The sequence below is a fragment of the Panicum virgatum genome, chromosome 6K, assembly GCF_016808335.1.
Source record: "Panicum virgatum strain AP13 chromosome 6K, P.virgatum_v5, whole genome shotgun sequence".
Classification (NCBI taxonomy): Eukaryota; Viridiplantae; Streptophyta; class Magnoliopsida; order Poales; family Poaceae; genus Panicum; species Panicum virgatum.
Window position 1 is genome coordinate 5,567,296 of NC_053141.1, and position 139,849 is coordinate 5,707,144.

The 139,849-nt window shown below is 49.7% G+C and overlaps 9 protein-coding genes, 3 long non-coding RNA genes, 1 other non-coding gene and 1 pseudogene across 17 annotated transcripts in view; 6 read left to right on the forward strand and 8 right to left on the reverse strand.

Moving 5' to 3' along the window:
* Positions 1-691: 691 nt before the first annotated feature.
* On the reverse strand, positions 692-6,582 carry LOC120711418. Of its 2 annotated transcripts, XR_005690278.1 has the most exons (5): positions 6,024-6,582; positions 5,781-5,918; positions 5,526-5,659; positions 5,262-5,398; positions 692-1,298 (listed from the first exon to the last, which is right to left on the reverse strand). It is a non-coding gene; the product is annotated as an uncharacterized LOC120711418 (long non-coding RNA). The 2 variants fall into 2 exon arrangements; XR_005690277.1 differs by having other exon boundaries at positions 5,781-6,581.
* A 2,943-nt stretch (positions 6,583-9,525) lies between these two features.
* LOC120713164 (transcriptional regulatory protein AlgP-like) lies at positions 9,526-11,653 on the reverse strand. Its single transcript, XM_039999170.1, has 2 exons — positions 11,047-11,653; positions 9,526-9,560 (listed from the first exon to the last, which is right to left on the reverse strand). Exons 1-2 carry the CDS (start codon positions 11,651-11,653, stop codon positions 9,526-9,528), a joined length of 642 nt encoding a protein of 213 aa, XP_039855104.1.
* Positions 11,654-12,460: 807 nt separating this feature from the next.
* On the forward strand, positions 12,461-20,669 carry LOC120713165 (ABC transporter B family member 14-like). The gene is made up of 5 exons (XM_039999171.1): positions 12,461-12,733; positions 13,011-13,363; positions 13,615-14,039; positions 14,157-14,581; positions 19,358-20,669. Exons 1-5 carry the CDS (start codon positions 12,461-12,463, stop codon positions 20,420-20,422), a joined length of 2,541 nt encoding a protein of 846 aa, XP_039855105.1. The 3' UTR covers positions 20,423-20,669.
* A 5,365-nt stretch (positions 20,670-26,034) lies between these two features.
* Positions 26,035-36,548, forward strand: LOC120713166 (ABC transporter B family member 10-like). The gene is made up of 8 exons (XM_039999172.1): positions 26,035-26,175; positions 26,360-26,488; positions 26,570-26,829; positions 26,933-27,246; positions 27,546-27,769; positions 28,088-28,440; positions 34,284-34,714; positions 34,824-36,548. Exons 1-8 carry the CDS (start codon positions 26,035-26,037, stop codon positions 36,302-36,304), a joined length of 3,333 nt encoding a protein of 1,110 aa, XP_039855106.1. The 3' UTR covers positions 36,305-36,548.
* Positions 36,549-43,522: 6,974 nt separating this feature from the next.
* LOC120713167 lies at positions 43,523-67,518 on the forward strand (annotated as a pseudogene).
* A 166-nt stretch (positions 67,519-67,684) lies between these two features.
* Positions 67,685-71,105, reverse strand: LOC120711419 (GDP-mannose 3,5-epimerase 1-like). The gene is made up of 7 exons (XM_039996925.1): positions 70,946-71,105; positions 69,510-69,925; positions 69,022-69,115; positions 68,790-68,919; positions 68,562-68,694; positions 68,256-68,463; positions 67,685-68,099 (listed from the first exon to the last, which is right to left on the reverse strand). Exons 2-7 carry the CDS (start codon positions 69,923-69,925, stop codon positions 67,938-67,940), a joined length of 1,143 nt encoding a protein of 380 aa, XP_039852859.1. The 5' UTR covers positions 70,946-71,105; the 3' UTR covers positions 67,685-67,937.
* On the forward strand, positions 68,787-69,421 carry LOC120711420. Its single transcript, XR_005690279.1, has 2 exons — positions 68,787-68,926; positions 69,012-69,421. It is a non-coding gene; the product is annotated as an uncharacterized LOC120711420 (long non-coding RNA).
* Positions 71,106-72,581: 1,476 nt separating the features above from the next.
* On the reverse strand, positions 72,582-74,414 carry LOC120711421. Of its 2 annotated transcripts, none has more exons than XR_005690281.1 (6): positions 74,283-74,414; positions 73,880-74,075; positions 73,711-73,768; positions 73,200-73,311; positions 73,015-73,080; positions 72,582-72,900 (listed from the first exon to the last, which is right to left on the reverse strand). It is a non-coding gene; the product is annotated as an uncharacterized LOC120711421 (long non-coding RNA). The 2 variants fall into 2 exon arrangements; XR_005690280.1 differs by having other exon boundaries at positions 73,880-74,086.
* Positions 74,415-112,706: 38,292 nt separating this feature from the next.
* On the reverse strand, positions 112,707-113,783 carry LOC120713168. The gene is made up of 2 exons (XM_039999174.1): positions 113,622-113,783; positions 112,707-113,384 (listed from the first exon to the last, which is right to left on the reverse strand). The coding sequence occupies exons 1-2, from the start codon at positions 113,781-113,783 to the stop codon at positions 112,707-112,709; spliced, it is 840 nt and encodes a 279-aa protein (XP_039855108.1).
* Positions 113,784-114,018: 235 nt separating this feature from the next.
* On the forward strand, positions 114,019-122,401 carry LOC120711422 (general transcription and DNA repair factor IIH subunit TFB1-1-like). Of its 2 annotated transcripts, XM_039996926.1 has the most exons (20): positions 114,019-114,175; positions 114,726-114,804; positions 115,109-115,176; positions 115,258-115,321; positions 115,717-115,855; positions 116,644-116,719; positions 116,802-116,894; positions 117,033-117,077; positions 117,794-117,850; positions 118,011-118,166; positions 118,260-118,325; positions 118,492-118,615; positions 119,157-119,213; positions 119,291-119,415; positions 119,496-119,687; positions 120,705-120,818; positions 120,906-120,983; positions 121,519-121,566; positions 121,752-121,820; positions 121,954-122,401. In XM_039996926.1, the coding sequence occupies exons 1-20, from the start codon at positions 114,101-114,103 to the stop codon at positions 122,032-122,034; spliced, it is 1,806 nt and encodes a 601-aa protein (XP_039852860.1). In that variant the 5' UTR covers positions 114,019-114,100; the 3' UTR covers positions 122,035-122,401. The 2 variants fall into 2 exon arrangements, with proteins under 2 accessions (XP_039852860.1, XP_039852861.1); XM_039996927.1 differs by lacking the exons at positions 120,906-120,983; positions 121,519-121,566; positions 121,752-121,820; positions 121,954-122,401 and having other exon boundaries at positions 120,672-120,814.
* Positions 122,402-123,610: 1,209 nt separating this feature from the next.
* TRNAR-UCU lies at positions 123,611-123,683 on the reverse strand. The gene has a single exon. It is a non-coding gene; the product is annotated as a tRNA-Arg (tRNA).
* A 617-nt stretch (positions 123,684-124,300) lies between these two features.
* On the forward strand, positions 124,301-134,176 carry LOC120711423 (factor of DNA methylation 5-like). 2 transcript variants are annotated; one of them, XM_039996928.1, is made up of 9 exons: positions 124,301-124,450; positions 125,247-125,361; positions 131,189-132,081; positions 132,211-132,392; positions 132,509-132,598; positions 132,690-132,974; positions 133,081-133,290; positions 133,491-133,744; positions 133,850-134,176. In XM_039996928.1, exons 2-8 carry the CDS (start codon positions 125,339-125,341, stop codon positions 133,716-133,718), a joined length of 1,911 nt encoding a protein of 636 aa, XP_039852862.1. In that variant the 5' UTR covers positions 124,301-124,450; positions 125,247-125,338; the 3' UTR covers positions 133,719-133,744; positions 133,850-134,176. The 2 variants fall into 2 exon arrangements, with proteins under 2 accessions (XP_039852862.1, XP_039852863.1); XM_039996929.1 differs by having other exon boundaries at positions 133,847-134,174.
* Positions 134,177-136,521: 2,345 nt separating this feature from the next.
* LOC120711424 lies at positions 136,522-138,828 on the reverse strand. The gene has a single exon (XM_039996931.1). It carries the CDS (start codon positions 137,658-137,660, stop codon positions 136,860-136,862), a length of 801 nt encoding a protein of 266 aa, XP_039852865.1. The 5' UTR covers positions 137,661-138,828; the 3' UTR covers positions 136,522-136,859.
* Positions 138,829-139,587: 759 nt separating this feature from the next.
* The window catches only part of LOC120713169 (F-box/kelch-repeat protein At5g26960-like), a 1,160-nt gene continuing 898 nt past the window's right edge, over positions 139,588-139,849 (reverse strand). The window contains exon 1 of the mRNA XM_039999175.1: positions 139,588-139,849. This exon is cut by the window's right edge and continues 898 nt beyond it. Within this exon, the coding sequence (XP_039855109.1) occupies positions 139,665-139,849 (185 nt within the window). The 3' untranslated portion in view covers positions 139,588-139,664.

Here is a 139,849-nt window from a genome sequence, read left to right on the forward strand (position 1 = left end):
TTCCTATTACGCTTCCTGAATAAACTCTAGGGAAACAGTTTTCCCTATAAAACTTCAAATAACCTTAGTGAAATACGTGGATTCCAGTAGTGCACATTTAGCCCATTCAAACGGGTTCTAAGTACAGGAATCAAAGAGGACGGAATGGAAAACAAAATAAACCTGGATGCACGACTTGCCGCAGCTGCTAAATCGAAAATGGCTACCCAAATCGCATTTCACATTTTGGACAGACCTTTGTGCCACAAAAACGTTGACGTGAGCGAGTGCTCCGAGCTGCTGGGGGAACAAATTAAAGGCACACGTTCCTTTCCTCGCTCCTTTCAAGAACTCGAAGCACCATGTGTAAGCCCTTGTAGTTGTACAACAACATTAAGCACCATGTGTAAGCCCTTGTAGTTGTACAACAACATTTGTATACGTGTGTGTGTATCCCTTGGGAAACTGGCTCTCGGCGATTCATAAGAAGAGATTATTATTTGTTTCCTTCAAGGCACGACAGGGTGTATGAAATTCATGAGCATTACACAGATGTGATCATACAAAATTCGCACGAACATTACACGAACGCGATCATGCGAATAAAATCCATTGATCTCGTGCTTCAGGCAGGCCTTACTAGTGCTGCTGCTGCAAGGGTCCCTCTGGGTCACGAAATTAATCCGTCATGATTATTATTGCTAAAAAACCATTATGATCCAAGTCGGCCGATCAAGTTGATCGAACACGGGCATACAGGGAGCGAGTCAAGCCCAGCATATAATTCAGCAGGATATTTGGAGTAATGATACAGATGTGCAAAATATATCGTCAATGATGAATGGAGGACAAACAAAAACGTACATACACAGATATTTGAAATTCTTTAAACAGGTCGTTTTTTGAACGGGTCATTCCTGGCGTGTTCATGGCATCCGCATATTCTTCGGTTATCCCATGAACGATAGTTACATGACCATTCGGATTATGAGATGACAACACTTAATCTCCGTACCTGCTGGATGCACTCCAAAAAAAAAAAAACAGTAGCATATGCTGCTGCCACGTCCAAGAGCCGCATTCCAAAGCTGATCAGGTTAGCAGATGAATCCAACAGGAGCATTCCAGCAGTCCAGCCAAATAAGTGTCTCCTTTCCAGCATCCAATTGACCTTCCAAGCTCCGGGCGCTGAAAAGCTGTAAACTCGAGGCGTTTGTGCCGGATTCGGAGAATGAACCGATTTGGTACTCTGAAAAGTTCAAATATAATGAACCGATTTGGTACTCACGGTGCACCTCCGTGTCGCAAACAGCAGCAGCCTGCATAGCGCGTGACAGTGAAGCTGTTAGTCATCGTTAATTTTGACGACAAAATTTCAGCAAAAATTCAGAGAACACATTAGCATTGCTAGCTAACCGGCAATACATGATCCAGGGTACAGATCATTGCACGGGTTTCCAGCAATGAGGAGTTGAGGAGGGACAGTGCAATGCTTGACCTTTTTTGTACGTTTCCTGTTGGAAGCAATGCATCAACAAAGTGTTTTCAGGTGCAAACAAACATTCAGGGCTGGTTGCAATGACATACGAAATGGACAACCGCCTGTCTTATGTGCAGTCCCAAAAGGCATATGCTCGAATTATGCCCCAATTATTCCTTTACACTTGCCTTGGTCATGTAAGCACTCCTTAACCTATTATGCAGATCAGATCTTCATTTTTAACATGATTATCATACTAGGAGGCTAGGAATTTATTTAATTGGTCTGGGGAAGGGATCTTTAAAGTGAGATCCAAGACATTGATTTAACTTTCAGATGCAACTTTAACTCTCGTAGAAATATTGTGTACAATGTAAATATTAAAACTCTGACAATAAATAATCATAAAAAGTATTGAGATTTGTGACACAACAATGATATTAGCCCATTTATCAAAAGTGAACTAAATTATTGTAAAAAGAGGTACCTACAGATCTTTCTAACACAAATGTTAAAATGACATCATTTGTTACTGGAGGAGTACCTGAATAGCAGTATTTTATGGTATGGCTTATTGCTGTTTCGTACAGACAATATGTGAAGGAATGTAAATGGAATATATGCATTTGGCTTTGCTTATTCACTTTACAAGGATTGCTGGTGATTTTCATTTTTGTCAATCCAAATTTCAAACGGCCATATCTTTGTTATTCCTTTATTCTACATCTAAATCCATGAAAAACAATTTAATAACAAACTGAATGATGTCAACTTATGCAAAAACATGTTAAATTAATACAATATGTTCATGGATCCCTTAACAGCCAGGTTATTTTACTTTCAACCTTGGGAGAACCTAAGCCATTTTGGGAGATATGGTTGTCAGTACCTACATGTAAACTGTCATGCCCAGAATGCAACACCTATGCCTATAATACTGATGCTATCTAGGCGGCTTCTTTTCCATGCTTCTCTACTGCAAAAGGATCACAAAGCCTATCGGACAGAATGGCCATGAACTACTATGAGGATCACTCCATTTCATCATCTCACGCTGATGAAACGGATGAAAGAAGAAGCACAATTTCAGTATCGCCAGAAGCTAGCGCTGGTGAGGAGCCATTTTCATTCTTTGGGCTGCTTTGCTATGCCGATACGGTGGATTGGCTCCTCATGGCCCTGGGAACCATCGGGTCCATCATCCACGGCATAGCATTCCCAGTTGGATATCTCCTTCTTGGGAAGGCGCTCGATGCCTTCGGAACCAATATAAATGATCAAGAAGGCATGGTCCATGCCTTGTATAAGGTGAACTTGCTAAAACCGCTGATACGAAAGCATATCATTAGTCTTTGTCCATTGTGTTGTTTTTTTAACCTTAATTATGTTGGTCTTCTATTTGCTAGAGGATTAATGATCCAGTGTATAACCCAAACCCTAAAGGGGTGGGATATATAGTAGACATTACATGGGCCTCATAGATGGGCCGGGCCTCATGGGCCAACACACACATACTCCAACACCCCCCCACAGTCTGAACTACCGGCGCAGCGGAGTTCAAGACTGGACATGAAAGAAAGTAAACTCGGGGACAATACCCCCCCCCCCCGCAGTCGTAGCAGTGCTAATGCTTCGACTGGAGACTTATGTAGATGATAGCCCCTTAATGCCGAGGTAGCCGAAGTCGAGGTGGTCGTAGTCGTGGTCGAAGCCGTGGAGGAGAGCGCAGATCCGAAGTGTCGTGGGGCGCCCGAGGACACGAACTCAGCAGCTTCTTGCCCAGCTCAGCAGCGGGTCGCGCTCAGGTGCAGATGGTAGACGGTGCAAGGTGCAGCCAGGTTGCGCTCAGGACAGGGGTGGCGACGGCGCAAACTTGCAGCAAGGTCGCGCTCAGGACAGGGGTGGCGAAGACGTCTTCCTTCAGCGACATCGGCGGCGGTGTCCGCGCTCGAGCGGCAGGAGGCGCGAAGTCGGGTCGAGCGCCAGCACAACGATGATCGAACGCCGAGGGTGGCAGCCCGTGCGACGCAGGATGGTCGACCGAAGACGCCAAGTGGTGGCCGGAGAACCAGCGGGTGGCGCTGAGTCGCCGATGGGCGGCGCCGGGGGGGGGGGCGTCGAGTGGCCTGTCGGAGGTAGCCGAGTCCGATGGTGGCGCTGAGTCGCCGACAGGCGACACCGGGGGGGGGGCGAGTAACCTGTCGGAGGTGCCGGTGCGGTTAGGCGGGCGTCGAGTGGTCTTCCGGGAGCGACGTGTGGGTGCCAGGCGAGGCGGGCACCACCACCGCGAAGGCAGCGGTGTCCGCGGTAGAAGCTCGATCACGAGCGTCGTCGCTGCAGCCTCAGAAGGCGCAGCAACAACCTCGTCCTTCGGGGGTTGTCGACGATGAACGACAACGAACGGCAGGGCGACGCAAAAGGGATACACAGCAGCAGCAGCATTTCGTGTAGGACCCCTGGGGTGCACATAGCACAGCCCCTCTCATCCCTATCTCTTTCTCTCCTTCTTCACGGCCAAGACACCAGTGGAGAGGGAGAGGGGCAGAGAACAGAGGAGACAGGGGGAGGCAGAGGTGCTACCGGCGGGAGGGGAGAGGCGGACTTGCGGCGGCGGCTCGAGCGCCCGCGCTCGGCGCGTGGCCGACCCATGGCGGCGGCGCCCAGGCGGGGCGGACCTCGCCGAGGCCGGAGCCGGCGGGTGGATCCGAGGCCCGGGCGGCGCCCGGCGGCGGATCCGCGCTAGGTCGGGCGGTGAGCGCCCGCGCGGAACCCGGCGGCGCCCGGCGGCGGATCCGCGCCAGGGCGGGTGGCGAGCGCCCGCGCGGAAACCCGGCGGCTCTCGGCGGCGGATCCACGCCAGGGCGGGGCGGCGGGGAGGTGAGGCGGAGACGACAGGTGAGATCCATCACGATATGCTGCTGACGCTTGACGACGACACACACAGGGGGGCGCGGATCAGATGGTGCGGCCCCCGGCGGAGATCGAGCTCCCCGAGGGCGCGCGGGTTGCAGCGGAAGCGGCGGCGGCACGAGGCAGGGGAGGAGAGGAACCTAGGCGACTGATACCATACTAGAGGATTAATGATCCAGTGTATAACCCAAACCCTAGAGGGGTGGGATATATAGTATACATTACATGGGCCTCATAGATGGGCCGGGCCTCATGGGCCAACACACACACATACTCCAACACTATTGATTTTAACTTGCATCAGTTTTTCTACTTATTGATTGAAGGTGGTTCCCTATGTGTGGTACATGGCGGCAGCCACTCTTCCTGCTGGAATGGTTGGTAAGTTGAGACTCTTAAGAGTTCTTCCATTTCTTCTATGATGCATGTGGTTTTCCCTTTGCTGAAGAACTATCCTAGCATGAACTGCTGTATTTTGCATGTCACCTTGTGCTTTGAAAAAGAACAAATATATAGGAGAAAGTTGAATCATAGACTTGAGTACATTCTGAAATACGTACATTACACCTCTGTGATTTTTGGTCTGGTTCTATAAAATTAGTTAGGATATAAAGAACTGCAACATTGCCCACTGATTGGCTCACTCAATATGCATAAAATTAGCCCATAAAACTCGAGAGATTTTTACAGGTGTGCTTGAAATTCCCTTTTTATGGAAATGTGGTTGAAAATTCACGTTCTCCTATATTTGCAATTACATAAAAGTATCCCTACAATACCAGTAAAGACGCAGTAATATGCAGAAGAATGGTGTACGAGAAATATTATTTTTATTAGGAGATCCAATAGTAGCAACAGCATAGCATTGTTTCAGTGATGAAATATTTCAAACCTTTTTCTCCAATGAATTAACTGCAGAGATCTCCTGCTGGATATACTCAAGTGAGAGACAGCTAGCACGCATGCGGCTAGCATTTCTGAGATCAGTCCTCAACCAAGAGGTAGGGGCTTTTGATACTGACTTGACCACTGCAACCATCATCACCGGAGTAACCAACCACATGAGTATCATACAAGATGCAATTGGAGAGAAGGTAATGGATTTCACAATCATATGGAGCAGTAACACAAGGCTTCTCAATTTATGTGGTCAAACCTGTATCTAAGTTCACTTTTCTGCAGCTGGGTCATTTCGTTGCAAGCTTCTCCACCTTCTTTGCTGGCACCATAATTGCATTTATCAGCTGCTGGCAAGTTGCGATGCTTTCCTTCCTGGTCATTCCTCTAATCCTTGTCATTGGGGCAACATACACAAAAAAGATGAATAGCATATCGTTGTCACGCAATGCTATTGTCTCGGAGGCAATATCAGTTTTAGAACAGGTATTGTGAGATCAGTTAACAGCCATACCTTAAGATAAGTTACTGGAATAGATAGAAATGTTGGGGTACAGAATATCTCCTGCTTCGTTATGTTCATAATCCAAGTATACATTTGTTTACAGACCTTGTCACATATCAAGACTGTCTTCTCCTTTGTCGGAGAGAGCTGGGCCATGAAGTCATTTGTTCAGTGCATGGAAAATCAGTTTAATCTAAGAAAGAAGGAAGCAATGATAAAGGGAATAGGACTCGGATTGTTCCAAGCAGTGACCTTTTGTTCCTGGGCACTGATGGTTTGGATTGGGGCAGTTGCTGTAACCAAAAACAAGGCAACAGGAGGTGGCACGATAGTTGCCATTATGAGCATCCTCTTTGGTGCAATGTAACAATCACACAACCTCACTGATTGGTTCAGTTGCACTAAAATATTTTTATGGAAATTTATAATGACGGGAATAATAATTGTATTCCTCCAACCCTAGATGGGTGGGTATATATAGATCCTATACATGGGCCTCTATACACATGAGCTCAATATACTCCAACACCCCCCGCAGTCTGAACTACCGGCGCAGCGGTGTTCAAGACTGGACAACAAGAAAGCTAACACCCCCCTGCAGTCTGAACAACCGACGCAGCGGTGTTCAAGACTGGACAAGATGAGAGTACAAGTAGAGCACAAAAGGGCTAAGACCCCCCAGCCACAACTAGCCACCGGCTACGTTGAGGCTGGATCGAAACTCCGAGAAGGTCGACGAGGGCAGCCCCTTCGTGAAGATGTCAGCAAACTGGGAGGTAGTCGGGACATGGAGTACCCGAACATCGCCGATGGCGACTCTGTCGCGCACGAAGTGTAGGTCGATCTCCACGTGCTTCGTCCGCTGATGCTGGACGGGGTTGGTAGAGAGATACACGGCGCTGACCTTGTCGCAGTAGACGAGCGTGCTCTTGGCGAGCGGGCTGTGGAGCTCCGCAAAGAGCTGTCGCAGCCAGGACGCCTCCACCACGCCGTTAGCGACAGCCCGGTACTCCGCCTCGGCACTGGAGCGGGAGACAACTGGCTGCCGCTTGGACGACCAGGAGACCAGGTTGCCGCCCAGGAAGATGGCGTAGCCGGAGGTGGAGCGACGAGTGTCCGGGCAGCCAGCCCAGTCAGCGTCGGTGTAGACCACCAGCTCAGCAGAGGACGAGCGGTGAAGTACCAGGCCGATGTCCACAGTGCCACGGATGTACCGGAGTAGACGCTTCAGCGCAGCAAGGTGTGACTCCCGGGGATCATGCATGTGGAGACAGACCTGCTGAACAGCGTAGGTGAGGTCCGGCCTGGTGAAGGTGAGGTACTGCAAAGCGCCGGCCAGACTCTGGTAGGCTGTAGGGTCAGCCACCGGATCACCTAGATCAGCAGACAGCTTCGCCTGAGTGTCGACTGGAGTGGAGCAGGGCTTGCAATCAGTCATCCCAGCCCGCTCCAGAATATCGAGGGCGTACTGCCGCTGGTGCAGAAGAAGACCAGACGGGCAAGGCTCAACAGTGACGCCCAAGAAGTGGTGGAGCTGACCAAGATCCTTCATAGCGAACTCTTGCTGCAGAGAGGAGATGACACTCTTAAGCAACTGCTGACTGGAAGCTGTGAGCACAATGTCATCGACATATAGCAGCAGATATGCCGTCTCATCCCCACGGCGGTAGATGAAGAGAGACGTGTCAGACTTGGCCTCGGTGAACCCCAGTGTCAGCAAGAACGTGGCGAACCGAGGGTACCAAGCCCGTGGAGTCTGCTTCAGTCCATAGAGAGACTTGTTGAGCCGGCAGACCATATCTAGACGACTCGAGTCCACAAATCCCGCAGGCTGATAGCAGTAAACAGTCTCTGACAAGGCACCGTGAAGAAAAGCATTCTTCACGTCCAACTGGTGTACAGGCCAAGTGCGCGAGAGCGCAAGCGAGAGGACCGTGCGCACCGTAGCGGGCTTCACGACCGGGCTGAAAGTCTCATCATAGTCCACACCAGGCCGCTGTGTGAACCACCGGAGAACCCAGCGAGCCTTGTATCGCTCCAGTGTGCCATCAGCCCGACGCTTATGCGTCCAGATCCACTTGCCAGTCACCACATTGCAACCAGACGGACGCGGCACGAGGTCCCACGTCTGGTTGGCAAGAAAAGCCGCGTAGTCCTCTTCCATCGCGCGACGCCAGTGAGGATCCGCCAAGGCGTCGCGGACAGAGGAGGGTACCGGAGAGACCCGCGGCTCTCCCTCGGCGGCGGAGAGAGTCGCGGCCTGGGACACCATCCGTCGAGTCACCATGGGATGGTTATGCCGAGGTTTCTGATGGATGACCGGCGGGCGGTACACCTCCGGCTCGGCTCGAGAGGGAGCCGGAGGAGGCAGCGGCGGTGACGGCTCCGGTGTCGGCGTCGCAGGAGCCTCCGGAGCAGAAGGCGGCGCCGGTGTCGACGCCGAATGACGCCGGGACACCTACACCGGCTCAGCGTACCGCTGCGGCGCCGGGTTCGGCGCCGAGCGACGCCGGTACACCTGCACCGGCTGAGCGTACCGCTCAGGTGCAGGGGAAGGCACCGGGGCTGCGCGTGGCGCAGCGGGAGACACCGGGTCCGTGCGCGGCACGACCGGAGGTCCGGGGGCTGCGCGTGGCGTGACCGCGGGTACCGGGGCCGCGTTCGGCGCAGCAGGGATCACCGGAAGCGGTGCCGGTGCGCCGGGAAAACCTGCAGGAAAAGGACAGACAGGTAATGGTGGCTGAACCACCGGGTCAGTCGGAAACAGAGACGCCAGCTCGGGATCAGAAGAAGGTGTGGAGGGGGAGTAGGGGAAATCCGACTCGTCGAAGACGACGTGTCGGGAGATCAGAACGCGGCGAGAGGTGAGGTCAAAGCATCGGTACCCCTTGTGGTCAGGGGAGTACCCGAGGAACACACAACGAGTCGAGCGGGGCGCCAGCTTGTGAGAAGCGGTGGCGGAGGTGTTAGGGTAACACGCACACCCGAAGACCCGAAGGTGGTCGTAGCGAGGAGGGGTACCGAAAAGAGCGTGGTGTGGAGTGGGAGCAGGAGAAGCAGTGGATGGAAGGCGGTTGAGCAGGTAGGTGGCGGTGTGGAGGCTCTCAGCCCAGAAGCGCGGGGGGAGAGAAGCCTGGATCAGAAGGGTGCGCACGACGTCGTTCGTCATGCGAATCATCCGCTCAGCCTTGCCGTTCTGAGGAGAGGTATACGGACAAGACATACGCAGCTGAACACTCCGAGACAGGAAGAAAGACCGGGAGGTGGAGTTATCGAACTCCCGCCCGTTGTCACACTGGACGGCCTTAACGGTGAGGCCGAACTGAGTGTACACCCAGTCAAAGAAGTGGAGGAGGGTGGGGAAGGTCTCAGACTTGGCGCGGAAAGGGAAAGTCCAAGAGTAATGAGAAAAATCATCAACAATGACCAGATAATATCGATAGCCAGACATGCTGAGTACAGGAGATGTCCACAGGTCACAGTGAATGAGATCAAAAGCATGCGCAGCATGCGAAGAAGAAAAAGAAAACGGAAGTCTAACATGACGAACTAACTGGCACGCATGACAGAGGTGCTCAGCAGGAGCCTTAGTACATGGAACATCGGTACTATGGCGGAGCTGAGCCAAAACGTCGCGGCCGGGGTGACCAAGCCGGCGGTGCCAAGTGGTGGAAGAAGACGTCACGGCAAAAGCAGAAGCCGAAGGCGAGGCAGCGGAAGCAGGAAGCCGAAGAGTGTAAAGGGCCCCGGGCTATCACATCGGAGAAGCGGACGCCGGGAAGCCGAATCCTTCACAGTAAGACTAGAGGAGTCAAATTCGATAGAACAGGAGTTGTCAGCAGTAAACTGGCGAATAGAAAGAAGGTTGTGAACCATTTGAGGAGCAACAAGAACGGTAGGAAGTCGAGGAGCAGAACCCACGGCGGTGACAGGAAGGCAAGACCCATCACCAACCATGATAGAAGAAGGACAAGAGGGGTGTGGGGGTCGGACAGAAGAGAAGATACCAGCATCGGGAGTGGTGTGGAACGAGGCGCCCGAGTCGGCGATCCACTCGGTGCTGGTCGGCGGCGTCAGTCCCAAGGTGCTGAAGGACTGCGCCAGAGCGGCCTGGTCCCACCCCCAGGCCAGGTCGGCTGCTGGCTGGGCTGAGCGGGCGGGGTCCAGGACGGCGCGAAGAGTGGAGCAGCGCCAGTGAACATGGCCGCCGGTGGTAGCTGAGGACGAGGCCCCCCTCCCGGACCCTGGAACGGCCACATCGAGATGCGCCCTGACCATGGGTTGCTGAAGGATGGCCAGGGCGTACCTCCAGCGGCGGGGGCAGGAGCCGGAGCCGGAGCCGGTGTCGGCGCGCCCCGACGGCCCCCACCGTTACCGGTGCTCCCAGAAGCAAGGCCACCAGTGCCACCACCACCACCCCGTCGCCGGCGACGTCCACGGCCCCCCCTCCTCTGGTCTGCCCGGCGGGAGCAGCACTAAGGAGGGAGGTGGCAGGAGCAGTGGAGGAGGCCGGTGGAGTAGCAACGAGCGCGGCGGGGGCGGGCGAGGATGATCCGGGCGCGAGACCCCTGGTGATCTCCTCGAGGGCGAGATCGTCCCGGATCTGCAGGAAGGTAGTCGTAGGTGCTGCTCAGTCCCCGTAGGACATTGAGCACCAAGACCTGATCGGACACCGGATCCCCGAGGTCGTGAAGAGCATCGGCCATGCTCTTCATCCGCCGGCAATACTCACCGACGGAGAGGTCCCCCTGCACGAAGGTGCGGAAGGTGGCGTCGAGCTGGAGGGCGCGGTACTCGGTGTTGCCGAGGAACTGCCCCTCGAGCGCCACCCAGGCCTGCCGCGCGGTGCCGCCGTGTGTCCTGACGAGGTCCTGAAGATCCTGGGAGATGGTCTCGAAGATCCAGGACAGGGCGACGCTGTCGAGGCGCAGCCACGTCACGTCCCGCGTCTCGATCGGCGAGTCGACGAGGACGTGGTCGTCGAGGGCGTAGCGGCGAAGGGTGAGGAGGACCTGGTCACGCCAGCGGCCGTAGGAGGAGGACGCGGGGTCGAGGAGGACGGATACCAGAGCCCTGATGTTCTGGACGCCGGCCGCCTGGAGGTGGAGCTGGGCGACCATGGGGTCAGTCGGGTCGTACCGAGCTCCAGCTCCAGCGATCGGGGCCTGGCGTGAGGAAGAGGCGCCGGGCTCGGGGTCGACGGGCCGGCCGGAAGAGACGCGGAGGAAGCGCTCCGCCTCGGCGACCCGGAGAGCGAGGGCGTCGGCCGTGGCGCGCTCACACTCCCAGGCGAGGGACGCTGCGCGGACCCGCTCTTGAGCCGCCGAAGCCTCCGACTTGGCGGCGAGGAGGGCCGCGGCGAGTGCGGCGTCGGCCGGCTGCCCGCGGATGGCGATGGCGGAGAGCGGCGCATCCGCGGGCGGCATCCCGAGCCCGGTCCATGCAGTGTCGGACGCGGCGTCGACGACGGGCTGCTTGCCTGCGGCGTCGACGACGGGCTGCTTGCCTGCGGCGATGGAGGCGCGGTGGGCAGCAGCAACGGCGGGACCGGCGGCCGCGTCCTCAGGAGCAGCCCCCGCGGCGTGTAGTAGCTGGGCTGCGGCCCGCAGCACCGCCGGATCGGTGCCCGCGGCCTGCAGCAGTTGTGCTGCGGCCCGCAGGGCGGCCAGATCGGCACCTGCGGCGGCCATGGCGGCCTCCACAGGCTGCTCCACCACGGGAGGCAGCTCCAGGGCCTGCTGTAGAGGACCCGCGCCGGGGCGCGCGCCTGGAGCAAGGGGGGCAACGTCCCCGGCCCCTGCAGCGGCGGGTGCAGCCGCGTCCGGCCCGAGATCGGCGGCTACGACCACCGCAGGGGCGACGGCGGCGCATCCAGAGTCCATGGCGGCCGCACCCTGGGCGGATCCCGCAGTTCTCACCGCGCCCGCGCCCGGCCCTGGAAGGGCGGCGGCGGCTCGGGACCAAGCGCCAGGACGCGGGCCAGAGGCGGCGGCGGCTGCAGGGAAATCGGGCAGGGCGCCCAGATCCGCGCGAGTGGGAGCAGAGGGGGAGGGTGGGAGGGGAGGGAAGGAGGAGGGGGAAAGAAGGGGGCCGGCGGCGCCGGCGGACGGCCGGCCATGGCCGGCGGCGGCGGGCACCAGGGGCGACGGCTAGACCTGGGCATGGGTCACCCGACCCGAACATCCCGACCCAACCCGCCCGAAAAAAACCCGACCCGACCCGACCCGAGCTACGTGGCGGGTGGGCGCGGGCCGTATTTTTTGACCCGCAACAATCAACGGGCCGGGCACGGGCCGTGATTTTTGACCCAAAACCCGACCCAACCCGAAAAACCCGACCCAAAGGCCAAAAAACCCGACCCAACCCGAAAAAAACCCGACCCGACACGCCCGCGCAGGGTGCACGGGCCAACCCGACCCGACCCGGTGATAGGTACGGGTCGGGCGCGGGCCGTCCTATGCGACCCGTGACCCGACCTTGACCCGACCCGAACCCGACCCGACCCGACATTTGCCCAGGTCTAGCGACGGCGGCTGGAAACAGAGGAGGCTGGAAACAGAGGAGGCGTGAAACCCTAACCTAGGCTAGTGATACCATAATGACGGGAATAATTGCTCTATTCCTCCAACCCTAGATGGGTGGGTATATATAGATCCAATACATGGGCCTCTAGATGGGCCTCTACACACATGGGCTCAATATACTCCAACAATCAGGTAATAAGGCCTAACACTGCAGGTGACATATTCATTGACGGCCACAGTATCAAGAAACTTGATCTGAAATTACTGCGAAGAAATATAGCTTCAGTCTCTCAGGAACCATCACTGTTTTCTGGTAATATAAAGGACAACTTGAGGATTGGTAAAATGGATGCAAATGACGAAGAGATAATTGAAGCAGCAACGACAGCCAATGTTCATTCATTCATATCCAAACTACCAAATGAGTATTTAACAGAGGTACTTTTTCCATTTTACTATGGCAATTCATAAATACTTGGGATCATTGTATTTAACTAAAAAAACTGATTAGGGTTTTGACTCCTGATTCATTAACTTCCAGCAACATTTCTCAAGGACTGAAATCCATTTTGTGATGCATTAAGAATACAACTTCTAGATTCCAGATAGTCAAAATCCATCTCCATAGAAGAATCATAGATGTTTCCACATTACTTGACATGCAAAGCTAGAAAAATCACTTCTGCTAGGACTTAGAACGACTAAATTTGTTCAGGTAGGAGAAAGGGGTGTGCAGTTATCAGGGGGCCAGAAACAAAGGATAGCGATCGCAAGGGCAATGCTGAAGGATCCACCAATCCTACTTCTCGATGAAGCAACAAGTGCCCTTGATTCAGAATCAGAAAAGCTAGTTAAAGATGCACTTGAGATAGCCATGCGCGGAAGGACTGTTATCTTGATAGCCCACAGGATGTCCACAATTGTAGATGCTGACACTATTGTTGTCGTGGAGAATGGAAGAGTAGCACAAACTGGGACACATCATGAGTTGCTCGAGAAAAACACATTTTACTCCAATGTATGCAGCATGCAAAATATAGAGACGGAAGCTGAAAAGAAAGTGGCAAGGTAAAGTCAAATGTAACCAATGGAAAGCTTTACTTGACCAATGTTCTAATCTCGGTTATGAAATTCTTCAGTATTTTCCCTATGCCATACCACTGCATCTTTTCAAGAGTTACTATAACAAAAATGACAAACATAACAAGAAACTGCAATAGTTTATTGAAAACAGAAAATCCATGCTACGAATTTTAGTGATAACACATATAAGAAGGATTACTTCATAGAACTTACTGTTAGTTTGATTGATTAAACAGCACTTCTGATAATGTAATAGAGGAACAAATTGGTGAAGCACACATCAGGCAGTCTTCTATAAAGCAGGGAACCAAGAACAAACTAGAAAGAGTGGAGTCGAAGCAGCAGAAGAGAGAGATTGTAAAGGAAATGCATCCTTTCTTCAGACTTTGGTATGGACTGCATAAAGAGGACATTTTGAAGATTCTATTTGGTTCCTCAGCAGCAGCCATCTCTGGAATCTCAAAGCCCTTGTTTGGTTACTTCATCATGACAATTGGTGTGGCATATTACGATCCAGATGCAAAAACAAAAGTCAGCAAGTATTCTTTGATATTCTTCACAGCTGGGATGGTCACACTGGTCAGTAACATCTTGCAGCACTATATTTATGGTATTGTTGGAGAAAAGGCAATGAAAAACCTAAGGGAGGACCTCTTCTCAGGTATGTCTGTCACATGAAAACCTTGAATTTGTTCATCATTTAACACAAAATCTCATAAGAGCCAACATCACATACCTCTCACTGCTGAAAATATGAAATTATTTTGTTCCGATGCAGCTGTTCTTCGGAACGAGCTTGGCTGGTTTGAGAAACCGAAGAATGGCGTAGGATTTCTGACCTCGCGCATTGTCAGTGACACCTCAACAGTCAAGACCATCATATCAGACAGAATGGCGGTCATTGTACAATGCATCTCTTCAATTCTGATAGCAATAATAGTAAGCATGTACGTCAATTGGCGCATGGGTTTAGTTTCATGGGCAGTCATGCCATGCCATTTCATTGGTGGCCTTATTCAAGCCAAGTCAGCCAAAGGATTCTACGGTGACTCTGCTATCGCTCACCGGGAACTTGTCTCCCTTGCTTCAGAAGCGGCTAGCAACATCCGAACTGTGGCATCCTTTGTTTATGAAGATGAAATAATTAAGAAAGCAGAATTGTCACTGCAGGAACCTTTGAAAAAAACCAAGAGATCCCGGGGAGTCCGGAGGATGTCGTTTCCTCCCTCTTTAATTGTGAGATGCTCATGCAGCAGACGAGATGGGCCTCTGATTTCGTTGGGCCAGCCCATGGTTTGCTGAAAGACGCACAATTGGACTCGGACACTGATTCGCCGTTGCATCACGTCCCTCTCGACGAGCCGGTCCTTTCTGCTCTGCAAACCTCACCTTTGGAGCAGTGTGTCCGGGTGGAACCGATCAAGGCACAGGCCTGCAGCCCCTGCATCCACCAACCATCCGTGAAGACCTATTTTCGTCGCCGGAGGAAACCGCTTGCACCCATTGAGCATGACCTGTCTGTCACGGAAGCAGCTGTGGATGATGAGGCCCTGCCACCGATCCTCCCTTCGGTACGTGTCAAGGCTGTGATATTGCCTCCGCCTGCGGCACCCCAAACTGCTGCGGTTGATGTCATCGTCTCGACGAGTGTCGTAGAGGCCGACGAGGCTCCACTGCTGCCCCCTCACTCAGCAAGTGTTGCAGCCTTGGCTGTGCCTCCGCTCGCCGACTCGGCAATCCAGGGGCTGCATTCGCAAGATGTGGCAGGGGCAAGTGCTTTGGAAAATACTGCACCTGGTGGGAGAAATACACAGGTCCCAACGACCTCGCCAGTTTCAGCATTCGTCGCCAAGGTCTCCAAGCCGATTGTGGCTGGATTGCAGTGTCCTCCCCCTCCTCCCAGGCCAAGGAAGAAAACTCTGCCGCAGGATTTCATCCCTCGCAGAAGCCGACGTGTTGCCAAGTTGCCGCCCATCTCTGATCATAAATCTGCTGAATCGGTTTGCTGTCAGTTGCAATTTCTGAATGGTGAAGATGGTACTTCTAATGGGGAAGAAACCATTTCTGAAGCTGCCCTCGAGCATTATGCCAGGATTTTTGAAAATACTTTGAGCCATGATCATGTAAAGGCCCTTGCTGCCTTATTTGGGTGCAATGCGCCTTCGAGTGCGGAGGTGCGTTCTATGGCTGACATATCTGTGTGTTAAGAGCCTCCTTGTTTGGTCGATTTTTCATCTTATATGCTATGGCTCCTTGCAATATTTTGATTTGAAATGCAAGAGGTTTGAATAACAAATCGCGCCGAGATATGGTTCATCAGATTGTCCAATCATGTCAGCCAGCTATTGTCTGTCTACAGGAAACAAAGCTTGCTCATATCTCAGTTTATGATGCGTCATCCATCTTGGGGCAGGGGTTCCACTCTTTTGTGTATCTACCTGCTCGAGAAACAAGAGGAGGAATTCTGGTTGCCTGGAGAGAGGATGTTTTCACGGCTGAGTGTCACCGTGTACATCGTCATTCGGTATCGGTCAAGTTCAGATCAGACGGAGAGCATGAATGGTGGTTTTCTGGGATTTATGGGCCTCATCTGGATGCTGACAAACCAGCCTTTCTTGAGGAGCTAAGGGAAGTTAGAAGTCAGTGCAATGGGCCATGGATGCTTGCCGGCGATTTTAACATGATCTTTTGTGCAGAAGATAAAAACAATGACAATGTGAATAGAGCTATGATGGGGAGATTTCGTCGCTTTGTTAATGATATGGAGCTTAAAGAAATTCCATTGTTGGGCCGGAGATATACTTGGTCCAATGAGAGGGATTCTCCTACGCTTGTTAAGTTGGACCGGGTCCTTTGCACGAGTGACTGGGAGGATATCTACCCCGACTGTGTACTACAAAGCCATACATCGGAAATGTCAGATCATTGCCCCCTAATCCTTGGCCTTAAGGATGGTGTCTATGGCAAAAGACGTTTTCACTTTGAGAGTTACTGGACACAGCTGCCCGGTTTTCTCGACACGGTTAAAAATTCATGGGACGAGCCGGTTCGAGATGCCGGCCCTTTTGAGCGCATTTCAATCAAGCTTAAGAGGCTTACACGTGCTCTCCAGTCCTGGAGCGCCAAGAAGGTGGGACATATCAAGACACAACTGGCCCTAGCCCGTGAGGTGCTACATCGGCTGGAAATGGCGCAAGACAGGAGGCAGCTCTCACCTGAAGAAGACTGGCTGCGTAGAGAGCTGAAGCGCTACTGCTTGAGTTTGCCTTCCTTTGAAAGGACTATTGCGAGGCTTCGCTCTCGAGTCAGATATATTGAGGGTGATGCAAATACCTCATTCTTCCATAAGCAAGCTGCCTTCCGTAAGCGGAAGAACTTTATTTCCAAGCTGATTGATGGTGATTTTGTGGCCACTGCTCAAGAGGATAAACAGGAGATTATGCACACCTTTTATGAAAATCTGATTGGGAATGTGGCTATTCCTTCCTCAACTCTGGACCTGCAAGCTTTCCATAGGCCAGGGTTGGATCTGTCCATGCTTGACAGTCCCATTACTGAAGAAGAGGTGTGGGCCACAATTAAAACCTTACCATCGGATAGAGCTCCAGGCCCTGATGGTTACACGGGCAGGTTCTATAAGGAGTGTTGGCCTGTGATCAAAGCTGACTTTATGGCTGCTATTATCACCCTGCAGCAAGGCAATGCCAAGGGGCTTGGACTTCTAAATGGAGCTTACATGACGTTGATTCCCAAGAAATTGGATGCAGCGATGGCCAAGGATTTCCGACCTATCAGCTTAATGCATAGCTTTGCTAAGTTGGTGACAAAAATTCTTGCTAACCGTTTGGCACCCCATCTAAATTCTATGGTGGCCACCAATCAGAGCGCTTTCATTCGCGGGCGGAGTATCCATGATAATTTTATTCTTGTCCAGCAAACTGTGAAGATCCTCCACCGACAAAAGGTCCCAAGTCTTTTTCTTAAACTGGATATCTCTAAAGCCTTTGATTCCGTATCATGGTCGTTTCTTTTGGAGGTGCTCGCTCATTTGGGTTTTGGTCGGTTGTGGTGCAACTTGATCTCTAATTTGCTGTCTACCTCCTCGACTCGTATCTTGCTGAATGGGGAACCAGGAGAAAGTATTCAGCACCAACGTGGACTCCGACAAGGCGATCAGTTATCTCCCATGCTTTTCATCCTTGTCATGGACATCCTTAATAGTCTTTTTGTGAAAGCAGGAGAAGAGGGACTTCTTCAGCCTCTGTCCCCAAGAATTTCTGGACAGCGCCTTTCTTTGTATGCTGATGATGTTGCTCTCTTTATAAAACCAGTTGATGAGGAGTTGCAGGTTACAAGGGATCTTCTAAATGTCTTTGGTGCAGCCTCTGGTTTACAAACAAACCTTCACAAAAGTAGCATCATCCCAATCCAATGTGAAGATGGTTCCCTGTCGGCTGTGAGTAATACCCTCCCTTGCACCATATCTGATTTTCCTTGTACCTACTTGGGTCTGCCTTTGTCTCACAAAAAACTGAGGAAAAATGATCTTATGCCTTGGATTGAAAAAGTGGCAGATAAGCTGCCAGGGTGGAAAGCATCTCTGATGAACAGGGCAGGGCGAATTACCATGGTTCGGTTTGTGCTCTCAGCTGTACATATCTATCTTTTGATTGCCATCAACGTCCCAAAATGGTTTATTAAGGCAATTGACAAGATCAGAAGGGGCTTCCTCTGGAAAGGGAGAGAGCAAGCGAATGGAGGCTGTTGTCTGGTTGCTTGGGAGAAAGTTATGAGGCCTCTTGATCTGGGCGGACTCGGAATTATCAACCTGGAAGTTATGGCATGGGCGCTGCAAGCAAGATGGCAATGGCACAAGAAAACCCGAGTGGATCGTCCTTGGACTGATTTGGAACTCCCCTCGCATCCCAACTCCTTAGCCCTGTTTGCTATTGCAGTCAAGACGGAGCTGGGAAATGGAAACACTACTCTCTTCTGGTCAGATAATTGGCTGCATGGTACTTCGGTTGAGAATTTGGCACCTTTGGTCTTTGCAAGTGTGCCTCCCAGGATCCGTAAGAGGCAAACTATGGCAGACGCCCTAACCAACAATGGTTGGGTAGCTGCAATTCGAGGTCTTTCATGGGTTGGTATCAGGGAATTTCTGAAATTATGGGATTGTGTCCAGGGTATTGTATTAAATGAGCAAGAAGACAGGCACATTTGGAAACTGGATGCAAAGGGATGCTACTCTTCTAAATCTGCATACCGATCCTATTTCCTGGGGTCTGTTACCTTTGAACCATGGAAAAGATTGTGGAAATCTTGGGCTCCTAACAAGTGCAAAGTGTTTCTTTGGTTGGCAATTCGGAACAGATGTTGGACAGCGGATAGGCTGGCCAAGAGAGGACTACCACACCCTGATCGGTGCCCTCTTTGTGATCAGGAGGGGGAGACAGTGCAGCATCTTTTAGTCTCATGTGTGGTGGCAAGACAGGTGTGGTTTAACCTTTTACAGCCTCTCAATCTGGGGGACTATATTCCTAGACAGCAGGAGTGCAGCTTTGTGGAATGGTGGCGTAAATTGATGAAGAGGGTGAAAAAAGAGTACAAGAGAGGAGTGAATTCTCTCATTATTCTGGGAGCTTGGCTGCTGTGGAATCACAGAAATGCCTGTGTTTTTGAGGGAGTAACCCCTTCAGTCAGTGCCATCATGTGTGCTTTCAAAGATGAACATAGCCTTTGGTGTCTGGCCGGCGCTAAAAAGCTGCAGGGCCTAGGTTTGGCTAATATAATCTAGGTTCTTGATCAAGGTGTTCTGGTCATGTTCTTATTTTTGCCATAGGCTAGTCTGGTTTTTTAGTTTTGAACCCGTCTCTCTTATTTGGTCCCCGTATGAGAGGTGGGAGATGTATGGGGACCTTTTTCTCTCTCTAATGCAATGAAGCGCGGCTCTCCTGCGTTTTCGAAAAAAAAACCAAGATTGAAAGCATGAAGTATGGGGTGATCCAAGGGATCTCGCTCTGCCTCTGGAATATTGCACATGCAGTGGCGCTCTGGTACACCACAGTTCTGGTCCAGAAGAAGCAAGCCTCATTTGTGAACAGCATAAGATCATACCAGATATTCTCACTCACAGTACCTTCCATCACAGAATTATGGACCTTCATTCCCATGGTCATGTCAGCAATTGCAATACTGAATCCTGCATTTGACACACTTGACAGAGAGACAGAAATTGTACCAGATAAACCAGAGAATCCTAGCAAAGGCTGGCTCGCCGGGAGAACTGAGTTTCAGGATGTGCACTTCAACTATCCATCAAGGCCAGAGGTGACCATTCTGGATGGATTCAATCTAATTATTGAACCTGGTCAAAAACTAGCATTGGTTGGCCCAAGTGGTGCAGGAAAATCCTCTGTACTGGCTCTAATACTGAGATTCTATGATCCTTGCAGAGGCAGAGTGTTAATCGACAACAAGAACATAAGGGACTACAATCTCAGATGGCTCAGGAAGCAGATTGGGCTAGTTCAACAAGAACCAATCCTGTTCAACATATCTATCAGAGATAACATTAGCTATGGAAGTGAAAGCACTTCAGAGACTGAAATCATCCAAGCTGCAATGGAGGCAAACATCCATGAGTTCATCAGTGGTTTGCCAGAAGGGTATGACACCATTGTTGGAGAGAAAGGAAGCCAGCTTTCAGGAGGGCAGAAACAGCGGATTGCTATTGCAAGAACTCTATTAAAGAGGCCTCCTATTCTGCTTCTTGATGAGGCAACTAGCGCTCTCGATGGTGAATCTGAGAGGGTGGTAATGAGCTCTTTAGGGGCTAAGGAGTGGACGAACAAAGATGATCGAGCCAGAAAGGTTACAAGTATAACAGTTGCACATAGATTGTCGACAGTCATAAATGCGGAGATGATAGTTGTAATGGAGAAAGGAAAGGTGGTTGAACTTGGTAATCACGAAACATTGATATCTGCAGATGACGGGATTTACTCAAGGTTATTCCACTTGCAAAGCAACATGAAGGATTAACCACAAGCTGGTCATGTTCCATTGTGGACAAAGACCATAGACACCTAGCAAGAATAGTTTTAGGAGCTTAAGCATTGTTTCAATGCATTTGCTGTCAGTTCACAAATTGTAATAACATAGCTATCTCATCATAAAATGATGAGGCATAGTCCACATAAAAAGGAAAACAACTACTGTACTAGAATGATTTCCCACTGTTTCCGCGTTCATGTCAAAGCTTATTATTTGAATGCAATACATGAAGGAGCTATCTCCCGTTTCCTTCTGATCCAGGCCTCTCTGCCCCCGCTCTTCTGGGCGGAGAGCCTCCACACCGCCACCTACTTGCTCAACCGTCTTCCGTCCACTGTTTCTCCTGCTCCCACTCCGCACCACGCTCTTTTCGGTACCCCTCCTCGCTACAACCACCTTCGGGTCTTCGGGTGTGCGTGTTACCCTAACACCTCCGCCACTGCTCCTCACAAGCTGGCGCCCCGCTCAACTCGGTGTGTATTCCTTGGTTACTCCCCTGACCACAAGGGGTACCAATGCTTTGACCTCACTTCTCACCGCGTCCTGATCTCCCGACACGTCGTCTTTGACGAGTCGGATTTCCCCTACTCCACCTCCTCCACACCTTCTCCTGACCCCGAGCTGGAGTCTCTGTTTCTGACTGACCCGGTGGTTCAGCCACCGTTACCTGTCTGTCATTTTCCTGCAGGTTTTCCCGGCACACCGGCACCGCTTCCGGTGATCCTTGCTGCGCCAAGCGCGGCCCAGGTGCCCGCGGTAGCGCCACGCGCGACCCCCATACCTCCGGTCGTGCCGCGCGCGGACCCGGTGTCTCCCGCTGCGCCATGCGCGGCCCCGATGCCTTCTCCTGCACCTGCGCGGTTCGCTCAGCCGTTGCAGGTGTACCGGCGTCGCTCGGCGCCGACCCCGGCACCGCAGCGGTACGCTGAGCCGGTGCAGGTGTACCGGCGTCGTTCGGCGTCGACACCGGCGCCACCTCCTGCTCCGGAGGCTCCTGCGACGCCGACACCGGAGCCGTCGCCGCCTCCTCCGACTCCCTCTCGATCCGAGCCGGAGGTGTACCACCCGCCAGTCATCCATCGGGATCCACGACATATCCATCTCACGGTGACTCGGCGGATGGCGTCTCCGGCCGCGACTCTCCGCCACCGAGGGAGAGCCGCGGGTCTCTCCGGTACCCTCCTCTGTCTGCGATGCCTTGGCGGATCCTCACTGGCGTCGCGCGATGGAAGAGGAGTACGCGGCTCTTCTTGCCAACCAGACGTGAGACCTCGTCCCGCGTCCGTCTGGTTGCAATGTGGTGACTAGCAAGTGGATCTGGACGCACAAGCGTCGGGCTGATGGCATGCTGGAGCGCTACAAGGCTCGCTGGGTTCTCCGGGGGTTCACTCAGCGGCTTGGTGTGGACTATGATGAGACCTTCAGCCCAGTCGTGAAGCCTGCTACGGTGCGCACGGTCCTCTCGCTTGCGCTCTCGCGCTCTTGGCCTGTGCACCAGCTGGACGTGAAGAATGCGTTTCTTCACGGCACTCTGTCAGAGACTGTCTACTGCTCTCAGCCAGCGGGATTTGTGGACTCGAGTCGTCCGAATATGGTCTGCCGGCTCAACAAGTCTCTCTATGGACTGAAGCAGGCTCCTCGGGCTTGGTACTCTCGGTTCGCCACGTTCTTGCTGACATTGGGGTCCACCAAGGCCAAGTCTGACACGTCTCTCTTCGTCTACCGCCGTGGGGATGAGACTGCCTATCTGCTGCTATACATCGACGACATTGTGCTCACAGCCTCCAGTCAGCAGTTACTTCAGAGTGTCATCTCCTCTCTACAGCAGGAGTTCGCTATGAAGGATCTTGGTCAGCTCCACCACTTCTTGGGTGTCACTATCGAGCCTCGCCCGTCTGGTCTTCTCCTTCACCAGCGGCAGTACGCCCTCGATATCTTGGAGCGGGCTGGGATGAATGATTGCAAGCCCTGCTCCACTCCTGTCGACACTCAGGCGAAGTTGTCTGCTGATCTGGGTGATCCGGTGACTGATCCTACTGCCTACCGGAGTCTGGCCGGTGCTTTGCAGTACCTCACCTTCACCAGGCCGGACCTCACCTACGCTGTTCAGCAGGTCTGTCTCCATATGCATGATCCCCGAGAGTCACACCTTGCTGCGCTGAAGCGTCTCCTCCGGTACGTCCGTGGTACTGTGGACCTCGGCCAGGTGCTTCACCGCTCGTCCTCTGCTGAGCTGGTGGTCTACACCGACGCTGACTGGACTGGCTGCCCGGACACTCGTCGCTCCACTTCCTGTTACGCCGTCTTCCTGGGCGGCAACCTGGTCTCCTGGTCATCCAAGCGGCAGCCGGTTGTCTCCCGATCCAGTGCCGAGGCGGAGTACCGGGCTGTCGCTAATGGCGTGGCGGAGGCGTCCTGGCTACGACAGCTCTTGGCGGAGCTCCACAGCCCGCTCGCCAAGAGCACGCTCGTCTACTGCGACAACGTCAGCGCCGTGTATCTCTCCACCAACCCCGTCCAGCATTAGCAGACGAAGCACGTGGAGATCGACCTACACTTCGTGCACGGCAGAGTCGCCATCGGCGATGTTCAGGTACTCCATGTCCCGACTACCTCCCAGTTTGCTGACATCTTCACCAAGGGTCTGCCCTCATCGACCTTCTCGGAGTTTCGATCCAGCCTCAACGTAGCCGGTGGCTAGTTGTGGCTGGGGGGGTATTTGCCCTTTGTACTCTATTTGTACTCTCATCTTGTCCAGTCTTGAACACCGCTGCGTTGGTTGTTCAGACTGCGGGGGTGTGTTAGCTTTCTTGTTGTCTAGTCTTGAACACCGCTGCGCCGGTAGTTCAGACTGCGGGGGGGGTGTTGGAGTATATTGAGCCCATGTATAGAGGCCCATCTATAGGATCTATATATCCCACCCTTCTAGGGTTTGGAGGAAGACAAGCCAATTATTCTCTCCAACAATAATACAAGACTAGCCAAAAGATGGCATCTAGTTCAACAGTACTTAAAAGAGCACAGGGAATAAGGACTATGCTGGCTTCCCTGGGTGCGGTCCATTGACTAATTTTGTCATTTTTGAGGGGTCGAGGACAGCTTAAACAAAGCTCTCACCCCAAGAAACAGCTGAAGGCCTTGGGAAATTTAATTTTGTAAATAACTTTTCAGGCAGAAAAGTATGACATGGGAAGAAATAAAACTGCCTTAACAAGAAAACTGAGCTAACTTAAATATTGCATACCAAAAATTTAGGGTGGGCGTTTGTGCATTGTGTGAGTAGTGCTGCACAGTTCTGTACTCTTTCTTCTTAATGAAATGACATACCTCTCCTACGCATTCAAGAGAAAAAATATATAACTACCCAAATTCAGTATAATGGACTGGGAATAACAAAGGTAAGACATTTTGTTTCCAATAAAATAAGAAACAAATAAGTAAATTTTATAATTATGAATCCATAAAGATACAGGGTGCTTACAGGTAAACGTATTAGGATGACTTTTGGCTAGAGCGCCCAAATCCGCTATATTTGACACAGGTTTCTTAAAGTTCCAGGCACTAACACGCAGGCACATGGCTAGAGGACATAGTCTTTAGACTTGCAACAGAAACTACCTTGCTTATAACTGGACACCTTTGCCGAAACATGTTTAGTGAAGCATTGTGTATATATACGAGGAAGATATATGGTGTCTTTATTTGTTATTTGTAAGGGCTAGGGAATATGTAGAGTAAGATCCGATTCCAATAGCAAGTGACATGGCTATTCTGGATTAGACTTGTAGCTGGCATAAAGTACTGTAATCTCTGTAGATGAAACCAAAGTTGCCTCATGCCCTGCAATTTGGTTATAATAACAAAAGATTCAGGCTTAGTATTTCCCAATGATGTGACCTTTACTGCATAACTGAAGTTGCAGACATCACCCAGAAAGTTTACTTGTAAGTCTGAATACGCAGATTTGACATGATGTATCATGTCAGCAAAGAAGTTAAAACAAAAAAAGGTAGCCGCTAAGATTGAGCAATATAAAAAAATATTTTTTTCCAGGCTGGCGCTGGATTAATTAATTGTGAATCTTGATAGTACCAACGGAGTGGCCTGCAACTTTGTGCTATATGGTGCATATAAAAAAACAAACTAGTACTATAAAGCTCGTGTGCCTGCAAATCTTTTGCAAAACTACACAAGATTCAGCAAAAACAATGCCACTTGTCCAAGAGAAGGATAGGCCCACTGAATCATCTGAACCCAACATTGAAGATGGTAAGAAGAGCTCAGGGCCAGCATCGATGGCACCAGAAACAGAGGCTGGAGACAAGCCGTTTCCGTTTCTTGGCCTACTTTGCTACGCTGATGCGCTAGATTGGCTACTCATGGTGTCGGGGACCATGGGATCCTTCATACATGGCATGGGGCCTTCAATGTCGTACTACATACTTGGGAAATCTGTTAATGTGATTGGGAACAACATAGGCAATAAAGAAGCCACGATTCATGAACTCAACAAGGTTACCTTCGATCTGATTTGTTTCAAAGCTAACATATTAAATGCCATTGGATTCTGCTGAAATGATTTACCATTATTTCACTAACAGCGTATATTTTCAATGATTCTGTTTGCAGTTAATTCCATATATGTGGATCTTGGCAATTGTTACGCTTCCTGGTGGCATGATTGGTAACTGAAGTCTCTTAAGTTCTAACTTTGCTATATAATTGACAACATAAGCAAAAGAAAACAGAACTGGTAATAGTGCCTTGTATAAAGAATACTGAAGGTCTGAAGGAACCTATGCTAATATCAAAATCGAACGAACCAATCTAACTGGCAAGTTGAGCCTATATGAAGAACTTAAGTCATTAAATTGAGTATCTATGTAGAACGACTGCTTTGAGAATATGCAAAGAACAATATAACGCATAAAACCTGACAGAAATTTTCATTGAAAACATTCTAGGAGGGCAAATTTATTTAAATATAAAGATGCACAACATCTTATTATCTGAGTTTCAGTCAAAATAGGTAGGAGATGAAGCTTGAACTAGCTTAAACTATGTTTTTGTCAAGTTAATGCACTATTTGCATGTGAGGGCTGCAGCAAGTTTACAAAAGCTAAGACTAGAGCTTGGGTTGAGCTGGAGTGCTGAATCAGTTGACTACTTTGACATGCCAGTGAAGTTATAACTTACAAATATAATTGTTTGAGCTGATTGTGTGTTCACCCTTTTTTGGTCAAATGCAATTTTTATCATGTCATATTTAACCAGACATCATTGATTGGACACCTAAAGATAACTGGACAAAAAATATGTCTTTGAAGTTTGAATGAAGTAACAGGCTAGCAGCACATAAAAAAAAATTGTGTGCAAAGAAAACAAATGTTATGGAGGTAAAAATGAGAAATAACATAGTAACACCATTCCCTATCTGACTAATTGTCCACACATGCAGCAAAGAGAACACCACATCATGGGAAACAAAGCAATATGAAAAGCATAAGTCATTAACAATGAACTGTCTAATATTATTGTCACAAACTCACAGTGGCCATGCTGCAGAAATTGCATGCTGGATGCATACAAGTCAGAGGCAAATGGCGCGCATGCGGATGTCTTATCTGAGATCAGTGCTCAGTCAAGATATTGGAGCTTTCGACACTGATTTGACCACTGCGAACATCATAGCTGGAGCAACCAACCACATGAATGTAATACAAGATGCAATTGGTGAAAAGGTATTAATTTTCCCTTTAGAATACTCACTGCAAGATTCACTAACCCAAACAAAAGCACCAAAATATGCTTTATGGTAACAAAACTTAAAAGTTGGCTTACTTCTTTCTTCAGATGGGTCACTTTATGTCAAACTTCTCCACATTCATAGTTGCTATCATCATTGCCTTTGCGTGTTGCTGGGAGGTTGGTATGCTCTCTGTGCTAGTTGTGCCTATGCTCCTCATGGTTGGAGCAACATATGCAAAGATGATGATTGACATGTCCCTCGAAAGAATATCGTTCGTCTCTGAAGCAACCACTGTTGTGCAACAGGTACCTATGCAAATGAATGCCATGTTAGAGTTGATTAGATTAATTATACTGAATTTGCAATCCTATGGTATATTTGTGCAGACTCTTGAAAATATAAAGACTGTCTTCTCATTTGTTGGAGAAAACTCAGCTATCAAATCCTTCCACAAGTGCATGTACAATCAATATAGGCTTAGCAAGAAAGAGGCGATGGCAAAAGGTCTAGGTTTAGGAATGTTGCAGATTGCAACATTCTGTTCATATTCATTGGTAATCTGGGTTGGAGCAATTGCTGTAACTGGAGGAAAAGCAAAAGCTGGTGAAACGATTGCGGCTGTCATTAATGTCCTCTCGGGTGCAATGTAATACTGAGAAATCTCTTTCCAGCAATGTAGCATATTGGTACGATTATCCTGAATTAGAATATTTAAAAATATTAATTCTACAAAGTTGTCTGTGATTCAGATATATATCAAATGCAGCACCAGATCTTCAGGTCTTCAGCCAAGCAAAAACTGCTGGGAAAGAAATATTTAAAGTTATCAAAAGAAATCCAGCAATAAGTTATGAATCAAATGGAAGAATCTTGGAAAATATCAAAGGAGATATAGAAATGCGAGAGGTGCACTTCGCGTATCCATCTCGTGAGGATAAGCCAGTTCTCCAAGGTTTCTCACTGGCTATACAGGCAGGCAATATTGTAGCTCTTGTGGGAAGCAGTGGATGTGGGAAGAGCACAGTGATTTCTCTGGTACAAAGGTTCTATGATCCCATAACAGGTAAGATTATACAGCATCTCTCTATCTTTGCAGAAACAATTGCTGATGGATGTACTCTTCAATTGGTACACTTGGTTGTGTCCAAGAGTTCTTGAGGTTACAATTTTACATGCATACTTGCACATTAAATTCTAAACAAATAGGATGAAATTATGTGTATCAAACTGAATCCAATCTTTAAGAATATATTTTTAAAAAAATGGAAGGGAAACTGATGCATATAGACTATGACATTCAAATATTGCTTCTACTGTTTTTTTATAAATAAGTTTCTGTGAGTAACATGGTGTAAAATGCAGGTACGGTTCTCATTGACAATAAAAACATTAAAGAACTTGATCTGAAATCGCTGCGGAGAAATATAGGCTCAGTCTTCCAAGAGCCATCACTATTTTCTGGGACCATCATGGATAACTTAAGAATTGGCAAAATGGATGCAACTGATGAAGAGATAATTGAAGCAGCAAAGACAGCTAATGTGCACTCTTTTATATCCAAACTTCCAAACCAATACGCTACTGAGGTAATATTTTATGTTCTTTAAGCAGAGACTTGTCAACATCTCATATTCTTTTTCCTATGATTGTGAATGAAAAAATAACAAAATATTAATACATTTAAATAGCTTCCAAAAATTATATTAGGTGTGTTCTAGGAAAAAAAAAAGTTTGCACTGAAGAACAGCTTTCAGTTGTCAACTAGGAAGACCAGTACCAAGAAATCAAGTGCCAAAGCAGGAATATGTTGCATATGCTCTATAAGGAGACGATTTTCATAAATTTTAGTTAGTTACCAACAGTGGAACATAACAATCATTGCTTCTGTGATGTAACAACTACAGGTGGGAGAAAGAGGTGTACAACTATCAGGAGGTCAGAAACAAAGAATAGCAATTGCAAGGGCCATTCTAAAAGATCCACCGATTCTTCTTCTTGATGAAGCGACAAGTGCACTTGATTCTGAATCAGAGAAGATAGTTCAGGAAGCTATTGACAGAGCTATGCAAGGGAGGACAGTTATCTTGATTGCCCATCGAATGTCAACAATCATAAATGCAGACAAAATTGTTCTTGTGGAGAGTGGAATAGTAGAACATTCTGGAACACATGAAGAATTACTGGAGAAAAGTGCATTCTACTCAAGTGTATGCAGTATGCAAAATCTAGAGAAGGATTCTGGGAGGAGCGAGACAAGGTAGATGCAATTGATTGCCCACTTCTTTTCACATTGTAAAATGTTCATATATTGAATCTGATGGAGAGAATGATGGCTTGTATTACTCCAAACCCTAGAAGGGTGGGATATATAGATCCTATACATGGCCCTCTAGATGGGCCTCTATACATGGGCTCACATATACACCAACACCCCCCCCCCCCCGCAGTCTGAACTACCGGCGCAGCGGTGTTCAAGACTGGACAAGAAAACCAACACCCCCCCCCGCAGTCTGAACAACCGGCGCAGCGGTGTTCAAGACTGGACAAGAAGAGAGTACAAAGAGTGTATAAAGGGCAAATACCCCCCCCCCCCCGCCACAACTAGCCATCTGCTACGTTGAGGCTGGAGCGAAACTCCGAGAAGGTCGAGGAGTGTAGTCCCTTGGTGAAGATGTCAGCAAACTGGGAGGTAGTCGGGACATGGAGTACCCGAACGAAGTGCAGATCGATCTCCACAAGCTTCGTCCGCTGGTGCTGGACAGGGTTGGTAGAGAGATACACGGCGCTGACATTGTCGTGGTAGACGAGCGTGCACTTGGCGAGCGAGCTGTGGAGCTCCGCCAAGAGCTGTCGGAGCCAGGACGCCTCCGCCACGCCGTTAGCGACAGCCCGGTACTTCGCCTCAGCACTGGAGCGAGAGACGACCGGCTACCGCTTGGATGACCAGGAGACCAGGTTGCCACCCAGGAAGACGGCGTAGCCGGAAGTGGAGCGACGAGTGTCCGGGCAGCCAGCCCAGTCAGCGTCGGTGTAGACAACCAGCTCAGCAGAGGACGAGCGGTGAAGCACCAAGCCGAGGTCCACAGTGCCACAGACGTAGCGGAGGAGACGCTTCAGCGCAGCAAGGTGTGACTCCCGGGGATCATACATGTGGAGACAGACCTGCTGAACCGCGTAGGTGAGGTCCGGCCTGATGAAGGTGAGGTACTGCAAAGCGCCGGCCAGACTCCGGTAGGCAGTAAGATCAGCCACCGGAACACCCAGATCAGCAGACAGCTTCGTCTGAGTGTCGACAGGAGTGGAGCAAAGCTTGCAATCAGTCATCCCAGCCCGCTCCAGAATATCAAGTGCGTACTGCCGCTAGTGAAGGAGAAGACCAGACGGGCGAGGCTCAACAGTGACGCCCAAGAAGTGGTGGAGCTGACCATGATCCTTCATAGCAAACTCCTGCTGCAGAGAGAAGACACTCTGAAGTAATCGCTGACTGGAGGCTGTGAGCACAATGTCATCGACATAGAGCAGCAGATAGGCAGTCTCATCCCCACGGCGGTAGATGAAGAGAGACGTGTCAGACTTGGCCTCGGTGAACCCCAATGTCGGCAAGAATGTGGCAAACCGAGAGTACCAAGCCCGAGGAGCTTGCTTCAGACTATATAGAGACTTGTTGAGCCGGCAGACCATATCCGGACGACTCGAGTCCACAAATCCCGCTGGCCGAGAGCAGTAGACAGTCTCTGACAGAGTGCCGTGAAGAAACGCATTCTTCACGTCCAGCTGGTGCCCAGGCCAAGAGCGCGAGAGCACAAACGAGAGAACCGTGCGCACCGTAGCGGGCTTCACAACTGGACTGAAGGTCTCATCATAGTCCACACCAGGTCGCTGAGTGAATCCCCGGAGAACCCAGCGAGCCTTGTAGCGCTCCAGTGTGCCATCAGCCCGACGCTTATGCGTCCAGATCCACTTGCCAGTCACCACATTGCAACCAGATGGACGCGGCACGAGGTCCCACGTCTGGTTGGCAAGAAGAGCCGCGTACTCCTCTTCCATCGCGCGACGCCAGTGAGGATCCGCCAAGGCATCGTGAACAGAGGAGGGTAACGGAGAGACCCGCGGCTCTCCCTCGGTAGCGGAGAGAGTCGCGACCTGAGACGCCATCCGCCGAGTTACCATGGGATGGATATGCCGAGGATCCCGATTGATGACTGGCGGGTGGTACACCTCCGACTCGGCTCGAGAGGGGGCCGGAGCAGGCGGCGACGGCTCCGGTGTAGGCGTCACAGGAGCCTCCGGAGCAGGAGGCGACGCCGGTGTCGGCGCCGAACGACGCCGGTAGACCTGCACCGGCTGAGCGTACCGCTGCGGCGCCGGTGTCGGCGCCTAACGACGCAGGTACACCTGCACCGGCTGAGCGTACCGCGCAGGTGCAGGGGAAGGCAACGGGGCCGTGTGTGGCGCAGCGGGAGAAACCGGGTCCGCGCGCGGCACGACCGGAGGTCTGGGGGCCGCGCGTGGCGCGACCGCGGGTACTGGGGCCGCACTCGGCGCAGCAGGGATCACCGGAAGCGGTGCCGGTGCGCCGGGAAAACCTGCAGGGAAAGGACAAACAGGTAACGGTGGCTGAACCACCGGGTCAATCGGAAACATAGACTCCAGCTCGGGGTCAGGAGAGGGAGTGGATAAGGTGGAGTAGGGGAAATCCGACTCGTCAAAGACGACGTGTCGGGAGATCAGGACGCGGTGAGAGGTGAGGTCAAAGCATCGGTACCCCTTGTTGTCAGGGGAGTAACCGAGGAACACACGACGAGTCGAGCGGGGCGCCAGCTTGTGAGAAGCGGTGGCGGAGGTGTTAGGGTAACACGCACACCCGAAGACCCGAAGGTGGTCGTAGCGAGAAGGGGTACCGAAGAGAGCGTGGTGTGGAGTGGGAGCAGGAGAAGCAGTGGACGGAAGGCGGTTGAGCAAGTAGGTGGCGGTGTGGAGGCTCTCAGCCTAGAAGCATGGGGGCAGAGAGGCCTGGATCAGAAGGGTGCGCACGATGTCGTTCGTCGTGCGAATCATCCGCTCAGCCTTGCCGTTCTGAGGAGAGGTATACGGACAAGACATACGCAGCTGAACACCCCGAAAGAGGAAGAAGGAACGAGAGGTGGAGTTATCGAACTCCCGCCCGTTGTCACACTGGACGGTCTTAACGGTGAGGCCGAACTGAGTGGACACCCAGGCAAGAAGTGGAGAGTGGGGAAGGTCTCAGACTTGGTGCGCAAAGGGAAAGTCCAAGAGTAATGAGAAAAATCATCAACAATGACCAGATAATATTTATAACCAGACATGCTGAGTACAGGAGATGTCCACAGGTCACAGTGAATAAGATCAAAAGCATGCGCAGCATGCGAAGAAGAAGAAAAAAATGGAAGTCTAACATGACGACCTAACTGGCACGCATGACAGAGGTGCTCAGCAGGAGCCCTAGTACATGGAACATCGGTACTACGACTGAGCTGAGCCAAAACGTCGCGGCCGGGGAGACCAAGCCGGCGGTGCCAGGTGGTGGAAGAAGGCGTCACGGCAAAAGCAGTAGAAGAAGAAGTCGAAGATGGAGCAGCGGAAGCAGGAAGCCGAAGAGTGTAAACGGGCCCCGGGCTGTCACATCGGAGGAGCGGACGCCGGGAAGCCGAATCCTTCACAGTAAGACCAGAAGAGTCAAATTCGATAGAACATGAGTTATCAGCAGTAAACTGGCGAATAAAAAGAAGGTTGTGAATCATTTGAGGAGCAACAAGAACATTAGGAAGACGAGGAGCAGAACCCACGGCGGTGACAGGAAGGCAAGACCCATCACCAAACATGATAGAAGAAGGACAAGAGGGGTGTGGGGTCGGGCAGAAGAGAGGATACCGGCATCAGGAGTGGTGTGGAAGGACGCACCCGAGTCGGCGATCCACTCGGTGCTGACCGGCGGCGGCAGTCCCATGGTGCTGAAGGACTGTTCCAGAGCGGTCTGGTCCCACCCCCTAGGCTAGGTCGGCTGCTGGCTGGGCTGAGCGGGCGGGGTCCAGTACGGCGCGGAGAGGGGAGCAGCACCGGTGAACATGGCCGCCGGCTGGAGCTGAGGAAAATGCGCCCTGACCATGGATTGCTGAAGGATGGCCAGGGCGTACCTCCAGGGCAGGGCAGAAGCGGGAGTCGGAGCCGGAGCCGGAGGAGTTGGCGCGCCCCGACAGCCCCCACCGGTACCGATACCCCCAGAAGCAAGGCCACCAGTGCCACCACCACCACCACGTCCCCCCGCCGACGACATCCACGGCCCCCCCACCTCCGGTCTGCCCGGCGGGAGCAGCACCAAGGAGAGAGGTGGCAGGGGCGGCGGAGGAAGCCGGTGGAGCAGCGACGAGCGCGGTGGAGATGGACGAGGGCGATCCGGGCGCGAGACCCCTGGTGATCTCCTCGAGGGCGAGGTCGTCCCGGACCTGCAGGAAGGAGGGGAAGGGCCTCTGACAGGCGATCCAGCTCTTCAGGTGGTCGTAGGTGCTGCTCAGGCCCCGCAGGACATTGAGCACCAAGATCCGATCGGACACCGGATCCCGAGGTCGTGAAGAGCATCGGACATGCCCTTCATCCGCCGGCAGTACTCACTGACGGAGAGGTCCCCCTGTACGAAGGTGCAGAAGGTGGCGTCGAGCTGTAGGGCGCGGTACTCGGCGTTGCCGAGGAACTGCCCCTCGAGCGCCACCCAGGCCTGCCGCACGGTGCCGCCGTGTGTCCTGACGAGGTCCTGAAGATCTAGGGAGATGGTCCCGAAGATCCAGGACATGGCGACGCTATCGAGGCGCAGCCACGCCACGTCCTGCGCCTCGATCGGCGTGTCGAGGAGGACGTGGTCGTCGAGGGCGTAGCGGCGGAGGGCGAGCAGGACCTGGTCCCGCCAGCGTCCGTAGGAGGAGGAGGCCGGGTCGAGGAGGACAGTGACCAGGGCCCTGATGTTCTGGACGCCGGCGGCCTGGAGGTGGAGCTAGGCGACTATGGGGACGGTCGGGTCGTACCGGGCTCCAGAACCTACGGCTTGGCGGCGAAGAGGGCCGCGGCGATGGCGGCGTCGGCCTACTGCCCGCGGAGGGCGGCGGCGGCGGACGGCGCATCCGCGGGAGGCATCCCGAGCCCAGTCCACTCGGGATCGGGCGTGGCGTCAGCGGCGGGCTGCTTGCCCGCAGCGACAGCGGAGCGGTGTGCTGCAGTGGCGGCGGGATCGACGGCCGGCGGCTGCAGCAGAGGCTGCAGGGTGACCGGATCAGCCTGCAGGGCGGCGTCGTCGAGATCGGCGCCCGCGCCGGCAGCTGCGGCGGCTGCGGGCAGCTGCTGCTGCGGCCCCTGTGCCGGCGGCGGTCCCTGCGGCAGCACCGGGGGCGGCAGCGGCCCCTGCGGCGGCGTAGGGCCACGCGCCCTGCCAGGCCGGGCCGGCGGCGGCGGCAGGGGCGTGCCAGCTCTGGGCGGCCGGAGCAGAGCCAGCCGGCATGGGCTCGGGCAGGGCACGGGCAGCGGCGGGCCGGATCTGCGCGGCCGGGCCGGCGGCGGTGACAGGGGCGCGCCAGCCCTGGGCGGCCGGAGCAGAGCCAGCCGGCGCAGGCTCGAGCAGGGCACGGGCGGCTGCGGGCCGGATCTGCGGCCAGGCAGCGGCGGCGGCCCAGGGAGAGGGGGGGCTGGGCGCAGGGGAGATGGCGGCGCCAACAGAGGAAGCAGAGGGGAGGGGAGGGAAGGAGGAGGAGGGGGGACGCCGGCGGCCGGCGGCCAGCCATGGCTGCCGCCGGCGGCGGCGGCTGGGAGGGGAGGGGAGGGAGGAGAAGAGAGAACCCTAACCCTAGGCTAATGATACCATGATGGAGAGAATGATGACTTGTATTACTCCAAATCCTAGAAGGGTGGCATATATAGATCTTATACATGGGCCTCTAGATGGGCCTCTATACATGAGCTCACATATACACCAACAGAATCCATCATGGCACTGTGCTGAAATTTACAACAACACTGAAAATATGTTTTTCTGCAAATAGATCTATGATATCTAACTTAATCACAATCATTTGCTTTTGTTTATTGGTAAAACAGATTTACTGGTCAGGTCAAAGAAGAAAATGAAGAAGCAGCAGAATATGGAACATACAACACACCATCTTTCACTTCAAGTGAACAGAAGAAAAAACTAGACCTCACAGAACAACCAAAGCAAGCAATCAGAAAGAGAACATCCACTTTCTACAGAATATTCCTTGGGACTTTTAAACTGCTCCCAGGGAAGGTTCTGCTGGGCTCCACAGCAGCAGCAATATCTGGGATCTCAAGGCCTATATTTGCTTTCTACATCATGACAGTTGCCATGGCATACCTGGAACCAGACACAAAGAGGACAGTCAGCAAGTACTCGATAATTTTGTTCCTTATCGGGTTGCTCACATTTTTCAGTAATATCTTCCAGCACTATATATATGGCCTGGTTGGTGAATGGGCAGCTAATAACCTAAGGGAGGCCCTCTTTTCAGGTTCGTCACTTGATCATAACTTTGTGTCTCTCACAATTGCAACTAACAAACAAGATTATGATATATTGTTGTTCAGAATTGTAACATCAGTTCTCTGAAATGAATGCAGTCATTCTTCGGAATGAAATAGGTTGGTTTGAACAACCAAAGAACAGCGTCGGCTTTCTAACCTCACGCATCGTCGGTGACACCTCCATGATTAAAACCATCATATCTGATCGTATGTCTCTCATTGTTCAATGTATCTCCTCAATTTTGATAGCCACAGGATTGAGCACAGTAGTGAACTGGAGGATGGGTCTAGTTGCATGGACTTTGATGCCATTCCACTTCATTGCTGGCCTTGTACAAGTCAGGTCAGCAAAAGGTTTTGCCACTGACTTCACTACATCTCACAAGAAGCTGATTTCCCTAACTTCAGAGGCTGTCAGCAACATTCGAACCGTGGCATCATTTGTTCAGGAAGATGAAATACTAAGGAAAGCAGATTTATCACTCCAAGAACCAATGCGGAAAAGCAGGATGGAGAGCATCAAATACGGTGCAGTACAAGGGACTGCCCTCTTCTTGTGGCATACGACACATGCCATCGCACTGAGTTTCACCATTATGCTACTTGACAAAGACCTAGCAACATTTAAAAATTGTGTGAGATCATATCAGGCATTTGCAATGACAATATCTTCCATCACAGAGCTATGGTCCTTGATCCCTATGGTCTTGTCAGCCATTGCAATATTGGATCCTGCGCTTGACATACTCGACAGAGAAACACAGATTGTGCCTGATGTACCAAAAGTGCACTCTGAAGAAAGATTAGCAGGTGATGTAGGGTTTCAAGATATCAGTTTTAGCTATCCCTCAAGACCAGAAGTGATCATACTAGATGGCTTCAATCTAGCTATTGAACCAGGAGAAAGGGTTGCATTGGTCGGCTCAAGTGGTTCAGGAAAATCCACGGTGCTGGCTCTTCTGCTAAGATTCTATGATCCTTGTGAAGGACAAGTACTCGTGGATGGTAAGGACATCCGAGACTACAATTTGAGGTACCTGAGAAAGCACATCGGACTAGTTCAGCAAGAGCCCATCTTGTTTAACACGTCTATACGAGAGAACATCAGTTATGGAAATGAAGATGTGTCGGAGTCAGAAATAATTGAGGCTGCAATGGAAGCAAACATCCATGAATTCATCAGTGGCCTGTCAAATGGGTATGACACGGTAGTTGGGGACAAAGGAAGCCAGCTTTCTGGAGGTCAGAAGCAGAGGATTGCCATTGCAAGAACTATACTAAAGAGGCCCACCATACTGCTACTAGATGAGGCGACAAGTGCTCTAGATAGTGAATCTGAGAGGGTGGTGATGAGTTCCCTTGGCGCAAAAGAGTGGAAAAACAAAGGGGAACAGTCAAGAAAGATTACAAGTATCACGATTGCACATAGAATATCCACAGTTACAAGTGCAGATGTGATTGTTGTGATGGATAAAGGTCAGGTGGTCGAGATGGGCAGCCATGCATCATTATTCTCGGCAAGCAATGGTGTTTACTCCAAACTGTACCATATGCATAGCAAAGGAGTGAAAGACTGATATCAGTATGTGAAACGCAAAAAATAAAGCAAAAATGTTGGGTCAAGATCTGAAGGAGGATAGTAGTATTTGCCATTTGTACTTTCTTCTTTTCCAGTCTTGAACACCGCTGCGCCGGTACTTCAGACTGCGGGGGGGTGTTGGTGTATATGTGAGCCCATGTATAGAGGCTCATATAGAGGCCCATGTATAGAAACTATATATGCCCACCCGTCTAGGATTTGGAGTAATACATCTATTATTCTCTCTTACATGGTATCAATAGCCTAGCTCTCTCTCTCCAGCCGCCGGGTCCCTGTGAGCCGCCGCCGCCGCCATGGCCGGCCGGCCGCCGCCGCCGGCATTCTCCTCCTTCCCTCCGCTCTCCTCCTTCCCGCCACTCTCCCCTGCTTCTGGATCGGGCCGAGCTGCCCATGGCGTTGCGGGCGCAGGCCCCTGGCGCGCCCCTGCCTCTGGATCGGGCAGGGCTGCCCCTGCCGCGTCGTGCAGGGCGCTGCCGCCCCCTCTGCTCCAGGGCGCGCCGCCTTCCCTGCTCCAAGGTGGGGCCGTCACCGACGTTGCTGGTGCCGGCGCGGATGCTGCCGCCGTGGCCGCCCCTGGGCACATGCTGGCGCATCCTCTGCTCCTGGGCGCGGGCCCTGCCGCCGCCGCCGCCCCAGCCTAGGGCGCGGCCCCCGCCACCCAGGCCGCCGCCGTCGCCCAGGCCGGCCCTGGCGCGGGCGCGCCTGCCACCGCCGCTGCTGCCATGCGGCCCCTACTCGACCCCATGGCCGACCCGGACGCGCTCTGCAGCAAATTTTCCTCTGCTTCGGGCGCCGCCGCCGCCTGGATCTCCTCTGCTACCGCATATGAGCGCGCGCAGGAGATGCTGCGGGACCTCGAGACCAAGCTCGTCCAGGCCGCGCGGGCGCACGCCGCGCAGGCCGTCGCGCCCGCCGCGCAGACCGCCGTCGCGCCCGCCGTGCACCCCGCGCGGACCGCCGCCGCGAACGCCGCCCAGGTCGTCGCGCCCAGGGACCCCGCGCGGGCCGCTGCCTCCCTCGCCGCCGCCGCCCCCTGCGCGTGGGTGCCCCAGGGCGCCGCCGCCGCCCCTGCCTGCGCCCGCGACGGCCGCGCTGGCCATGGCGTGGCCTGCGTTCGGTATGCTGCCAGCGGTCGCGCCGTTCTGGACCCCGCCCGCTCAGCCCAGCCAGCAGCGGACCTGGCCTGAGGGGTGGGACCAGGCTGCACTGGCGCAGTCCTTCAGCACCATGGGGCTGACGCCGCCGGTCAGCACCGAGTGGATCGCCGACTCGGGTGCCTCCTTCCACACCACCCCAGATGCCGGTATCCTCTCTTCTGTCCGGCCCACACACCCCTCTTGTCCTTCTTCCATCATGGTTGGTGATGGGTCTTGGCTTCCTGTCACCGCCGTGGGTTCTGCTACTGTTTCTTTTCGTCTTCCCAATGTCCTTGTTGCTTCTCAGATGGTTCATAACCTTCTTTCCATTCGTCAGTTTACAGCTGACGATTCTTGTTCCATCAAATTTGACTCTTCTGGCCTCATTGTAAAAAATCCGGCCTCCCGACGTCCGCTCCTCCGGTGTGACAGCACGGGGCCCCTTTACACCCTTTGTCTTCCGTCTTCCGCTGCACCACTTTCGCCTTCTTCATCTGCCGCTTTTGCAGCAACGCCGTCTTCCACCACCTGGCACCGCCGTCTTGGTCACCCTGGCCGCGACGTTCTGGCTCAGCTCAGTCGTAGTACCGATGTTCCTTGTACTAGGGCTCCTACTGAGCAGCTCTGCCATGCGTGCCAGCTTGGTCGCCATGTTCGACTTTCCTTTTCTTCTTCTTCTTCGCATGCGACGCATGCCTTTGATCTTGCTCACTGCGACCTGTGGACATCTCCTGTACTCAGCATGTCTGGCTACAAATACTATTTGGACGTGGTTGATGATTTCTCACATTACTCTTGGACTTTTCCTTTGCGCGACAAGTCTGAGACCTTCCCCACCCTCCTCGACTTCTTTGCCTGGGTGTCCACTCAGTTCAGCCTCACCGTTAAGGCCGTCCAGTGTGACAACGGGCGTGAGTTCGATAACTCCACCTCCTGTTCCTTCTTCCTCTCTCGGGGTGTTCAGCTGCGTATGTCTTATTCGTATACCTCTCCTCAGAACGGCAAGGCTAAGCGGATGATTCGCACGACGAACGATGTCGTGCGCACCCTTCTGATCCAGGCCTCTCTGCCCCGCGCTTCTGGGCTGAGAGCCTCCACACCGCCACCTACTTGCTCAACCGCCTTCCGTCCACTGCTTCTCCTGCTCCCACTCCACACCACGCTCTCTTCGGTACCCCTTCTCGCTACGATCACATTCGGGTCTTCGGGTGTGCGTGTTACCCTAACACCTCCGCCACTGCTCCTCACAAGCTGGCGCCCCGCTCGACTCGTTGTGTGTTCCTTGGTTACTCCCCTGACCATAAGGGGTACCGATACTTTGACTTCACCTCTCGTCGCGTTCTAATCTCCCGACACGTCGTGTTTGACGAGTCGGATTTCTCCTACTCCACCTCCTCCACACCTTCCCCAGACCCCGAGTTGGAGTCCCTGTTTCCGACTGACCCGGTGGTGCAGCCACCGTTACCTGTCTGTCCTTACCCTGCAGGTTTTCCCGGTACGCCGGCACCGCTTCCGGTGATCCCTGCTGCGCCAAGCGCGGCCCCGATGCCCGCTATCGCACCACGCGCGGCCCCCGGACCTCCGGTCATGCCGCGCGCGGACCAGGTGTCTCCTGTTGCGCCACGCGCGGCCCCGGTGCCTCCACCTGCACCTGCGCGGTACGCTCAGCCGGTGCAGGTGTACCTGCGGGGCCTACACCGGAGCCGTCGCTGCCGCCACCTACACCGAAGCCTTCACCACCGCCGCCGCCTCCGCCGACTCGCTCTCGAGTCGAGCCGGCGGTGTACCACCTGCCAGTCATCCATCGGGATCCTCGGCATGTCCATCCCATGGTGACTCGGCGGATGGCGTCTCAGGCCGCGACTCTCTCCGCTACCGAGGGACTCTCTCCGATACCCTCCTCTATCCGCAACGCCTTGACGGATCCTCACTGGCGTCGCGCGATGGAAGAGGAGTACGCGGCTCTTCTTACCAACCAGACGTGGGACCTCGTGCCGCGTCCGTCTGGTTGCAATGTGGTGACTGGCAAGTGGATCTGGACGCATAAGCGTCGGGCTGACGGCACACTGGAGCGCTACAAGGCTCGCTGGGTTCTCCAGGGTTTCACCCAGCGGCCTGGTGTGGACTACGATGAGACCTTCAGTCCAATGGTGAAGCCCGCTACGGTGCGCATGGTCCTCTCGCTTGTGCTCTCTCGCTCTTGGCCAGTGCACCAGCTGGATGTGAAGAATGCGTTTCTTCACGGTACTCTGTCAGAGACTGTCTACTGCTCTCAGCCAGTGGGATTTGTGGACTCGAGTCATCCGGATTTGGTCTGCCGGCTCAACAAGTCTCTCTATGGTCTGAAGCAGGCTCCTCGGGCTTGGTATTCTCGGTTCGCCACGTTCTTGCTGGCATTGGGGTTCACCGAGGCCAAGTCTAACACGTCTCTCTTCATCTACCGCCGTGGGGATGAGACTGCCTACCTGCTACTCTATGTCGATGATATTGTGCTCACAGCCTCCAGTCAGCAGTTGCTTGAGCGCATTATCTCCTCTCTGCAGCAGGAGTTTGCTATGAAGGATCTTGGTCAGCTCCACCACTTCTTTGGTGTTGGTGTATATGTGTGCCCATGTATAGAGGCCCATCTAGAGGCCCATGTATAAGAACTATATATACCCACCCGTCTAGGGTTTGGAGGAATACATCTATTATTCTCTCCTACAAGTAGGAGATGATCCTACTAAAATTTGGCAATGCACCGTTGACAAGAATTTGATGCCCCTAGAGATATGTAAAAACAGAGTGCAGTTTAGATTGTGAGAAATAAGTTGGTTGAGGATTGATCTATCATGTCTAAACAGTATTAGCTGCATATAGCCTTCAAAAATAGTATTAGCTGCATAACGTATTTTGCTAAAAAAACAATTTTTGGATCATTAGATATGCTAGTATGTCACATCAAATCACTTTTTTCTCGAATACGCAGGAGAACTGCGCATAATTGTGTTAATAGATAAAAAAAGGTCAAAATTACATGCTGAATCCACGGCTTGGGTTAGTCACATCAAACCATCAATGACTGCATTTTCTGCATCCTAACTTTCAATTTAGGTCCTTAATTTCCTTCAGTATATAATCACAAATCTGACGAGGATACCCCTATTTATTCATAGCATGCATTTTCTGCTTGGAAAAATAGGACAGAACCAAGATTAACAGTATTGCAGAAACGACAAAAAGAATGCCGAAGAACACATTGGTCGATTAATGTTACTAACAGATGGCAAAATCCCAATAGTTTGATACTAACAATGTTTACTTTTAGAGAGAGAAAGATATTAATTATGAGCTTGCAGCCACATGAAAATGGCCAAGAAAATTTACCCAGAATCATAACCTTATCCTCCCTTGGAAGAAAATGGCGTACAACTAATCTGACACCATATCAAGGAAACCAAATTACGGAAGGGAACGGGAACTCGACGCGGAAATTTGAACTCACCTGCTCATTACTCGTTCCGCCTCCATTGGTGTCCTGTTTGCTCCATTCTTCCTCTCCCCATTCCTAAAGCTGTTTTGCGGCAGGACGGCTTGACTGGCGGAGGCTGGCTAGCACGCCGTCGTCGCTCTCGCCGCGAGCGCGGGGTGCGACTACGGCGCCGCTTCCTTCAGGAAACGGAGGGCGCGCGGAGGTGGGCGTGCTGCCATCGCCGGAGCCCGCTCTAGCGGTGCGGCGGCGGGGAAGCACCGCGCGGCACTAGTCGCCTGCCGCCGCCGCCAGTTGTTGCGCTGCGCCGCTGCCCGGTGGGCACCGCCCGATCGTGGATCTGACGGTGTGGAATGGAATGGGATATTACATGTAGGTTCATTTGAGCCCCTTTTTTTTATTCAGGTCCATTTGAGCTATTGACGTGTAGATTAGGATGTCAAACTATAAAATGCTCATAGATTGAATGTCAAATATCTCGTGAAGTATTCATTGGTATTTGGCCACATTCCGCGATGTGGTTTGGTTTTCTCTCGACAAAATTAGGGAAACTACACGACACGTTTTGTTTTCCAAAGATCCTACATGAGAAATCTCAAAATCAGAATAACACTTCAATGTTTCTGAAATCTTTCAATCAAATTGAAAATGTTATTCGACTACTCAGCGATAGCCCATAATATTTGGTTAGCAAATAAAATATAAAACAAAAATGGTTATAAATTTCTGTACATCAAATTAATCTTGTTAACCATGCCATCGCAAAATTTTTAACATAAGCCTAGTACATGAATAAGCATGCTTAGAAATGTCTCTTCACGATAGTTAAATCAAGTTTTTTTTTGAAGTAATATACACCCTTATATATTTATGAAGAAATATCTTATTCTTATAAATACTAGTAGTGAGATACGTGCCACAGGTATTTTCAAAAATATAAATGGCATGTATTTTCAAAAAATATAATGAATAACAACTTATATTTACAGCAAAAATAAATATTGAATGTATTAAGTTATATCAAGTAAACTCGCAGCTCTCCAATATTTAACTAATTAAGCACAAGTTTTGCATTCAGTTGGATCAAGTAATATTTGAATGAATAGTTTCCTAACCTTAATAATTTTAAACGAATTATTAATTCACAAATTTATAACTAAGGAATTTATTTAAAAATTTATTTGACCATACGATGCACAATAATTTTACAAAAAAATCTCAAAGAACACTTGAATAAATACAATCTATACTATACAAGTTGAAACAATTAAAAATAATTTTATTGAAATACTCACTCCATCTCAAAATGTAGCTACTTTTAACATTCTAATTTTGTCTTATAATATAGCTACTTTTAAGTTCTCAAGTGAATTTTTAGTACGCGAGATCTAAATTGCCCCTCCTTGCATACAAATTAATTATGGTGTGTAGATCTACCTGCAATCTAAATAATAAAGCCTTAATCATTCTCTTAATTAGTGCATGGTAACAAAAGAAAGGTAATATAGACTTTTACTCTCCATCCTTAATTTGTCTAGAAAACTTTAGAAGTAGTTATATTATGGGACAGAGGGAGTATGATTATTCTAAAAAAATACTCTAACTTGACAAAAAAAGTGTTTTGACTTCGAGAAAATGTTCTATCAGAAATATTATGTATTATTTAAACATACTCTCATACAGTATTATTTTAAAATTTTTATTGAAGTCATCTACAGAATCGAAACTTAATTTGGGTAATCTATTTTAAAAACTATGAATTTTAAATATTTTTATTAATTTGGTAAAGTAAAAGTTTGATTTATACACTCGCAAACGTTTTATTTTCAACCTTCAACTATAAAATCGGATAATATAAGCCATTCAACTGGACAAATTTATCCTTTAGGGTGACTTCATATTTTTTAAAAAAAATAAAAAATCTATTTAGATCTAAAAATTAAAACTAATTCATTTTAAATTAGAATAATATGAAACTAGTACCATTTTTTTCTAAAATTTTAACCTATCTAATTATATTTGAATCTTAGCCATCCAAAAATAATAGGCATAACTAATGCAGCCAAATATTATGAATCTAAAAAGATTAGATCTGAATAACTGATAATTATTGTGCCAATAGATAGGTTACATTTTCTAAAAAAATTGACACCCATTTATTATTTTTTATTTAAAATAAATTACTTGTGATTTTTAGTTTAAATTTAAACATTTTGAATTCTATCAAAATGGAAAACAACCTTCGAAACCACCACCTAGAGGTCAAAGTTGACCGGTTTCAACAATCGAATGGCTTTATATTGTCTGGTTTCGTTGTTGAAGATTGAAAATCGGAGATTTGTAATAATTTAAGAGGGTAAACTGGGTTTTTCACTTTTAATAGTAGAAAAATGATGTCAGCAATTTTGTTATTTCGCGGAACGTGCGCAAGCAAGGGCCGCACGGGGACGTTTGGCCTGGGCGGTCGCGGCGCTCAACTTCCGCAGAGCTCCACGATTCTCGTGTTGGCTCCTGATTCCCGGGGGCCCACCAGTCCACCACGTCGGCTGCGATGGCGTCGAGAGTCACAGCGAACTGCGAGGCGGCGGCAATGGGGTCGATGACGATCGGGGCCGCGTACATGGCCACGTCCAAGGACCCCGCCGGCACTCCGGGCGTCCTCCGCATGCATGGTGCGTGCTGTCTTCCTCCTCCCCTCCGCCGCCCTATCGCCTCTTCGGCGGCGTTCACGGCCATTTTAGTCTCCCTAATCGCGGGGAAGTGCGGCGATGTAACACTCAGGTGTTAATCCACTAGTTAGTTAAATTAATCTCCGGTAATTAGTTTCAAACCACGCGACGAAGCACCAAATTTGTTTCTGTCAGCCCTGGGCCAGTTCAGCCCGGACCGGTCTGACCAGTATGGGCGACTGGTCTGACCGGTCTAGCCCGAGTTGGTCGGGTCAGGCCCCACAGCATTTAAATCTCTCTCTCTCACTCCCACACCAGAACCCATGTCCTCAGCGCCCAGCTCTCTCCCTCCCGAGCTCCCTCCTCCCCAAACCCTCCCTCCTAAATCCCTCACCCCAAATCCATTTCAAGGCTAGGGGAGTTTCAAACCGGAGTCAAGGATCATCTCCTCCACGTTCTCCTCCATGGGGTGACGCGGGATTGCAAGTTCTTCGTAGGGAAGGAGCCATTCAAAGTAAATTAGAAGTTTGGATCGATCTCTTGTTCTAGAAGATTTTAGGTGGTGTTCTCTGGTCAAAAGCATCCCCATGAACACTTGAACTAGATCCTAGAAGGTATTTGGAGTTGGTGGGCGATTTTCGCCGCGCCAAGGAATCCTAGGTTTTCACTGGGTAGGACCGGTCTGACCGGTCGGAGGGACCGGTCTGACCGGTGTCACGGTAGGTTCAGTAGGACCGGTCTGACCAGTGGGGGTGTTGGCTGAGAAGGTAAAAGTCGGGGTAGTTGGTACAATTGGTTAGAAATTATTTTGGCTATTAGTTACTTATAATTTTTATAACTCATGCATGCATTCTCATGTCATATGCATATGCATATGCACACGTGTAGCAGCCGCGGCGGAGGAGGTCGTGTACGAGGTGGTTGCGGAGCCACAGGAGCCGCAGGGGCCAGTCCCGCAGGAGGAGGTTCGCGGGGAGTCGGCCCAAGGCCCGACTCATCCTAGTGTTGAGCAGCAGACGCAAGGCAAGCCCCGGTGCAACTCCTATTATTTCAAATTATAACACATATATGTCTCTACTACTTGTGCATTAGGTTTAGGAATTTCTTGGAACCCTAGCTGCATGATCCCTAGGTTTCCTCGAGTTTATACTAGTATGTATAAGACGATAGAAGTGCTATGCTGAATAGTTCCCGGTAGAAGACGAGTGACCTCTCACCACTCGCGAGATATAGGATGTTTAGAAGTCGAGTAATTTCCAGTTACTCGCGAGATACAGGGTATAGTCATATTCCAGTACATGAGTTGTGAAATTGGTACGCAATGAATGGAGAATTGAGACCTGACGGAGAATGATGATGTATAGGTATGGCAGCCGGACAGGGTTCCTGAGTGTCTTAGTCCCGTCTGTGTCGGTTAAGGACCGAGCCGTTGTTGGCTCTGCTGATCATGTTTGAACTGTACTAACCGCATACTGAGAGTAGGAGGTAGTCGAAACCGGTAAGACGAGTACTGCCTTGCTTCGAAAGTACAGGAACCCGCACCCAACTCCTGGGGCGAGTCGAGTAGTTGCGGAGAATTGGGATGCATATGTTTACTTTTGGTGGTCTCACGTTGAGCTCGGCTGACCATATGTCGTTGGGTTGGTTCCTGTAGTTCGAGGCGGGGAGGGGAATGGTTGGCATGTATAGTCCGACGGGGCAAATACGTGTCATGTTGGTTAGGTCCACATTGCAAGGTTAAATCGGATCGATTCGCCGTCAGTCGCTCTCGGATATGAGCACCTTGATCACCGAGTCGCAGCGTAGTGCGAGTAGGGATGATAAGTGATTAATATAAGGTTTCTCTATATTGATTTTATACCTGTTGCTCCACCATATTTGCTATAGTTAGTTTATGCTAATGATAGATCATGGTTAGATTATATATACAATCTGGACTAAAATCATGAAAGTAAGGACTTACTTTAGCTGCGATTTCTGTAAAATAACCACCATCCAAAAGCCTTGCATGTCTAGTTATGTGGGCTAAGTTATATCCACTGGTCGGGTAAGCCTTGCTGAATATTAGAATACTCAGGGTTTGTTGCCACATTTATTATTACAGGACACCCGGACGTCGACTTCTGCCCCATGTTGTGTCAAGTTCATCCGCCGGGATGCAGAGGGGTGGCAGATCGAGGAGCGGGACCCTTAGGTTAGGGCGATGTCGAGTTGTACACTTGTGGGCTGAGTGTGCAGCGTAGACCGGTCTGACCGGTCCGTGGGACCGGTCTGACCAGTGGAGTTGGCAGCGGGGTGCCGGCCGGTCGGGTGAACCGGTCTGACCGGTCGGGTGAACCGGTCCGACCGGTCGGGGTGGATCAGAACTGATGTAAGTTAGAGTAGTTGTAGGATCTTTGTATTCGACTTCAGTCATGTCTATGTAAGTGTTAATCTTGTAAATTATTTATGTATTTGAACTCGGTTTGTAAAACTAAATGTTTTGTGTCGTAAACACTTTTGTATTTTCAAGTAATGAGTCGTGCTTGTACCATCTGCGCCCACCTTCGCCGTGGGTTGAGAAAGAATCGCCAAATTAAACCGTTAAGCTAATGCACCCGATGTGTTCAAATGACGACTATTACACTTAATTAGATATTTAATTTGGCGGTTCCGTCACAGGCGAGCGGCGTCCTAGCGACTAGCGTAGCTTCGCGGGTTGCGTGCTTCCGGTCTCGGGGGTTTTGGATGCAGGGCGACGAGCCTACCTGAATTGCCCTCTCTCTCTCTGCTTGACTGCGGCTTTTGCTAGTTTGCGATTCGATCCACAACATCATCGGTTCAGTTGATTCGCTGCTGTGCTTGGGCATATGGGTGAGGGATGGGCCTCTTTTGGGGTCCGCGTGTAACATGCTCTTTTGCCCTTGCAATTGCAGGGCGAGGATGGATTCACTTTCACCCCTAACGACCCCCGGTCCGTGATGCAGCTTAATGTCGATTTCCGAAGCATAAGATGTATGCATGTACGGTCCCTTTATCAAACCTGCAGTGGCAGTTGAATTACCGTTGTTCTGCTTGTGATTTACAATAAACAAGCAAACAGCGAGCGTGCTGTTAAGTTATTTACTGCCGAACTGGATTTCACGTTCTTATACCTGATCTGCTGCAGGATCATTTTGAACGTTCTACTCTGGTTTAATGTATAATGTGGATGGGTTTTATTGTAATTTTGCAGTTTTTCTACTTCCTTGTGCTGCAGGTCACAGGTTTGGTAGCAAACAGGGACGATCATTATTGAAACTTTGCAGAGGTCCTGGCGAGGTCTGGAGTGTGGGCAACTTATAGGAATTATCTGTACTTTTCTTACTGTGATTGGCAATAATTTGACATGCTTATGATTTTTTTTCTAAGGGCGGAGACTACATCTTTGAGTTCAACAATGTTGCTGACCGCGATATATATATGTCGAGACTTTCTAGGTAATTTCCATTCTGCAGTTAGTGAGTGGCCCCTAGTATAGCTATTTTTTTATTCAGAAGATATCAAATGAAGACTATGAAAGTGAAAACAAATGTACTCTATTATCTGTCAAAGAGAACGTTACTTTATAATCGACCAGTGGCCAATTTCCTACATCATATATTGGTCCACTAGGCACTAACTACTTCCATTCGTTTCTTTTTTTAGCAAGCTGCTTCATAACATATTTGCAATGTATTTACCAAATGGTCTTACCAAATTGATCACAACGGGCTGTTTGATGTGCCAAGTTTCATATGGCACTGACTCACTAGTTTTATGTATTTATTTCCCAGCTCAGTGCATATATAACTTATGATAGCCCCCTTTCAGCTAGGTTTTTTGGCCAACATCAAGGAACAGTTCCCCCAAGACCAAATGTGCCTCCTGAAAATCAATATTTAAAATAACCGGATATTGTGTTTATCGGCAAGGTTTTCCAGCAGCTATAAAGGATATAGCTGGATATATCGGCCAGCTAAATGATTTAGCGGTTTTCAGTAAACACTAAACTCACGCCATGAATCAGTGATGTATACATAATTACATATGCTAATAAACAAGGGATTAGGATCATGAATATGGCATACCTTCATACAGAGTTTCCAAGCAAACACAATGTTCAGTAGTGCAATAGCATAGATGAGACGAAACTAAAAGTTCTAGTGTTCAAATAAGTTCAGCACAGCAGTAGTTGCAACTTGCAATGCATTCAGCATTCAGCCAATGCCTCACAGGCACAAACATTGAGACGCAAAATAAAATGGCAAACCATGAAGGCATAAACTGGTAATGTGTCTACTTCTACTCATCATCTCAGGAGCCGAATCAGAAGATTCAATCTGCATGGAATCATCAGAATCTGAAGATGAAGCAGAGACTGTAGGCTCTAAATTTCCAAATATAATAGAATGAAGGCTCCTGAGTTTCTTTTTTCTTGCCTGCTACTTGATTTGGCTGGGATTGAGACATGGCTTTCAAGCTTCAAGTGCTAGACTGCTAGGTCGTCGAGGTCGCCGTCAAGCAGGTGGAGGGAGCCGTGGAGTACTTGCCGGTTGCTGCTGCAGCAGCTGGCCTACTGGAGGAAGAGGCGGAGAGTACAAGATCCACTGCCGCACTGCTTGCCACTGGTCTACTCGAGGGAGAGGAGCAGAGGACGCCAAGAACAGGGCGTCGGCGCGGTCGCCGCCGCTGCCATTTCTCTTGGAGACTTGGAGTAGAAGAGGGGATAGGGTTTCTAGAAGAGACTGCGGTTCCTGGTTTATATATGTGTCGTTGTAGTCTGCCTGTTGGGCCTCCCAATTTCGGCCCAGGAGGAGAAACAAAGCTGAGTTTAGCGCTATTGGCAGTGTCATTTGGCAAATTTATCGGGCTAATAGCGGATATTAGTGGTTCTCTTCGTTTAGCGCTAAATGGGGAATATCTTATCCCCAGCCCTTTCCAGCAGATATATCCGGATATATCGGTGGATATAGCCGGTTATTTTAAACCTTGCTGAAAATTCAGTTGCTTCAACTGGTTTGGAAGAATTCAGTGCTGCAGAAATGGAGCGACGGATGAAATTGCTGCGAGAAAATAGGTGGTGTGATTATTTGAAACACCCACACCATGTTCTCTTCAGACACATGGTTCAAACTGCATTTCTTTTTTTCTGGGAAAAAGCATTATGTATGATAGTTCAAATGTGCATGTTTTGTGTTTGAGAAAAGGATGCAGATGAATCTTCCATTTATCATACACAGGAAATGGCAAACAATATTATCTCATATTATTTAGCTTTCTTGAATGCTGTTTCCATTTACAGAGAATTGCAGAAATTACATATGAAGTTCGTTATTGGGAAGGTTTTGCAAGAATCTGAATTTTGGGCAACAAGAAAGGTAATACTCATTGATAAATTGTATATACATAAATTTTAAAAAACAATGTGGTAGATTTTATGTTATTGAATTTCTCCAGTTGAAACCATTATCTATTTATGGCCGTTTTACAGAATTTACTTGATGATGAGGCAAAAAAAGCATCAAAGCAAAGGCCAGGTTTCAAGAGTGCTATGCTAGATGTCAGGCTATTCACAGTTCGGGTATGTCACTGAAATCTATAGTTGTAGGGACATACTTTTGTATTGACATATAATTTGGTTTTCCTTCATTGAATTTGGTGTTGTGATGGTAGGCAAACTATTGATTTCTACTTTCTGCATTTCAGACAACACAAAGTGACTTTCCGTCCTACTACTGAGATGATCCATCAGGTATGTTCTTTCTTCTCTCCTCATAATCACCGCGTTCGGCAGGCTGGAGCTGGAGGCTGGAGCTAGAATGCTGTGAGAGAAAAATACTGTTGGGCTGGCTGGAGCTGGAGCTGGTGGCTGGAGTGGTGTGAGAGGAAATTATTGTAGCGCTGGAGGAGAGTAGACCAGCCGAACACAGTGATTATCTTGAAACGTCACCTAGATTCAGGTCTGCATGATAGCATTTTTTGCACTGGATATTATGTTATTCAAAGGGGTTCAACAATAAACTACTTAAAACCTTTATGTAGAAGGATCGACAACCCGTCTTCTTCCTTCTTAACTGCGATGTAGGAAGGCATGATCCATTTTTAGCAATTTAAACTTGATGTAACTGTAGTTTCGTTCTGCTGTGTACCTGTTAAACTAGATCACCTGTCACCTGAGCTGGACTGCTGAAAAGCTTGTTTGCACCCAATCCAGCCTGGTTATGCCAGGACCCAAATTTGCAAGCCCATCCTTGCTCTGACCTTGTTTATGCCTGTATAACTGAGCCACACGGTTTTACTAAAGCAAGTACTGAAGCTGAATTATGAGACTGCTTGTCTGTGTTTATGAATTGTTGACAAAGTATTAGCAAATACTTGTTTCTACTTCGTGTAATATATCCTTTGATGTTTTCAGATTTTTATGGAAAAGCCCGCTGTCCATCAGGCATTTTTGTATTTTGTTCCAGAAAAGGTAAGATTGTGCCAGTTTTTGTTATTGGTGTGTCAACATATATGCTACACGAAAGTTCCAGCTTCAATTATGCTAGTTTCGTCATTATTGTGCAGGAGCAAGTGGTTACTGATTTCTTATTTTCCCCCTATTTCTGCTGTATACTCCTTTTCACCCAATTTCCTCTCGAGGATAGATATCAGATGAAGATTTTTGGTCAAAATATTTTCATGCTGAGGATCTACTCAGGCGGAAAAATACTGTGGCAGCAGCAGCAGCTGAAGCTGCTGAAGATGAGGTATTAGCTGTTTTCTTGAAGAGTGATGATATACTAGCCAAGAAGGCAAAGTTTAAGGTACAATTTTAGTAGCTAATTGTTATAACTCTGCAGATTAATTGCCATGCCTTGGTGTCATTTCTCAGGATACATTTTTAGTGATTCAGTTTTGACTGTAGATAAAACAAGTTGATCCAACGTTGAACATGGAAGCAGATGCAGGAGATTATTACAATCATCTTCTGGTGTGTTAGTACTCCTCCTACCATGGCTTTGTACCTGTAACTTCACTAAAGTGGTTTTTATTGTTTCTCATGTTAAGCAGGTCTGCCTGCTATTTTCATCCTAGTGTCATGAAGCGTGTATCATTTTTGGGCATTTAGGACCACAGGATTCTCCGTGATGGAAGTAAACAGACAGTTGATACTGATAGTGACTTGGCCATCAGAACATTGTCTCAGGATCTGAATCAGCATGCTGCTGCTATTCTTGAAGGGAGATCTCCAGGTAGAATTTGTGGATTCATTCTAAAATACTTCGGTTTTTTTTTTCTCAAATGGACATGAGAGCTGAACTGCTATTCCAAAATACTTTGTGTTATGAATAGCACTTGCATTCATTATGAGGGTTCTAGGCCCAATATATGTACGTACTGGTGTGTGTATATACATAAAACCCCTTGTACGACTGGGAAATATAAGACAGAAATATATAATCAAACAACAATGTCTCCTTTTATTGTTTGATACTTAAAATTGATCTCGTGAGCATGTTAAATTGTTAATAGGAATATGAATTATCACTAATCAGGTTAGCACCAGGAACTTAATGATGCTAATATTTATTCTAAAAATTGTCAAAGTTGTCTTGCTTGCCATACACAAATAATTAGTCCTAAGTTCAAATTGATGTCTGGTTGCAAACTATATTTTTGTGTTATGTCATGGTGGGACTCCAGTATTCCCGCCGCAAGAAGATTGCCAAGGAGTCCGAGTAGTTGGTTGTTTAGATTTGCTTGAGTTTAGTTGTTGCAAGTTTGTTACCAGGCTTGGCACTATATAAGCCTTGACCTGCGTTTAGTTGAGGACATCTGGATTGTATCTTAGATTGGTTCGAGGGACCTGCCTTCTCAGCACGCCGTGAGCTTCAGTCATAGCTCCTGCGCGCCGGTGAGGTCCAGGCCCTCGTCCCGCTACATCCTTTGAATACAATCTACGTCGAGTTCCATCCTCCAATTCTTTACCTATGCACGCCCATGACATGTTAGTTACTCGGTGACTCTCCATGGAGCCTATTTGGCTCCCTAAACAGCAGATCCCATGTTGGACGCATTTCTACATCTCCAATTTGCTTACTGCTAGTACCAGGAAACTTTAGAATGTGATTATGTCATGTTACATTTGTCTCGCAGATGTAAAACTAACTGATACAAAGACTGTAGCAGACACACTTGCAAGGTTAAAGAAGGGTGAGTCGGTTAGAAACTGTACTTCAGTTCATTAGGTCTTTTTTTAATCTGTAAGACATTGTGCTGATGGATTATTAACTGCAGAACCATCTTCTAGCTAGATTATTGATGATACTAATCATGAGAGATTGGGAAAGGTGCCCAGTGCGACTTATATGGAAGATCTGCAAGCCCCACGAAATCTCCCCATATGCACCACTTTGTATAAAGGTAATGTTATGGGCCCGGCCCAGGCGCAGGCGCCCAAGCCGGCACCGCCCAAGTGGCTAGGAGAGCCACGATTATTTCCTGAGGGTTTATTTACTTTCTTAAAGTGTGAAATAATTTGTATTAAGCACTCTCTCCTAGAGGGAAGACAGATCAGGCTGGGAATAGAATTCCAGTTGGCCTCACGGGGCCACCCTAGCTCTCGTGACTCTCTCTCCCTCACGCACGCCGCCGCCACTTCCTGTTGCAGCCACGGCGCCCACTCGCCGGCCGCTGCGCAAGCGTCCTCCTCTCTCCTCCCATCCATACGCGCTACGCAGTCACGGCAGGATCAACGATCCTAACAACCTGGTATCAGCTATGCCAGGCGACGAAGGCAAGAACCCTACACCGACGACCATCGACGGACTGGCGGCCATGATGACCAAGGTTCTGGGCCCCCTGGATGACCTGGACGCCTTGACGTCCTCGACGAACGACATCAAGGCGCGCCTGACGTCGTTGGAGTCGCAGCGTGTGCCGCCCTCCACCGCGCCCTTCCCCTACTGGCTGCCAGGGTTTGGATCTACAACGATGGCAGGCTCATCCTCGTCGGCCGCTGCCACCACGAGCGCGGCACCCACTATGTCCACTACGGCGCCGTCCCTGCCGATCACCTGCATTCTGTTCCCCCACTCGCCATCGCCGATCCCGGATGGGTTCACCATGCCCTCGTTCGGGGCGTCCGGGGCGCAAGGGCATGGCGGTGCCAGCGAGCGCCTGGGGGTTCCGCGGTTCAACAAGATCGACTTCCCCTCCTACGACGGCGCTGAAGATCCGCTGAACTGGCTGCACCGCTGCGAGCAGTTCTTCCGCGGCCAGCGCACCCTGGCTTCGGACCGTGTCTGGCTCGCCTCATACCACATGACTGGCGTGGCTCAGACCTGGTACTACGCCCTCGAGCAGGACGAGGGCATGCCATCCTGGGAGCGCCTCAAGGAGCTCGTCACCCAGCGCTTTGGGCCAGCCATCCGTGCCAATCGTCTCTTGGAGTTGGCATGGCTCCCCTGGCACGGCGCTGTCCAGGATTACCAAGAGCGCTTCAACGCTATGGTGTGCCACACGCCGGAGCTGTCACCGCAGCAGAAGGTGGACCTCTTCGTGGGTGGCCTGCCCGACCACATCTGCGTCGACATCGAGCTCCGCGCCCCCCAGACACTCCAGGACGCCATGCACTTGGCACGGGCGTTCGAGCGTCGCGCGGCGGCTACTGCGACCGCGCCACCGCAGCGCTCAGGGCACCTTCCCCAGCGCCTCCCCCTGCCACCGCCCCCGACGGCGCCTCGCTCGGTCGCACCAGCCCCGGCGCTGCCGGCCCCGGCCGCCCCAGCACCGGCCCTACCAGCGCCACCGACCCGGACGTTTCGCCGCCTGACGCTGGCCGAGATGGCGGAACGTCGCCACCAGGGCCTCTTCTACAACTGCGACGAGCCATACGTCCGCGGGCACCAGTGCCAGCGCCTCTTCTTCCTAGAGGCCAGCGACTACACGTCCGACGACGAGGACGACGCAGATGCAGGCAACGCCGATGCCCTGCCAGCAGAGGAAGCCGCCCCGGTGGTCTCCTTGCACTCCATCGCCGACATCCGCACGGAGGACACGATGCTGGTGCCTGTCTACATCCACGGTCACTGCCTCTGTTAGAAGCTCAATTCTAACTCTCATTGAGCTGAGAGGATGACAATGAACTTGGGGCAATTTTCTGGTTTTCTCATATTCACAAACTCAAAGCCATACCAACCCAAGGGGCTGGGGATACATACTTATAGGCAGCCAAGGCAGGCAGCCAAAGCTTGCTGCAGCAAAAGATGCTAAGATGCTAGTCAAAAGAACTAAAGCTAGATGCTGTCCTAGCAAACTGACTGTCCTAGCAAGATGCTGTCCTAGCAAACTGAAATATGCTAAAGGAATATATGCCCTGGTCCTTGCAAGGACTCTATGCCTTATCCATCCAGCACAAAGACTTATCCATCATTCTCCCCCTAAGTCTTGTGCGTCGTCTTGTGGGAGGATTGGACCATCCCGGTCCTGGAGCAGAGCTCAAGGAACTTGATCCTCCCAAGGGGCTTGGTGAGCAGGTCTGCAAGCTGGTCCTTGGTGTTGATGTAGCTTGCCTTGATGCTCCCGTCCTCCAAGCAGCCTCGGATGAAGTGGTACCTCACCCGGATGTGCTTGCTCCGTTCATGGAAAACGGGGTTCTTCGCCAAGGCCAGGGCGGACTTGCTGTCCACCCTGAGCTCCACCGCTCCAACGTCTCTGCCGAGTAGATCACCCAGCAGTCGAGCGAGCCAGAGCGCCTGAGTCGACGCAGTGGAGGCCGCTATGTACTCGGCCTCGCAGCTGGACAAGGCCACCACCTGCTGCTTGACCGACTGCCAGCTAACGAGGCACTCGCCAAGGAAGAAGAGGATCCCGCTCGTACTCTTGCTGGTGTCGATGTCGCCGGCGTGGTCGCTGTCGCTGTACCCGACGAAGTGTGCCGCCCCAGGGCACCTCGGGTAGTGGAGACCGTGGTCGAGAGTCCCCGCAACATAGCGGATGATCCTCTTCACGGCCTGCTGGTGCTCCGTCGTCGGTCGCTGCATGAACCGACTGACGTAGCCGACGGAGAACGCCAAGTCCGGCCGTGTGTGGGCGAGGTAGCGGAGGCTCCCCACAAGACACCGGTACTGAGTAGCGTCCACCTCCTCCGCCGTGCTGTCACAGCTCAGCTTCAGCCTCTCCTCCATCGGAGTGAGGGCTGGGTTGCAGTCGGTGAGCCCAGCGAGCTCGACGACGCGCTTGGCGTAGGCGGTCTGTCGAAGTGTGATCCCGGAGTCGTCCTGGTGCACCTCGATCCCCAGGTAGAAGGAGAGAGGCCCCAAGTCGCTCATCTGGAAGGTGGCCTTCATCTCCTCCTTGAACACTGCCACCTCCGCATCCTTGGTGCCGGTGATCACCAAGTCGTCGACGTAGACACCCACCAGCAGGGCATTGCCTCCTTTGCCCCGCCGGTAGATGGCCGCCTCGTGCGGGCTTTGCTCGAAGCCCATCCCCTTGAGCGTGGAGTCCAACTTGGCGTTCCACGCCCTCGGGGCCTGCCGCAAGCCATAGAGGGCCTTGCGCAGACGTAGCACCTTACCCTCCTTGCCGGGGATCGCAAACCCCGGCGGCTGGTGCACGTAGACCTCCTCCTTCAAGTCGCCGTTGAGAAACGCCGACTTGACGTCCATGTGATGGACACGCCAGCCCTCCTGGGCAGCTAGCACAAGGAGGAGTCGCACGGACTCCATCCGTGCCACGGGGGCGAAGGCATCGTCGAAGTCGACTCCCTCCTGCTGCACGAAACCTCGTGCCACCAGGCGAGCCTTGTGCTTGACGACGGTGCCGGCCTCATCCCTCTTCAGCTTGAACACCCACTTAAGGGTGATCGCGCGGTGACCGCGAGGGAGATCAGCAAGCTCCCAAGTGCTGTTCTTCTCAACCGCGTCCATCTCCGACTGCATCGCGGCACGCCAGGCCGCATGTCCCTCGGCCTCTGCGAAAGACCGAGGTTCGCCATCGTCGCACGCGAGGTGCAACTGCGCCTCCAGGTCGTGAGGCACCAGTCCCGGCACCGGCTGGTCACCGAGAAGGTCCTCCATCGTACGGTACCGCAACGGCTCGCCGTCATGGTACGCGTCGACGCGCTCCTCGTCGTGAGAGAGCGGAGTAGCGAACTCCACCGGACTGTGCTCAGCACGAGCAGGTGTCGAAGTAGACGGGCCCGGAGGAGTAGCTATCGGTACTGGAGTGCGCGGCGTCGCCGGCTGTGGTGGTGCAGCCGAGGAACTCGGCGCAGCCGGAGTCGTAGCGGAAGGGCGTGGTGCCGCCGGTGTGGCGGGCGCCGGAGTCGGTGGAGGCTCGGGGACCGGGGTAGGCACGCTCGGCGAAGAAGAGCTGCCTACTCCCCCAACTCCCTCGAAGTGGACGTACTCGACGGTGAAGTCGTCGCATGTCGGAGCCGAGCCGTCGTCCACCGCCTTGTCCCACGCCCATCCTCGCCCTTCGTCGAACACAACGTCGCGCGCCGTGCGCACACGCTGTGTCTCCGGGTCGAGAATGCGGTAGGCCTTCGAACCCGCCGCGTAGCCGATGAACACTCCCGGGGTGCTCCTGTCGTCGAGCTTGCCGATATGGCCAAGCTCCTTGGCAAACGCGAGGCAGCCGAAGACCCGCAGGTGGGAGACCGCCGGCTTGCGCCCATGCCAAGCCTCATACGGCGTCATGCCGTCGAGTGCCTTGGTGGGCGAGCGGTTGAGGATGTAGACGGACGTCACCACCGCCTCTCCCCAGAAGACAGCCGGCATCCCCCTCTGCTTGAGGAGGGCCCGGGCCATCCCCACAACCGTCTGGTTGCGCCGCTCGACGACGCCGTTCTGCTGCGGGCTGTACGGCGCGGAGTAGTGGCGCTGGATGCCCTCATCCACGCAGTACGCCGCGAACTCAGTCGCCGTGAACTCACCGCCGTTGTCGGTGCGCAGCACGCGCAACTTGCGGCCGCTCTCTGCCTCCGCAGTAGCCTGAGCACGCCTGATGGCGTCCGCAGCCTCTCCCTTGCTGCCGAGGATCATCACCCACATGAAGCGGGAGAGGTCGTCGACGAGCAGCAGGAAGTAGCGCCGTCCTCCTGGTGTGACCGGTGTCACCGGGCCACACAAGTCCCCGTGTACGAGCTCGAGCCGCTCCTTGGCTCGAAAGCTCGCCTGCTGGGGGAAGGAGTGCCGCCTCTACTTCGTCAGCACGCAGACGTCGCAGAGCTGCTCCACGTGGTCGAGGCACGGGAGGCCTCGCACCATCTCCTTGGCGCCGAGCCGCTTCAGGGCCTCAAAGTGGAGGTGCCCAAAGCGCTCGTGCCACTGCCATGCCTCGTCGTCCCTGCGAGCTGCAAGACAAAGAGGCTGGGCCACCCCGACATGGAGGATGTAGAGGCGGTTCTTCCCTCGAACCACCCTGGCGAGAAGCTGGCGACGGTGGTCCCAGATGCGGAGGACCCCGCTGTCGATCACCACACGGGAGCCGCTCTCATCGAGCTGCCCAAGGCTGATGATGGAGTTCTGCAGCGCCGGGATGTAGTAGACTCCGGTGAGCATCCGGTGCTCTCCGGACTTGGCGGTGAAGACCACGGAGCCCACGCCCTTGATCTCCACGGCGGAGGAGTCCCCGAACCTGACGGAGCCACCTACGTCGACGTCCAGGTCGGAGAAGAACTCCCGCCGCCCGGTCATGTGGTGCGTGGCGCCGGAGTCGAGGTACCAGCCATCGACCCTGTCGTCGTCGGAGCCATTGCCGAGGAGAACTCGGGCACGCGGCTCGTCGAGGTGGAGTAGAGCGGTGACAGGTGGTGCCGTCGGGTGCGGCTCCATGTCCCCGTGGAGTAGGAACAGAGCCGGCTCGTCATCCGGCTGGGCCTCCGCGACGTGGGCTTGGCCCCCACGCCTCCGCTACGGGCAGTCCCTGGCCCAGTGGCCGGGCCTGCCACAGTTGTGGCAGGCGTCGTCTCGTGCCGCCTTGGGCCTGTCAGCGGCGCCGCCCTGAGCATCTCCGCGGGCGCCACCCTCGGCGCGCCCTCGTGCCTCGGCTTGGGCACCTCCGCGCCCCTTTCGCGGCTTGCCGCGCTTGCGGCCACCTGTCGAGGAAGAGGGCTCCCCCCTCCTCCTGTCACCGCACCGAGCCTCCCACTGCTCCTGAGTGAGGTGGAGCTTCCCACCGATGGAGATGCCTCCCGAGGGAGGCTGTGGCTCGTCACTGTCGACGACCTTGAGGCGACCTATCGCCTCCTCGATCATCATGGTGGATAGGTCCAGCAGAGACTCGATCGAGCGAGCGGTCTGTCTGTACCTCTCGGGGACGCAGCGGAAGAGCTTCTCGACGGCTCTCTCCTCGTCGTAGGTGTCGTCGCCGAACTGCACCACCTTCTGCAGCAGAGTGTTGACACGGAGGGCGAAGTCATCAACATCCTCACCTGGCTTGAAGGCCAGGTTCTCCCACTCCTTGCGAAGTGCCTGGAGAGTGGTCTTGCGGGCGCGGTCGCTGCCGATACGTGCCGCAGCGATGGAGTCCCAGGCCTCCTTGGCAGTTCGCTTCTTGGAAAGCGTGAACTGCATCTCGGACGGGGCTGCTGCGATGAGAGCATCTAGCGCCCGTCGATCCTCATCGTAGCCGACGTCGCCGTACCGGACTGCCTCCCACATGTGCCGCACCTGGAGCTTCACCTCCATGACTGCGGCCCACTCGACGTAGTTGGTCTTGGTGAGGGTGGGCCACCCACCGCCGGGACCGACGTCCCTGACCACCGCCTGGAGGCCGTGGTAGCCGGGGGCGCCGCCACGCACACCCCAACCAGGAGCGCCGCCACCGCCCTGCGCGCCGCCGCCAGGGGCGCCGCCTCCGCCCTGCGCGCCGCCGCCAGGGGCGCGGCCGCCACCGCCAGGGGCGCCGCCTCCGCCCTGCGCGCCGCCGCCAGGGGCGCGGCCTCCTCCGCCGGGTGCGCGGCCCATTGGACCGTCGCCGGGCGCACCGCCAGGCGCGCCGCCGTCCAGGCAGCCGCCGGGCGCACGGGCCCCTGGACCGTCGCCGGGCGCGCCGCCGTCCAGGCCACCGCCGGGCGCGCGGGCCCCTGGACCGCCGCCGGGCGCGCCGCCGTCCAGGCCATCGCCGCCGGGGTGGGCTGCTGCCCACCGCGTGGTCCGCTCCCGCGCTCTCTCCCTCTCCAACTCCTCAAGGTCCTCGTCGGCGGTGGCGTCGCCGGCGATGGAGCCGCTGAGGCTGCCGCGTAAGGTCTCAACCTCGACCTCCGCCGCACGCACCGCATCCTCCGCCTCCTCTGCTTCCACCTCCGCCCTGGCCGCTGCCAGCTCCGCTGCAGCTAGCCTGGCCGCCCTCGCCGCTGCTGCAGCGGCTTGAGCCGTCGCTCGCCTGCGCTCCTCTGCCGCGGCGAGCTCGGCGTCTCGCTGGCGCCGTGCGCTCGAGGCGACCGAGCGCTGAGACGGTGCGTCGGACATGGCGCGCCTCCAAGGGGCTGTTGCGTGGAGAGGGGGAAGGGAACGGGGAAGAAGCGGCTGGTGCAGCAGCAGCTGCTGCTGCTGCTGTTGCTAGTGCAGCAGCTGCTGCTGCTGGTGCAGTTGCTGCTGCTGCTGGTGCAGCTGCTACTGCTGCTGCGCTAGCTGCTGGTGGTGGTGGTTGGGCTGCTACAGAGGCTTGGGAAGGGGAGGAGCAAGAGATATCCAACCTACAGGAAAGTACGGCTCGGATACCAGATGTTAGAAGCTCAATTCTACCTCTCATTGAGCTGAGAGGATGACAATGAACTTGGGGCAATTTTCTGGTTTTCTCATATTCACAAACTCAAAGCCATGCCAACCCAAGGGGCTGGGGATACATACTTATAGGCAGCCAAGACAGGCAGCCAAAGCTTGCTGCAGCAAAAGATGCTAAGATGCTAGTCAAAAGAACTAAAGCTAGATGCTGTCCTAGCAAACTGACTGTCCTAGCAAGATGCTGTCCTAGCAAACTGAAATATGCTAAAGGAATATATGCCCTGGTCCTTGCAAGGACTCTATGCCTTATCCATCCAGCACAAAGACTTATCCATCAGCCTCACGGCCCTCCTCGACAGCGGCTCGACACACAACTTCGTCCACGTTGATGCACGTGACGGTGGCCAATGGCGACCGCGTGCCTTGCGTGATGGTGGCCCGCAACGTCGCCTTGCACATCGGCAAGGAGGAATTCACCATCAGCTGCCTCGGCATTGACCTGGGCGGCTTTGATGTCATCCTCAGCATCGACTACCTGTGGACCTTGGGCCCCATCCTATGGGACCTCGAGGACCTCTGCATGGCGTTCACATGGCACGGGCGCCGCGTCTTCTGGCGGGGGATTGGCTCCCCCCGCGACGACATCTTCGAGCCGAGCCTGCGGACCTTGGCTGCCGACTTCGAGCGCCCCCTCCTCGATGTCCTCCTCCAGCAGTACGACGACATCTTCGCCGAGCCGTGCGGGCTGCCTCCGTCCCGCCCCTACGACCACAGGATCCACCTCCTGCCGGGCACGGCGCTGGTGGCGGTCCGCCCGTACCGCTACCCCCAGCTGCAGAAGGACGAGCTCGAGCGCTAGTGTGCCACGATGCTCTCTCAGGGTATCATTCGACCCAGCACCTCCCCGTTCTCGACGCCTGTGCTGCTGGTCAAGAAGGCGGACGGCACTTGGCGCTTCTGCATCGACTACCGCGCGCTAAACGACAAGACCTCCAAGGACAAGTTCCCGATCCCGGTGGTTGACGAGCTCCTCGACGAGCTGCATGGCGCCAAGTTCTTCACCAAGCTGGACTTGCGCTCCGGCTATCACCAGGTGCGCATGCACTTGGCCGACGTGGAGAAGACGGCACTCCGCACACACCACGGCCACTTCGAGTTCCTCGTCATGCCGTTCGGACTCTCCAACGCGCCAGCTACGTTCCAGGCGCTCATGAACTCGGCGGTTCATGCTTGTATTCTTTAATGATATCTTGATCTATAGCTCTTCGTGGTTCGAGCACCTGCAACACGTCCGCCTCGTCTTCGACGTGCTCCGCGCTCACAACCTCCACCTCAAGCGCTCCAAGTGCTCCTTCGGCTCCAGCTCGGTCGCCTACCTCGGCCACGTCATCTCGGCCGGGGGCGTCGCCATGGACAGTGCCAAGGTGGAGGCTGTGGCATCCTGGCCTGAGCCCCACTCGGCCCGGGGCGTCCACGGCTTCCTAGGACTTGCCGGGTACTACCGGAAGTTCATCCGAGACTTCGGGGCCATCGCCGCCCCCCTGACTCGCCTCTTGCGCAAGGAGGCCTTCGCCTGGACCGCGGAAGCAGCAGATGCTTTCGCGGCGCTGAAGCAGGCGCTCTCCACCGGCCTGGTTCTGCAGATGCCGGACTTTGAGCAGCAGTTCGTGGTCGATTGCGACGCCTCTGGCACCGGGCTCGGCGCCGTACTCCACCAGGGGTCCGGACCCCTAGCCTTCTTCAGCAGGCCGTTCGCCGCCCGCCATGTCAAGCTGGTGGCCTACAAGAGGGAGCTCATTGGCCTGGTACTGGCTGTGCGGCACTGGTGGCCCTACCGATGGGGGCACCACTTCCTGGTCCGCACTGACCACTACAGCCTGAACTACCTCCTCGACCGGCGGCTGTCCATGATCCCGCAGCACCAGTGGCTCAGCAAGCTGTTCGGCTTCGACTTCGCCGTGGAGTATCGCCCCGGGCGCTTCAACTCCGCGGCCGACGCCCTCTCTCGCCGCGGCAACGAGTCCAGCTCCGACGATGCAGCGGCGCTTCACGCCATCTCCGGGCCGTCCTTCAGCCTCATCAACGACATTCAGGCGGCTACCTCCACTGACAGTGAGGCCGTCCAGCACCAGGGTGAGGGCCTCACGGCTCCTTGGCGCTGGGACGCCGGGCTCCTCCTCCACGGCAAGCACATCTTCGTGCCTGCCCAGGATGACCTTCGCCAGCGGGTGTTCTCATTGGTCCATTCAGCTGGCCATGAGGGCGTCCAGAAGACCCTACAGCATCTGCGCGCTGACTTCTACTTCCCCGACGACAGGCGGCTGGTACAGGAGTTCGTCCGTGCCTGCCCTACATGCCAGCGCAACAAGACGTCGACGCAGCAGCTAGCGGGACTGCTCCAGCCCCTCGAGGTTCCCTCCCAGGTGTGGGCGGACATCTCGATGGACTTCGTCGAGGGTCTGCCGAAGGTCGGCAGGAAGTCGGTCATCCTCACCGTGGTGGACCGCTTCTCAAAGTACGCGCACTTCATCGCCCTGAGCCACCCGTACACGGCTTCGTCGGTCGCCCGCGCCTTCTTCGACGGCATCCTTCGGCTTCACGGCTTCCCGATGTCCATCGTCAGCGACCGGGACCCCGTCTTCACGAGCCACATGTGGCGCGACCTATTCAAGATAGCCGGCGTCCAGCTACGCTTCAGCACGGTGTTCCATCCTCAGACGGACGGCCAATCGGAGATCGTCAACAAGGTGCTGGCCATGTACCTGCGGTGCGTCACGGGAGACCGCCCGCGAGCCTGGGTAGACTGGCTCGCGTGGGCGGAGTACTGCTACAACACCTCGTACTACACGATGCTTCGGGCGACGCCGTTCGAGGTGCTCTACGGGCGGCCCCCGCCGGCACTTCTACCACACACCGCCGGCGCGGCCCAGACGGACACGACCGACATGCTTCTCCGCGACCGCGACTCCTTCCTCGCCGACGTCCGCGAGCGTCTTCTCTAGTCTCGTCAGCACGCCAAGCACTACTACGACGTTCACCACCGCGAGCTGGAGTTTGCGGTGGGCGATTGGGTCTGGCTCCGCCTGCTACACAGGCCGACTCACTCGCTGGAGCGCCGTCCCAAGGGGAAGATCGGCCCCCGCTACGCAGGTCCGTTTCAGGTGATTGAGCGCATTGGGCAGGTGGCCTATCGCCTGCAGCTTCCAGAGGCATCGCGCCTCCACAATGTCTTCCATGTGGGGTTGCTGAAGCCCTTCCACGGTGACCCTCCTGCGTCCGCACCGCCACTGCCGCCCATTGATGATGGCAGGGTGGTCTTGACCCCTGCGCGGGTGCGGCGGGCACGCTTTCAGCATGGCGCCTGAGAGATTCTCATGGAGTGGCAGGGGCTCCCTCCAGATGATGCGACGTGGGAGCCACAGGAGTCCTTCGTCGAGCGCTACCCCGACTTCCAGCTCTAGGACAAGCTGTTTCCCGAGGAGCGGAGAGATGTTATGGGCCCGGCCCGGCCGGCCCAGGCGCAGGCGCAGGCGCCCAAGCCGGCGCCGCTCATCACGTACCAACGGCGGCGGCGGCCAAGTGGCTAGGAGAGCGACGATTATTTCCTTAGGGTTTATTTACTTTCCTAAAGTGTGAATCAATTTGTATTAAGTACTCTCTCCTAGAGGGAACACAGATCAGGCTGGGAATAGAATTCCAGTTGGCCTCACGGGGCCACCCTAGCTCTCGTGACTCTCTCTCCCTCACGCACGCTGCCCTCCACGCACGCCGCCGCCGCTTCCTGCTGCAGCCATGGTGCCTACTCGCCGGCCGTTGCGCAAGCGTCCTCCTCCCTCCTCCCATCCATACGCGCTACGCAGTCACGGTAGGATCAACGATCCTAACAGGTAAGGTCAGTGCTGATGTCTTAATAGTAGGTATATCAAGCAAAACAAGATACTGAATACATGTGAATTTTCTCCTTTTTAATTAGAATCCTCAAGCGTATTTTGATTCTCAGCAAGCAAATGCTCTGAGATCTATAGGCGGCAGCAATGATGGAAAAAAGGCCTGTGACTGCAGCCTGAGCACTGATGATGTGTTCTTCCTTTTGATTGATCAAGTATCTTCTATAAAAGTTAATAGGTTGAACTGTGATGTTGTTAATTCAAATGAGGCTCTTAAGGTAAAATAATTTCATTGTATGGACTTATTATTTTATTTTGTTAGTAGATTTTGTGGGGACTAAAGAATATCATTTGTCTAGTGGCCAAATCAACAGAAATGTGTGTTTAGAGAAGGGATAATTTTGAATACTGCAAGGAAACTTATCTAGGAAGCTTTGGTTGAGGGAGTTTTTGACAGAGTACAAAAGCTCTGGTCTAGGAAGCTTTTGTCAGTTATTAAAGGAAGTTTTGATCTAGGAGTACTAAGGACAACTGCAAACATGGTGATCATCTGGCACCAGACTGGGTATACAACTAAAAGCCAGGGGTGACTAGGCAACATATCTGAGGTGTTCAGCCCAGATAAGAACAAAGAGCCTTTATTCCAATATTTTTTACTTTTTTCATGTTTAGTGTTGCTAGTTTGGGGTGATGTCTCTTATGTTAGAAAATGTTACTGGCATAAGTTTTGTCAAATAATAGTTTCCGAGCTTATCAAATAATACTCTTATTGTGGCTGCAACTTTTGAGCTTCCGGTATCATCTTGTATATCTCTTCAGGATCACCAGAAAAATAGTTAGCTGTGGGAATGTGGCATGTGTTAGGGAAGTAGCTAAATATGCTGGTATATTACTTCAAACTCATTTGTTCCACATCACCAAATCTGTTCTAATAAGTAAATTATTTTGTGGTATTACCGTTTACTTGACAATGGGTCATGATTAAGATCCATTTATCCTACCTTTTAAATCTATGTTGAATTTTCATCACTCGAATAGCTTTTTATTTTACATGCATACTTTGCTACCATCTCTTCTCTATTCTTAGGCTATCAAATCGCATTACCTGGAAAATCTAACTACCTAAATGGATGTGCCTAGGTTTTTAATGAGTTGAACAAAGGGATTTCACATTCAAGAAGACATAATCTTACCCACGAGAATCTTCTTGGTCAGCTACCCCTACAGACACAGGATGAACTTCTGGATGTGAGATGTTGTACCCAGTGGCGGAGCCTCATAGAGGCGAAACTGGGTGTTGCCCCCCCCCCCCCCCTTGCCTCTGACAAAAGCCGAGTGTTAAGCCTCGTATTTGCAATGGAAAGCAGAGAAGACAGGACTGGCACAACAGTACTAGTACATACTAGTCGCATACTACAACTTGACTGACCGCAGAGAAGTAGGAAAAGGCTGGCAATGGAAGCCGTGCATGCCTGCCACTGCCACTGTCATAGCTACAGTAACGCATTCTAAAATTGGCCCCTCCTTGATTATGATTCACCCTCCGCCACTGGTTGTACCTATCTATGTACTTTTATACATTCAACCTGTTCTGCCTAGATGTTGTTTTTGTCAGGTTTTATTTGAAGTTACATTTTTGTTGAGTTGTATATACTTTGTGCTGCCATTCTAAAATCTTGTTAGTACCATTTTGTAAATTTCATACTCATGAAATTTAACTCTTGTGTATTGATGGAACTTCTGTAAATTGTATCTTTTCTCAGCATTGGACAGACATCCAGGAACTGCTGCATCATTTTTTGTCATCATATCCAATAACAAATGCAGTCCTCTGTAATAAGGTATTCTTTCTCTCATCTTTATGTGTACTGCTCTGTGGCTGATAGCCTGATAGTGGTAGGTGGAAATTAGTACCTTTAGCTTAGTGTCTAGCTGACTTTTGCTTCCTGGAATCATATTGCGAATGTTATTACCGTATCTAAAACTCGCTATTGCCATTATAAGTTCTAATAATAAGCAGTCTCATCTGTTGACTGGTGAATTAGAGGATCTAGCATGGTTTACTGATTTGTACCATTGCTAACTTTTAGGACTAGATGCAGTATTTTAATTGGACATCCTCGAAGTTATTTATCTTTAGCCGTTATACTATGTTCTGTTCAACAAACTCATTTTTCATACATTGATTTGGTAGGAAAACCATGCTTAAGAAAAGTTCAGAATATTTCTCTGTTCAGAGTATCATCCACAAGAGAACTGAAAGTTAATATGTGTTGGTTTGGAGGTTTCAGTCCCACTGTATTTAAGTTAATATATGTCGTTCCAACAGCACAGAAAGAAAGACTTGCACAGTTGCACCTATAGTACAAACCTGCTGTCGGAAACGGCATTTATTCCCGACTGGAGGGAGTATGTATGTGCAGTATCCTTTTATATTGAATAAAAAAGGACCAGAGTGTTTCAAAATTTCTAGGCCTAGACTGGGTGGTAGGTAGTCTACTAGCGCGCAGCTCGCTCGGGTGCTGCCTAGGTGTCCTGGCATGCAGTGGGAGGAGGTGCTGGAGTAGAAAGTGGGGAAGGAGGCGAAATAAGGCCCCGTTCGGGAGGGCTTCCAGAGAGGGCGGAGCTGGAGCTGGAGCTGGCGGAGCCACGTTTTGTGGCTCCACCGGCTCCGCCGAATCACCTTGCAAAACAGCTCCACCTCTCACAGTTCATCACCGTGAAGCGCTCCGCCCATTCGTCCGTTTGGCACGGCTCCTAGTGGAGGTATTGGCGGAGCCGCAGAAAGAGCCCTGCCAAACGGGCTCTAAGAGTGGGTAGGAGGAGATACTACTGAAGTGAGGAAGAGCCACCAAGGGCGGCATGGTGTCAGACAGAATTGGCAGCAGGTGCCAGGTGGTGGCATCTGGCAGCAGCTGAGGTCGAACTGACCTTAGGGCGTCTGCAATGGTAATAGCTAGTACTAGCTATGTAGTCTGCTGATGTGGAGGTGAGAGATAAAAGAAAAAACTATTTTAAACTGTTGGACCCACACATTCTTCTCACATGTTTTTGGGCTACGTGAAATAGACTAGCTATTTGCTTGTCGCTAGTGACTACTCTCTCTTCTACTTTTTCATTGCTACATCAGATCTAACTAGCTAAATAGCTAGCCATTGCAGATGCCCTTACCAAGGTGGCTTCCTAGCTGCTTAATCAGCAGACCAGGCACGCAGTGGCCATCAGCTGAGGCCCTAATCAGTCTGTGCACGTACAGCTTAGCATCTAGGCACCACCGATTTTTGAAACACTTCCATGCAAAGGCTAACATTGACAAACTCAGCTTGCAAAGGGCCCTATTATGGTTTTTTAATCATATTGTCATACAACGAGACATTGCTTGACCAGTATTTGTGTGGCATGCATTTCTTTGTAATGCTAGTTGCTTAATCAGTTGCCTGTTAACTTGTTTTGAAGATCGAAAGGTTGAAGGGTGCAATGACACAGATATATCAAAAGCTGCAGGTAAATCTTTATCAATACAGTTTTGTCTCCTCTCCTCCCTTTATTCCTCGTGCTCATACCCTCGTCATGAGAAATTTCTGTTGTGCAGGATACGAAGGATTCGGCACCTCCTGGAATAAGGCACGACATGTCCCGGCTAGTAAAGCCCATGACTCAGGTCCTCACTGTTCCTTGCTTGTTTCAATTAGCATCTACACATAAGAGCCTTCTTTCAGCTCGCTCCATTGCCATATGACACAGAAAACAGTTGCATGCATCTTCCACAAGTGTTAGGGATGGGTATATTATATTGTAACAAATCCTTAATTACTCCCTTTGACATCTTCACTGAAGCCCAATACGCACCAGCAGCATCTAGCACTGACACCTTCTATGAATCTCTCCTTTTAATATGCTTATTAATTATTTCTGCAAAGTGTACGTGTTCCCATTGAAGTGCCGGCAATCTGACCCCTCGAGGTTGTTTCAGGCCACGGACGCTGCCTTCAACCATGATTTGGAACAGCAGCAAAGTTCGTCAGAGGCAAAGAACTAACCCCACGAGGCGACAAGTCTGGAGCAGAGAAGAGTGGCTGCTGCTGCGAGGACGTGTACTACGTGTATACCCCTTCCGCTTGGACCAGAACGTAGTACGTGGTCCCAGTGCCAGTCATCATCACAGAAGACGATGGCTGAACCAGCCAGCTAGTGTTACAGCGACTCTACAACCACAGTACAGTGCGACCAGCTCGGATGACATCTTCATTCATCTGCTATTCGCCTATTCTGCTGTCCCGTCCCGCCGTTACTAACCTACAAATAATTCCGCCCCCCCCCCCCCCCCCGGCCTATCGTATCGGTTCTGCTTCGTCCGTCAAGCGACTGCTTCTGCCTCAGAGGCTGCAATGCAATTCTGTGGGTATGACTTGTAGCCTTTTAGGAGATTTGTCACATTTTCAGGGAAAGATCTATATTTTTATTGTATCATTCACAGTAAAGCACAGGGATTTTAACTGTTCATCATGACCAAAGGAGTACAACAGTGAAAAAGAAACACACATGCAATTAACAAGATGGCACCAAAAATAAATCAATGGGGGCGCTGAATTGCTAGAACACGATCGTCTCTAACCCCAGATGGGGCTAAAAGGTATATATGGTTGCTGCAAAAACTCTACTGCCGTCCAACTTTTCAACAGTATCCGTATGCAGTCCTGAACCAAACCATCGGTTCAGTCAATGCCTCCTCAGAGGCCCTCCTTGCCGTCGGCGGCGCGGAGGGAGCCCAGCTGCACGGGCGCCTGGGTGGACACCACCTTGGAGGACCCGTACGCCGCGACGTCGACCCCCTGCGTCTTCTCCTTCTCGATCTGCTCCTTGATCCAGAAGTAGGTGAACCTCAGCCCGTCCTGCACACAAACTTACAGGTCCATCAGAAAATCATTTCTTCCAAAGTCAGCATCACTACACTAGCATATGGGCACGGCTTCCTGTCTACTTCAGAATTACTGCGATTTATCATCTATGCAAAGATATACAAAATATCTAGCAAGATAGCAACTTGCCTTGAGCTTCATGGTCGGGGCCCAGCCAAGCTTCTCCTTGATGAGGGTGTTGTCGGAGTTGCGCCCGCGGACCCCCTCGGGGCCAGGGATGTGGTGGATGGGCAGCTTCCTATCCTCGAAGCTCAGGACGATCTCGGCCATCTCGTTCATGCTCACCATCTCGTCGCTCCCGATGTTCACCGGCTCGCAGAAGTCAGACTTGGTCAACCTGGACAGAATCGGTATGAAATCATGTTGATTATTCCCCATTTCTTCACAGGCTACGCTGAGTTCGGTGTTTGGATGGTATGAGAAGAAGCAACATACCTCAGAACACCCTCGACACACTCGTCGATGAAAGTGAAGGATCGTGTCTGGAGTCCGTCGCCCCACATCTCAAACCTCTCGGTAGATGTCTGAGCCTTTCTGCAGAAGGCAGCAGGTGCCTTCTCACGACCACCTGTTGGAAGGGTAATATTACAAACAAACTGAGTTATATCGCCGTATTAATCCAGCTAATGTATGGCTCAGTCACTAGAGTATGATAGAATTTACCTTTCCATGTTCCAAAGGGGCCATAGATGTTGTGGAAACGCCCAATGCGGCACTCGATGCCAAAGTCCTTTGTGTAGTGCTTGCAGAGCTCCTCGGTTGCAAGCTTCTCCAAGCCATAGGCATCTTGAGGCTGCAAGGTAAGAGATCCAAGGAAATTAAAATTTCATTGTTCAACCATTGTCTCATCCGATTAACAGGAAAGAAAATGCCATCTTATTTCAGATGAACACACCTCAGCAGGCCAGGCATCAGATTCCTTCAAGCTCACATTTGTTTCAAGCTGCTTGAATTCAGGGTAAATGCATGCACTCGAGGCATAGAAGAACCTGCAAGTCCCAAAAGATACAAAATATTAGTCAATGAGTTGAAGAAATTATCATGTAAAGTTCAGACATAGTACTTGAAAGTAGGACAGGTGCTTTATAAACAGAAAACAGAAATAGTTCTAATATCACCAAAGTGCCATGTTTCATTTCCTTTTTAGTTTGGTCAATGTCAGTATCAACTTGACTACATGCAGATCTGAACTGGATACTAATGGAAAATTCACTGGCTGAAACAGTACCCAGAGCTTCCAAGACTAAAATGTAAAGAAATGCTGTTTATATGTAGTAGCCAGGCAAATTCGAATTGAATTCTGTCAACTAGATTATATATGCATGTTAAGAAATCATCCTTGAGGAGGCCGCTGCATTCTCCAGAGAAAATGGAGTGGCATACCTCTTCACACCATTGATGCGTGCAGCCTCAAGCATGTTGAAACTGATCATGGTGTTGTTGTACATGATGACAGAGTGGTTTGACTGGATGAACCCCATGCCACCCATATCAGCAGCAAGATTGAATACATGGTCGACGCCTTGGGTAACCTTGAGACAGTTGTCCATGACCCTGAGGTCAACAAGGTGGAACTCATGGCAGAACATGTCCTCTGTCATGTGCTCATTCTTCTTCCAGTCAGAGGCGATGATGTAATGGCCCTCACTCTTGAGACGGCGAGCAATGTGGGATCCAATGAAACCACCAGCCCCAGTAATCGAAATCCTCAGCTTCTCACTTGGCCAGTAGGGCTCCCTCTCCAGCTCAGCATAGGTGTACTCACCATAAGCGCTGACGGTCTTCTCGCTGCTCCCCATCTGTCATTCAACAGCATTTGAAGCAACAATCAGTACATAGAATAGCTGACTGAAGAATTAATCAATTTGTCTATTAATATTGATGGATCGAAACGTATAATTAGGATCGCAACAAACTTGCATTGATCCAATGGCCAAAAGAAGTATGATTGAATAGAATAGTCGGTGGGAAAAAATGGTACTCTATATGCTACAAACCACTGTATCGTGCCCATCAATTGGTAAGGTTCAGCTCATCAATCATCAATGTATCGTCAACGTGTCACATGTATTTCATAAAAAAACAAGGTAACACCAAATTGTAAGCCAATCATGGGTTGAGGGAACCTTTGCAGGAAGTCGTGCATGCAAGTGACAAATAAATATTATCAATAATGGGATCATGGAATCTGAATGCGCCCAGCGCTTAGGCTTCATTCTTAACTTGCCTAACTTCAGTACCATTGCAGATCTGGTTGACTTAAGGTGCAAGCATGGCCAGATGAACGAGAAAGATCAAGTAAACAGAGCACAAAGCTCATTAATAAACCCATACATCATATGAGGCTCTGAGAATGTGCAGAACACATCTGGAGGGTAAAATTCTAAGCCTTTTCTAGTTTCACCCCTGCCAGTAGCAGAGTAGCAATCCCAACCATTTCATGACCGAAAAAGAACAAGAAGACAGAGCACAGAGCTCATTAACACAACTAGATATCACAGGAGGCTATGAACATGCACAGACGCGTACAAAGGATGAAATTCTAAGCCTTTTGCCTCTGCTGTTGCCTACAGCAGAGCAGGGGCGCGCCCAGAACAAGACTCGGGAGTGCGCATGCACACCCGATAATTTTTGAAAAAAAAATCGAATTTAGTAGGCATAATAAAAACATGCATAGACTTGTAATCATATCAGATCCGAACACAACTAGCCAGATAATCTTTCGAAAAAACAAGTGCAAATATCCAAATAGATTTTAAGTTAGGGATTGGGCGCTCCGGTTTCGCACAGCAGGAAGGGAAGACAAGTGGTGGGCGCACCTGGCGGGTTGGTGCTCGTCGCCGGCGAAGACCAGGTGGAGAGCGGCGGCTGCGGGCGTCGCCCAGTCGTCGTCGCCTTCGCCTAGGAGAGCGCGGGCGCGGGGTGGACGGGAGAAGAAAAGGCGAGGTAGGCCGGGTTCACGCTCTCTGAACTCTGAAGGCGGGTTTATTTATAGCGAGGACAGACCGAGGGCCAGCTCAGGGAGTTTCTTCACTTTTTTTTAGGAGGAAAAAAACCAGAAAAGAGAAGAGCCGATGACGAGATACAGGATTGATAAGATTTTTGTCACTTTTGGAAACGAAAAATCTTCGACCACTCGCGCCATCCTTTTTCCGATCCATCGCCTGCCTGTGATTTCAGGAATGGTTTTATTCCTATGCTTCCTAGACGTAAAAAAATAAGTAAAAAACTATACTTAATTACTTGTACAAATTGTCAGCCCCTTGATGTATTTGTTAGGGTGGTTTTTATATAGGGAACATATGTGGTGGAAACTAAACCACGACAAAAAAATCATCTAAATTCACCAAAAAATTACTCATGTAGATGATATGATGATACATTGAAATTTGTTATTTTTATATCTCACAAAAGAAGCCGAGTTTGGACATGATATTTTACAAGATTATGTATCATCATATCATCTACATGTGTGAATTTTTTTATGAATTTAGATGACATTTTTACTATGGTTTGCACAAGTTTTCACGAAGGTTGTGGTCTCCACCAGATAAAAGCATGTTTCCATAAAAGCTTCTAAACTGCTGCAACTCACTCATTCTTACGGTACATTTGATCAATTTTGACAGCTCGTGTAATCCGTAATGTCTTCATCTTAATCTCTTCATTCATAGGCGCCTCTTCACGGTCGCGGTCAGCGCCGATTAATCACGCACGTATTGTGTGACCGGGCGGATCGGTGCATGTGCAACGCAGGTGTTTACTTCAAAAAAAAATTCCTAGAGTATCCGTCACAACGAATCTTCGAACACATGCATGATTTACTAAATTCAATTGAAAAAAATAACTGATTACATAGTCTAACTTATTAGCACGAGATGAATCTTTTAAACCTAATCAGTACATAATTGGACATTATTTGTCAAGTAACAACGTAATGTGCTACTGTACTCGGTCGAGTCGCATGGCCGTGGTTGGTAAACGGCAACAAACAACCATCTTGATGGGATCGAGCGTGATATCTAGCACGAAACAACACAATAACACGCGTGATCAGTCCTTAATTATCAAAGGAAAACAACATGGTTCGTACTATTTTATACTCCCTCTATTCCAAATTATAAGTCACTAGGTCCGTGCCTGTGAGTTGCAACGGGCAAAATAAATAACAACCCCAACAAATCATATTGTGCAAGAGCCTAACATATAAAAGCACACTTTTATAATTCTTAATCAATCTAAGTGATATATAAATGCACACTTTTATAATTCTCATAGTATTTTTTACAATCAAACTCCACCATTATTGAGTGAATTGGTCCGGTTTTGAAGCTAGGATGGTGAATTTTGAACAAGTACTTCCCTTGCGTCCATAATAATTCAATAATAATAATAGTAAAACAAATTTGGGGAGTAAGTGTAAGATTAGGATCAATTATTTTACAGTAAACAAAATTGACCCAAAATTTATCCCCTTTTATACGAGTAAAATGTATATCATCACAGTATACAAATGTCACAGGCTAACTGTGAGGATAACTGGAGCCTTATAAACATCTTAATGCTCTAAGAATCTGAACAACCAATTCGGTGCCGTGCCTTTGAATCAAAATAGAAACATTTGGGTTGCCTTTTCATTTCATTCTAATTGAGTAAATGATTAACCATATCTGTACACCTGATCACTCAGAACCATGCACATGTTCGAGAATTAAAGCATTCCAACTGCTGGGACTTGGCTTGATCTACAGATTCCAATGTACGGTTTGTTGAGCTGAAAAAAGGTATGTATAGGTTGGTTAGAATCATACAAGGTTACGTGATAAGTGAATTATTTCACTACGGCATGGAGTAGAATTATTTCACTAAGGCATGGAGTAAGTGTTACCTCTCCTAGGCTAGTAGACTTTTTCTTACAATGATGGAAAGTATTTGCCAATGCGCACAGTACCATCTGTCCGATTTCACACATAAGAATGAGATGCAGCAATGCAGCAGACTACAATTAACATAACAGGAAGAAGCAAAAGGAGTAACGAAGTTATGAAGGCTTCTAAAGAATTGTGACCTTACCTGTTGGTGTTGGGGAAGACACAGTATGCTATCTACTACTGCTAACTTGGATACCTTTGACTGCTAACTTGAATACCTTTGACAAGACTATATCCATATGGTCGAATAACACCTGTAAATAAAAATATTAGGCCTCCGATGCTAAGATGATTAGGCACTAAATAAAATCGTGTCAAACAATTTGGACATGACCAAGAGAAAGTAAAGTTCACTGTGGGAAACTATTATACCAGTATAAGTAAATTTATACAGCTTATTTAGTAGAAGATAAAGAAACAATTGACAGCATTCAAGCCTAACGATGGTCATAATTCAAATTACTTTCAATCGAAGTACAAGACCAGATTTATGTAATCGTATAGATCACATAGATGGCCAATGACAATTTTATGACAAAAGCTGGCACCTCAAATTAGATTGTTATAGTTACGAACTATCAATCTAATTTTATGACATGTCTACCTAGAAAGGACTTATCAATTCCTGATGAACTGTGACAAGCAAAACTTACTATTGCTAATTCTTTATCAGAATCTTGTAGCCTTGCTTCAAGAACCTCCACGGCACTCCTAGAATTCACAATATAAGAATGTTATACTCTAAGGCTCGCATTACTGAGACAAGCAATCTTAAACAAACACCATTGATTTGACATAAACAAAAATTTATGGATTTGTTACCCCTATGAACCATCTGCACATGGATTCCCAGAGCTCTGAATCTGCACCATCCAAGCATGAAATGCTCAAGGCATCAGGGGACCGTACACCGGGCTCCCTCTACCTCATGAAGAAGCTTCAGGCTACTGCTGAACCCAGGAATGGTAGTCTGTCAGCAACTGCTCCCCCAGGACAGGGACAAGCTTGTCCAGTAGGCCTTGCATCAATCTGAAATAAAATTCAGTGCAAGTGTCATATCGAAGTAAGTTGGCATAAATTTGAGATGTGTTATGTTGTCTACTCGGTGAAGCGTCTAGGCAGGTTCTTTCAAATAAAACACAGGAGGAAAGGAAGAGCTGGATTCAGAGAAGTTTCCGTATGGCAAGACGAATCGATGGATCAAACAACGATAGCACGCGCGTACCCTGCACGACAGCATCTCGACGGTGCCGTCGGGGCGACGCGGAGCTCGAGCACCGGCACGACCTAGAAGCCCAGGACCCCGATGCAGCGGAGCACAGCCATGAAGATCCCGGGCTCGCCCCCCCCCCCCCCCCCCCCGACTCAAGCGCGCCGGTATTGAGGAGGGACTCCATGGTGTCAAAGTGCCGCAGGAACTCGCCAACGTCGCCGCCGGAGACACCGGCCGGGAGCCGAACCCTCTCCCGCCGCCTCGCCGACAACCACGCCCACCGTCCTTGCGCCCTCCTCGGCGCGACCTGTCCTACTTCGCATCGCCCTCGCCGCCACCATCAGCCTCGGCGTTGCTGCATATATATCTAGGAGGTTCGGAGGAGGCGGGGGCGACGACGACGGAGGCCCCGACGGCTCGGAGGAGGCGGGCGGGGATCGACAGGCTGATGTGCAGTAGAGGGCGGCACAGCTGTGGATGTGGGCAATCGGAGGGAGACGACTGGTAGGCGCCGGATCTGGGGGCGGCGACGGCGGCGGCTCTGCTCGACTTCCGGTGTGGGGAGAGGGAAGGAAAAAAGGAGGAAGAGGCGCGCGGGACGCATGCCACGATGCAGGCGACGGCAGGCACAGGTCGACGGCCGGGGAGAGAGGGCCAACGACGGCGGAGAGCGGGGGGTCAAGGCGTTGAGCGCTGCGGCAGCGGCGGCTGGGGCGTGGTCGCGTGGAGAGGGGTGGGTGTCGGGGCGGACCGAGGGGGAACGGGGAAGGCGGCGGGCTGTAGCGAGGGAGAGGGAGAGCCGGAGAGGGAGAGGGAGAGGGAGAGGGAGGGTCTGTGAGAAGCTTTGCGTGGTGGGACTGTGAGAAGCGGGTCTGGAGGGCTCAGATCGCAGGAGAAGAGGATCGGGCGATCTGGATCCTCGGAGGCTTAACCAAAGAGGGGGCGCCGATGTAGACGAAAAAACGTCATCGTTAGCTTTTTTTTTTTCAGTAGCAGAGAAGAGATAGAGATTCCAAGAATTTTGGAGAGTCAAATTTTTTTAAATTTGATCAAATTTATATAACAATATAATAATATTTATGATACCATTAAGTATCATTAGATTCTTTACTAGCTATATTTTCATAGTGCACATATTTGATGTCATAAATCTTTATATTTTTCTATATAATTTTGATCAAACTTTGAGATGGTTTGACTCTTCAAAATTTTTAGAATGACTTATAATTTGGAATGGAGGAAATATTATTCAAGAAATTAGTAAGCAAAGGAGAAACACAATGCGCCATGTACTTTGCCATCGATCATGGTTTAGTTAAATTGTCCGGGGTGGCTTGTTAGCTACTCGCTATGTTCTAAAAATGTAGATCGTTTTGGCAAATTTAAATACACAATTTTTGCTACACACCTACGCGTACGCCATGTCTAAATGCATAGCAAAATCTATAAATCTAAATTTGACAAAACGACCTATAATTTGGAACTGAGGGAGTATCGAGTTTCCTTTATAACGGGAAGAAAAGGGAGACAAACCCATGCTTACCTAGGGAGTATCTGAAATTCGGAGAAATGTTTTGAATGGAAGAAATTCGGAGAAATCAAACGAGTACCAATTCGTCAAAGTGCATGCGGTGAAGAAGAGAGGAAGAACAAGTTACACATGTCTGTCCTATTAGCAACGACGAATCTCATCTCATCTCTTCAGACACGATGCGTAGGCCCACAGCGTAGTCCTCTGTAAGTTAAACGGGCCGACGGCCCAGCCCATCGCGCCTGAATCGCGCAAGCCTGCTGCTGCTTCTTCCTGCTTCATTATCGCTCCGAAAGACGGCGACGGGCGAGCCGCCGAGCGGCGAGTGGCGGCGGCGATGGGGCAGGGTTAACCAAACCGGTGGGAACCGATTCGGTTTCGATTTGGGCCGGTATCAAATCGATCTAAATTTAAAATTCAAAATTCAAATTTGAATTTAAAAAAATAAAAAATTCTAAAAATATTTTAAGGTGCGACGAATTTAATGGTGTCAAATTTTCTCAAAAATTTGTCCATTTAGTATAGTTTGCGGGCATATGAAGTTAAATAAAAAAAGGAAAAAATGAGCCGGCCCATTAAGGCCCACCGCATATGGCGACCGGTAAACCGGTCAAACCGGAAAACCACTTTTAAACCGTCGGATTTTTTGGTTAAAACACCGGTAACCGGTTAGACCGGACCGGTAAACCGATCAAACCGGTCGGTATACCGATCGGAACCGGTTACACATGTGCTTTTGAATTTGGAATTGAATTTAACCGATTTCCACTGGTTTTCGATCAAACCGGTCCGGTAAACTGCTACCGGAGGTCGGCGATTTGATCGGACCGGTCGGTTTTGTAAACCCTACCGGTAGGGTCGTTGGAGTTGGAGATCCGTGCCAGGTACAAGGACAAGACCGCGCTCAAGGAACCCATCACCCCGGGTGTCCTCCGCATGGTGCGTATCCCAGCTAAGTTTTTTTTTTTTTGAGTTCATCAGAGATCAGATATGTTCAGTTCCTATTCAGATGTGCTTGGTTGATCCCTGATCGTTAATTAAGCAAGATTAGCTTGGTCTGGTGTGGAACTAGGATTTGGTTTTTCTTACATTACTCTGATCTCTCTTGTAGATAGATAAAGAAACTATATACCAGGAGATCTTCACTTTTTACTTCTCGTTATTTTCTTTTTGGTCAGTTTTTGCTGCAAAACTAAACCACCGTTTGGCATCAGAAAGTTGCTGGGAGTATGGATTAATTGGATGCCAATATGCCATGTAGGAGATGAATGAGAGAATTCGATGCAGAAATTCATCACCAGCTGCGTTCAATTTGCTAAGCTAGCTAGGCTCCTTAGTTTTTTTTGGGAAAATTCGATTCATGCCACCACAACTCCGTGAAATTGGGTGTCATGTTGAAAATCATGCCACTCAATGGCATGATTTTCAACATGAGATCCAATTTCAAGAAATTGGAGTAGCATGGATCCAACTAATCTTTTTTTTTAGGAAATCTACGGCAACCCTGAGGTTGCCTGAACTTTATTGCATTAAGAAGACAAATTTATAAGGTGATTTACAGGGGGCACAAAAGATCCTACAGAAGGGGGATAACGGGAAGAAGGTGACCTATCTATCTACCTAAAAACTAAGACAAAAATACATTTAAACAGGGAAAAAACTACACCAAGTTTCCAGCTTTAACCGGTACACCGAGGATGTGCATCTATTTGACCATAGTGAGAGATCTTCACTGCAGCGCCTAGAGATCGTCAGATTGGGTTCATCCTCATGCCAGAAATTTTTTGCATTTCTACACTTCCAAATATTCCAAAGAACACAGATGAGGACCATACTGCAAACCCGGGAATTACTCTCTAAAAGGAGACTTTCTGTCCAAAGCTGATCCGTTCCGAGAGAAACAGGGAGCGATGTGACATCTATTCCAATGGTCTCTTGAAGTGGGGATCTTGCCGTTGCTTCGCAGAACACGCTGGTCGTTGACGGATTCATTGAGCTGCACAGATGTCATCAGTGCCGAAAGTTCCATCAACTCTTGAGTTGATGTAGCAGTTTGGCGCGGGTGGAGGGAGAGCTGTAGTGTGGCGGTGGAAAAGACCCGCGCAACAGAGGCATTGGAGCACAAAGTATGTGAAAACAGAGCTGGGAACATATCCGTAAGAGTGTCCGATCCAAACCACAAGTCAACCTAGAAAACCGTCATTAGACCATTGCCAAGGAGTGATGGAGAGAATAATGGCTTAAATTCCTCCAAACCCTAGAAGGGTGGGATATATAGATCCTATACATGGGCCTTTAGATGGGCCTCTATACATGGGCTTACATATACACCAGCACTCCCCCACAGTCTGAACTATCGGCGCAGCGGTGTTCAAGACTGGACAACAAGAAAGCCAACACCCCCTCCCGCAGTATGAACTACCGTCGCAGCGGTGTTCAAGACTGGACAAAAAGAGAGTACAAAGGGCAAATACCTCTATACATGGGTTTACATATACACCAACATCCCCCGGCAATCTGAACTACCGGCGCAGCGGTGTTCAAGACTGGACAACAAGAAAGCCAACACCCCCCCGCAGTCTGAACTACTGTCATACCAGTGTTCAAGACTGGACAAGAAGAGAATACAAAGGGCAAATACCCTCCCCCCAGTCACAACTAGCCACCTGCTATGTTGAGGTTAGAGCGAAACTCCGAGAAGGTCGAGGAGCATAGTCCTTTGGTGCAGATGTCAGCAAACTGGGAGGTAGTCGGGACATGGAGTACCCGAACATCGCCGATGGCGACCCTGTCGCCCACGAAGTGCGGGTCGATCTCCACATGCTTCGTCCGCTGATGCTAGACGGGGTTGGTGGAGAGATACACGGCACTGATGTTGTCGCAGTAGACGAGCGTGCTCTTGGCAAGCGGGCTGTGGAGCTCCGCCAAGAGTTGTCATAGCCAGGACGCCTCCGCCACGCCGTTAGCGACAGCACGGTACTCTGCCTCGGCACTGGAGCGGGAGACAACCGGCTGCCTCTTGGATGACCAGAAGACCAGGTTGCCGCCCAAGAAGACGGCGTAGCCGGAAGTGGAGCAGTGAGTGTCCGGACAACCAGCCCAGTCAGCGTCGGTGTAGATAACCAGCTCAGCAGAGGACGAGTGCTGAAGAACCAGGCCGAGGTCCACAGTGCCACCGACATAGCGGAGGAGACGCTTTAGCGTAGCAAGGTGTGACTCCCGGGGATCATGCATATGGAGACAGACCTGCTGAACAGCGTAGGTGAGGTCCGGCCTGGTGAAGGTGAGGTACTGCAAAGCGCCGACCAGACTCCGATAGGCAGTAGGATCAGCCACCGGATCACCCAGATCAGCAGACAGCTTCGCCTGAGTGTCGACAGGAGTGGAGCAGGGCTTACAATCAGTCATCCCAGCCCGCTCTAGAATATCAAGTGCGTACTGCCGCTGGTGAAGGAGAAGACCAGACGGGCGAGGCACAACAGTGACGCCCAAAAAGTGGTGGAGCAGACCAAGATCCATCATAGCAAACTCCTGCTGCAGAGAGGAGATGACACTCTGAAGCAACTGCTGACTGGAGGCTGTGAGCACAATGTCATCGACATAGAGCAGTAGATAGGCAGTCTCATCCCCACGGCGGTAGATGAAGATAGACGTGTTAGACTTGGCCTCGGTGAACCCCAATGTCAGCAAGAACATGGCGAACCGAGAATACCAAGCCTGAGGAGCCTGCTTCAGACCATAGAGAGAATTGTTGAGCCGGCAGACCATATCCGGACGACTGGAGTCCACAAATCCCGCTGGCTGAGAGCAGTAGACTGTCTCTGACAGAGTGTCATGAAGAAAGACATTCTTCACATCCAGCTGGTGCACAGGCCAAGAGCGAGAGAGCGCAAGCGAGAGGACCGTGTGCACAGTAGCCGGCTTCACCACTGGACTGAAGGTCTCACCATAGTCCACATCAGGCCGCTGGGTGAACCCCCGGAGAACCCAGCGAGCCTTGTAGTGCTCCAGTGTCCCGTCAGCCCGACGCTTATGCATCTAGATCCACTTGCCAGTCACCACATTGCAACCAGACGGACGCGACACGAGGTCCCACGTCTGGTTGGTGAGAAGAGCCGCGTACTCCTCTTCTATCGTGTGATGCCAGTGAGGATCAGCCAAGGCGTCGCGGACAGAGGAGGGTACCGGAGAGACCCGCGGCTCTCCCTCGGTGGCAGAGAGAGTCGCGGCCTGAGACGCCATCCGCCGGGTCACCATGTGATGGATATGCCGAGGATCCCGATGAATGACTGGCAGATAGTACACTGCCGGCGCGGCTCGAGAGGGAGCCGGTGGAGGCGGCGGTGGCGACGGCTCCGGTGTAGGTGTCGCAGGAGCCTCCGGAGCCGGAGGCGGTGCCGGTGTCGGCGCCGGACGACGCCGGTACACCTGTACCGGCTGAGCATACCGCGGCGGCGCCGGTGTCGGCGCCTGTAACACCCCGATGTTAATCATGACGCTAATATCATGCTTAATCGCTAATTAAGGCTAATCACCGTCATTAGCGCTAATCGAGTTCGCGTAGTAAACTTCGAATTAGCCGTGTTCGACCGTGTTTTTCTTCCTAATTCGAGCCTCAAATCAACTTTCCCCCAAAAGCAAAGTTGTAGATCTTTTCTTCCTCTACAACTTTTATTTTGGCCAAATTTCAAGTTGCTATATGAAATTTTGGGTTTTGGATGGTCAAACACTGGTGAAAATCAGTAAAAACGATCACTGTTTCTCCCTGTGTGTTACTGTGCGCGCCCCGACGCCCATACCGGCGACCGGCACAGTGCCGGCGACCTCCACGCATCGCGACCGCCGGCGAACCTCGTTCTTCGCTCGTGCCTTTTCCGTTCGCATGCTCTGGAGGCTTCTCGTCCTCATCGCCTTTCTCCTTCCTCGTGCGCACGCCGAGTCAACGTGAGCAGAGCTCGTCGCCGATGCCCCTCTGGCCGTTCTTCGCCGTCCCGCTCGAATCCTTTGCATCCCGACCTCCCAGCTTCGCCCCGAACCTCCCCCACCTCTCCCCGAGTTCGATTAGGCCGTTCCCCAGCAAGAATCGGGCCGCCGCCGCCGTCCACCATCGTCGTCCACCTGCCGAGCTCCGCCCTCCCGTCGACGAACCCCCTCCGACCCTCCTTCGCACAAACCGAGCCCTTGGTGAGCTTTCCCATGCTGCTCTCGTGCTCCCAGTCCCTTTCACCGTTCGAAACCGGCGCCACCGCCGCCGGGCCGCCGCCGCGCCACCGTGGGCGCTCTGCCACTGCCGCCACGCCGCCACGGGGCCGCCCTGCGCGGGGCTGCGCGCCCACGATGCACGCCCCGGGGCTGCTCGACCGCCCTGGCCGTGAGCCTGCCCCGCCTCCCCGCCGCCCTTCGCCGCGCCGGCGAGAAAGCCGCCGCCGTCCCTGCCTTGCTTCGCCACGGGCCGCTCTGCGCGTGGGTCCTGCCGGGCCGCCGCGTGCGCTGGCCCCGCCGGGCTACCCTGGCCGCGGGCAGGCCAGGCAGCGCCGCCGGCGAGCCGCGGGCTGGCGAGGACGCCGCGCCAGCTATGGCTAGCCGTGCGCGCGTGCTCGAGTTGAGAGCAGGGGGGCTGGGGGCTCGGCTCCCACTTACATGTGGGGCCCAGCCATCGTCCCTTTTTAAGTTTAGGTTTTATTCTTTTTCCAAAATTAGTTATTTCAGCTGAAAGCTTTGAAAAACTGTGAAGAAATGTAGAAAATGTTTTGGTTCTATTGCTTGCTAGTAAATAAAATCTCTATTGAATCGTTGCCAAGTTGTGTTTTCTTTTAATTCCTGTATTTCTTTCTGAGTGCCTTGCATTGTTCTTTGCACCATTTTAATTATTGCATGGCATCTTTTTTGTACGTGTAGACACCACGAGCGAAGCCGTCTACGAGTTGGTCACTGAGCCGATCCAGAAGCCGCAAGCAGGGGAACCGCAAGCCGAAGCTGCCGTCGAGCCAGATCTAGAAGAGATCGTTAACCCCGCTGACCTGCAAGGCAAGCCCCGGAGCATAACCCACAAATTCAGTATATTAATGTTTATTTAATTATTTGTGCATTTACATTCTAGGAGTTGTATGGTACCCTAGTATGCATATTCTCCCTAGGTACCTGAGAGTCTATACTAGTATGCAGGTATCGATAGAAATGCTCTGCTAAGTAGGATCTCGGTAGAAGTCGAGTGATTCCTGTCACACGCGAGATTTAAGATCTTGTTACTTGTGGCAATGTGGTTTGAGAATGAATCAATGAGGAAAGATAAATGAAGACTGGGCGGAGAAGAATTTGGTTCTGGATATGAAATGAATGGAGAGTAGCCTCCGCCTGTGTCGTTTGAGGACCGTACCGTTGTTGGCATTGTTGATCGAGGATTGAACAGTACTAACCACATGCCGGGAGTAGGAGGTTGTAACATCCCAAGCCCATGGGCCTAGAGCCCAAGAGATTCGAGCGGGTTACTGTAGTACTGTAGCATCGCGAAAAACACTGTAGTGTCGTGAGCTTGGTCCCATATTGGAAACGGTAGATGAGCCAGACCAGCTTAAAAGGCTGGGCCTGGAAAGCTAGTTAATTCTGGATCGATCTTTTTGCGTGAAGCGAGGACGAAAGCGCAAAAGAGTTATTTAGCAGGTGTGATTTACTCAATGTGTAGAGTAGATCTTAGCTGTTATCCCAGGCCGGGTCGTTACAGAGGTAGTCAAAACCGGTAAGCTTATTACTTGATTCGCAACGATACTTTGAATCGCGATTTGCTACTCTGGGAGTGGGATGATGGCGGGTGTTATAGTCGCCCTCGGGTCCACTGGGTGTTCGCCGTCTGGGGCTCCTCACCCGGGTTTTGGGAGGTGTGATTCAGATGTCGGGGTGATGATGGGAATAGTTGACGTGTGTGGCCCGACGGGGCTTACATGTGTCGTATTAGTTAGGTCCACCTTGCAAGGTTAAATCAGATCGATTCTCCGTGACTCGCGGATATGAGAGCCTTGGTTACTGTGTCACATCGTAGTAAAGAAGTGGAATGGGAATGGAAATGTTTGGCTTGTATGTTACAGAAAGATAATTTGATCTACCATGTGTGCTCTAGATGCTATAGCGAACCTAGTTGGTACTCGAATACTAAACTTGAGCTAAAATATTGAAAGTAAGGATTTACTACTAGTTGCTTTTCCGCAAAACCAACTCCAGAGCAAAAAAAACTTTGCATGTCTAGATATTGGGCTAAGTATACCCATAGTCGGGTAAGCCTTGTTGAGTATTAGTATACTCAGGGTTGTATGAAAACTTAGTATGCATATTCTCCCTAGGTACCTGTGAGTACATACTATTACAGGTGTCGTTAGAAATGCTTTGCTAACTAGGATCTCGGTAGAAGTCGAGTGGTTCCTGTCACTCGCGTGTTATAGGTCCTTGTTCTAATGGCAAAGTTACTTGAGAATGAACCAAGGAGAAAAAGAAAAATGGAGACCGGGTGGGAACAAGTTGGATTATGGATATGGAATGGATGAAAAGAAATCTCCGCCTGTGTCGATTGAGGACCGTACCGTTGTTGGCAGTATTGATCAAGTTTGAACAGTACTAACCACATGCCGGGAGTAGGAGGTAGTCGAAACCGGTAAGCTCAATACTTGATTCACAATGATACTTTGAATCGTGACTTGCTACTCTGGGAGTGGGATGATGGCGGGTGTTGTAGTCGCCCTCGGGTCCACTGGGTGTTCGCCGTGTGGGGCTCCTCACCCGGGTTTTGGCAGGCGTGATTCAGACGTCGGGGTGATGATGGGAACAATTGACATGTGTGGCCCGACAGGGTTGCACGTGTCGTGTGAGTTAGGTCCACCTTGCAAGGTTAAATCGGATTGATTCGCCGTCTCTCTCGGTTAAGAGAACTTTGGTCACTTTGTCACATCGTAGTAAAGATTTGAGATGAGAATGGAAAATGAGCATACGAGTTGTGGTGGTGGTTTTCTGAAAAGATAATATGATTAACCATGTTTGCTTAGCTGTTTAGGCAAATCTAGTTGTTACTTCATAAACTAAGTGGGGCTAAAATTGGGAAAGTAAGAACACAACATTAGTAGCCCTTTTCGGCAAGATAAACCTCCAGAGCCAAAAAGCTTGCATGTCTAGGTAATGGGCTAAGTATACCCATAGTCGGGTAATCATTGCTGAGTATTAGTATACTCAGGGTTGTTGTTGTAACCCTCCTGAGCTGGTTGTGTTCCCGCTGACTTCAAGGAGGTCTGTGCGTCCTGGATTGGACAACCGCTTCCTCCGGGTTGGACCGTCGAGTGGGTCCCGTCTTCCCCGTGAAGCTCGGGCAGGTTGGCATCACATCGGTGGGCAGAATGTGGGTCTCGCCTTGTATCGTCGTTCATAGTTACCGTATTGTATTTTGAACTCTGTTTTAAACTTTTGCTGTGTGTTTGAACTCTGTAGTTTTTATTCAAAACTCTTATGTAAAGCTAGTGTTGTAAATTAATTTGAAAATCTCTGCATGCTTGTATCACCTGTGCTCGTCTTCGTGCGAGACTTCTAGTGCAAATATGATCCTGGAGTACAGTAGTTTAATCGGGAATTACCCGATGGACTGCCAGATTACACCGTTTTAAGTGAGTGGTAACTTGATTATTATTAAGATGATGGTTAGCGCACTTAAGCCGGTTTAATTTGGGCGGGTATATTATAGCTGGTATCAGAGCTCTAAATTGCACTGGGGTGATTACTGGTGTGCTTAATTAAGTTAAATAACTTTTATCTTGCAAAGATTTCGGGTTTTTTCGAAAAGTTGACGCTAGATGCGCTAAGGAATAGGATAGATAGTTCGTATGCCCTAATTATGTTACATGAGTTAGGTGGCATCTAAGTATCTATTTTATTCCAGCACTTTCAGCATTTACTTTTTGTTAGACCTTACTTCTTGCACAACTGGTATCTATATTCCGTAACGACGCACCTACGCTAAGGTAAGCAAGGTAAGCATTCTTGGTAGTCCTTTAGAATAGCCACATGTTTCATACGTGCGCAGGTCCCGTATGATGAGCATACGAGGAGGTGATAAGGCTCAATTCAAACGAGCCTGTCGCTATCTGCCACCTGATATGGAGCGCGGATTTCCTTCTGTGTGATTGTAATCACGGCCATCTCGTAAGTCAATGTTACGAGATGTAAACCTGTCATGCGGTTGGCAATGACCGTGACTCTCAGGACACGTCTACCCTTGGATGTCCCGTAAGGCGAGTGTACGGGAAGTGAATACGTCGTTATGACGTATGCAGCGCTGCCCATTCAGCGTCGAACATTTGGGTGCAATCTCTATAGTGGATGGTAATGTATGTGTGAATATGTGGGAAACTGCATATGCGTTACCCATGTGGCGTAGGACACATGGGGGCCATTCGTGAGTGCTGGCACGAAGGGTTCAGAAGTGGTTATAGATACTCTATGTTCTTTGCAGGTAAACTAACCACATTAAGCGCGTTATGAGATCCTTGATCGTAGGAATGACTAGTTTATATATAGGGAGAGTATGTAATTGTGCCACCGGTCGTCCTCGTATACCATATTTTGGTACTTGTTTGGGTGAGGAACGATAGAACATGCATGTGTCATGGCATATCTGAGTTGGTCTGATCGCCTTGTTTGTTTACTGTTGCATTTCTTTGAAAATTTATTTATGTTGTTGTACAAAAATTTATTCTGCTGGTACTTGAAAATTTTGGAACTCTGGTGAGGAGCTGTGCATTGGATATCTGCGAATCTGAAATCCTATTTCAGAGATGTTCAGTACCACCTATTGTAGAGCTACCTCAGAGGGGAGTCTGTGCAACCTTAAGACTACAAAGTTGTAGCTAGCCAGGTTACCCATCCGCTGATCAAATTTGCATAGATGCGGTTTCAACCGAAGCAAGTCATTTTATTTTTCTCTTGGTGAACCATATCGTGAGGGAAATGATTCATGCCGTATGTTCATATTATATATGCACATTCTTTATTTGCATGAATTAGTCGGCTAACCAAGGGGTGGTTATTTTGCAGATGGGTGATAACCATGCTGCCAACCATGACAATAAGAATCACGAAGCACAGCCACAACCACCTCCCTCTTTGGCTCAGGCTATTACGGCTCTTATCGCCGACCGCAATGAGCAGACTGAGTTGATGAGACAACTGGTGCAAGCCAATGCCGGCAGAGGCCGACAAGCTCTGCCACCACCAGCAGAAATTGACTATGTCAGTTTTCTGGCCACCCAACCACCTCTGTTCCACAAGGCAGATGATCCCCTTGAGGCAGATGCCTAGATTCGCACTATTGAAGACAAGTTCAGCATTCTTAATTGCACAGAATTGGACAAAGCCGCCTTTGCAGCTCAACAGCTGAGAGGCCTAGCAAAGATATGGTGGGTCAATCACAAGGCTTTACTTCCCGCCAATACGCGTCTCACTTGGAATGAGTTTGTGGCAGCTTTCAAAGCCCACCATATCCCTACTAGTTTGATGAGGAGAAAGATGGCAGAATTCCTGGCGCTGAAGCAAGGAAATAACATGGTCCTTCAATATGCACAAACTTTCAATCAGTTAGACCAATATGGTGGTTTTCATGTGGATACTGATGAGAAGAGGCAGGATTGCTTTAAGAGAGGACTTAACACCAAGCTTCAGGACAAACTAGCTCTAGTGACTTGTAACAACTTTACTGAACTAGTCAATAAGGCCATCACTCAGGAAGATGCCACACTAGCACACAAGACAGACAAGAAAAGGAAGGCACCTGTGGGATCCTCTAGCAATGCACCAAGAGGTCCAAGCTAGTTCAGACAGGGACTCAGCAAGCTTCAAACCGTCCTCTGCAGCAGGGTCATTGGGTCGCTAGGCCGCCACAGCAGCAATGGGCACCACGTCCCTCGACACAACAACAAGGGCAGCAAGTTACACGCCCCAGCAACTACCCCTGTTACAATTGTGGTAACTATGGGCACTTTGCACGTGACTGCCGTATGCCACCTAAGCAGAGCAAATACAAGACCCCTGCACCGGTTCAAGGTTCTATCCAGCAGACTCAGAAGAAGAAGGTTGCACCTGTTAAGACTGGACGTGTGAACTACACCACTCTGGAGGACGTTCCTGAGGGTACTCAAGTGACGGCGGGTATGTTTTCCATTCACCACCGCCCTGCTATTGTGTTATTTGACTCTGGAGCATCTCATACAATCATCAGTCAAGCATGTGTAGCACAGCTTAACTTGCAAGTAACCCACATGATAAGGCCTTGTATCATTCATGCTCCAGGCGCACAGTTAAACACCAGCCAATTAGTTCGAGGTGTGTGTAACACCCTAGTGTTACTCGCGATGCTAATCATGTGCTTAACCCGCTAATCATGGACTTAAGTTCGTCGTTAGCGCTAATCAAGATCGTATGGTAAACATCCACTTAGCCGTTTTGATCTCGTTTTTCTCATTGATCCAAGTCTCGAATCAACTTTCACCCAAAACAAAAGTTGTAGATCTTTTCTTCCTCTACAACTTATATTTTGACCAAATTTCAAGTTCCTATATAAAAATTTGAGTTTCGAACGGTAAAAATCGGGTCAAAATCATTTGAATTTGGTTCCTGAGCTCCCCGGTTGCTTGAGTGGCGGCGTGCAGAGCCGGCGACGCCACGCGTCGCTACGCCGGCGAGTCCTGCCGCCGCTTAAGCCTTGCACTGCGGATGCTCGGGCCAAGTTTGATTTCGCCTCTCCATTCATCTCCCTCGCAATAGCGCAGAGCAACCAAGCGGAGCAGGGTAGCCCTAGCCCCGCCGCTCGCCGCGCTGGTCGATTTCGGCCACCCATCGCCGCCGTGCCTTGCTCCCCCGCGCCCCATGCCGCCCCACCTCACCCCGCGTCTCCTCCGCCCCTTCCCCGAGCCCGACAGACCCTCTTCCCAGCCGATTCGGCCTTACGCCGCCGCGGCCGCCATTGTTGCCGCCCGAGCTCCGCCCCCCTCCCATCGAGCTCCACCTTCCAGCCTCCCTCCGTTCAAATCGAGCCCCCGGTGAGCTTCCTTCCGACCCACTCATGCTACCAAGCCTTTCCCCGTTCAAAACCGCCGCCGCCGCCACTGGTTCGCCACCGCGCTGCCGAGGGCGCTCTGTGCCACCGCGAGGCCACCCTGCGCGGGGCCTCACGCCCCCGCCGCGCGCCCCAGGCCCGCCTGCCCATCCTGGCCGTGGGCCCGCGCCGCAACGCCGCCGGCCGGCCCCCGCCGGCGGGGAACGCCGCCGCCGCAGTGCCGCCCGTGGCCATGGCCACGGCCATGGCGTGGAGTAGGGGAGGGCGCTGGGAGCTGGGCTCTCACTGACGTGGGATGGTTATTTTGCAGATGGGTGATAATCATGACAATGAGAATCACGAAGCACTGCCCCAACCACCTCCCTCTTTGGCTTAGGTTATTGCGGCTCTTATCGCCGATTGCAATGAGCAGACTGAGTTGATGAGGCAACTGGTGCAAGTCAATGCCGGCAGAGGCGGACAAGCTCCGCCACCACTAGCAGAAACTGACTATGTCGGTTTTCTGGCCACCCATCCACCTCTGTTCCACAAGGCAGATGATCCCCTTGAAGTAGACGCTTGGATTCGCACCATTGAGGATAAGTTCAGCATTCTCAATTGCACCGAGATGAACAAGACTGCATTTGCAGCGCAACAGCTGAGAGGACTTGCAAAGATATGGTGGGTCAATCACAAGGCTCTACTTCCCGCCAATACGCGTCTCACTTGGGATGAGTTTGTGGCAGCTTTCTGTAACACCCCGGGTGTCTGCACAGTAATTAAATAGGTGTCTGCACAGTAATTAAAAAGGAGTCTGCACAGTAATTGTGTATTTTTGCTATGCATCATGTGCTTGAATTACTTAAAAAGGATCTTTTTGTAATTATAAAAGGCTATATGTGTAATTATGATTTTATGCAAGGTCCTTTCTTTAGTTATTTCTGATTATAGCTTTTATGGAGGGTGTTTTTGCAAAATTTCAGTGCATTTAATGCATGGCAGCCAATTTTGTTTTTAAGTCTAATTTTGAAGTGAATTTGCATTGAAAAAGACAAAATTCCTAGAATTGAAAATCCCTCTTGTGTTTTCAAATTTATCTCTCTATCCTTTGGTCAAATAAATTTTTGCACAACATCAAAGTTGTAGCTCTTGAAAAATTGAACAACTTTCATGTTGGGCACTTTTCCATTTGAGTTTTAGTTTAAAAGTTATTGCTTGTTTACAGTTTAGTCCTTGGAAGTTTTGGAAATTTCAAATCGACCCTTATCTCCTTCTCCCACCTCCCTGCTCTGTTCCGCGCCGCCGCCCACCGACGGCACCGACGCCGGCGTCGTGGAGAGGCTTCCCGGCCGCCTTTTTCCGTCGCGCTGGCGCCCACGCGTCGCCCCAGAGCCTCCTCCACCGCTCCTTGGCTTCGCGCTGGCCCTCTCCCTCCCGTGCCACGCGCGCCGCCGAGTTCAGAAGCGCCCGCGCCGCTGCCACCTCGCCGCCGCCGTGGAGAGCCCAAACCAGAGGCCCAGCTCTCGATCTTTCGCGCGCCTGAGCACTACAAGAAGCCCCGCGCGCTATTCCTCTCTTCTTTTCGCCAGTTCCCTAACCCCACGCCCCAGAACGCCGCAGCCGCTCACCCCGAACCCCGGCGAGCTCCACCCCGCCGCGGAGCCGCCACCCCAGACCCGCTCCACCCCTACAGCCCCCACCTTTAGCCGCGCCTCGACCTCGCGCAGCTCCCAGACCGCTTCCCATCGCCCGAACCTCACCGGAGCCACCCTGCCGCCGTGCTCCGAGCCCGCAAGCCGCCGCTCGCCATCGACACTCCATCTCCGACCACCCTAGCCTCGATTCCAAGCACCCAGAGGTGCGCCTTGGACTCCTTTAGCCCCCACTCATGTTTCCCCTCGCCGCCGGCGACCCCCTCGCCGGGAAGCGGCCGGTCAACCGCCGCCTCCCCTCTCTGACCCGGCCAAGGGCATCGGTGTTTGAATTTGAAAAACCCCAGGGGGTTATCTGCGTAGACAGTGACTCATAGGAATAGTGCCCGCAGGGACTTGTTTGTAATAGTTTGCTGTGATCTTTGAAATTCAATATCAATTCGTACAAAATTCGTAAAATAGCAAATCTTGATGTTTTGGAATCCTCTTGAAGATCTCTATGCAGTAGAACCATAATATGTTAGGCTTTAGTTGCAAGTTTTTGCTGTAGAATTTAATTTGTGTTACTAGTGCTTAAATATTAGTTGTTTTCATCTTTTTCGTATCTACTTCATAAAGCCATGTCTTGCAGTTAAACTTTTATGGTAGTTTACTTATGTAACACTAGCTTTTCTGTAAAAATTTCATGATTAGTTCTCTTGTGTAGCTATTTATTTGATTTAATCCTTGTTTAACAGACTTTAATTATGGTAAATAGTTTGTGTTCATAATAAATCATGATTTTATTTCTTCATGCTCTTTCTGAGTATCTTAGCTTGTCCAGGAAGTTTTAACACCAGTTCATGACTGTAACAGGAGCTAAAAATGTTTCCTTCTAAACTGATGTCTGTTTTTTTTATTTTCTCATAATTATTTCTGTGTAGGTAAAATCGTGAAAAATTCACAGTAGCTAGTTTATCTCTGTTTCAACCTCCGGTTAAATTTTGAGCTTCTTTTTTGCTCTAGTTTGACCTTTATAATTCAAGCTTGTACTAGGTGTTGCCTGCATGAATGATTTGTTGTGAATAATTGGCTACATGTTTGGGCATGAATTTTACAGGGTAGCTTACTATGTTAATGTTCTGTTTAAGGTAATTTTTTCTAAATTTATTATTGTTTGTGCTCTGAGTTGTTTATTTATTAGCAAACATGGATTTAATTGCTATAGGAAATCAACCACCACTCATTTTATGAAGTTAGTATAACTTGCTTGTGCTGTTGATCATGATGCCTTGTGTAGTTAATTTTGGTATTTAACTACTCTATAAACGATTGCCCATGTGTGTTTATAATACTGTTCTTGCATTACATGTAGACACGACTGACTTATCGGACGGGGCGTACGAGCTGATTCCGGAGTCTGACGGAGGTGATCCAGAAGTCCAGGTGAACGCCGCTGAACTAACTGAAGCCCCGAACCAAAGTTCGGAAGAGTCTAGAGCTGAGATAGTTAGCGACTATCGAGAAGGCAAGCCCCGGACATAACCTATATTTCAAATTATTATCATTTACGGTTGTTATTTGGTTATGCATTTACAGTTCTTAGGAGTTGAATTGAAACCCTAGATGCATGATCCTAAGAACCCATGTACTGAATACTAGATTTGAGTTCGACTACTTGCTAAGTTTATAGGACCGGTAAAAGTCGAGTGATTGCCTGTCACCCGCGAGCTTTATAGGAATTGCCTGTTTACTTTCTGTTATCAATATAAGGACGACGGACAGGGTTGTGATCGATATCATGACTTTATGTGAGACCCCGTCTGTGTTGATGAACTTGCTAAGGTCGCGGTGTGTGGTAGTGCTGGTTAAGTTTTTGAAAGTACTAGTCACATGCCGTAAATATGGTACACGGCAAGCCTAGTAGCCGATTGGACCGGGAAGTGGATATACCTTTCACTCTCTCAGTAGGGATAGGTTTTATTTTTATGTTGCGCAACACTACGACTTCAAGGGACAAGGTTCGGCCTTGGAGCCCTGTAGTCGGGGAGAGTGACCCTATCCACAAGCCGGAAAGAAAGGTCAACGGTTGTTTGGGAATGACCCGACGGTGTTCCAGACGTGTGTGCTAGGTTATCCTTGCAAGGTTGAATTTCGATTCAGAATCGTCCGCCTCTCACGATGAAATGAGACTGCTTGATCTCTTTGCCACACAGAGTAAGAAGAGCAACAATACTTTAATCAATATTGATGTTTGCTTAGTTTTCTACCATGATTGAATAGTAGTTGCTTACATAGAACAGTTAATCAACTAGAACCTTGAAAGCTAAAACTTGAAAGTAAGGACATACTCTTTATTGCTTTTCAGCAAAAGAAAACCAGAGCCTCACAAAGCCTTGCATAGTCTAGCTAAGGTGGGCTGCTTATACCCGTTGACGGTTAAGTCTTGCTGAGTATTAGAATACTCAGCCTTGCTGTTGAAACCCTTTTTCAGGTATGAGTTTTGAGGATCAGATCGCTAGCGTGACCTATCCTTGCTCGTTGCCTCCTGGCTAGTCCGTAGAGTGGGATACGTCTTCGACCGGCAATGACTATGACGAGTGATACCATGCTTGGGCTAGCCTGGTATCCTTTTTGCGACGTGTTGTAGCCGTCGTGTTTTATCTTCCGCTGTTTAAACCCTGAAGCTTTACATTTATGGCTTGTATAACTGTTTTACTTAAGTTGGCTTTGTAAATAATGATTTGAACTAGTTTGTAATCTTTGCTATGCCTGTGTTGTAAAATTGTGGTTGTAATATCTCTGGACTCGCCTTCGTGCGGGGTATGCTTGTTCGATCCAAGAATCGGTGGTTGTATCGGGACGTTACCCGACAGACCAAAAATTGTTCTATTTGAAGTGCGTTTAAGCTAATGTTGCCTTTATGGTGATGGCCTGCGCACTTGAGCCGGGATAATTTAGGCGGTTCTGCCACACTTTCAAAGCCCACCACATCCCTACAAGTTTGATGAGGAGGAAGATGGCAGAGTTCCTAGCCCTGAAGCAAGGGAACAACACCACTCTCCAGTACGCTCAAACCTTCAATCAGTTAGCCCAATATGGTGGCTTTCATGTGGATACTGATGAGAAGAGGCAGGACTACTTTAAGAGAGGGCTCAACACCAAGCTTCAGGACAAACTAGCTCTAGTGACTTGTAACAACTTTACTGAACTAGTCAATAAGACCATCACTCAGGAAGATGCCACACTAGCACACAAGGCTGACAAGAAAAGGAAGGCACCTGTGGGATCCTCCAGCAATGCACCTCAGAAGTACAAGTTGGTTCAGACAGGGACTTAGCAGGCTTCAAACCGCCCTCCGCAGCAGGGTCGTTGGGTCGCTAGGCCGCCACAGCAACAGTGGCACCATGTCCTTTGACACAACAACAAGGGCAGCAACCTACACGCCCTAACAACTACCCCTGTTACAATTGTGGTAACTATGGGCACTTTGCACATGACTGCCATATGCCGCCTAAGCAGAGTAACTATAAGACCCCCGCACCGGCTCAAGGTTCTACCCAGCAGACTCAGAAGAAGAAGGTTGCACCTGTTAAGACTGGACGTGTGAACTACACCACTCTGGAGGATGTTCCTGAGGGTACTCATGTGATGGCGGGTATATTTTCCATTCACCACCGCCCGACTATTGTGTTATTTGACTCTGGAGCATCTCATACATTCATCAGTCAAGCATGTGTAGCACGGCTTAATTTGCAAGTAACCCACATGATAAGACCTTATATCATTCATGCACCAGGCGCACACTTAAATACCAGCCAATTAGTTCGAGGTGTGCCCCTTGACTTGAGCGGGATGATTTTTCAGACTACACCTATTGTCCTTCCAAGCCAGGGGATAGATGTCATACTTGGAATGAATTGGATGAAAGAGCATTGTGCTATCATCAATACCTCTTCTCGTATCATTCAGTTAAACTCTCCCACATATGGTTCTATGGATATTCATCTTTGCCAGCGCGAGATTCCAATAGGAGCAGTATTCCATCTCAAGGCAAAACCCTTAGAAGAAATTCTTGTGGTTTGTGAATACCCCGATGTGTTTCCAGAGGACTTGCCAGGCATGCCTCCCGATCGGGATATTGAATTTGTTATAGAGTTACAGCCTGGCACAACACCCATATCTCGAAGGCCATATAGAATGACTCCAAGTGAGTTAGCTGAATTAAAAGTCCAGTTGCAAGAGTTGCAAGATAAAGGTTTCATTCGACCGAGCACCTCACCTTAGGGTTGCCTGGCTTTGTTTGTAAAGAAGAAAGATCATGGACTGAGGCTATGTGTGGATTACAGGCCCCTGAATGCAGTTACCATAAAAAACAAATACCCACTTCCTCGAATCGACCTTCTTTTTGATCAACTAGCTAGAGCTAAGGTATTCTCAAAAATAGATCTACGATCTGGTTATCATCAAATCAAAATCAGACCGGCGGATATACCAAAAACAGCTTTCTCTACTCGTTATGGTCTTTACGAGTATTTGGTGATGTCCTTCGGATTAACCAATGCTCCAGCTTACTTCATGTACCTTATGAATTCAGTGTTCATGCCGGAGTTAGATAAGTTCGTCGTGGTCTTCATTGATGATTTCTTGATCTACTCCAAAAATGAGGAATGACATGCTCGTCATCTTCACATAGTTCTTCAACGTCTTAGAGAGCACCAGCTATATGCCAAATTCAGCAAGTGTGACTTCTGGCTGAAGGAAGTTCTATTCCCGGTCATGTCATATCCGCTGAGGGCATCTCTGTGGATCCCAGTAAAGTGCAGGATGTACTCGATTGGGAGGCCCCAACTTCAGTTCCTGAAATCCGCAGCTTCTTGGGCTTAGCTGGGTATTATCGTCGGTTCATCCTAGAATTCTCCAAAATTGCGAAACCGATGACTGAACTTCTTAAGAAGGGTGTCAAATTCTATTGGAGTATCCAATGTGAGGAAGCCTTTTAGAAATTGAAAACACTTCTCACTTCAGCTCCAATCTTGGCCCAACCCGACACTACAAAACCATTTGATGTCTACTGTGATGCTTCAGGCACATGACTTGGATGTGTTCTGATGCAAGAGAACCGAGTGATTGCTTATGCTTCTCGACCACTCAAGCGTCATGAAGAGAACTATCCCACTCATGATCTTGAATTAGTAGCTGTGGTTCATGCTCTGAAGATCTGGCGACACTACCATCTGGGTACATTGTGCAACATCTATACTGACCACAAAAGTCTCAAATATCATTTCACTCAAGCTGATTTGAACATGCGTCAAAGCAGATGGCTTGAGTTGATTAAAGATTATGAGCTCGAAGTGCATTATCATCCAGGCAAGGCAAATGTGGTTGCCGATGCGCTAAGTCGCAAAGTTCATTGTCATTGCCTCTCAGCTATACCATTAAGCGGGTCTCTTTGCTTTGAAATGGAAAAGCTGAACTTAAGTATTGTACCACATGGCACATTGACCCATCTAGAGCTCACTCCTACTCTTCGTGATCTCGTCATTGCGGCACAAAAGAAAGATAAAGGGGTGAAGAAAATTCAGAGAAGGATATCAGAAGGATATTCTAAAGTTAATTGTTTCCACCAAGATAGTGAGAATGTGTTATGGTTCAAAAACCGATTAGTGGTGCCTAAGGATTTTGAGCTCAGAAAACAAATCCTTGATGAAGCCCATACCTCACGACTATCAATCCATCCGGGTAGCAACAAGATGTACCAAGACCTAAAACAACGATTTTGGTGGACTCGGATGAAAAGAGAAATAGCCAAATATGTGTCAGAATGTGATATCTGTCGGAGAGTAAAGGCTAGTCATCTCAGGCCAGCTGGAACTCTTCAACCCTTGAATATTCCTGAATGGAAATTTGAGGATATCAGCATGAATTTCATCGTCGGATTACCTCGAACTCAAAAGGGATACGACTCCATTTGGGTCGTTGTGGATAGACTGACCAAGTCGGCACATTTCCTCCCAGTTAAGACAACATACCTGACCAAGCAGTATGCGGAATTGTACATGAATCACATACTCTGTTTGCATGGTGTGCCAAAGACCATCATTTCTGATCGTGGAACTCAATTCATTGCTCGTTTTTGCGAGCAATTACATGCTTGATTGGGAACTCATCTTATTCGCAGCTCTGCATATCACCCTCAGACAGACGGCCAAACTGAGAGGATAAATCAAATTTTGGAGGATATGCTCCGTGCCTGTGTCTTAACCTATCCACAGAAATGGGATCAATGTTTACCGTTAGCTGAATTCTCTTATAACAATAGTTATCAAGAAACCATCAAAATGGCACCATTTGAAGCATTATATGGTCGTCGATGCCGTACACCTTTGAATTGGTCTGAGGCGGGAGAAAGAACTATCTTTGGACCCGACATGGTTCAAGAAGCCGAAGAACAAGTCCGTCTTATCCAAGCAAACTTGAAGATCGTGCAGTCTCGGCAGAAGAGTTACGCTGATAAAAGGAGTAGTCCACTCGCCTTTAAAGTCGGTGACCATGTCTATTTAAAAGTATCACCTTGGAAAGGCGTGCAAAGGTTTGAAATAAAAGGAAAGCTAGCTCCCCGCTACATTGGTCCATATCCAATTGTGGAAAGATGCGGTCCTGTGGCTTATCGGTTGGATCTTCCGGCAAATCTTTCGGCCATTCATAATATCTTCCATGTATCACAACTCAAGAAGTGTCTTAGAGTTCCAACTGAAGTTGTTGAAAGTGACTCGATTCAATTAGAGTCTGATCTCACTTATCCTGAGCATCCTATCAAGATTATTGATCGCAAGGATCGAGTTACTCACTGCACAACCAACCGATTCTACAAAGTTCAATGGAGTAATCACTCCGAAGATGAAGCTACTTGGGAGAAGGAGGAATTTTTGAGATCCAAGTATCCGGACTTTTTAAACACTCATCCAGGTACTTCACCTTTCAACCTTCTCGCCTTATACGTTACCTCGTGCGGGAATCTCGGGACAAGATTCCTTTAAGGGGGGAAGGCTGTAACACCCCTAGTGTTACTCGCGATGCTAATCATGTGCTTAACCCGCTAATCATGGACTTAAGTTCGTCGTTAGCGCTAATCAAGTTCGTATAGTAAACATCCACTTAGCCGTTTCGATCTCATTTTTCTCATTGATCCAAGTCTCGAATCAACTCTCACCCAAAATAAAAGTTGTAGATCTTTTTTTCCTCTACAACTTCTATTTTGACCAAATTTAATATCAGTTGTTCTGTTTGTCTAAAAATCATTAAATTTATGCAGTGGCCTAATCTTTGTATGTGTAATCCACTGTAAAAATTTCAGGTGCTGGTGCTGTGCACTTTTGTGTAAATCTAATCGTGTTTAATTTAACTTGCTAGGGTTAAAATAAATGCTTTCTATCATCAATAAATGTTGGAAAAATTATATGACATGCTTTATCGCTTTCATGTTAAGCTGGTAAATTGTTGTTGCTAGGTTATATATTCAAGTTAGGTTTTTGCTTCTAATTTGGCTCCTAGCTACTCTTTTCTTTTATATTTGTTGTTAGTTAATTATTTCCTGCATGTTTATTTAATGTTTATTCAAGTAATTGTTTATTTAAGTATTCAATGTTTATTTAAGTAATTGTGCATTTACATTCTAGGAGTTGTATGAAAACTTAGTATGCATATTCTCCCTAGGTACCTGTGAGTACATACTATTACAGGTGTCGTTAGAAATGCTTTGCTAACTAGGATCTCGGTAGAAGTCGAGTGGTTCCTGTCACTCGCGTGTTATAGGTCCTTGTTCTAATGGCAAAGTTACTTGAGAATGAACCAAGGAGAAAAAGAGAGATTGAGACCGGGCAGGAACAAGTTGGATTATGGATATGGAATGGATGAAAAGAAATCTCCGCCTGTGTCGATTGAGGACCGTACCGTTGTTGGCAGTGTTGATCAAGTTTGAACAGTACTAACCACATGCCGGGAGTAGGAGGTAGTCGAAACCGGTAAGCTCAATACTTGATTCACAATGATACTTTGAATCGCGACTTGCTACTCTAGGAGTGGGATTATGGCGGGTGTTGTAGTCGCCCTCGGGTCCACTGGGTGTTCGCTGTGTGGGGCTCCTCACCCGGGTTTTGGCAGGCGTGATTCAGACGTCGGGGTCATGATGGGAACAATAGACATGTGTGGCCCGACGGGGTTGCACGTGTCGTGTGTGTTAGGTCAACCTTGCAAGGTTAAATCGGATCGATTCGCCGTCTCTCTCGGTTAAGGGAACTTTGGTCACTTTGTCACATCGTAGTAAAGATTTGATATGAGAATGGAAAATGAGCATATGAGTTGTGGTGGTGGTTTTCTGAAAAGATAATATGATTAACCATGTTTGCTTAGCTGTTTAGGCAAATCTAGTTGTTACTTAATAAACTAAGTGGGGCTAAAATTGGGAAAGTAACAACACAACATTAGTAGCCCTTTTCGGCAAGATAAACCTCCAGAGCCAAAAAGCTTGCATGTCTAGGTAACTGGCTAAGTATACCCATAGTCAGTTAAGCCTTGCTGAGTATTAGTATACTCAGGGTTGTTGTTGTAACCCTCCTAAGCAGGTTGTGTTCCCGCTGACTTCGAGGAGGTCTGTGCGTCCTGGATTGGACAACCGCTTCCTCTGGGTTGGACCGTCGAGTGGGCCCCATCTTCCCCGTGAAGATCGGGCAGGTTGGCATCACATCGGTGGGCAGGATGTGGAGCTCACCTGGTATCGTCGTTCGTGGTTAACGTAGTGTATTTTGAACGCTGTTTTAAACTTCCGGTGTGTATTTGAACTCTGTAGTTTGTATTTAAAGTTTTTATGTAAAACCTGTGTTGTAAATTAATTTGAGGATCTCTATATGTTTGTATCACCTGTGCTCGTCTTCGTGCGAGACTTCTAGTGCAATTGTGATCCTGGAGTACAGTAGTTTAATCGAGATTTACCCGACGGACTGCCGGATTACACCGTTTTAAGTGTGTGGTAACTTGATTATTCATTAAAATTATAGTTAGCCAACTTAAGCCGGTTTAATTTGGGCGGATCTGCTACAGTGTGCCCCTTGACTTGAGCGGGAAGATTTTTCAGACCACACCCATTGTCCTTCCAAGTCAGGGGATAGATGTCATACTGGGAATGAATTGGATGAAAAAGCATTGTGCCATTATCGATACATCTTCCCGCGTTATCCAACTTAACTCTCCCACATATGGTCCTATGGATGTTCATCTCTCCCAGCATGAAATTCCAACCAGAGCAGTATTCCATCTCAAGGCAAAATCCTTAGAAGAAATTCCTGTGGTTTGTGAATACCCCAATGTGTTTTCGGAAGACTTGCTAGGCATGCCTCCCGATCGGGATATTGAATTTGTCATTGAGTTACAGCCTGACACAACACCCATATCTAGAAGGCCATATAGAATGACTCTGAGTGAGTTAGCGGAATTAAAAGTTCAGTTGCAAGAGTTGCAAGATAAAGGTTTCATTCGACCGAGCATCTCCCCTTGGGGTTGCCCGGCTCTGTTCGTAAAGAAGAAAGATCACGGGCTAAGGCTATGTGTGGATTACCGGCCTCTGAATGCGGTCACCATCAAAAACAAATACCCCCTTCCTCGTATTGATCTTCTTTTTGACCAGCTAGCTGGAGCTAAAGTATTCACAAAGATAGATCTTCGATCTGGCTATCATCAGATCAAAATCAGACCGGCAGATATACCAAAAACAGCTTTCTCAACTCGTTATGGTCTTTACAAGTATTTGGTGATGTCCTTCGGATTAACCAATACTCCCGCTTACTTCATGTACCTCATGAATTCACTATTCATACCGGAGTTAGATAAGTTTGTCGTGGTATTCATTGATGATATCTTGATCTACTCCAAGAATGAGGAAGAACATGCTCATCATCTTCACATAGTTCTTTAACGTCTCAGAGAGCACCATCTTTATGCCAAATTCAGCAAGTGTGACTTCTGGCTGAAGGAAGTCCCATTCCTTGGTCATGTCATATCTGTTGAAGGTATCTCTGTTGATCCCAGTAAAGTACAAGATGTACTCGATTGGGAAGCCCCAACTTCAGTTCCTGAAATTCGCAGTTTCCTGGGTTTAGCTAGTTATTATCGTCGGTTCATTCCGAAATTCTCCAAAATTGCGAAACCGATGACTGAAATTCTTAAGAAGGGTGTCAAATTCTATTGGAGTAACCACTGTGAAGAAGCTTTTCAGAAATTGAAAACACTTCTCACCTCGGCTCCAATCTTGGCCCAGCCTGACACTACAAAACCATTTGATGTCTACTGTGATGCCTCAGGCACAGGACTTGGCTGTGTTCTGATGCAAGAGAACCGAGTGATTGCTTTTGCTTCTCGATCACTCAAGAGGCATGAAGAAAACTACCCCACCCTTGATCTTGAATTAGCTGCTGTGGTTCATGCTCTAAAGATCTGGTGACACTATCTTCTGGGTACGTTATGCAACATTTGTACTGATCACAAGAGCCTCAAATATCTTTTCACTCAAGCTGATTTGAACATGCGTCAAAGGAGATGGCTTGAGTTGATTAAAGATTATGAGCTCGAAGAGCATTATCATCAGGGCAAGGCAAATGTGGTTGCAGATGCGCTAAGTCGCAAAGCTCACTGCCATTGCATCTCAGCTATACCATTAAGCGAGTCTCTTTGCTTTGAAATGGAAAAGCTAAACTTAAGTATTGTACCACATGGCACATTGGCCCATCTAGAACTCACCCCTACTCTTCGTGATCTCGTCATCGCGGCACAAAAGAAAGATAAAGGGGTGAAGGAAATTCAGAGAAGACTATCACAGGGAGATCCCAAAGTAAGTTGTTTCCACCAAGATAGTGAGAATGTGTTATGGTTCAAAAACCGATTAGTGGTGCCTAAAGAATTTGAGCTTAGAAAGCAAATTCTTGATGAAGCCCACACTTCTCGACTATCAATTCATCCTAGAAGTAATAAAATGTATCAAGACCTGAAACAACGATTTTGGTGGACTCGGATGAAAAGAGAAATAGCTAAGTATGTGTCCGAATGTGACATCTGTCGAAGGGTTAAAGCCAGTCATCTCAGGCCAGCTGGAACTCTTCAACCTTTGAGTATTCCTGAATGGAAATGGAAGGATATCAGCATGGATTTCATCGTCGGCTTACCTCGAACTCAAAAGGGTTACAACTCCATCTGGGTCATGGTGGATAGACTGGCCAAGTCAGCACATTTCCTTCCAGTCAAAACTCTATATCCAGCAAAGAAATATGCTGAGTTGTACATGGATCACATACTCTGTTTACATGGTGTGCCAAAAATTATCATCTCTGATCGAGGGACCTAGTTCGTTGCTCGTTTTTGGGAGCAATTGCATGCTAGCTTGGGAACCCATCTTATTCGCAGCTCTGCATATCATCCTCAAACCGATGGCCAAACAGAGAGGATAAATCAAATTTTAGAGGATATGCTCCGCGCCTGTGTCTTAGCCTATCCACAGAAATGGGATAAGTGCTTACCATTGGCTGAGTTTTCTTATAACAATAGCTATCAAGAAAGCATCAAAATGGCACCATTTGAAGCACTATACGGTCGTTGATGTCGTACGCCTTTGAATTGGTCTGAAACCGGAGAAAGAACTATCTTTGGGCCCGACATGGTTCAAGAGGCCGAAGAATAAGTCATTCTTATTCAAGACAACTTGAAGATCGCGCAGTCTCGGCAGAAGAGCTACACTGATAGAAGGCGTAGGCCGCTGGTCTTTGAAGTCGGTGACCGTGTCTACCTAAGAGTATCGCCTTGGAAAGGTGTGCAAAGATTCAGAGTAAGAGGAAAGTTAGCTCCCCGCTACATTGGCACATATCCAATTGTGGAAAGATACGGTCCTGTGGCTTATCGATTGGATCTTCCGGCAAATTTTTCTACCATTCATAATATCTTTCATGTATCGTAACTCAAGAAGTGTCTTAGAGTTCTGACTAAGTTGTTGAAAGTGACTCGATTCAATTAGAGTCTGATCTCACTTATTCTGAGCATCCTATCTAAATTATTGATCGCATGGATCGAGTTACTCGCCATACAACCAACCGATTCTACAAAGTTCAATGGAGTAATCACTCCAAAGACGAAGCTACTGGGGAGAAGGAGGAATTTTTTAGATCCAAGTATCCGGACTTTTTAAACGCTCATCCAGGTACTTCAACTTTCAATCTTCTCACCTTATGCTTTCTTCTGGGCGTGAATCTCGGGACGAGATTCTTTTAAGGGGGAAGGACTGTAACACCCCGGTGTTAATCATGATGCTAATATCATGCTTAATCACTAATTATGGCTAATCACCGTCATTAGCACTAATCGAGTTCGCGTAGTAAACTTCGAATTAGCCGTGTTCGACCGTGTTTTTCTCCCTAATTCGAGCCTCAAATCAACTTTCGCCCAAAAGCAAAGTTGTAGGTCTTTTCTTCTTCTACTACTTTTATTTTGGCCAAATTTCAAGTTGCTATATGAAATTTTGGGTTTTGGACGGTCAAACGCTGGCCAAAATTAGTCAAAACGATCACTGTTTCTCCCTGTGCGTTACTGTGCGCCCCCCGACGCCCATACCGGCGACCGGCACAGCGCCGGCGACCTCCACGCATCACGACCACCGACGAACCTCGTCCTACACTCGTGCCTTATCTGTTTGCGTGCTCTGGAGGATTCTCGTCCTCATCCCCTTTCTCCTTCCTCGTGCGCACACCGAGTCGACGCGAGCAGAGGTCGTCGCCGACGCCCCTACGGTCGTTCTTCACCGTCCCGCTGGAATCCTTCGCGTCCCGACCTCCCTAGCTTCGCCCCGAACCTCCCCCACCTCTCCCCGAGTTCGATTAGGCCGTACCCCGGCCGGAATCGGGTCGTCGCCGCCGTCCACCATCGTCGTCCGCCCGCCGAGCTCCGCCCTCCCGTCGACGAACCCCCTCCGGCCCTCCTTCGCACAAACCGAGCCCTTGGTGAGCTTTCCCATGCCGCTCTCATGCTCCCAGTCCCTTTCCCCATTAAAAACCGGCGCCACCGCCGCCGGGCCACCGACGCGCCGCCGTGGGGGCTCTGCCGCTGCCGCCACGCCGCCGCGGGGCCGCCCTGCGCAGGGTTGCCCGACCGCCCTGGCCGTGAGCCTGCCCAGCCTCCCCGCTGCCCTTCGCCGTGCCGGCGAGAACGCCGCGCGCCACCGCCGCCCCTGCCCTGCGCCGCCATGGGCCGCTCTGCGCGCGGGCCCTGCCGCGCCGCCGCATTCGCCCGCCCCGCCACCGCGCCAGCCATGGCTGGCCGCGCGCGCGCATGAGCTGAGAGCAGGGGAGGGCTGGGGGCTGGTGTAACACCCTTGGTGTCTGCACAGTAATTAAAAAGGTGTCTGCACAGTAATTGGGTATATTTTATATGCATCATGTGTTTGAATTGCTTGAAAAGGATCTTTTTGTAAATATAAAGGTTATATGTGTAATTATAATTTTAAGCAAGGTCCTTTCTGTAGTTATGTTGATTAGGTTGTGTAATTATAGCTTTGGTGGAGGGTGTTTTTGCAAAATTCAGTGCATTTAATGCATGGCAGCAAAATTTGCTTTTAAGTGTAAGTTTAAAGTGATTTTGCATTGAAAAAGACAAAATTCCTTGGAATTCAAAATCCCTTCAATGTTTTTAAATTTAGCTCTTGAATCTTTGGTCAAATAAATTTTTGCACAACATCAAAGTTGTAGATCTTGAAAAGTTGAACAACTTTCATGTTGGACACTTTTCCATTTGAGCTTTAGTTCAAAAGTTATTGCTTGTTTACAGAGTGGTCCCTGGAATTTTCTGAAATTGCAAAATGACCCTTATCCCCTTCCCCCACCTCCCTGCTCTGTGTCTCGCCGCCGCCCACCGACAGCGCCGCCCGCCGGCGCCGTGGAGAGCCTTCCCGGCCATTACTTCGCTTCGCGCTGGCACCCACGCGTCGCTCTGCTCCTCCTCCCCCGCCTGTTGCCTCGCGCTGGAGCCCCCCGGCCGTGCCACGCGCGCCGCCGAGCCCAGAAGAGTCCGCGCCGCCGCCACCTCGCCGTAGCGGTGGAGCGCCCGCTGCAGAAGCTGCCGCCCTCTTCTAGCGAGCGCTCGAGCCCTACAAATACCCCAGAAACCGATTCCTATCGCCCTTTTGCTCTCTGCTCGCTCCCACGCCACAGAACGCCGCCGCCGCCCCGCTTGAACGCCGGCGAGCTCACCCCGCCGCAGAGCCGCCACCATAGACCCGCTCCACCCCAATAGCCCCCACCATTAGCCGCGCCTCGTCCTAGCGCAGCTTCCCAGCCGCTTCTCGTCGCCCAAAACCCATCGGAGCTACCCCGCCGCCGTGCTCCGAGCCCCGCAAGCCGCCGCTCGCCGTGGACCGACCTCCTCCCTCCCTCATTTCGCGCCCCAAGAGCCTCCAGAGAACCGCATCGACCTCTACTCCATTTCCCCCAACCCATACCTCGCCGCCGGTGAGCCCCTCGCCGGGAAATGGCCGGTCAAACTCCGCCTCCCCTCTCTGGCCCAGCCAAGGACCCTCGGGTTTGAATTCGAGAAAGCCCAGGGGGTTATTTGAATAGCTCAAGACACATATAAATAGTGCTCTAGGGACTTCCTTGTGATGTTTTTCAGTGATATTTGAAATTCAATATCAATTCGTGGAAATTTCGTAAAATAGAAAATCTGGATGTTTTGGAATCCTATTGAAGAGCTCTATGCAGTAGAACCATAATATGTTAGGCTTTAGTTGAAAGTTTTTGCTGTAGGATTTGATTTGTGTTACTAGTGCATAAATATTGGTTGATTTTATCTTTTTCTTATCTACTGTTTTAAGCCCTATCTTGAAGTGAAACTTTTATGGTAGTTTTTTATTATAACACTAGTATTTCTATAAAAATTTAGTTGTCAGTTCTCATGTGTAGCTTTTTATTTGATTTAATCCTTGTTTAGTAGACTTTATTTGTGGTAAATAGTTTCTGTTCGTAATAAATCATGAAAATATTTCTGCATGTTCATTTTGAGTAGATTAGCTTGTCCAGGAAGTTTGAGCCTCGGTTCATGGCTACAACAGGAGCTAAAAACGAATCTTGCTAATCTACTTTCTGTTTTGTTTTTTTTCTCAGAATTAATCCTGTGTAGATAAAATCATGAAAAATTTACAGTAGCTAGATCATCCCTGTGTAGGTCTTTTGTTAATTTTTGAGCTTCTGTTTTGCTATGTTTTAGTCTGTGTAATTCAATCTTGCTCTAGATATTATCTGAATGAATGAATTGTTGTGATTAAAGGGCTACATGTCTTGGTATGATTTTTAAAGGGTAGCTTAATCTGTTCATGTTCTGCTTAGGGTAATTTTTGCTAAATTTATTACTGTTTGTGCTTTGAGTTATTTATTTATTTGCAAACATGGAATTAATTGCTATTGGAATCAACCACCACTCATTTTATGAAGTTAGTATAACTTGCTTGTGCTGTTGATCATGATGCCTTGTGTAGTTAAATTTGTTATTTAACTACTCTATAAACAATTGCCCATGTATGTTTATAATGTTGTTCTTGCATTACATATAGACACGACTGCCTTATCGGACGGGACGTACGAGCTGATCCCGGAGTCTGACGGAGGTGATCTCAAAGCTCAAGTAAACACTGCTGAACTAACTGAAGCCCCGGACCAAAGTTCGGAAGAGCCTAGAGCTGAAATAGTTAGCAACTACCGAGAAGGCAAGCTCCGGACATAACCTATATTTCAAATTATTATCATTTACTGTTATTAATTGCTTATGCATTTACAGTTCTTAGGATTTGAATTGAAACCCTAGATGCATGATCCTAGGAACCTATGTACTGAACACTAGTCCTGAGTTCAAATAATTGCTAAGCTTATAGGACCGGTAAAAGTCGAGTGATTGCCTGTGACTCGCGAGCTCTATAGGAATTGCTTGTTTACTTTCTGTTATCAATATAAGGACGACGGACGGGGTCGTGTTCGATATCATGATCTTTGGTGAGACCCCGTCTGTGTTGATGAACTTGCTAAGGTCGCGGTGTGTGGTAGTGCTGGTTAAGTTTTTGAACGTACTAGCCACATGCCGTAAATATGGTACGCGGTAAGCCTAGTAACCGATTGGACCGGGGAGTGGATATACCTGACACTCTCTCTTAGGGATAGGTTTTATTTTATGTTGCGCAACACTACGACTTCAAGGGACAAGGTTCGGCCTTGGAGCCCTGTAGTCGGGGAGAGTGTTCCTATCCACAAGCCGGAAAGAAAGGCAAACAGTTGTTTGGAAACGACCCGACGGTGTTCCAAACGTGTGTGTTAGGTTTTCCTTGCAAGGTTGAATTTCGATTCAGAATCGTCCGCCTTTCACGATGAAATGAGACTGCTTGATCTCTTTGCCACACAGAGTAATAAGAACAACAATATTATGATCAATCTTGATGTTTGCTTAGAGTTCTACCATGATTGGATAGTAGTTACTTACATAGAATGGTTAATCAACTAGAATCTTGAAAGCTAAAACTTGAAAGTAAGGGTCTACTCTTTATTGCTTTTCAGCAAAGAAAAATCAGAGCCTCACAAAACCTTGCATAGTCTAGTTAAGGTGGGCTACTTATACCCGTTGACGGTTAAGTCTTGCTGAGTATTAGAATACTCAGCCTTGCTGTTGAAACCCTTTTTCAGGTATGAGTTTTGAGGATCAGATCGCTAGCTTGACCTATCCTTGCTCGTTGTCTCCTGGCTGGTCCGTAGAGTGGGACACGTCTTCGACCGGCAATGACTATGACGAGTGATACCATGCTTGGGCTAGCCTGGTATCCTTTTTGCGACGTGTTGTAGCCGTCGAGTTTTATCTTCCGCTGTTTAAACCCTGAAGCTTTACACTTATGGCTTGTATAACTGTTTTACTTAAGTTGGCTTTGTAATAATGGTTTGAACTGGTTTGTAATCATTACAATGCCTGTGTTGTAAAATTGTGGTTGTAATATCTCTAGACTCGCCTTCGTGCGGGGTATGCTTGTTCGATCCGAGAACCGGTGGTTGTATCGGGACGTTACCCGACAGACCAAGAATTGTTCCGTTTGAAGTGCGTTTGAGCTGATGTTGCCTTTATGGTGATGGCCTGCGCACTTGAGCCGGGATAATTTAGGCGGTTCTGCCACAGCTGGGCTCCCACTGACATGTGGGGCCCAGCCGTTAGCCCTTTTTAAGTTTAGGTTTTATTCTTTTTCCAAAATCAGTTATTTCAGCTGAAAGCTTTGAAAAATTGTGAAGAAATGAAAAAAATGTGAAAAATGCAAACTTAATTTTGTTGGGTTGCTTAAATCAAGATCTTCAGAGGAAAAATAGTCATGCATGTAAAATATCACTTTTGCCCCTGCTAAAATTTTGGGTTGTGCTTAAGCTAGTTTATTTTGTATCGGTTGTTCAGTTTGTCTAAAAATTTTGAAATTTATTCTGTAGATTACTCTTTGTATGTGTAGTTCACTGAAAAATTTCCATGCATAGAAGCTTTGTGTATGTTGCAAATCTTTTATTGCTCGATTTATTGTGGCTAGGGGCAAAATAAATGTTTTCTTTTCACAATATTGTTAATAAAATTTTTCTTGCATGTGATATCAATGTATTTTTTATGCTGGAAAAATTTTGTCGCTATGTCATGACTGCAAGTTAAGTTTTTGCAAGTATTTAGCTCCTAGCTGCAATTTGTCTTTTATCATTGCTAAATAAATTCGTTTCTGCAATAATTGTATCCTTGCAACAATTACTAGGACCCTGGTTACTTCTGTTTGTTCGAGCTTAGGATCAGAATAGGGTGCGCTTGGAAATGTTTTGGTTCTATTGCTTGCTAGTAAATAAAATCTCTATTGAATCGTTGCCAAGTTGTGTTTTCTTTTAATTCCCGTATTTCTTTCTGAGTGCCTTGCATTGTTCTTTGCACCATTTTAATTATTGCATGACATCTTTTTCGTACGTGTAGACACCACGAGCGAAGCCGTCTACGAGTTGGTCGCTGAGCCGATCCAGAAGCCGCAAGCAGGGGAACCACAAGCCGAAGCCGCCGTCGAGCCAGATCCAGAAGAGATCGTTAACCCCGCTGACCTACAAGGCAAGCCCCGGAGCATAACCCATAAGTTCAGTATATTAATGTTTATTTAAGTATTTGTGCATTTACGTTCTAAGAGTTGTATGGTACCCTAGTATGCATATTGTCCCTAGGTACCTGAGAGTCTATACTAGTATGCTGGTGTCGATAGAAATGCTCTGCTAAGTAGGATCTCGGTAGAAGTCGAGTGATTCCTGTCACTCGCGAGATTTAATATCTTGTTACTTGTGGTAATGTGATTTGAGAATGAATCAATGAGGAAAGAGAAATGAAAACTGGGCGGAGAGGAATTTGGTTCTAGATATGAAATGAATGGAGAGTAGCCTCCGCCTGTGTCGTTTGAGGACCGTACCGTTGTTGGCATTGTTGATCGAGGATTGAACAGTACTAACCACATGACGGGAGTAGAAGGTAGTTGAAACCGGTAAGCTCATTACTTGATTCGCAATGATACTTTGAATCGCGACTTGCTACTCTAGGAGTGGGATGATGGCGGGTGTTGTAGTCGCCCTCAGGTCCACTGGGTGTTCGCCGTGTGGGGCTCCTCACTTGGGTTTTGGCAGGCGTGATTCAGACGTCGGGGTGATGATGGGAACAGTTGACGTGTGTGGCCCGGCGGGGCTTACATGTGTCGTGTTGGTTAGGTCCACCTTGCAAGGTTAAATCGGATCGATTCTCCGTGACTCGCGGATATGAGAGCCTTGGTCACTGTGTCACATCGTAGTAAAGAAGTGGAATGAGAATGGAATGGAAATATTTGGCTTGTATATTACGGAAAGATAATTTGATCTACCATGTGTGCTCTAGATGCTATAGCGAACCTAGTTGGTACTCAAATACTAAACTTGAGCTAAAATATTGAAAGTAAGGATTTGCTACTAGTGGCTTTTCAGCAAAACCAACTCTAGAGCCAAAAAATTTTGCATGTCTAGATATTGGGCTAAGTATACCCATAGTCGGGTAAGCCTTGCTGAGTATTAGTATACTCAGGGTTGTTGTTGTAACCCTCCTGAGCAGGTTGTGTTCCCGCTGACTTCGAGGAGATCTGTGCGTCCTGGATTGGACAACCGCTTCCTCCGGGTTGGACTGTCTAGTGGGTCCCGTCTTTCTCGTGAAGCTCGGGCAAGTTGGCATCACATCAGTGGGCAGGATGTGGAGCTCGCCTTGTATTGTCGTTCATAGTTACCGTATTGTATTTTGAACTCTGTTTTAAACTTCCGCTGTGTGTTTGAACTCTGTAGTTTGTATTCAAAACTCTTATGTAAAGCTAGTGTTGTAAATTAATTTGAAAATCTCTGCATGGTTGTATCATCTGTGCTCGTCTTCGTGCGAGACTTCTAGTGCAAATATGATCCTGGAGTACACTAGTTTAATCGGGAATTACCCGACGGACTGCCGGATTACACCATTTATTATAACTTGATTATTATTAAGATGATGGTTAGCGCACTTAAGCCGGTTTAATTTGGGCGGGTCTGCTACAGCGCCGAACGACGCCGGTAGACCTGCACCGGCTGAGCGAACCGCCCAGGTGCAGGGGAAGGCACCGGGGTCGCGCGTGGCGCAGCAGGAGACACTGGGTCCACACGCGGCACGGCCGCAGGGACCGGGGCCGCGCTCGGCGCAGCAGGGATCACCGGAAGCGGTGCCGGTGTACCGAAAAAACCTGCAGGGAAAGGACAGACAGGTAATGGTGGCTGAACCACTGGGTCAGTCAAAAATAGTGAATCCAACTCGGGGTCAGGAGAAGGTGTGGAGGAGGTGATGTAGGGGAGTAACCAAGGAACACACAATGAGTCGAGCGGGGCGCCAGCTTGTGAGAAGCGATGGCGGAGGTTTTAGGGTAACACGCACACCTGAAGACCCGAAGGTGGTCGTAGCGAGGAGGGGTACCGAAAAGAGCGTGGTGTGGAGTGGGAGCAAGAGAAGCAGTAGACGGAAGACGGTTGAGCAAGTAGGTGGCGGTGTGGAGGCTCTCATTCCAGAAGCGCGGGGGCAGAGAGTCCTGGATCAGAAGGGTGCACACGATGTCGTTCGTCATGCGAATCATCCGCTCAGCCTTGGCGTTCTGAGGAGAGGTATACGGACAAGATATACGCAGCTGAACATCCCGAAAGAGAAAGAAAGAACGGGAGGTGGAGTTTTCGAACTCACGCCCGTTGTCACACTGGACGGCCTTAATGGTGAGGCCGAACTGAGTGGACACCCAGGCAAAGAAGTGGAGGAGGGTGGGGAAGGTCTCAGACTTGGCGTGCAAAGGAAAAGTCCAAGAGTAATGAGAAAAATCATCAACCACAACCAAATAGTATTTATAGCCAGACATGCTGAGTACAGGAGATGTCCACAGGTCACAGTGAAGAAGATCAAAGGCATGCGCAGTATGCGAAGAAGAAGAGGAAAAAGGAAGTCTAACATGACGACCTAACTGGCACGCATGACATATGTGCTCTGCAGGAGCCCTTGTACATGAAACATCGGTACTACGACTGAGCTGAGCCAAAATATCGCGGCCGGGGTGACCAAGCCGGTGGTGCCAGGTGGTGGAAGAAGGCGTCACGACAAAAGCAGCAGACGGAGAAGAAGTCGAAGGCGGAGCAGCGAAAGAAGGAAGCCGATGAGTGTAAAGGTGCCCCGGGCTATCACATCGGAGGAGCGGACGCCGGGAAGCCGAATCCTTCACAGTAAGACCAGAAGAGTCAAATTCAATGAAATAAGAATTATCAGCAGTAAACTGGCGAATGAAAAGAATGTTGTGAACCATCTGAGGAGCAACAAGGATATTAGGAATGCGAAAAGAACCAGGAGCAGAACCCACGGCGGTGATAGAAAGGCAAGACCCATCACCAACCATAATGAAAGATGGACAAGAGGGATGTGGGGGTCGGACAGAAGAAAGGATACCAGCATCAGGGGTGGTGTGGAAGGAGGCACCCGAGTCGGCGATCCACTCAGTGCTGACCGGCGGCGTCAGTCCCATGGTGCTGAAGGACTGTGCCAGAGCGGCCTGGTCCCACCCCCTAGGCCAGGTCGGCTGCTGGCTGGGCTGAGCGGGCGGGGTCCAGGACGGCGCGAAGAGGGGAGCAGCACCGGTGACCATGGCCGTCGGCTGGAGCTGAGGATGAGGCCCCCCTCCCGGACCCTGGAACGGCCACATTGAGATGCGCCCTGACCATGGGTTGCTGAAGGATGGCCAGGGCATACCTCCAGGGGCAGGGGCAGGGGCAGGAGTGGGAGCCGGAGTCGGCGTGCCCCGACGGCCCCCACCGCCACCAGGACCCCCAGAAGCAGGGCCACCAATGCTACCACCACCCCGTCCCCCCTCCCCCCCCCCCCCCCCCGCCGACAACGTCCACGGCCCCGCCCCCCCCCCCCACCTCTGGTCTGCCCGGTGGGGGCAGCACCGAGCGCGGTGGGGGTGGGCGAGGACGATCCGGGCGCAAGGCCCCTGGTGATCTCCTCGAGTGCCACCTAGGCCTGTCGTGCGGTGCCGCCGTGGGTCCTGACGAGGTCCTGAAGATCTAGAGAGATGGTCCCGAAGATCCAGGACATGGCGACGCTATCGAGGAGCAGCCACATCGCGTCCCGCGCCTCGATCGGCGTGTCGAGAAGGATGTGGTCGTCGAGGGCGTAGCGGCGGAGGGCGAGCAGAACCTGGTCCCGCCAGCATTCGTAGGAGGAGGACGTGGGATCGAGGAGGACGGTGATCAGGGCCCTGATGTTCTGGACGCCGGTGGCCTGGAGGTGGAGTGGGGCGACCATGGGGTCGGTCGGGTCGTGCCAGGGTCCAGATCCAGCGGGCGGGGCCTGGTGGGAGGAAGAGACGCCGTGCTCGAGGACGAGGGGCAGTTGGTCGGAGGAGACACGAAGGAAGTGCTCCGCCTCGGCGGCCCGGAGAGCGAGGGCGTAGGCCGTGGCGCGCTCGTGCTCCCAAACGAGGGCAGCCACGCGGACCCGCTCCTGGGCCGCCGAAGCTTCCGACTTGGCGGCGAGAGCGGTGTCAGCCTGCTGCCCATGGAGGGCGGCGGCGGCGAGCGGCGCATCCGCGGGAGACATCCCGAGGCCAGACAACGCGGGATCGGGCGCGGCGTCGGCGGCGAGCTGCTTGCCCGCAGCGACAGCGGCGTGGTAGGCCGCAGCGGTGGGATCAGGCGCCGGGGCCTGCAGCAGGGCCTGCTGGGCGGCGGGATCGGCTCCTGCGCCCACGGCCCCTGCATCCCCTCCAGCAGCGGCGGCGGCAGCAGCATGATCCTGCTGCAAGGCGGTGCTGGCGGTGGCCGGTAAGGGTCCCTGCACCGGCGGCGGGCCCTGCTTGGGCGGCTGCAGAAGCGGGGCGTCCAGGGCGAGCTGCAGCTGGGCGCCCGCGGCGGCCCCCGCGGCGGCAGCACCTGCAGTGGCCCCCGACGCCGGCGCGATGGCGACCAGCGCGGCAGCCGGGGCGCGGCAGGCCGCAGCGGTGCCAGCAGAGGACGCATTGACCTACGCGGCGAGACGGGAAGGAGGCCACAGCGCAGGGGCGGCGGATGCAGACGCTGCTACCTGCGCGACGGGACGGGAAGCAGACCACGGTGCAGGGGCGACGGTTGCAGAGGAACCCGTCGCAGGGGCGGCGACAGAGGAGGGGAGGGGAGGGAAGGAGGAGAGAGGGGGTGGCGCTGGTGGCCAGCGGCCGGCCATGGCTGCCGGCGGCGGCGGCGGCTGGGAGGGGAGGGAGGAGAGAAGAGGAAATCTAACCCTAGGCTAATGATATCATGATGGAGAGAATAATGGCTTAAATTTCTCCAAACTTTAGAAGGGTGGGATATATAGATCCTATATATGGGCCTTTAGATGGGCCTCTATACATGGGATTACATATACACTAACAAGGAGAACTTTTTTTTTGTGTCGGCTGTCTGATCAATGTATGAGATTATGCCTCTAGCTAAACAATCATTCATTTTCACGTGGTTTAATTTCATTCGAATATTTACAAATTTGTTTGCATTGCTTGCTGGTTGAAAGACATTAAAAAAAAGAATTTGATTCTTGTCCTACCTCTACACCTGCTGCTCTGCATCCTTCCCTTGCTGCCCTATTGATGATGGCCTCTCGTCACTAGCACACCGTTGGCCATCGTCGTCGCCGCCGCCTCCCTCCTCTTCCTCCTTCTCCTCCCAGTCCTTGCAGACGTCGAGGAAGTAGAGCGCGCAGACCATGGCGACGCAGGCCACGAGCATGGGGATGGGCCCGAAGAGCCAGAGGAAGACGGGGCACGAGAAGTAGAAGGCCCGCGCGCCCAGCGACCAGAAGTAGCTCCCGCGGTTGAGCACGTCCGTGGCGTACCCGACGGCGGCGGCGCTCCCGCGGCAGCGCCGCCACGCGCCGGGCGGCACGTTCACGAGCACGCTCGCGTGGCTGTAGTACCGGATCGACTGCACGTTGAGGAGGAACGCCACCAGGAAGCACACCAGGATCGCGAAAAACTTGGCCGACAGCGCCGGCGCGCCCGTCGCGCCCACCACCAGCGGCGCGCCGGGGAGGAGGCCGCCGCCGCTGTTGGTGGATGTGGAGGTGGCGGCGGCGGCGCTGCTGCCTTCGCCGCCGCCGCCGCCGCTGGACATGAGGACGGCGATCAGGGAGCTCAGTGTGATGGCCGTCGAGGCGAGCAGCGTCGACGCCATGATGTTGTTGCGGATCGTCTGCACCGCCAGCACCGCGTGCTTCCCGGACGGCTCCTGCGTGCGTGCAAAGAAAAAAAATCAAATCAAATTATTCTTAGAGCCGATAAACCCTGACGATCTCTGCTCCAATTCATCAGCTCCTGGGTTGCGTTGCATTCATGTTCGCATTTTTTCTCTGTTCGTCCGGGTAATAATTAATTAACAAAACAATGAAACGGGAAGGGATCAAGGCAAACGCATGAGCATTTGATTCAACAATGACGAACGGGATGAAGAAATGGATCCCCCCACCTCCATGACGTGACGGACCCATATGCGGCGGTTGATGGCGTTGACGCCGATGACGGTGGTCGCCGGCCGCCGGCGGATGCGGAGGAGCAGCCACGCGTGGTACCCCGCCATCACCGCCAGCCCCAGCGGCACCAGCACGTAGTCCAGCTCCTCCTTCTTCATCCCCTTCTCCCTCTGCGATCGATCACTGCCGCAGCTCTTCCCGTTCCGGAGAATGGAGATCGACGAGGAGCGGAGGAAGACGACGACGATGCAGAGCGAGAGAACGGGCTGGAAGACGGGCCGGCCTGGCCCACTCCTCCTCAGCTAAATGGGTCTTTCTGGAGTATGGGCCCACGGCCCAGACCATCGGGCCGAAATGATCACACTAGCCTGCTTTCTACAGCTTCTGCAGGCTAGTAGTTGCCGAAGCCCCCTTTTCTCCGAACCATCGGCTTTGCTCCGCCGCCGGCGAGCTAGACCGGGCGGCGGCGGCGGCGATGGGGTCGATGACGATCGGCGCCAAGTACAAGACAACGCTCAAGGACCCCGGAACCCCGGGCGTCCTCCGCATGGTGCGCGCCACCCTCCCCTCCCCTCGACCCGTTCTCTCCCCTTCCCTCCCCGCCGCGCGGCTCTCGCTATCCTTACCTTCCCTCTCCTCCCGGCGTGCGCGCGCGGCTCGCGTGGGGGTAGTACTAGCAGCCTCCGGGTCGGGATGCGCCGCTGTTGCGGGCGAGGGGTTTTGGTCGGCTTCTGGGGCGCGCGGGGCGAATTGAATCGAGGGCTCGGTGGAGACTTGCCGCGGATCGGATCGGCGGAGGTGGAGGTGCGCTCGGGGTTTGTGCTGATCAGCGCTGGGAAGGCCGAGCCACCGAGTCGGGGGGCAGCTTTGTGGGTTACCCTCCGCATCCTAGAGGTTCGGATGCGGAGGGTGAACCAAGCTAATTTGTGCTTCGAGCTATACCATTGGTTAAGTTGGCGCATGTTCATGTATCAATGGGTCGTTTTTTTTAGTTTCGCTTTTTGATCATTACCGTTTGCGTTTGTGTATGTTCCGGTTCCTTTCTCAGCAACACCTTGTTGGGTCCAAATGTGATCAGTTATGTGTCCTTTTAATTTCAGAACGACGATAAGTTCACTTTCACTCCTAATGATCCACGCTCGGCAATGAAGCTCAATGTTGATTTCCGAAGCATTAAAGGTGTGCACTTTCTTTCGTTCATGGATGTTTTGTTGTTATGCACTTGTGCTGGTGATTTGGTGTAAAAGCTAGCTAAATATACCTCATTAACTGTGGAACTGATCTTCACATACCTAGAACATATCTACTGACTAGTGCAAGATCATTTTAAGTGATCTAACCTGACATACATGATTACTTGAGTCAGAACAGCAATTTAAGCTGTGATAGAGTTTCATGCATGCTGAAACAGTTGGATTTGTTTTATGTATGTTGCGGGTGCGAGTCAAGGTAATTTTACAGCTTATCTTCCTCTGTGCTCCAGGTCACAAGTTCAATAAAGTAGATGGTAACAAACCAGCATTATTGAATCTTTCAAAAGATTCTGACAAGGTATGCACAAATTATAGCATTTTCTGTGCTTTCTTTTGTTGCGGTCAAGGTTAATATGTGATGCGTATGTCTCTTTCTCAGGGTGGAGGTTACATGTTTGAGTTTGACAATGTTGGTAACCGTGACCTATGTCGAGACTTTGTAGGTAATGTTCATTTTGTAGTTTGTGAATGCCTCCAGCATATTAATATTTTCTCTGGAAAAAATCTAATGCAGGCATGAAATGAAAGTAACATGAAATGCTTTGTTGTTTTCTCAGATAAACTTATTTCCTATGCCATTTACTTGAATTATAATAAATCAACTAGTTACCTCATTCTTTCTAGACCTAGTACTGGCTAATGCTACATAAGATGGATATCAACAACATAACCAGAACTATGTTTTAAGGAATATACTAAAATTCTGGAATCTGGATTAAGGGTTATTTGCTGTGCAAAGTTCGATATGGCACTGACTCACATGAATGTTACCATATTTAGTTTCATGCATCTATTGCCGAATAAGACTCTGCAATAACTTAATACATTCTCCTCACAGCTAAGGTTTTAGGCAAACATCAAGGGGTAGTGCCCCCTCGACCAACTGCTGCTCCTGAAAACTCAGTTGCTTCTGCTGGTCTGGAACAGCTCAGTGCTGCTGAAGTGGAACGGCGGGTGAAACTGTTGCGAGAAGACAGGTAATAATCATATACCCACACTATTTCTTTTGGTCACAGAAATGTGAAGTTTGTTGGCCCAACAATGAAATTCTTTTCTCTCAACCCATTAAGCCCAAAGGGCAGTCTTACATATATAGGGGCGGGAGACTTAACAACTTAACCAAGTCACCACTTTAACCCCGGTTGTTCCTAGGTAGCCACAGGAGGCCAATAAAACCGCCGTGTGATCCCATCAACGGTCGAGATCACCCTGGGGAGGCTATACCTAGCCCTATATAGTAATATAGATAGATACATAGACACACATTGTGAGACTTATCTAACAAAGTTGTGATGATAGTTCAATATTACATTCTTTCAGATGTTTGCTTGATTACTGAGCTTTAGTATTTTTCATTTTTGTAAAACAATGGATTTTGTTTTTCCTATGCTTTTGTAGTCTTAATATTACGTTCTTTCAGATGTTTGCCTGATTAGTGAGCTTTAGTAAGTTTTCATTTTGTAAAACAATGGATTTGGTTTTTCCTATGCTCTTGTAGTCTTGTAGATAAAGAAAGTATTAACGTTTCACCTTTTACTAGAAGCTGTTGCTTGTTTTTGTGAACTTTGCTGCAAACTGCAAACAGTCACATCAGAGATCTGATACTGGTAGCATGATGCACATTGGAAATGATTAGCGTGTGTGTTACACCTTTTAAGGATTAAAATGGAGCACAGAGTTTTTCTTCTATTTGTTCTGTTTCATATAACTCAGGCTAGATGTTCTTGTATTGCTCAGTTCTGTTGAGTATTGTTTCCGTTTACAGTGAATTGCAGAAATTACATAAGAAGTTTGTTCTTGGAAATATTCTGCAAGAATCTGAATTTTGGGCAACAAGAAAGGTTAACTAACTTAACCTGTATATTGTTACTTCAATATTTTTTATGGTACACTTGAACCATTAATTTGTTATGATCTTTGCAGAATTTGCTAGATGATCAAGCAAATAAAGCATCTAAACAAAGGCCAGGCTTCAAGACTGCGATGTCAGATGTTAGGCCATCAGCTGATGGTCGGGTATGTCACATACCCATAGAACATATTTTTATACCAGGATATCGTATAGATGTATACTATGTTATGGTAGATTCTATGACACTGAATTTGCTGATGACTGATGGTAGCTAATTTTTTATTTATACTTGCACATTTCAGACAAACAAGGTTACTTTCAATCTCACAACTGAGATGATACATCAGGTATACCTTTCTACTCTGTTGCCTTTTTATTATGAACCAATACGTATATACTGTTCGGTAGCATCATTTTCTATTTCCTCAACTGTTATAATTGCAACCTTGCTATACTATGCTGTAAAGTAAAAACTATGTTTATGTATGTGCATTATGGAATTTTTGAACATTTGTTGTTATTAAAGGCTTTCAACGGTTTACACTATATGTGTGAATATGTAGCAGACTCCATAAGTCCTCTGCCTCCTTAATGCTCCCTCTGTTCTGTTTTATATGATGATGGCTAGCTCAAATTTCAGCTATAAGCAACGTCAAATAAAAGAAAAGGGAAGGAGTAGCTTTCATTCATGATGCCATGATCCCTCACTAAGCTATTCTTACTTGAAATTGTAATTTCTATTGGTTGATGTCAACTAGAACTGATCAAAGGTAGTTGTTGATCTGGACCACTGAAAATTATGCTTGCACCCTACCCAATCAGGTTAGGCTTGGTCCAAAATTGCAAATCCATCTTCCTATCTCTGAAGCCAGCCTGCACTGGGCGCTATTTGCGCAAGAATTCTCCACTATACCTGAAGCATGTATTATTCCATGAAGCAAGTGCTGAATTTACATGATTATATAACTGGGTTCTGGAATAAATTGTTAATGTAAAAGTTTTAAAGATACACTTCTTCTAACTTGCTAACTTGCTAACACCTTTATATCCTTTTATAATACAGATTTTTGCAGAAAAACCTGCTGTTCGTCGAGCATTTTTAGATTTTGTTCCCAAAAAGGTAAGACTTATTTATATTATCGATATCTTAGCATGCGTTGTAGCAGATTCAGGAATGAAATTTTCCTATTGCTCTATGAATGGATGCTGATTTTTCATTACGCTCTACTCTACTGTATTCTATCATCATCTTCTCATTTTATTATATTTTCTGAGGATAGTTGACAGATAAAGAATTTTGGACAAAATACTGTAGAGCTGAATATCTGCTCAGGACAAAAAACACTGTGGCAGCAACAGCTGAGGCTGCTGAAGATGAGGAATTAGCTGTCTTCCTGAAGAATGATGATATACTGGCCAAGGAGGCAAAGCTGAAGGTGTGGTGTTAGCAATTATTGCTGCTGTACTTCATATTTTGTTGCCATGCTTTGGCGCCATTTCGTTTGAAGTGATTCAATTATTGGTTGCAGATAAAACAAGTTGATCCAACGTTAGACATGGAGGCGGATGCTGGAGATGATTACATCCATCTTCCGGTGTGCTTCTTTCTGCTATTATTTTCTTATATCTATAAGATAAATGTTGTTTCTAAACTTTCTCATATTGAGCAAATTTGCCTGCTCTTTCTATTGTACAGTGAAGTACTGAAGTGCTTATTCTATGTTGAAACTACTGCTCAATCATATATGTTTGGACACACAGGATCATGGGATTCTCCGTGATGGTAGCAAAGAGACACTTGACACTGACAGTGAGTTGGCAAAGAGGACACTGTCTCAGGACCTGAATCGTCATGCCGCTGTTGTTCTTGAAGGGATAGCTTCAGGTAGTTCTAGACTGAATCGAAAAGTTGTGTTATGTCTCTTTTGTTTTCTTAACTGATTGCTCAAACATGCTATGAAACTTATGATGTTAGCAGACATCAGAATTTTGACTTTGAGATCATTGTCAGCCGACCCCGACAAATTTTTCTTAATCAACTATTACCTCTCTTTAGCAACGACACAAATTCTTCTTTTATGACTAAACAATCATCTCTGCCCTGGTATGATTCTCAGGAATTCTCAGACACATCAATAATTCTTCTGGAACTGAGTAAAATGATTTCAATTATTTTGTTTGCCACCCATTTGAATAATTTATTCTGACTGTAACTCTTTCATGATTATACAAATTAGCTAGCCTGTATTTTTGTAGTAATTGCTCCATAATTTTCTGTAGTATGTATGACTGTATTCTTTCCTGTTCTTATTAGAGCAGATTCCTATGTTATGTTGCATTTCTATTTCTTTATTTTCTTACTGTCAATTGTTTACTCTATCTTTCATTCCATTAATAGATCATACTGTGTTTTATTTGTCTTTTAGATGTGGAGCTGACTGATGCAAAGAGTGTAGCGGAAGCCCTTGCAAGGTCCAAGAAGGGTTAGCATTGTATTGGAATTCGGTCAAATCCTTTTTCACATGTAATACCCTGTGTGCTGATGAATTGTTAACTACAGAACCACCTTCCACTTCTACTGTTGATGATTCTAGCCGTGAGAGACTGGTGAAGGTGGCCAGAATGACGGAGATAGAGGATTTGCAAGCTCCACGAAGCCTTCCATATGCACCACTTTGTATAAAGGTAAAGCTTATGCCCGTGGCTTAATAGTGGATGTACCAGCCAAAAAAGGAAATAATATATTGTTTTTTCTTTCTTGTTAGGATCCTAGGGAGTATTTTGATTCCCAACAAGCAAATGCTCTGAGATCTTTAGGTGGCAGCAATGATGGAAGAAAAGCCCGTAATTACAGCTTGAGCACTGAAGAAGCGTTCCATTATTTAACGGATCAAATATCTTCTATTAAAGTTAATAAGTTGAACTATCCAGTTATTCAGTCAGATATGGCTCTTAAGGTAAATGATTTTACGGAAAAGTTTGATTCTATTATTACTTTATCTTAGTTTAAACTTTCCGCATATTGGACTCTTAGTAATAGCTGATGCAGAATAAATTGTTGGGGGGTAGTGGCCGAATCAACAGGAATGCAGACATAGTTTGGATAATGGTACTTTGAATACTGCAAGGCAACTTTAATCTTTTAATCAGTTCCTACGAGTTATAAGTTTCAGAGGTCACTACCACGCAGGACTTGTGGCACATGTAAATATGGTTCACTCCGAATCTACTAGTGAACTGGGAACAGACAAGCCAGTAGTAACAAGGACTGTTGGTGCGATCAACAGAATTAGTTAACTGTAGCCATTAGGAAGCATCTAAGGGTTTGTTTTGCAGAGCTCCAGCTCCAAGAATTTTTTGAGTTGGTCACCCTTAGCTTCAGAATTCTTGGAGTTGGAGCTGTTCGCAAATTGAGGTCATTTTGGATTTGCGCGCCAGATGTAATCACTTTATTTTATCCTACAAACTCTTAAATCCTGCATGGACCTTGGACCTGGAGCTCTGCCAACACAAAATATATCACATAAAGCTCATATGGTCTCCAGGGGCGGACCCAGGAGCTGGCTAGGACCTGGGCCGATCCAAGCTTAATAGACTCTCAAGTTTTTTCCCCTTTAATATTTGTCAAACATTCTATAGACCTCCATTAGTTTATATATATATATATATATATATATATATATATATATATATATATATATATCTGCCACTGATGGTCTCTTTAACGAGAAAAAAAAAGAACTATGTTGTTTTGTGATTCAGTTCATGTTAAATTATTGCTATCACATTTCTTAACATGTATCATCCATTCTTCATATTTTTAAGAACTGCTGGAAACTTATAAACACTTAAGTTGAATTCGACACATGCATGATTTGCACGACGTTGTGTTACTGCTACCGTGGCTTCTCTATTCTTAAGCTATTAAATTGCATGAGCAGGAAATCCTAACTACCTAAATGGTATGGGCCTAGGTTCTTAATGAATTGAACGAAGGGATTTCACGTTCAAGGAGACTCAACCTCAAGAATCCTCAAGAGGGTCTCCTTGGTCGAGTGCCTCAACATACGCAGGATGAGCTTATGGATGTGAGATGCTGTATATTCACGACTGGATTCATTTTGTATGTATGGATACTCTTGTGCTGATAGAATCTCTGTATCTATTTTTCTCAGCACTGGACGGCTATCCAGGAATTGCTACGCCATTTTTGGTCATCATATCCTATAACAAGTGCAGTCCTTTATAATAAGGTATATCTCCCCCGTCATTGCCAGCATAAACCGAGTGCAATTCCGGTGGAAATTAGTACCACTGCTTAGCCTATAATCATTTTGTGGTATATTTTTCATCTCCCAAGGATGTCAAGAAATCTTGAATTCGCCGGTTTATAGGAAGTGTTATAATTGTACATCCATTATGTTTCTGCTGTTAGATGTCTTCAACAGCTCAGTTTATTTTGCATGCTGCATTGACATGGTAAGAGTGCCATCACTGAAAAATAGCACTTTTAAAATTGTGCCGTACAGCATATTATCCATAGGGTTACTGTGAGTTAGGAATTCCCAAGTTTGTTAAGGTTTTGTGCCTACTTTAGTTACCAGTTTTTGGTAGGCTAACTAGCCAGTAAGACTGATATCTACGTAACACTCTGTTAAACACTTAAAACATCCAGAAAAGAAGCTTGAGCGTGCCATATTGCTACTCTCTTCTGGCAAAGCAAAGCTTCACTGTGGACATGCATTTCTTTGTAATGCCAGTTGCTTAGTTGTTATACTTGTTTTGAAGGTTCAAAGAGTTAAAGACGCAATGACACAGATATATCAAAAGTTGCAGGTCTGTACTCTGTCTCCCTCCCTCTTCCCAGCTTGAATCTGTAAAACCATGTCATATAAAATGGGTTTATATTCGAATTGCCTTTGAGCTCCTTCTCTATGTATTCTTGCTACCATGTCATTGAAAGGGTTTCGGTGAAATGTTTGCTTGAGAATAATAGTCATTTGTGCGATTATGTCATGCAGGCTATAAAGGAATCTGCGCAGCCTGATGTAAGGCATGAAATATCTCGGCTAGTAAAACCAATGACTCAGGTCCTCAAAACATTCCCCTCGCTACCATCTACCAAAGTGCACTGTTTGATTTTCGGTTTCAAGGGTGGAGCATCGAGTGGAGTGTTCTCCCATTGAGACGGCAGCTAAGCGAACTGACAACGTGTTCTGGCAGGCCTTGGACGCGGCCTTCAGCCATGATCTGGAGCAGCAGCAGAAATCGGCGAAGGCCGGGAACAAACCCAACGGATTTTGAGCCTAGGGAGACCGGTCTGATCTGACCAACATATGAATCGAGAGGGCGGCCATGCCCTAGTATACAAGAAGAGCTGCTGTAGGCAGCATTTTTCTTTCCGTCTATAGTCCTGCGATTCTGGGGGCTTCTGCGATTTTGTTCCTTTTCTCTTTTAACTGCCGGGTGCCTCTACAATTTGCATCCCCAAGCATTGATGTATCGCTCATGTGTTGTTTATAGCTGAGTGAATAGTCACTTATAACGGATGCTGCTGCTGCCAATTTTTGCGAGGGCCTACAAGCACATGGCGTTCTTGGCTGTTGGAGATAGAACCAAGCAGTGCCATTTTGATTCCTCCCGTTGTTTTAAATGAAGTCTAATTATAAAATTAATTGCAGAATACTGGGTTAAATTGCGAGACAAATCAAATGAGGTATATTAATATGTAATTAGTGGATGATATTGTAGTAAATTGTGGATTAATTAAACTCATTAGATTTGTCTCGTGAATTAGCATTCATCTGTTAAAAAAAATTATTAATAGATTTTATTTGGTATAAGATTCCTTGATAGAGACTGAAAATAGATGTTGGGCCTTGTTTGGTTAGGGGTGCAAAAGTTTTCATAAAAACTTTTTGCCTCTTTGATCACTAATTAGAGATATTAAATTAGAGATATTAAATGAAGTCTAATTATAAAACAACCTCTAAAATTATGATACCGTAGTATGTGCTATAGCTAATAAGGCTTTTGACCGCATGATTGAAGGATAATTAGGAGCGGTTACTGTAGCATCATTGTATCCAATCATGGTGGAACTTGGCTTAGTAGATTCTTCTCGAAAAGTTACACTCATCTGTGAAAAAGTTTCGCAAAGAAATTTCGTTTAATACTTTATGCATGTATTCGTCTTTTTTTGAAAAAGTTTTCAGGGTGTGAAGCAAACATGGCCTTGGAAACAAACAACACGCCAGTGTCACTTTTCCTTCTTTTTCAAATCCCAAGTCTAGTACACAATCTTTCTTCAAATTTGTAAAAAAAATTTGTGATGGAATCTTATTAATTTGAAGTACTAAATGAATTCTATTTACAAAATTTTTTGCACAGATGGGTTGTAAATCGCGAGACGAATTTAATGATGATAATTAATCCATAATTAATTAATAATTAGCGGATGGTTACTGTAGCATCACTATTGCAAATCATGGATTAAGTAGTCTCATTAGATTCGTCTCGCGATTTACAGCCCATCTATGCAAAAAGTTTTATAAATAGATTTCATTTAGTACTCCATGCATGTGTCGAAATATTCGATGTGATGTTTTTTTTTTGTTTACGGGGTTCATGGGGTGGGAACTAAACAGGGCCTATGTTGTCTCTTGTGAGAAGCATGTGGATATTGTCTTGTCTTTTTTTTGTGAGAAGACTCCGAATACTCTTGTCTTTTATGGTAGTGGAGTCAAAATAGTTATATTTTATAGAACAAATTTTAAACTCTAGATGTGTAATTATTTTGGGATGGAGGGAGTATGCATCCGTAGAGAAAAAGTAGGCAAAGCAAAAACCAGTGAGAATGATATTAGAAAAAAACGATTGGCACGCCCAGTGGGACTCGAACCCACAATCGCCTGATTAGAAGTCAGACGCCTTATCCATTAGGCCATGGGCGCTGCTTGTCCAATTCTTATCACAAGACCTTTGATACTAAGCGGAGCGTGCCTCGTAGTTGAGGCGCGTAATAGCACTTTTGGGCTTCGGCCTCGGCCGTGGTGTGCCCTCGTAGTCGACGCGCGTCGCGTCGGGGAACTCTGCCGCCTGCCTGCCTGCCTGCCTGGCGTGGTGTCCGCGGTTGCAGCGCCGCCCCGTCTCGTGCCCAGCTCCTGCCTGAGCCGCGCCACAACCACCGAGCCGATCAAAAGCAACAGCCAGCTAGCGGCAGCCACCTTCCACTGCACAGCCGCGCGCAGGGAGTGCAAGTCCGCAATGCCGCCTACTTTGCGCCCTTTCGCTGCCTCTGCCGCGCGCGGAACGACCCTCCCCCTGCCGTTCCGTTCCGTGGCAGCAGCCAGCAGGGAGACGGGCACACCATCTCCCTCCCTTGGGGCCCACCCACCCCCTGTCTATCCCTGTTCCTCTACCTCTTCTTCTTCCCCGGGGACCACGCCCACGCGGCCTGGCCAGCCAACCAGCCGCCCAGGTGCGGCGCGCTCGCCCGGGCCCACCTCGCCAGTGAGACACGGCCAAAGCCCAGCCGGGGCAGAGCAAAAGCTAGCGTCGCGTCGCGGCGGAACAAAAAACGCAGGGGCCAGCCAACGGCAGAGAAAACCCTCTTCCTCCTCGTCGCCACACGCACTCTTTCTCTCCCTCGATCGATCCATCTCAAGCGGCGGCGGCGGCGGCGAGGACGGGCTCGAGTCCCCGTCTGCAGCGCGTAACGGTGAGTGGTTGCCCGGCGATCCACCGGCACTACTGCGCAGTACCGCTGCTTCGTTCTTCCCTCCTCTCTCTCTTTTTTCTCGCTCATCAAAGCCGCGCCGTTTGCTTTCTATTCGCTCTACCCGCTCGTTTCTCCCCTCCCGTATGCCTGCATCGATCGGCCTCGCCCGCTGCTTTTGTTTCTTTTCTTTTTTTTTGGTTTCTCGCGGGATTTCTGCGTCCTCGCGGCGCCATGGCGGGCGCATGCGCCATCGACCCACCACCCTCCGTGCGCCGCCCGCTCACGCGCGGCAGATGCACTCGGAGATCGGCCACAACTCACCACCATGCTCCTCTAGTGGGGTGTGTGTCCACGATGATGAGGTGAAGAATGGCCTTGCGGCGCTGCTTTGGGATTTTGACACCATGGATTTCTGCTCTCTCTCTCTCTCTCTCTCTCTCTCTCTCTCTCTCTGTGTTTCTTTTTTTGTTTCCTTTTCTTTTCGGCACCCTTAAATTTCCCCTTGCTTTTCTGCTTGGCAGGTTTCCTGCTCAAATCCATCTCGTCTCGTCTCGTTTCTTTTTTTTTTTAATTTTGATTGCATCTCGTCTCGTTTCTGATCTCATCACACAAGTGTGTGACACCTGCACTTTCCTTTTATTTTTCGTCCTAGTGTTACTACTCACATGGTCCATCCGCTTCAATGATTTGATATTAATCACTTCCATTTCAACTCTTGGCACACCATCACAAACAGATTTGGGGGATTAATTGCTACTTCATTTATACTACTTCTCCCACTCTGTTATATCCGCAGGTGAAGGCTCTGCTTGCACGTCGCCGGCGCGGTCCATCTGGGAGACAGCACCCTCTTCTCTCTCCGCTCCGTCGCGCAGATCGGACCCATCAATGGCCCACAATCGCCAGATGGGGTACGTGCAGCGCCTCTCTCTCTCTCTGCACAGCAGTATATCTGTTGCGTGTTCTTGCATCGTTTCCATCAACCCGTGCTGATTCTGCTGGACTTTCTTGCATCATTTTCTTGGGTGTGTTCTTGCATTGCATCCTCAGTTCTTGACACGATCTTGCAACCATGATGGAGTACTAGTACTACTTTTTTTTTTAGGGGTGAGTCCTAGTACTACTATATACTCGAACAGAGAGAGAATCTGGAGGGGAAAAGAAAAGGCCAGAGACAATTTCCCAGCCCAGCACGAAGCCGGCATGCCCATTTCTGCACGGCCCAGCCCACCCCGTCCCCCTCCGATTCCGCCATTTGTTTCTACTTTGCTTTCTTCCGGGCCCTCACCTCGCTGCCGGCGTCGGCAGCGCCGGCTTCGCGTCGAGCTCGCTCCGACTCCTGTGTCAGATGGCTGGTTGTTGTCAGGGGACAGGTACACTGTCGGTACGGATTGGGGTACCCTTCTTGCTGTGGCTAGTCAGGAGTCTCGTAGTTATCCTTAACTACGTCCTAACGGCCGAGCAGCCGGACCCATGTGGTCCTGAGCCCTACTCTCCCGGCAAACGGTCCGGATCCGCTCTCCGCTTGGGGAGGGTCCGGTGACGCCACGTATCCCGGAGGAGGTAGCCCTCAGCCAAAACAGCTGGGGCCCCGGACCTCCCAGGGAGTTCCGGACCCCCGCCGGGTCCCGGACCCCATATACTTTCCGGACCCCTCAGCAGGGAGGAACCGACACCCCGTCTGGGGCAGGTCCGGAGCCGCCACATGTCAGTGAGTGCGGCCACGCGCGCAGGACCGCGTGGCTCCCCTGGAAGACTCGTCTACCAACCGCATTCAATACGGTAGGCGGAGCAGAGCCCGAGGCGGGGTGTCGGTTCTCCATTGGTCGCGTGTTACCAAGGCGCACAGTGCAGTCGCTGGCCCCGCCTACGCCGCGTATGTCAGTCTACAATGCCAGTTGGACACGACGGCTCGGTTTCGCCATTATGACGCCTACACGGTAGCCTCGACAGACTATGCCGCAAGCTACACTACCTCAACGGGCGCCTCGCCGATGGGACAGGAGCAGACCCCCCTCGGTCAGAGAGTCTACAAGACGATGAAGAGTATCCGGCAAGAGATTCTCTATAATTATACCACCATTAGTATCTATCTAGTATAATATACATCATTGTTGGGCCCACCTGTCGGGGTCCAACGCCTGTGTACGCGTCCTCCTTGCTCTATAAAAGGGAGACGCCCGCTAGAGAAGGACTCAAGCCCGGCAGGGCAGAGGATAGACCCATTCATACTAAGAGCAATACATCACACAGTGGATGTAGGGTATTACGCTCCGGCGGCCCGAACCACTCTAAACCCGAGTGTTCTTGGGTTCTTGCCCCCAAGCTAGATCGGCCTAATCGCTTAGCGCTTTCCCGAGTACTCCCCGGCTGTGGGTACCCTAAAAAGCCCACGACATTTGGCGCCGTTCGTGGGGAGGGTGCAAGCGTTGGCTAGATCTCCAAGCTTCTGAGGCTGAGCTCATCCTCTGCAACGGCGACGAGAAGGTGAAGAGAGGCATGGCGGCACCTACGCCGCATGCCACAACACCAAGATGACGATGCCCTCGGTGCGGCGGCGCACGACAGCGTCGCCTGCTGTGCATCGCCACAGCGACACCTCAGAGCCGGCGTGGCGGCGCGCAGTGGAAACAAACGTTGTGCGTCACCCTACAATACCTCTGCGTCGGCTCAAGGTTTTCTCTCAAGCAACCACCAGGGTTCCCCTGCGGCGGCATGGCGTCGGCTCAAGGCTTTCTCTCAATATGAAGCCTGGAGCCGACCGCTGTGGCCCGGAGGAAGTCGACCGTCGTCTCCTCCCTCACCAGGACCGAGTCTCTCTCGGTGCTGCTGCAGACAGGACCCCGTCACCAGGCGCGGGGGCCCAACGCCACCACCAAGGTCGAGCCGGCGAATGACCGCCCTTCTCCATGCTCCGTGCTCATCCAAACGAGCACCCAGCTCATGACGAGCGGTCATCGGGCTGGTTTCCGACGACAGACGGAGACGGCTGGGCCACTCCCATTCAAAGTCAAAGAATTTGTCCTCATGCTATCTGAGCATGGGACAATTCTTGTGCTGGGAAGAGCCCTGCGAGCTCCTGAGGTGATGCTGGATGATGTTGTACAAGCACACCCATGACGCCTTCGCCTCCGACGATCATGAAGAACCCCAAGGTGGCTGTTCCACTTCGGCCGGGAAGTGCATGCCTTACGAATGGCAGCTGTAGGTTACTCCTAGATAGGGTAGAGAGAGTTTCTCCTTTGTAATAATGTGGTGCCTTTGTGTGGTCCAGAGCAGTAGAGGTCCGCCCTTGTAAACCCGACATCTGGCTTCATCGCACAAACAGGCGACACCAGCAAGTGGTCCAGAGGGGTAGAGGTCCGCCCTCGTAATCCCGACCTCTGATGTACACCACAATAACCACAGTAAAAGAGAATTGTTTTCTCAGTCTTATCTGAACTTTACCTTGATTACTCTTATCCGCTTTGGTTTAAACTGTGTTTTTCTCCCAAACGGAGTCCTTTCTTTAGTTACTAACGATCCAAGTTGAGTTGCTGGCTTGTGGTCAGGTGGGGACACCCCTTCTAGCTGGAAGGCAGGTCGGACCCTTAGGGACCTGCTCAGGAGAAGTGGTGCCTGTATCCTGGGGTAGAGAAGCTCCGCGTAACTTAGCCTGGTAATGTACCCTAAGCCTACGTACTTCATTGCCCTGTTACGAGTCCCCTAGTATCCGAGACTGCTGTCCCTAGAGGTCCCGGGCTCCTTTCTAGTATAAGGCCTGGTTTCCTACACCTTGCTGCAAGGTACGGTGGCGTAATTCATGGGATCGTCAGCAACGACTCAAGTCCACTCCGGTGGCCCGCTCTGGCGGAGACCGCTCGCCACGGTCAACTCAATACCACTCCGGTGGCCCGCTCCGGCAGAGACCGCTCGCCACGGTCGACTCAAGTCCACTCTGGTGGCCCGCTCCGGCGGAGACCGCCCGCCACGGTCGACTCAAGTCCACTCCGGTGGCCCGCTCCGGCGGAGACCGCCCGCCACGGTCGACTCAAGTCCACTCCGGTGGCCCGCTCCGGCGGAGACCGCCCGCCACGGTCGACTCAAGTCCACTCCGGTGGCCCGCTCCGGCGGAGACCGCCGCCACGGTCGACTCAAGTCCACTCCGGTGGCCCGCTCCGGCAGAGACCGCCCGCCACGGTCGCTCAAAAGTCCACTCCGGTGGCCCGCTCCGGCGGAGACCGCCCGCCACGGTCGCCACTGCCAGGTCCGGGGAAATTTCTCGCCCCCTGAGCGGTCCGAGGTCCGTGTAGCCGCTTGGCTTGGTTCCATACCCCAAGCCTACACCTTCGCCGCCCTAAGGAAAGCGCTCTAGAACCTGAACCTGGCAACAGGTGTTCCGGCCTCCAAGTGGTCCGGAGCACCCGCTCTCGACATGAGCACACCGACACAACCAAGTTACGTGGAAACACATCACAATAGTGGCCCCACCCGCGGGTTCGTACCTCTCCTGAGGTGGGCCCGGGGGCCACTGTCGGTACCCCAGGACTGGGGTACCCCCTCTTGCTGTGTCTAGGCAAGAGTCTCGTAGTTATCTTTAACTACGCCCTGACGGCTGAGCAGCCGGGCCCATGTGGTCCTGAGCCCTACTCTCCCGGCAAACGGCCCGGACCCGCTCCCCGTTTGGGGAGGGTCCGGTGACGCCACGTATCCCGGAGGAGGTAGCCCTCAGCCAAAACAGCTGGGGGCTCCGGACCTCCCAGGGAGTTCCGGACCCCCGCCGGGTCCCGGACCCCATATACTATCCTGACCCCTCAGCAGGGAGGAACCGACACCCCGCCTGGGGCAGGTCCGGAGCCGCCACATGTCTGTGAGTGCGGCCACGCGCGCAGGACCGCGTGGCTTCCCCTGAAAGACTCGTCTACCAACCGCATTCAATACGGTAGGCGGAGCAGAGCCCGAGGCGGGGTGTCGGTTCCTCCGTTGGTCGCGTGTTACCAAGACGCACAGTGCAGTCGCTGGCGCCGCCCACGCCGCGTATGTCAGTCTACAATGCCAGTTGGACACGACGGCTCGGTTTTGCCCATTATGACGCCTATACGGTAGCCTCGACAGACTACGTCGCAAGCTACACTACCTCAACGGGCGCCTCGCCGATGGGACAGGAGCAGACCCCCCTCGGTCAGAGAGTCTACATGACGATGAAGAGTATCCGGCAAGAGATTCTCTATAACTATACCACCATTAGTATCTATCTAGTATAATATACATCATTGTTGGGCCCACCTGTCGGGGTCCAACGCCTGTGTACACGTCCTCCTTGCTCTATAAAAGGGAGACGCCCGCTAGAGAAGGACTCAAGCCCGGCAGGGCAGAGGATAGACTCATTCATACTAAGAGCAATACATCACACAGTGGATGTAGGGTATTACGCTCCGGCGGCCCGAACCACTCTAAACCCGAGTGTTCTTGGGTTCTTGCCCCCAAGCTAGATCGGACTAATCGCTTAGCGCTTTTCCGAGTACTCCCCCTCGGGGATTAGACGGGTGCATTCCGCCACCCGGCTGTGGATACCCTAAAAAGCCCACGACACACACCATAGTTGTGTGTTGGGCGCGGTCTGTGATTGATAAGTAGAGGTGCCTTTTGGGGTTCTTGGCTGAGTAGTTCGTGATTTACTTAACCAGAATTTTTTTCTTTGCAATTATTGGTGCTCTCGTTACGTTACGGTCTGTGGATGAGACTAGAACTTCGTTTTTGACCTGGGCTATTTTTCTTTTGGTTATCCTACAGTCTTAGTGTCACTGTGCATGCCTTTTCTTCACAAGATGAACGCACATCACATAAGTCAGTTTCTTCAAGGCTTTATTGTAACGTAAACACAGGCCTTTCCTACTGCAAACGCAAGAGAATCTGTAGTAACATGCTGGATGAATGTGTGATTTGGCACAAGTGCAACTTTATTTGTTCTATTTCTACCCAGAAATGCCGCTTGCCATCTTTGCATATTGTGCTGTCGTTCACTTGTTCTACCGTCTATATGTTCCTTTGATGTTTCTCATCCTTATATATGTGCACCACTGCTTGTCTGCTTCGTAGGCTACATGTAAACATAGGCTTTTTTGTGCTGTGAACTAGACTACAAAATTAGAGAACCTGTAGCCCATGCTGTGTGTGCGTGTCATGTGATACAAATGCAAACTTTACGTGTTCTACCCAGAAGCTTCTTGCACTGTTCCATCATCTATGTATTCCTTTTAATGTTTCTGAACATGGTGTATGCACACGATCCTAACTTTTCTGTCATCTACACAACCACCACTGTTCTGTAATCTAAGTGTTCCTTTGTTGTGTCGGAACGTGGTGTATGCGCACAATGCTTACATCATTAATTACTACATCTTTCACTGCTATTCCGCTATGCATGTCTTAATTACTACATCTGATGTATGATCATTGTATTCGTGCACCACTGCTAATGCTTGCACCCATAGCTAATCGTGCTCATGTTTCGATTGGTGTGTTTGAACATTGTATACAGAACAGAGAAAGGGCTCTCACTCTTTACCGCACAATGTGTCAGTAGTGCCTCTTCTATTGTTGTCCCATGTGTTGTTTTGTTGTGTCTGAACATTTTCATATGCATACCACTGCTAGTGCCCCTTGATTTATATTTCAGTCCTATTGAATGAAGAGATAGCACTCATTGCTTGAGTGATCACTGCGATGTTCTGATCTCTATGTTTCTGTATCTCTTAGGTATGCAACGGAGTGCAGCTCTGATGAGTCATCAGAACTAAGTGAAACAGACATTGATGACTATGCTGAGAAGTCGTACTTGGACCTGAAGTCTGGCAAGCTTGTGGCAAGGCTGGCCAGTGACAGGTTCAGGTGTCCATTCTGTCCAGGAAAGAAGAAGCAGGACTACCGTTACAATGAGCTGCTTCAGCATGCTGTTGGGGTGGGAGCATCCAACCGTGCTGCAAAGGTTAAGGCAAATCACCAGGCTCTGGCCAAACTCCTCAAAGAGGACCATGCTGATGCAGCAGCCACATTGGCACCACGACAGGCTCTTGCACTGAGTAACCCTCCAAAGCCAGTGAAAGATCAGGAAGTGTTTGTTTGGCCGTGGATGGGTATCCTCACAAATGTTCCGGTCGAACAAACACAGGGGGGTGGAGCCATACTGTTGAAGCAGTTAGCTGATTTCAAACCCTTGAGATATACTGCTGTATATGGTTCAAATGGGTATACTGGTTATGGGATTGTCCTCTTCACCAAGGACTGGATTGGGCTCAAGAATGCCTTAGCATTCCAGAACTTTTTCACGTCACAACGCTTGGGTAAAATGGACTGGAAGGAGACAAAGCGGCATGGAAAGTATGTGTTTGGATGGCTGGCGAAAGAGGAGGATTACAAATCAGATGATCCAGTTGGTGTGTTCTTATCAGCAAATGGTGATCTGAAAACAGTTTCTGATCTGGAACAGGAGATGTCCAGCAAAACTGACAATCTCATAGCTAATTTGGCACAACAGATTACTGCTAAAAGCAAGTATCTGCAGGAGCTAGAGTGCAAATGTAATCAAATGAATCTCGCCCTTCAAAGAGCCATGGAAGAAACGGACTTGCTGCACATGCGTTATAATGAAGGTACACTTGTTGAATTCAACTTTTAAAAAGTTCTCCTGCCAGAGCTGTACGAATGTTGAGCTCATTTATATTTTTCCATAAAGATCGTGTTCATTGTATCATTGTATGACTTATTTATCCTTTTCACAGAGATGCGTAATATGGAGTCTGCCACCCGAGAACATACACAGAGAGTTTTTCAAGAGACTGATAAGCTGAGAAAACAGTTGGTTCAGAAAGAGAGTTACATCCAAAGGAGATCCAGGCAACTAAATGAATTAGTTGCTCAAACCGACATGGAAAGAAGAAAACTGGAGGAAGAGCGGAAAAAGGTATGGATGCATCCCCATATGTCTTCACATTTCAGAAAGCTTCTGAATAGCAATCACAGTCTTGCCGGTTATGAAATGATTAGTGATACTTGTCTTTCGTTCTTATTTCTCTGCAGAATGCTGACGAAAATGGTTCCCTCAACATGGCTCGAATTGAGCAACAAAAAGCTGATGAATGTGCACTAAAGCTCCTTGAGAAACACAAGGTGTGTTCACCATTCCTTTTCTTGTTGATATTGACTTTTCTTTTAGTTCTCATGCACCAAAATCTGATTTGGATTGTAAACAATTAAACAGAAAGAGAAAGAGGCTGCTTTCAACAAAATGCTGCAGTTAGAAAGGCAGGTGGATGAAAAGCAAAAGCTGGAGCTAGATATTGAACAACTTAAAGGCAAACTGGAGGTGGTGAAACACATGGAGGGAGAGGGTGTTGATGTGAAGAAACGGTCCGAGGAGCTGACAGCAAAACTGAATGAAAGAATCGAGGAGATGGAAGACCTGGAAGATCTCAATCAAACTCTTGTTATTAAAGAAAGGATGACTAATGATGAGATTCAAGATGCGAAGAAAGAGCTGATTGCGGTAATGTCATGCCAGTATATGTTCAGTTAATTACATCTGATTCCTTCAAATTTGGTGTCACTGTCCTTTGACTCTGATTGAGAGAGCTTGTATGAATATTTCGTAGGGTTTGTCGGACTTACTAGGTCCTCGTAGCAACATTAGAATCAAGAGGATGGGTGAACTGGATGAGAAGCCCTTTCTGCTAGCTTGCAAGCAAAGGTATGGAGACCATGCTGAAATGGAAGCAGTTAAACTTTGCTCGTTGTGGCAAGAGCACCTGAAGGACCCAAATTGGCATCCTTTCAAGATAGTGACCACAGGCCCAACGGCAGAGGTATGCCCGATGGAACAAATGCACATTTACATCTCATGTCAATAGCAAGATCAATGTTTCCTCCTATTGTTGTCATCTGAGTCATGTAGGTTAATTATAGTTTACATCTCATGTCTAACTGAGTTAATCAATCATTCCAAAAAAACGTCGTCTGGCAGCATGGCAAATTGGCAACAGTAACGTGATGTGTTATTTTTCAGCAAGTCATTAATGACAAGGATGAGAAACTGGTGAGCTTGAAGGAGCAGCTCGGTGAAGACGTCTACAAGGCTGTGACTACAGCATTGCTGGAGATCAATGAGTACAACGCTAGCGGCAGCTATGTGGTATCTGAACTCTGGAACAACAAAGAGAACCGGAAGGCAGACATAACCGAAGTAATACAGCATGTCCTGAAGCAATGGAAGGCACAGAAGCGTCGAAGATAGATATACATCTCGCTGGAAAAACTAAGGTTTGTTATTCTTGTCGCATTCAGTAAATACTCCACGAAATTGTTCCCATTCTTGTGCTTGTAAGTTGTAATAAGTGGTTGATCACTTAATCTGTATATCAGCAGGTTTTTTGGAGCTAGCTATCAAGCATCACCGGCCAGTCCAGACGCTGCTTCTACTGAAGATGATCATTCTGCAGCTGTGTTCAGCTATATTTACCGTTCCTTTTTTTTTGTCGAAAAAAGTATATTGGAGAATATCCTAGAGTAGTCATTCTCTTTTTGAGTCTTGGGTAACTGTAACCTTGCCTGGTGCTCCCATCACTCTGTCTGTGACATGGCTGTGGTAGTCTGGTAGAGTATGGACCTGTCTCCCAATATGCGATGTGTCAGACATACACTGGTGTCACCATATGTTGTCACCTGATGATATTGAACAGATATTTGATGAGCTGTCTTCTGTGGGTTGCCTTCAAGAAATTGCTGCGAGATGTGGTCGGTCATGAACTGGAAAGATGCAAAGAAAGAGTTGACATTAGCAACGCACTGTGGAAATGTGTAAAATGGCAATGGAAATGTTGCGAGGTATTGTGCTCAAAGGCAACAATGCTGAACCATCTGACAGATGCAGCAGCAGTTGAACTTGCAGTAATACAGAGCTGCTACTTGGGATTGGCCACTTGATCATAGAATCTGATACACAGCTGCTAGTTCATAGCCTGAATAGAATAGGGGCTTCACATGCGAGTCCACCTCGATAGTCCTGCTTCGATAAACCAAGAATATGAGGCCAGCAGCTTCCATGAGTGCAAGGTTCAGCTCTGCAACCGGGTATAACTCAGCACCACATTTGCTTGCTCTATTTTCAGTGTTTATCGCTGAAGCTGTAATGAAGTCCTGGGTTTTTTCTCGCTCTATATGCTCTCATCACTATCTACCGATTGTTTTGTTTAAGTTTTCAGTCAGTTTCTTTTTTGGCTGTCCAAGTTTGAACTGAAGAAAAAGAAAAAGTTTCCACTCATTTGTTCCTGTTCTTCGGACGACTGACTATGGCTTGTAAAATTTTTTAATTGGACAAAGAAGTGATTGTAAGATGAGACTGCAATTTCTAGATTGGTAGGTTGGTTTCATTGGCTTCGAACTTTTTCAGCAGATGGGCTCGACGCGGCCCATCTACCGCCTCACGGCCCAAACGCAATCATTTTGCTGTACAACAACATACGAGTACGATGGGTTAAAAGAAAGGGTTAATTGGATCTATGCCATTATAATTTTTCAAATTTTGAGTTCTACCATTACTATTTGTCTATTTCGAAACATGCCATTACAATTTTCTTTCTACCCGACTCATGCCATTTTCTATGCTTCCATCGTTGGGTCCACTTGCAGATCGTAGTATACGTATTCAGCTGTGTAGGACTCGATCTGCCCCTGGCTCAAGTCGCACTCATCGGCTTGCTTCGTTCGAGCCATTCACTCTGCATCCCTCTTGCACGGACACGGCGGCGGCGGCGAGCTGGACCCGAAGAACTCGGTGACGGCGGTGGGTGACGGCACGGTGGGCGTGGCGAGGAGGTTGCGGGGGCTGCAGACGAACGGGTCGGAGTTGACTAGCGGGACCCACGTATCTTCTTCAACCTCCATCTTCTTTGGCAGGAGAAAAGGCAGCGGCGGCTGCTCTTCGATCTGCTCCATGGTGGGTCGAATCGAGCTCCTTGGCAGTCGAATCACAGGTTCCCTTGCTGGATCGACCTCCCTTGCATCTCAATTGGAATGCTTCCATGCTAGCAAGCGTGCGGCGGTGTGGGCGGCCTTGCAGGACTTGGATGTGGCGAGGATGGCGGCGACCGGGGAGGATGCGGCGGCGAGGGCCCACGGCGCCTTGAGGACGACGGTGGAGGTGGCGTTGGCCAGCGGCTTGCGCGCGGGAGCGAGAGAGGACGGCGAGCAGGCACACGCCGAGCCCAGAGGTCGCGGCGGTGGCCGCAAGCTCGTGTGCATCAGGCATGGTGGCGGTGACCCTCGTGGGGATGCGCAGTCCATAGGAGGCGAGAAGGCCGCGTGCTACCACACCATCCATGTGCTGCTCGCCGCGCTTCCCTTTCCCTCCAACCCCTTGCCCCGTCTCATGCTAAGCCATGGTGGCCGGTGACGCCCTTCCACCATCCCCTGCTTTCCTTGCTCTGCCCCAGAAGCCCCGCTGCCGGAGGACGACCTGGGAGACAAGCCGCCGGAGTAGGCCGACGATGCGCCGCCGCCGGAAGCGCCCAAGGAGCTCCAGGAGATGCCTGCGTCGACGAGGCCGCCGTCAAGCAGTAGCAGCCGGGGTTAAATGGCGGGCCTTATCTGTTCAGCCATACATATACTACCGTCTGCAAGGGGGCCCAACGTCGCCCAAAACGTACAAAATGGCATGAACCGGGTGAACTGAAAATTGTAATGACATGTTTTCAAATAGACGAATAGTAATGGCAGAACTCAAAATTTAGAAAATTGTAATGGCACAAATCCAATTAACCCTTAAAAAACCTCGGTAGCACCTGAGGTTCTGGTTCGACTCCCCATGAGAGCGAATATTCTGAGATTTAATGGCGTTGTACATTCAGTGGTAGGCGACGTTCCCGTTGACAGCGAGGCACCTATGGTGACTTCGTCAATCTCGAGGATTTGACGGCTCTTCTTCGAAGATGCCCATAGGGGTAAGGTTTGCGTACGTGTATTCATAGGGGTATGAGTATGCGTGCGTTATGAGTGTCTTAGTTATATTGTGTAATTAAAAAAACATATGATCAAAGTACACACATGACAACTGAAGTTTTTCTTGAAAGGAGGATACCTGAAGTTGACTTTACATCATCACTGAAATCAGAGACTTCTACTCCTGATCCAATTTATTTGCACAGAGCTCAATAAGGTCTGAGGTACAAACACCAAGGAGATCACATTTATTTGCTACAGTCCAGTACGATCTGGATTCAACGAACATTGAATCCTGATTTTTTTAATTTTTTTTCCTGAGAAGTTCATCCTCTCTTGGCAGCATTCACATCCTCTGTTGCTCTTGAGCGACAAGCAGAGAAATCTTGCCGTCTGAATGGAAAGCAGAGGACACGGTTGGACTCCGTTGGCATGAATTTCACACGCCTTCTAGTTCTACAGGCATCAGCCTGCCGCTGGCGCCCGTCATCCTTTCCCCGCCACCGTGTCCGTCACCGGCCCCGGCCCCGGCGCCGGCGCCGTCGTCCTTGTCCCAGTCCGTGTAGACGTCGAGGAAGTAGAGCGAGGCGACCATGGCGACGCAGGCGGCGCACATGGGGATGGGCCCGAAGAGCCAGAGGAAGATCGGGCAGGAGAAGTAGTAGGCGCGGACGCCGAGGGACCAGAAGTAGAAGCCCCGGTTGAGCGCCCCCGTGACGTACCCGACGGCGCTCGCCGGGCGGCGGTGCGCGGCGAGCGGCACGTTGACGAGGAGCCCCGTGTGGCTGTAGTACCGGATGGACTGCACGTTGAGAAGGAAGGCGGCGAGGAAGCAGACGAGCACCGCGAAGAACTTGGCGGTCAGCGCGGCCTCGCCGGCGGCGGCGCCCACGGCGAGGCTGCTGCTCGAGCCGCTGGAGCCGGCGGAGAAGAGGCCGCGGGCGGCGCCGCTGGCCATGAGCGCGGCGACAAGGGAGCTGAGCGTGATGGCGACGGAGGCGAGCACGGTGGAGGCCATGATGCTGTTGCGCATCGTCTGCACCGCCAGCACGGCGTGCTTCCCGGAGGGCTCCTCCATGATGTGGCGCACCCAGATGCGGCGGTTGATGGCGTTGATGCCGATGACGGTGGTCTCCGGGCGGCGGCGGATGCGGAGGAGCAGCCAGAGGTGGTACCCCAGCATCAGCGCCAGGCCCAGCGGCACCAGCACGTAGTCCAGCTGCGGCGAACCCCTCTGCATGCCGGCCTGAACTGCTGATACCACCAGCTCTACCTCCGGCTAGCCGGAGCCGCCGGTGCTAGCTGTAGGCGAGCGTGGCCGGGCCGGTGACTGAGATGATCTCGATGTATACTCAGCTACTACTACTCCAAGAGAGTCAAGGCACCGAGCTTTATACGCCTGCCTGACTTCCTGAGCACAGTGGGGATGGGAAAATGTGAAGGAAACGACATGTACAGTGGAGATGGGTACGGTGAAGCTGATGAACATTCAGATTACTCGACCCTTTCCCAAATACAAAACTTGATTACCAATTTCATGGCCAAAGCAAAATATTTTTGGTGATAGTAAAAAAAAACATCTTCCTCTTGCACAAATGTAGGGGATTATTCCTCTTTCCTCAAGATGGGAATGGGCCGGCCCGGACCTGGCTTTGAACCTGGCCCCTATGGCCTCAGGGCCAATTTGTGAGGCCACGGGCCGACCCAATCTATCATCTATATATACCTTCGTTGATCCAATAGGTATAATGGGTCGACCCATTCAGACATAATATATAGTATAAATGGAGTTATATGTGCATAGAACAAATCAATCAGTGTAAATAAAAGCAAGGTAGAGTGCAAAATTATGAAAACTAATATAGTATCATCTAGTGCTAACTGAAAACTCTACAAACAACAATATTTCCAAAGCCGCGATAATATCATGAACCGAATCATGCGATGCTGAGTATTAGCTGCACAAAACCAGTAGGTGAATTCTTTGGAACTAGTGCACTAGCAAGCTAGCTAGGATCGAACAAAGGTGAAGTGGGATTAGATCATCAGAATGTTAGATCTGGTGCAGACTTATCAGTATACCAACTACCTTGATACCTACTATGGCCAAGCAAGCTGTGTGTCCCGGAGGAAGAAGAAGAAACGTTCTCCGCAGTTGCCCAGTGGCCAGCTGCTCCTTTGCACTTGGGGTTAGCTAGGTAGGGCATGCAAAGATCTGATTCTGGTTCAATCACCATACAGGATACCCACGGGAGAATAACAAAGATAGAGCGCGGCATGAAGATTCATGGCCGCCGAATGACAGCGAGACGCGCCGAGATGCCGCCGCTGCGGCTAGCTTGCTCGCCTTCATATTTGTCTTTCTCCTATGCGTTAGATAGAAATAGAGATCAGGTGGGATGGTAGAATAGAACTAGGAATTAGGTGGGATAATAGAGTTGTTTTGGGTCGACCCATCCGGCCCATTAGATCGGTAGACTCCAGCTTCTATGAACTCTTATCAGACTTGAGGCCGGCCCATGTGGGCCATTAGCCTTGTTTTTATGGGTCGGGTCAACTACCCGATGAGTCGACCCGGCCCGTTTCTATTTTGACTATTTCCACGCTATTCTTTGACTAATATGTTACAACACTGTTATTAAAAAGTAAAAAATATTGTTGGTAATGGAGAGAGAAAAAATATATAAAATACGGGAGAGATAAATAATCTCATGGAGATGCAAGATACCCGATCAACCTTTAGCTGGGAGAGTGTAGCCGCCCATCAGTATCACCTAGCTAATCTGATTCATATCACCATGTAGCCTAATAACTTAAGGTTCGTCCTATTGTGACGTGTACGTGTATGTGTGTATGGATTGGCTAGCTAGCTTGTGCGCATGTAACGTGACGGCATCACCGCAGGCATGAGGACGAACACAGATGCGCTTTCTTCTCTGATCTCCTCCGGCCGTAAGTGATTGAGTTGACGCGTGGCCTGAATATTAATTTGTCATGGGGATCATTTTTTATTAGTTGCTCTGACGAGACTGGTTGACTGAACAGGGGAGAGATTATTAAGGATCTATTTGATTCTAAATAAATCACATATTTATAAGTCAGATGATTTAAAATCAGTAATTTATAAATCATGCATGTTTGTATAAGTCAGATGATTTAAAATCAGTAACTTATAAATCATGCATGTTTGGGTCTAGATGACTTATAAGCTGATTAAACCCACCTCTCCTCCATTACGTGGGCCCTATTTGTCAGCCACTCTTTTCCTCTTCTTCCCCTTCCCTCCTGCTGCGCTACTACTGGCCAAATTGCGCCGCCGCACGGCGCCTCGGCCATGGCCCTGCTGCGCACCGCCCGTGCGTCTGCCCCGCCCGCTCCGCCACCGCCCACCTACGCAGCTCTGCCGCACAGCCTGCCCGCCTCCGCACC

Excerpts from the sequence above, each read along its gene's own strand:
- LOC120711419 (XM_039996925.1), bottom strand. The coding sequence starts at position 69,925 with ATGGGGAGCAGCGAGAAGACCGTCAGCGCTTATGGTGAGTACACCTAT. Across the intron at positions 68,920-69,021 it reads CTGATGCCTGGCCTGCTGAG|CCTCAAGATGCCTATGGCTT; the intron begins GTGTGTTCATCT and ends CTTACCTTGCAG. Across the intron at positions 68,695-68,789 it reads CCCCTTTGGAACATGGAAAG|GTGGTCGTGAGAAGGCACCT; the intron begins GTAAATTCTATC and ends CCCTTCCAACAG.
- LOC120713168 (XM_039999174.1), bottom strand. The coding sequence starts at position 113,783 with ATGAAGAAGGAGGAGCTGGACTACGTGCTGGTGCCGCTGGGGCTGGCG. Across the intron at positions 113,385-113,621 it reads GGGTCCGTCACGTCATGGAG|GAGCCGTCCGGGAAGCACGC; the intron begins GTGGGGGGATCC and ends GCACGCACGCAG.
- LOC120713164 (XM_039999170.1), bottom strand. The coding sequence starts at position 11,653 with ATGGACTCTGGATGCGCCGCCGTCGCCCCTGCGGTGGTCGTAGCCGCC. Across the intron at positions 9,561-11,046 it reads CCTCGCCTGGGAGTGTGAGC|GATTCGGCTTCCCGGCGTCC; the intron begins GCGCCACGGCCG and ends CTTACTGTGAAG.
- LOC120713165 (XM_039999171.1), top strand. The coding sequence starts at position 12,461 with ATGGGCTCAATATACTCCAACAATCAGGTAATAAGGCCTAACACTGCA. Across the intron at positions 12,734-13,010 it reads CAAATGAGTATTTAACAGAG|GTAGGAGAAAGGGGTGTGCA; the intron begins GTACTTTTTCCA and ends AAATTTGTTCAG. Across the intron at positions 13,364-13,614 it reads GCTGAAAAGAAAGTGGCAAG|CACTTCTGATAATGTAATAG; the intron begins GTAAAGTCAAAT and ends TTGATTAAACAG.
- LOC120711422 (XM_039996926.1), top strand. The coding sequence starts at position 114,101 with ATGGGGTCGATGACGATCGGCGCCAAGTACAAGACAACGCTCAAGGAC. Across the intron at positions 118,326-118,491 it reads ATGATTACATCCATCTTCCG|GATCATGGGATTCTCCGTGA; the intron begins GTGTGCTTCTTT and ends TTGGACACACAG. Across the intron at positions 119,416-119,495 it reads ATGCACCACTTTGTATAAAG|GATCCTAGGGAGTATTTTGA; the intron begins GTAAAGCTTATG and ends CTTTCTTGTTAG.
- LOC120711424 (XM_039996931.1), bottom strand. The coding sequence starts at position 137,660 with ATGCAGAGGGGTTCGCCGCAGCTGGACTACGTGCTGGTGCCGCTGGGC.
- LOC120711423 (XM_039996928.1), top strand. The coding sequence starts at position 125,339 with ATGGCCCACAATCGCCAGATGGG. Across the intron at positions 132,393-132,508 it reads TGGAGGAAGAGCGGAAAAAG|AATGCTGACGAAAATGGTTC; the intron begins GTATGGATGCAT and ends ATTTCTCTGCAG. Across the intron at positions 133,291-133,490 it reads CCACAGGCCCAACGGCAGAG|CAAGTCATTAATGACAAGGA; the intron begins GTATGCCCGATG and ends GTTATTTTTCAG.
- LOC120713166 (XM_039999172.1), top strand. The coding sequence starts at position 26,035 with ATGGCGCGCATGCGGATGTCTTATCTGAGATCAGTGCTCAGTCAAGAT. Across the intron at positions 26,176-26,359 it reads AAGATGCAATTGGTGAAAAG|GTTGGTATGCTCTCTGTGCT; the intron begins GTATTAATTTTC and ends TGTTGCTGGGAG. Across the intron at positions 27,770-28,087 it reads CAAACCAATACGCTACTGAG|GTGGGAGAAAGAGGTGTACA; the intron begins GTAATATTTTAT and ends TAACAACTACAG.